Below are 144,179 nucleotides of genomic sequence, written 5' to 3'. Positions count from 1 at the left end.
AGTCCAGCCAACTGTTGATGCTGTAGGGCTTGAGGTTGTTGAGCCATGTGCGCGCCGTGCCTTGCAGCATGAGGGGTACGTACTTCACGGCGACGCGCCGATTGCCGTTGGCTATGCTGACAGCCGTGGACTAGTTGATGAGCCAATCTTCCGGCTTCACTGAGCTGTTGTACTTGGGCATGTCTCTGGGGAGCGAGAACCCTTTGGGGAAGGGCTCGTCGCGGATGCGGGGGCCAAAGCATGGCGGGCCGACATCGTCTTCTTCTTCTAACGCCAAGGATCGAGCAAGGCAGTCGATCCGGTGGCAGGCGTCGTTCTCGCCGACCCCTTCCCGGCGGCCGAGTCGGTCGCCAAGAGTCGGGTGCGTGATAGGCGGTGGGGTGAGACGTCTTTCTCTTCGAGGCGGGGGGGAGGCAGATTTCCTTGGTGCTCCACCGCTCGCGGGCGGCCTTCCGCGTCGCGCTCGATGGTGATGCGAGTCCGGCTGCGGCTAGCAGCCGGCTCCTTGTCTTTCTTCTGGCGGGCGCCGCTCGCCGTCGGCGAGCGGGACGTCGCGGCGTGCTCCCAGCGCGGGGGATGACTATCAGCACGGGCGCCGGCTTCGTGCCGTTTTGCAGCCGCGTTGATCAGCTGCTGGATCCGTCTTGTCATGTAGGGGAGCTCATCGGCTCCCAGCCCATTGAGCTCTTCTGCGGCCGCCTGAGCGGCTCACAGATTCTTGAGCGGGCTGGCGTAGACGGGGCGATCTGCCCCCAGCATGCTAGCGAGAGTCATGCCGCGTTTCTGGACGAAGCTGGCTCGACTCGGGCCGCTAGGCGGCGGCGTACCGAAGGCGGCGCGGTCGACTTCGTGCTGGTGGGCCTCGGTGAGGCGTCTCATGGAGGCTATCTTTTGACCTTCCGCGATGAGGGCAAGGCGGCGTGCCTCTAGGGTCTCGGCGTCGGCGTCGGCCGGGATGGGGACGGTGAGGTCGTGCATCGCCGCTTGCAGGGCGTCGTGGGCGTTCTCGCCCGAGTTGGCGACGTGGCTGATGACCAACACTTCGGTGCCAGCGCTACTGCCACTGTCAGCTCGAGGGAGAGGGTCGTCGAAGACCACCACGTCGGAGGGGTAGGCATCGAGCGATGCCGTGTCGGAGTCGACGAGCATCGGGTCGGTGGAGCCGACCGACTCCAGATCTACAGCAGGCTCGCTAGAGACGTGAAGCTGGTCGAGGAGGCTAACGAGGCGGCTCTCGGGGTAGTCCGTGCCTGCGTCGGACGCAGGCTCGTCGGAGATGCGAGTCTCGCCGAGAAAATCGGCGAGGCAGCTCGCTGCGCAGGCGTCGTCGATGCCTTGCAGCGCGTCGGGGCAAACGCCATCGGGCGCAGCAGGCTAGCTGCGCTCGCGGGGGAGGAAGAGGGTTCCCGTCCAGAACAGGTCTCCGGACGACGGTGCACCTGGCCCCACGGTGGGCGCTAAATGTCGGGTGGTAGGTGCGACATATGCCAACGGGTGGCTTATCATTGTGGGTGCCAGTAAGACGTCGCCGGTGCCTGGAAATGGGATGAGGCGAAGACATGCACGCCGGCGGATCTTACCCAGGTTCGGGGCTCTCCGAGGAGATAACACCCCTAGTCCTGCTCTGCGGGGTCTCCGCATGATCACTAGATCGGGAAGAGTAGCTACAATCGCTCCTAGAGCTGTTGGGTTCAAGGGAGAAGAAGAACAAGGCTAGCTCTCGCTTCCCTCTCTCTATGGTGTGTGTCTAATGCTAAGAAGCCAACCCTTTGCATGGGTGCCCCGGGGGGTTTATATAGGCCTACCCCCCGGGAGTACAATTGTAATCCGGCTGGGCACTGGTCCCAGCCGTTAGTGTCTACGCTCGCCGGCTTCTCCGCCGGCTGTTGGGGCCCGCCGACTGGTGGGTCCCGCCGGCTGCCGGCCTCTTGGTCGACAGGCCGGCCCCACCGCCTAGGGTCTTGTCGGCGGATGCTTACTGTAGCCTCGCCCCTGATGACGAGGGCTTCGTTGAGGTAAGCGTGGTTACAGTGGGCCGCCTCGAGGGCTCTCACTGTAGCCTTGCCTCGTCTTGTCTCCTTAATGCGGCACATGCTTCGAGGGAGGGGGTAGCCGGCTTCAGGGGGCCGGCTACGCCCTTGGCCGACTGGGGGAGGCCGGGCCGCCTTCGCGCCTCTCTCTGGCTGAAGGGGCCCGCCGCCCGTGGGCCGTACTGGCGTCTGTCGTGGGTGACGTCGAGGCTAGCATGGCTACAGTGCCGAGCCGGACGGGAGATGGCCGTCCCGTCCGGCGTCCTGTGGCCATGCTTGCCTCGGGCTTCGGGGGTAGTGGGCCGCACTGTGGCCACACCCCGTCTTGTCACCGTTATGTGGCGTAGCTTTGGTGGTTGCTGTCTTGGCCGGCTTCTTGGAGTTGGCGCTCTTCGAGGCCGGCTTCTGGGAAGTCGGCATGCTTTACGGCCGGCTTCTTGGAGTTAGCCACCCCGTGGTTATCCTGGGGGGAGGTTGCTGAGGCTGGGTCGCCTTCCGTGAGTCGGCTTCAGAGGTAGCCGGCCAGGGAAGGTGATCCAATGTTTGGAGTGCTTGAAGGCCCAAAGGCCTGATAATTTTTGGAAGAGCCAGGGGCAGTCGGTCAGGCTACCCGTGGCCATTTACTCCGACAATACCAAGATGATGTAGACCCGTCCCTAAGTAGCCGAAACACCTTAGGAAATGGTAAAAACCGCAAACTCAAAATCTCCAAAGGCAAATGTCAAATGGTGGTCGCGGAATGCGTTGGTGGCTCCGGAGTTGGCAATGTGGAAGTGGTGGTGGTGGGTGATGATGAAGTGACTGTCCCTAAGTAGCCGAAACACCTTAGGAGACTCAAGTCACCACTCAAGTAACCACAAATGCTATAAGGAGCAAAAATTGGGTTAGGTTGCTGAAAGCTATGGTGGTTTGGCGGATGATATGGTGGATGGCCTATGCAAAGATGCCAAAATTCCAAAAATTTGATGGGGTCAAATGGTTATGGAACCTATCTAGGTGGATGGGGGATGTCCATAGCTACTCAACGAGCTAAAGAACGCGAAAATCGCACTCCGGATGTGGAAGTTATGGCCGAAATGGTGAAACTCGGAACGCTGAAACTGGGAGGGGCGGTAGTACCGCTGGAGAAGGCGGTAGTACCGCTTGTGGTGCTCAAGCGGTAGTACTGCTAGGGGGCGGTAGTACCGCTGGTGTCGGAATTTTTCGCAGATCGAATCGGGGCGCGATTTTGGGGCGGAAATGGATGATTTCGGGGTCAAAATTGGAGAGATTTCGTGGATAAAAGATGGGGAAACTTGGGGAAATGCTAGATCCACTCGAAACCAAGCAAATCCATGGATCAAAATCAACAAAACATCATCAAAACCAACAAATCACAAAAAAATTTGGGGCTATTTTTGGTGGGGATTTTCGACTTTAGGACGAAATCAAGCAAAAGAAGGCTAGAAAACGAGGGGGGAGGCTCCGAAATCGTGATCAACGTGGCTCATGATACCAAGATGATCTAGGGTGGAACCCTATACGGCCGATCTTTCAAGAAAGGAGCGGATCCCGCGAAGAACACAAAGAACACGGGGAAGAGAACGGAGAGAAATCATAAGGGGAAACACTCAAGAACAAGTCCAATCACACATCCACTAGACAATCAAACACACAAGATCCACAAGGTACATGAACAACAAAGGGAAAAATACAAGGTAAGGTTCATCTCCATGAGGAGGTCTTGAATCCACGAGGGGATCTTCCCGTGAGGGGTCTTGAATCCAAGGTGGATCTTCTCCGTAGAGGGGCCGCGGTCTCTCTCGTGGAGTAGATCCGATATGGATGAGCAAAGCTCTATCTCTAATGAGCTACTACTTTGCTAACCCTAGAAAGGAGGTGGAGGTGGTCTATTTATAGTCTTAGCCACGAAGGGGTAAGTGGGAGAGGGATACAAGGCCAAAGGCCCGTGGCTGCGCACAGGCAGAGCGGTAGTACCGCTTGGGAGGGCGGTAGTACCGCTTGTAAGCGGTAGTGCCGCTTGGCCTGGGCGGTAGTACCGGACCCGGGTCGCTCGAGCACAGGAGTTTGTCGGGTTGAGCGGCAGTAGAGCGGAAGTTCGGCGGTAGTGCCGCTTGGGGGCCTCTCGCGGTAGTACCGCTTGGTTTGGGTGGTAGTACCGCTCGTCCTGGGTCTTCTTCCTCCTTCTCTTCCATGCTTCCCTCGCGGACGGTGTAGTCGTTCCTTGGCGCTTGCACTCCTCCTCGACATGCGTGAAGCTCCGACAATACCTATGCATGCACATGGGAGAAGTGTCAAGTAGTATACCATCCTCGAAGGGGTCAAGTGAACACGTGTAATGGAGAAGATTCACCTTTATGTATGAGAAGTAGATGTCGCACGTGTCACTTGCCGAACGGACTCTTGACATGGTGATGTCCATAGGATGCTCCGCATCACGACCCCAAACGGACCTCCGTTTTGCCCGGATTCTGTCCGTTTGGGTAGGGCAATGGGGTCATGTCCGGGCCATTTCTCGGATGCGGTGGCCGTGTGCCGAACGCGCGGACGCATCCCAGCCGCGTACATTTTTCTTTGCAAACATATATCTTTTTTTCATCATTGATTTTTTGGTACATGGAAATACATCACCAAAAGTTTGACTAGAAAAACAAGAACCACAAGAATACATTTTAGAAGATATCCAACTTCCATAACTGCTGGTGTAAGTTGGATTAGTGCCTTCTCGATGCATTCATTGTTGATCTGCGCAGGCTCGATCCTGCGTGCTTCTTTCTTCTTCGAGTGTAAAGAAGTAGACGTTTCTAGCCTCTATTCTATCAACAAGTGCACTAGTCTCATCTCTAGCCTCTATGCTAGCTAAAAGTGCTAGAACATCTACTAAATTGAGCTCTATCAATATATCGTTGTACTCTTCTTCCCAATACCAAAACTTGCATCCATTCTACTGAATAAAATTTTAAGTTAGCACAACTAGTCTAATCCGAGAGCACAACCGAAGATTTGGCGAGTTCTTCCTCCTTTTACCGACACGTGGGACATCCAGCATCCAGGTCGTGTCATGCAAGAAAATAGAGTGGTAGTTGAAGCCACGTGATGTGCATCTTGGGTTAAACTGTAAATAGAATCTTACTACTCTTGAGTAACTCCAAAAGCGGCCACGGAAGATCTTTATTGGATTTGTTTTTCATCACCAGCACGTTGAGGTGAAAGATGTGCAGGTTCGGTCCTCTTGCGTTTTCACTGACATGTGGGACCGCATATGAGCAAACAGACGATGGGCTCCGCGCGTCTGCTGGCTGGCTGAGAAGAAAGATAGAGGAGGGCTGAGCACGGACTCCAGGAAATTTGTTCTACATAACCAGCACCTCGATATAGTGGGGTGGCATGGGCCATAACTAGCATTCATGTCTAGCAGTACGGCACACGCCACCCACACGAGTCCCATCCGACACCAATTTTCTTGGAGTCCGTGCTACAACCATCTCTTCTCCCTCCTGTTTTCTCAGCCATCGCGCGGTGGGCAGGGTGGGGGTTTGCCAATAGTCGGTTTGCTCAACTGTGGTCCCACTTGTAAGTGAAAATGCAACACAGCACGCATTCCCCCTTGAGGAGCGTGCCGGACCAACCGTGTGGGGGTGCGGCGCGAACATGGCAGGCTTTTCCTTTTGAACTTGTAACTTTTAAAATTTGGTTCTGCTCCATGGCGCGACCGATAGATAGAAATAACGATTTTCCCTAGAGTAATGAGAAGTTTGGTTCTGGTGCGGTTCATGCATGGAGTACGTAGGAAAATTATGAAGTTGATGCGAAAGGTAAGATAATTACTAGTAGTACCATATACTACTACACGGATTTGATGGAAAGATAAAGATACATATGGATCCATCAACGACATCCTCACTCCCTAGTGCACCGGGTCACCAACCGACGTGTGAGGAGCAACGGCATTGGTGGCAAGCTCAACGTGCTTCTGAACAATGCCGTCCAAGGTTGCCCTGCGGTCCAAGAAGGCCAGTGTCCTATCATCCTCCTCTTGCATGTAGTAGTCCTTGTGGACGATCTGCGCGTAGACGTGGGTGATTATGTCGATGGTGTCTTGCTGCGCCAGGCGCTACGCGGCAAGCGCGACCTCGAGGTGGACATTCTCCGGCGCGATGGCGGGGCAGTCGCAGGGCCACCAGTGCGTCGAAGAGGTTGTCACCATAGAGGCCGTTGAGGGTGACAGGCATCGCAGAGCCTGGGCGCGTGGGCTGGAGGCGTACATCAAGGTCATTCGAGAGCTTATTGACGACGGTGAACTTGTCGAGGAAGCCGACGAGGACCTCGTCGAACAAGGAGACGAAGCTGTCGTCCAAGCGGCCCCTCGCCCTGGCAGCCTCAAGCACTACCTGGAGACATTCCTCGCGCTCATCGCCTCCATGGGTCTAGCTTCTAGTCAACTGATCTTGCGATTGGAGTGATCACTCTTGCCCTTGGGTGCGTAGGTGCATAGGATTTCGTAGATTGGACTGGCGGGAGCCTTTATATGAGAAGTGCAGACTGCGTTGAATTCACGTGAGTGTTGGCCATCTACTCCTCGCCCCTCTACTGCACCTACCTTTGGTTGTATGACAGGTTGGCCAGCCACCCGTTAGGCCCACGTGTCATACACCCAAAGGCAGGTGCAGTAAGTCAATGAAGCTGCGTCCCCTCCGTGCCCGTGCATGCTTTCAATGACTTGAGACTACCAAACATCACATGAAGTGGTTAGTTCATTGCATGTAATCCTATTAAGTAGCAAAAAGACATTAAGTTATCTCGCCGATAGGAATAAAACAATACACCATGTATTTATTTACAGAGGGAGTAGTACATTTTTTGTGACATGCATTACTAGATATTGCTAGTCAAATACTAAATCCAGATGGACATAGTAGTACTACTAAATCCAGACGGTGGTGCTAGTACTAGTAGTAGTAGTAGTACTACCAATGTAGTAGCACTGTACTACCCGTTGGTCAAATTATTACGTGCTGCTCCTCACAGTGAAGTGACAAGACCCTACGCCGGAGATGACACCTGAGTATAGGCGCCGTGTTCGGCATACCATAGTCAGCCTCACCGTCTGCAGTCACTATTATCATGGCTGTAGACCTAGCCTGCATACAACTAGCCGTTTTCGACATTATTTTCCGTGCATAGATGCCCATGCATTGCACGGATCACCAAGATTGGGGGGTGGACGGCGCCGGCAGCGGCCATTGCGCCAGATTTTTCCATGGCCTTCTAGATGTGGTGGGGAGGAGATAAGGCTGATTGTGATAGACAAGGAGTTGTTTGTAAATAGGGAACCAGTGCGGGCATCTTTTTGCAAAACTAGAGAAGTTTGGTTTGTATGCGTCGGATCTAGATCCGACGGCTATTGGTGAAAGATGGCAGACACAACATCATCACCAACTCAGGACCTGTTTGATTTGCAGGATTTTGAAAACGCAGGAATAGGACACAGCAATATTACAAGTTTCAAACTGATATTACAAATGTTAGGAGTAATGCTACACCTACGAAGAGGGAATTACTAGGACGTTTACGTAAGAACTTTCGTTACTTTAGGTGGATGCAACATTATCGTAGAAACTAAAATCCACTGCCCTGACAAGTCACTAATGGGCAAATAAGTTTTCGAATCTCTGGCCACTTGATGTTTCAAAAACAAATTCAGCTTCTGCGGAGACTTTTTCATTTAGGCTTAGATGCTTGTGGTGATGAGCACGCCATTCATTGTTGCGCTAGAGAACGCCAAACCTCATTACCTTGAGCACACTTGCCTCCAGAACAAAGAACCTGGCCAATTTAATCTCAGATGTGCTCCCTCGGTAGTCGATCAAATCAATTTCTGTAAGATGGAGATCAAGGCATTTGATGAGATTGTTATAGTGCAGCACATTTTTCACTTTCGGGTCTTTTTTTATCTGCAAAAGAAGAGAACATATTAGAGCAGCTGGCTATATAAGATTGCCGTGTCATCAAGAGGTACCAATATCATTCGCTCATACGATAGGGTTGGCTGGCTAGTGATATTTTTTCACACTCTCTCTCTCTTTCTCTTTCCTCTCATTTACCTAGGAGTACGTGAAGAGCTTGGGCATTTGTTGCCTTCCACTATGTGGCCGATGCCATATTTCGCAAAAGTATGCCACATAATATGCATCGACGTCAAATCAAAAGATTTTGGCACCGCTCTCGCGACGTGAGAGAGTTGGCACCGCTGTGCACACATACCCACATGTATAAACAAATCAATCGAACCAACTACACCAGCCTCTCACTCTCCCAAAGAAGTGTTTTTTTATTGCCTCAGTCCTCTCTCTCTCCCACGCAAGTGTTTTTTCATTGCGTGAGCAAATTTGGCACCGGAGCAAAGTAGGTGATCTAGATTGGGGCACCAGGTGAGCAATGGAGGGGCATCGATGCCAAATGCATCACAAGTGAATTTGGTACATGTTTTGGCCTACATAGTGGAGGGCCATTATAGCCCACTTTTGTACTACCTCTTATTTAGTATAAAATTTTGACCATATATTTATGTAAGAAAATGCCAATGCATGTCACTAAAAATTACACCATTTGAAATTATGTTCAAATACGAATCCAGCGATATAGTTCTTAGTGACATGCATTAACATTTTGTCAGTTAAATCTATGGTCAAATTTTGATACTACAAAATAGGAAGAGTAAACCAGGACGGAGGTAGTACTTTCTCTTAGGGTAACCATAGAGTTACTGGAGTAGTCTAAGTTACTTTCCACTATGACTAGCCTAGGCTACTAGAGTAGCACAACAACAAAAAACATGCAGGTGATCACGTGAGAAAAAATACTAAAAACATTTCTTTCGGTGCAGTGCGTAGATGCAGTTTTGAACACTACACTTGTCATCGTAATTTAGTAAAATTACAAAAAAAATTGAGCTACGTTGTGATTACCGTTTACTAATAGGAAAGAAGTTTCACCTCGATGAGTAGCTTCTCCGTGCACGGAAAGCATGTAAGGAATCCAACAACTTGATCTAGATTGGGGCCGATAGATTTTATTGCCAAGATCTTCACTGTGCGCATAGACTGGGTCAAGCTTGTGGGAATCATTTTCTGGAAGACGGTCATAAATACATCAAGAAGAAATTTAAAAATGTGAATTTCAAGAAGACGGAGAAGAAGATGAGTGTTGTACCTGAACGATTACGGATCCAGTAAAGAGTTCGGAGAATTTGGCAGACGAGTGCACCAACGCTGTCAATTTTGGCGCGTCAATGACCCTGATTTTTGTTGGACCTTCTAGATCTGATACAAGCAATCTCTCAAGGAAAGGCGCATTCTCAATGACCATAACGTGGAACAGCTGGAGTGATCTCTTCCCAATTGATGTCTTGTTGCGGGGGCAGCAAGACACATAAATCCATTGGAGATTCGTTGAGGCGATGTGGAGGCTAATGAACCCGTGGATCTCCTCAAGATGAAGGTACTCGAGCGTAGTACAGCTACGGAGCAGGTGCTCCATAGCCTTCTTCGAGATGACAACGTCGAAGAGGTCGAGCTGCTTGAGTTGAGGGAGAAGAAGGGCGGGTGCGGCATTAATCTGGGGAAGATAGCAGGAGCTGAAGCTGGCGCGGCACAGCATTGGCGCGAGGCGGAGCGCAGACGGCGGCAGAGAGCGACATCGTCCAGCTTCAAAGCTGAGCTCCTCGCGCTGATCTAGGGCGAGGAATAAGAACCACTTGTCGAACTTGGGTTGGACCTTGCAGTTGGTACTGAACATGCGGATGTCAAGGCGTCTGGTGGCCTAGGGTGCGATGAAAGGATCTTGGAGACTGCGGCCATGCGTTTGCAATCCCCGTCGCAGAGGTAGCTGTCGACGGTGAGGTTGAGGGCGACGCGGCGCCAGAGGGGGCGCCACCGCCGGGAGAGCAGGGCGGCCCGCACGGCAGATGATGTTGGGAGGAGGCCGATGATGACGAGCAGCATGTCGTCGGGGAGGCTGCTGATGAAGTCGAGGCTCGCTGGATGCGGTTTTGGCTCGAGCCGCCTCCGCTTGTTGGCTGCCTCGCCATCCATCTCAACCGACGGTGACGCCGGTGTACACGTGTGCTAGTGTGTGTTGTGTGCTGGGTGTGCGCGAGTGCGTCCTTCTGTGCATGCCGCCGCACAGTGGTGAATTGTGTGCGAGTGCGTCCTCCACGCGGAAGAAGTGTGTCCTCAATGCGCCCTCAATTTACTAGCGTGCGGGGTGCTACCCCGAGTGGTTTCAACTTTGTTTACTTCACCGCGTGTCAGATGGGCCTCTAGTTTACTTATTTTCACCCACTACCACATGGGCAAGCACACGAAGATACAGAACACGAGCTGATAAGGCAGCATGTGGACTGGTTGACCGGTCAACTAAATAATATACGGTGCTATATGCTGACATAGTGAGCGTATAATCCATCGGTATAGAGTGTTCGTGTGAGAGGGGAGGCCCGTGAGAGATAGCAGAGAGAGAGAGAGATAGAGAGAGAAAGAGCTACTCCCTCCGTTCGATAATGTAGTTCCAACTTTTTTTTAAAGTCAAACTTTTGAAACTTTGACCAAGTTTATAAAGAAATTACTTATATCTACAATACCAAAGATAAATGATAGTATGAAGTAAGTACATGTTGTGATGAATCTAATGATCTTTCCAGATGTAAATGTTTTTCTCCACATATACCTGGTCAAACTTTTTTGAGGTTTGACTTTTCAAAACATCCATATGCTTATGGACGTGAGAGAGTCCCTAACTAGATAGAGAGAGATAGAGAGAGAGAGAGTGAAATAGAAAGAGTGAGTGAAAAAAGTGTGTGTGCGTGTGTGAAAGAGACATGGACAACACTCGATAAAAGTCGAGAAAAAATGTGTGTGTCTTATGCAAACATATCACACATGCATCTTCGACAACGGAAGCAAGGTGAGGAGATAGTGTGTGGTTGTTTGCAACCGAGAGAGCAAGACCCCTAGCACGTGGCCAAGAGGGGTCTGACAAACAAGGGAGAGAGGTCGAGAGAGACGTACGGAGAAAATGCAGACATGGGGAGGAGAGAGTGTATGTTTGTCATAGAGAGATCCCCTGGAGATCATGATGGGACTACATGGGTGGGAGATCGTGTGACAAGGTGTGTGCGCGATAGAAGATACCCCGAGAGATATCGAGATAGATGTATGGATGGAAGGATACAATACGTGTGTTCCTGATGGCTAGTGAGAGATAATCATACTTAGGGGGGGGAGTGCTTGCGCCTATGATGGAGTGAGGGATTATGGTACTTATTAGGGGGGTGCGTGTCACATAGAGAGAGAACAAGGGCGGAGAGTGTTGGATGGGTCTATATGTATTGCGCGAGCGAGACATGTGTATGTGTGAACCAGGGAGATATAAAGTTTGAGAGAGATTGAGGAGCCCCGATAAGGCTGAGTGGTGCGTCAGATAGCTGAGAGGGGGAAAGAGATATTCCATCCGCTCGATAATGCAGTGCATGTAATGTTTTTAGAAGTCAAACTTTGGAAACTTTGATCAGGTTTACACAAATGTTATTTATATCTTCAATACCAAAGATACATCATACGAAACTACATCTCATGGTGAATCTAATGGTATATGTTAACGTTCCAGATGTAATTGTTTTTCTCCACGTACATGGTCAAACTTTGTGATGTTTGACTTTTCAATAAATCAATATGCTATGGACCGAGGAGAGTGCCTAAGTCGAGAGGGATCAAGTGCATGTGAAGGAGAATGAGTAAGTGTGCAAAATGAGTATGTGTGTGAAAGAGAAAGTGACAACAAACGATAAATTAGAGAGAGAGAGTGTGTTTTTTCATTTCTTAGGCGAACATATCACGCATGCATCTCCGAGATAGAAAAGCGAGGTGAGGACATACACGAAGATAGCTAGTGTGTGATTGTTTGCAACGGAGAGAGACACCCCTATAGCACATGTCCAATAGAGGTCTGGCCAACGAGGAGCCAAGGTCGAGAGGGACACATGGAGAACATCGACGCATGGGGGAGGGCGAGAGGGTGTGTTTGTGATAGAGAGACCCCCTCGAGATCGTGAGGGTACTATATGGGTGGGAGATCGAGGGAGGTGCGTGTGCGATAGAAAGATGCCCCGAGAGAAATCGAGATAGACCATGCACATGTTTGTGATGGAGACTAAGATTAGCTAGTCATATACATATAGGGAGGACTGCGTGTGCCTACAATTGAGTGAGAGACCATCATACTTGGCTAGCTAGGCATGAGATTGTGTGTGTGTGCGTGTGAGATGGAGAGAGAACGAGGGAGAGAGATAGAGTTTTAGATGGGCCTATCGAGTGCGAGTGAGATATGCATGTGTATGTGTGACCCAGGTAGATGGAGAGTTTGAGAGAGAGGGGGAAGAGCTCCGAGACGACAGAGTGGTGCGTGAGAGAGTTACGGGCAATGAGCCAAGGAATTTGTGTGCGTACGATGAGTGCACCCAAGATATCTAGATTGGACTAGAGAATCATACATAGTGTGCGAGAGAGACCTATAGATGGAGTATGTATGCATGCGAACTAGAAAGACCCCCCCCACGCACACACACAAAGAGAGAGAGAGAGGGATGGAGAGAAAGAGAGAGGACCAACAAGGTTTGTGTGTTGGATGCGTGCGACAGAATTGAAGATGGTCGGAGAGAGAGAGAGAGAGAGAGAGAGAGCAGGAGTCCGGGAGAGGGGGAGGTCGCGTTTTATGCATCAAAGACCGATATAAACCATGTTTCGATATAAACTTGCATTCAAATATTTAAATTGGAGAACATGTTGTCTGCAATCCACACATGAACGGATATATGCGTATATCAAACAAGTTCATTAATTTGACTTTCAACATGTTCATGGAGTACTATAATACTGTACAACATGCTATTCGATTGAGGTGTTCAATTTTGGATTTTGTTCACTATTTTGACCTGGTGAACGAGCTATTTCATTGAATCGAGATATTTCATTTTTGGTTTGATTCCCATTTTTGAGTGGGTCAACTATTTGTCATATAGTAAATCGCTAGCAACGAGCATGTAAAAACACATTACTCCCGAGCATCATCTCTCCATCTAAAAAACAAGTGGCAAGCTAATATTTCTAAATTTGATTCGAATCGACTTGGTAAGGTAGACGTGGATGCTCTTTCTCCCAAATTTTGAACGAACCGTTAAACATCCTCTGCTCGGTGGAATTCGCCCGAGCAAATAAATGGGAGACGCGAAATTACCGTCCTATGTGGGAGACGCATTAATTGGCCCATTGTGCATCGAGGGTAGGTTCGTAACTTCATCCAAGCGCGCCTTCTCCTCGGCCGAAATGACATGTGCCGAATAATTCATAAACCATGGTCGGCAAAACACGCTCTCCTCGCCCGAAATAGCTCGCGCCCACTATTTCAAAACACGCTCTCCTCGCCCGAAATCGCTCGTGCCCACTATATTTCAAAACACGCCCTCCTCGCCCGAAATCGCTCCCGCCCACTATTTGGGGAGAAGCAAAGTTACTCTACTATCCCCGACCCTCAGTACACAGACCCAAGCCGAGAAGCCTAAAGGCAGGGGTAGCACTTTAACTCCCCCTCACATTTCAGACAAATGCGTGCGTAAAACATGGTTCCCCTCCACTCCCAATCCCCCCCATTCATACCTCGTGGGTGCCAAATCACCTTCTCCCCGAAAGCTCCCTTCTCCCGAGCCGCGAAACCTCAGCCCCTCCTCCATGGCGCCCCCACCGCACCAATTTCACAGCCGCCCTCCTCCCTAATGCCGGAGACAATGTCCATTTGCCGTCGTGCACTGGGCCGTGTGCCTCTTACTCCGTGCTGCTGGAGATGCCTCGACAACGGCTGCGTGAACCGTACCGGAGCCGATTCACCCCCGCCGTTGTTCACGGCGCTGGAGCGGCTCCAACTTCGGATCCGTCCAGAGTCCTGGCGCTGCTTCCCCATAGCCGTCGACCGTCGCGACATCGCTGTTTCCCTGCCACCGGTGGCGACCGCAACCGCGCCGGCCTCACTGACTCGGCAGCCGGACCTGCCTACTTCACCATGCCGCCAGATAGGTCGCACCCTCATCTCAAATCACTTTATTTAGGCGTCAGTTGTCTGAAGTTTTATTCTGGGCCAATCGATTCCCAATGGGAAGCAGCACCCCTCGAGGCGGCGGAGCTCCTAGGCTGCCGGTTGGCTGGTGTCTAATGTAAGGGTGCGGGGCCGCAAGTTTGCCGTGGAAGCAGCGCTTAGATGGCTATCTTAGAGTTGCGTGGGTTCAAGGTACTGCCGCTGCCGGATCTGGATGACGGGGAGTGTAACACCCACAATGGGCCTATATCTCCGACGTGTCGGGGCACGACTTAGAGGCATAGCCGCATGGTAGGCTTGTCGCAAGAGGGGTAATCTTCACACATCCCATGTACTGAATAAGAAAGGGATAAAGAGTTGGCTTACAATCGCCACTTCACGCAATACATAAATAATCCATACATCATCCAAGGTACAAACAAAGGTCCGACTACGGAACCAAAATAAAGGAAGACAACCCCAAATGCTAGATCCCCGATCGTCCCAACTGGGCTCCACTACTGATCATTAGGAAAATAAACATAGTAACGACCAAGGTCCTCGTCGAACTCCCACTTGAGCTCGGTTGCGTCACCTGCACTGGTATCCTCGGCACCTGCAACTGTTTGGAAGTATCCGTGAGTCATGAGGACTCAGAAATCTCACACCCGCGCGATCAAGACTATTTAAGCTTATGGGTAGGAAAGGGTAGTGAGGTGGAGTTGCAGCAAGCACTAAGCGTATATGGTGGCTAACATACGCAAATGAGAGCGACAACAGAAGCAACGCAACGGACGTGAAGCTAGAAGTGATCAAGAAGTGATCCTGAAACTACTTACGTTTAAGCATAACACAAGACCGTGTTCACTTCCTGGACTCCGCCGAAAAGAGACCATCACGGCTACACACGCGGTTGATGCATTTTAATTAAGTCAAGTGTCAATTCCTCTACAACCGGATATTAACAAATTCCCATCTGCCACATAACCGTGGGCATGGCTCTCGAAAGTATAAACCCTGCAGGGGTGTCCCAACTTAGCCCATCACAAGTTCTCACGGTCAACGAAGGATATTCCTTCTCCCAGGAAGACCCGATCAGACTGGGAATCCCGATTACAAGACATTTCGACAATGGTAAACATGACCAGCAAGACCACCCGATTGTGCTGACAAATCCCGATAGGAGCTGCACATATCTCGTTCTCAGGGCACACCGGATAAGCTAAGCGTACAGGTACCAACATAACCCAAGTTTCCAAGGGATGGTCCCGCACGGTGCTCTAGTTTGGACCAACACTCAGAGGAGCACTGGCCCGGAGGTTTAAAATAAAGATGACCCTTGAGTCCACAGAACCCAAGGGAAAAAGGCTTAGGTGGCAAATGGTAAAACCAAGGTTGGGCCTTGCTGGAGGAGTTTTATTCAAGGCGAACTGTCAAGGGGTTCCCATTATCACCCAACCGCGTAAGGAACGCAAAATCAAGGAACATAACACCGGTATGACGAAAATTAGGGCGGTAAGAGTGGAACAAAACACCAGGCATAAGGCCGAGCCTTCCACCCTTTACCAAGTATATAGATGCATTAAAGTAAATAAGATGTAATAATGATATCCCAACAATATCCATGTTCCAACATGGAACAAACTTCATCTTCACCTGCAACTAGCAAAGCTATAAGAGGGGCTGAGCAAAAGCGGTAACATAGCCAAACAACGGTTTGCGAGGAAAGGTGGGTTAGAGGCTTGACATTGAAATATGGGAGGCATGATATAGCAAGTGGTAGGTAGCGCAACATAAGGTAGAGCAAAACAACTAGCAAGGAAAGATAGAAGTGATTTCGAGGGTATGGTCATCTTGCCTGCAAAGTTCTCAGAGTTGACGAAAGCTTGATCCTCGAAAGCGTACTCAACAGGTACCTCGGTCACGAACTCGTCTCCCGGCTCTACCCAAAGCAAGAACACAAGCAAAGGACCAACAATCAATCACGGTGCAATGCACAAGCAACATGATGCAATATATGGCATGATATGCGAGATGTGATATGCAATGCATATGCGTGCTCCGGAAGGAAAAAGGATGAACAAGGCATCAACTTGGCAAACGAAGTATACCACTGGAAATATGAGATGATTTTGGTTGAAATCGATATAAATATCACCGGAAACGCAGACACGGTTTGCAAATGGCAAGCAAAACAAGGATGGCACAAATCTGCGATTAACAGCACGATGCCATCTAGAATGCAATAAGAATCTAAGCTACTGCACTACAACATAACAACAAGGCATATGGCAGTGATTTACACAAGATGCTTAACAAAACATGAACACTGAGCTACGGATAAATCACACAAGAGCAGGTTCGAACAAGCATGGCAAAAGTGCAAAAGATATCAGCTTCACAGACTTGGTGAAAATACTATCATGGCATAAACAGCATCAGGAAGCAATGTTTAGAGCAAGTAAACAACATGCTACAGTAACATATCATAGCAAATAAAGGCATAGCATGAATCTACCAAATGAATAGAAAAAAAGTCCCTTACTGATCATGAGCCAACAAGGCACAGAAGATATGATGGCACCCATATAAACATAGCAAGTTTTATTAACAGTTTCAGACTTCGCAGAAAACAGAGCATGGCATAAAAAGAATTATGAAGGCAACTTTGCGAGCTCATGCCACTCACCACAAGGCATTGAATGAAAAAATAAGCATACCATCAGCAAGACGACATGTTCATCAAGCTAACCATGGCAAGAGCAAGTTCATAGGATGCATGGATCACTAGCAACAACCATGGCGATATTGATTAACATGTTAACATTCTGCCAGGAACATTTTAGAGCAAAAGTAGAGCTAGAAAAGGACATGCTAGGGCACTCCATAATTGCAAAAAAGGGCATGGATGGATATAGCATAACCATATGTTCAAAACATCCTTACTGAAGTATCTCAAAACAAGCATGGATATCACTGTAGCATCAAGTTTACATGGCATCAAAATAACAGAAGGAAAAGACTTGGCAAAATCCTATGTCCCTGAAAACAGCAACATCACGAAGCCTAGTTTGCATGCTTGTTCTAGTCAACACATAGATCACAAAAATACAAGACAAGCATCTCTATAAAGATGGCATATTTTAGTTTAAAACACATGTAGAGCTCATACTCATATGATGCACACATCAAATGCAACAAAAATGACAAATCACCATGATCTGATAAGTAACAGCAGTAAACAATTTATAACCAACACTAACATGCATGGAGATGCTTTTAACATGAAGAGCTCAACGAGACGAACAATTTGACATATCATATGCATGAATCGGAGCAACGAGCACCGAGATACGGCATTATGAAGTAGGCTTGAAATGTCACAGAGCAAAAGACTTCGACGAAATTTACCTCCCGAAAACGGATCTAGGGTTCCGGGGCACGCAGATCGAGGTTCACCGGAGTTGGCCGGAGAGGAGGAAGGAGACCGGAGAGGCGTCGGGAAGGTCGGGTCCGACCGGATCCGACCAGATCCGGCGCCGGCGGCGGCGGAGCAGGGCCGGACGGCGAGGGTGGCGGCGAGCTCGGCGCGGGGGAGATGCAGCGCCTGGGCGGCGGAGACGCGGCAAGGGCGAGGCGGCAAGGCGCCGGGGCCGGCGAAGGGCGGCGGGGCCGTGCCAGCGAGGCGCGCGGCGGAGCGGCGGACTCGGGCGGCGGGGCGCGCGCTCGTGCACCCGGGCAGTGCGGGCGGCGACGAACGGGCCCGGCGGGCCGCGGATGGGCTCACGGGCCCAAGCGGTGGAGGAGGACGGCGGCGACACATGGCGGCGCGCGAGTGGAGGAGGGAGGCGGTGGTGCTTAAGTGGCGGCTCCGGATTGGCCGGACGACGTGGAGGCGGGACATGTCCGGCCGGAGTTGGACGTTTCCGGCGGCGCGAGGGGAGCGGGGCTAGGGTTCATCTACGCGAAATTCGGAGGGGATCACATATATATAGGTAGAAGGAGGTGGGAGTGCCCAAATGAGGTGTGGTTTTCGCCCATACGATCGTGATCCGATGACGGGGGACATGGAAGTGGTTTAGATGGGTTATTGGGCTGTTTTGGAGGGGTGTTGGGATGCAACACAATGAGGCTTTTGCGGTTACCCGGTTAACCGTTGGGGCATCAAACGGCCTCCAAATGGAATGAAATTTGACAGGAGGTCTTCCGGTGATGTATCAAGGCCACTTGACAAATCTCGGCCCATTCCGAGAACGTTTAACACCCGCTCACGAAAAGAGACAAGAGGGGTGCGCCGGTGCACGTGGGAGTGTCAGATTGCAAAACGGACAACGGGGAAAATGCTCAGATGCATGAGACGAACACGAATGCAAATGCGATGCACATGATGACATGATATGAAATGCATGACATGAACAAAAGCAATACAAAGACAAAACCCAACCACGAAGGGAATATCATATTGCATCTCCGAAAAAGGCAAGAGTCGGAGATACAGATATGGAAAGTTACATCCGGGGTGTTACAACACTCCACCACTACAAGAGGATCTCGTCCCGAGATCTAGGATGGCACCGGAGGGAAAACGGAAGATGAAGAGGTAAAACAAAGTTGCTTCTTCAACAAACGAGTGAAACCACGAACCTTGAGAGTTTGAAAAATTGAAAGAAAGCACACAACGGAGTTGAACACAATTGAGAGCACTGCGGTAGAAAAGGGAAGGAAAACTTGATAAGATGAAAAGAGTCTGAGCAGAGGACACAACACTCTGGTTAAATTGATAAGCACAGGAAAGAACACGAACCTCACAACTCTTGATGATGAGATGAGAGAGCAACATCACAATGCCTCCGGAAGAAATGAAAGAATGGAATGGAATGAACGGAGGGAAACAAGATCTAGAGAGAGCACGCTTACAACAAATGCTAGAATGGAGTTGTTGGATTATCAACAACGAAAGGATAAGCTTGATGTGGGCTTATGGAAGACATCTCAAAAAATTATGAGGTGACAACCTGCCACTCATGGGAAAAAAGATTTGATTGAGAGCTAGAAAAGATAGAAAGCTTCTTCCATCGAGGTGATAAGAAAACTTGGATCAAAGGTAATCATCACGACGAGCAACATTCCCAATGGAAGGCTTTAGGTGAACTCTATACCAAGATAACTCCAAGGAAGAAAGTGATGGGTTTTAAATATCTCATTCCTGAACTTGTGAATCATGAAACACACAAAAATTGTCAAAAATGACATAACACCACCTGAAAAGATAAGGTAGGAAGAATTGCACTTCGGAATGCAAGATGAAGAATGCTTGAACTCCTCAAAACAAAACATGTGTTGAGCACCATGCTTATTTGAGAGTATAGCTTGGCGGTTCATGACTTCGAGAGAGATCTTGAAGAACAATTGAAGAATGAACAGAATCCTTGATGAGCCACCATGAAGAAACTCTCGAAGAACTCCGGATAAATAAAACAAGGTCGCAAGGAGAGAAGCTTGAAAAGAAGAAGATGAATCCTTGCATTGATTAGATGGAGCTTCGCGATGATATAACCGAGAAAACTTGGAACTCCGGAAAGAAAGATGAACAAATGAGAGCAAATTTTTTGATGAACCTCCAGAATAAGGAATTAATCACTTTGATGAAACAGGAATAAGAATTATGTTATGCGTATCCTTCACCAATTTAAATTGATGACAACTAACGGATTTGTCATACTACTTATTCTCGTAGAAAGGATTAAGATAGATATTGCGCAAAATTGGGAAGGTCTTCAACAAACCACCGGTAGGATTGGGAAGAAGGAATGAATTGATATGATAACGAAGGAAGAGAAATCTTGAACGAACCACCGTAAGAATTGAAAATGAAAGTAGCAAAGGCACAATTCACTAGGAAGAATTGGAAAACGAAAGATGATACTTGAGGGAATTTAGATACAAGATAATGAAGAGATCTTGAATTGATTGACGAATACTTGAGCGAAGCACCGGTAAGATTTTGAGAATGAGAGCTGCAAGCTGGAATGAATAATTCTAAGATGATGGGCTCCAGAGAATCAAACTGAAAAGACTCCTGAATTGCTCCGGATGGGTGAAAAGAATTCTCACAATCGAAAACAGTTATGAGAGGATGGCATAACGCTAGAACCATGAATCTTGAGAACGGATATGATTGCAGAGAAGCTCTTTTTCGGTCTTCAAATGTTGAGAAAGATGACAAGAACCACCACTAAGAATTGTTTAGACACTCTGGGAGAATCAAAAGCTAAGAGGTTGAGCCAACGATGAAAGAATTTGAAAGATGTTTGGAGAAAGACATATGACTGATGATAAATCATTCTTACGTCAAACTTCGAAAAGAAGTTGAGGGTAGCTCCGGGAAAAATAGAAGAATCAGGTAAGATCCTGGGAAAAGACCTATGGGTTAGGGCCCACTCAAAAGAAACACCTTCGAACCATTACTTGAAAGGGAGATTGCACCGGTCGATTTGAATGGATTGAATGAGATAACATCCTCGAAATAACTTGAACGGATTAAGAATGGAAACATGAATGGAAACAATTGAATAGCAGAAGTGGATAATTGACAGGTGCACCGGCATAAGAAATCATTTGAAACAAGGGACGGAATGTGATGAACATTGAAGGCTTGAATTTACTCCATCGAAGAAGAAAAAGAATGAATAATGATAAACTTAAGGCTCCGTTAGTATATTCTTGAGAATCACTGGATAAGAACATTGACGAAAAAGAATGGAGAGACTTCCCATCAATAAGATGGATACTTGATTAATATATATGATTCCTTGAAGAAAAGGGGTGGGAGGGCGGGAAAACAAAGGCAACTTGGGACGGATGAAACAAATAACGTTGAGAAGACTTTGAGTTGATCCTGCGGATGGGAAAAATGATAGGATCATCTTGAAGAGAATCGCACCGGTTGGAAAGAATTGACATGACAACCTCGATGATCAAGAAGAATTGACACCACTTAGGGAAGGTATGGAATCAACACTTGACATTGAAGCAACTCGAATACCACAAACCAAAACAAAACAAAGGATTGGCTTGCAAAATAAGCCGGAAACAAACATATGATAGATCCCATATCGTATCATGTGTGTGTTGGAAAGATATCCTACGATATATACCCGCGTGATCCTAAATTTTTTTCTTGAAATTTGAGGCGAGGAGAGTCAAAACTTCTACGTCAGGAAGCCTCACCAGAGCGACGACGGGACTGAGGAGTAAAAAGAATCCTACCCTTCGATATATATATAATCCTAAGACTCAAAACATTTTCTTGTAGACTCAACAATGTCAACGATTCGATCAAGCAGGGGGCTCCTAAGTCGGGGAAGGCTCTGATTACCAACTTGTAATACCCACAATGCGGCTATATCTCCGACGTGTCGGGGCACGAATTAGAGGCATAGCCGCATGGTAGGCTTGTCGCAAGAGGGGTAATCTTCACACATCCTGTTGGGGATATTACTACTGGGCGTAAACCGGTCAGGAAAGGCCGGGTTATCCCTATAGTGAGTTATTATGTTTGAAGCCCATGAAGACAAAGATGATGACGCTTTATGAAGGCCCATGGCCCAAAGGCGGATTAAGGCCTGTAGTCATAAACCGACCTTGATATGTAAGCTTGTATTATAAGGCAGAAATAAGTAGAGACCGGGCCGGACACGTTTATGAGTCGACCTCGGAACCCTGTAAACCGACGGGCGTCAACCCATGTATATAAGGGGATGACCCGGCGGCGGTTTAAGGACAACAGACAACAACTTGAGACCCAAGCAAATCGTATTCGCTCCCTGGTCATCGAAACCCTAGAAATTCCACAACAACTGGATTAGGCCTTTACCTTCACCGCAAGGGGCCGAACCAGTATAAACTCTCTGCGTCCCTTGTCTGCTTTAACCCCTTTAAGCTAACCCGTCGCAATGGCTCCACGACTAAGTCCTTTCTCTAGGACATCTGCCGTGACAAAACCACGAGAGTTGGCGCCCACCGTGGGGCTATCGCACGATGGTTTTGAGTTCTTAAAGGGCAGCTTCGAAGGTCTCAAGGGTTACACTGTGGTTCGGATGACCAAGAGTCATCGCGGCAAGCTCTACATCGACGACGCAGGCTGGGGCTCCGTGGCCGGCTCAATCGAGTACGGGTACCGGGTCCCCTTCGGCGGCATACACGTTTCCATTGCAAGATCGGCGAACCGGGCCCTGAGCCGAACATCTGCACCGACATCGTCGAAACGGCTCAGCGCGCGAGATCTACCCGGGTTAAGCCTATCATGAAGCGTGCCTTCATGGAAGTCATCCACAGAGTGGAAACTGAGGATAGATCGGAATCTGGTGGTGAAACCATCGTTTATTCCGGCGATGAGTCATCGACCGGAGAGACCGAGTCATTGTACCAGTTGCAAGATGGCCGGATCGGGGGCTGTTCCGATGGCGACAGTATTCCGGACCCTTTGATCCGCCAAACCGGGTCACGATCTTCATGGCCGGTACACAGCCAGCGCTCCACTCCTCGACAGCAACAGCGGCCAGGGCAGGAGGCCCCGTGCGACCGCCGGCTCAGGTTTTATCTGATTTGTTCGATGCTTTGGAAACATTGATGGCAGAGGTTAACCCGGCCAATCGGGATGAGCATGATGTGGAAATTGCAAAGGTGAAAGATCAGATAACTCAGGCCAAGGCCGAACTGGCAGCTGAGGATGCCAGGATGACTGCGGAACGAGCCGCATTGGATGCACAAGCTTACCGGCTTATGTTGGATCAGAGTGCGTCAAATGATGTCATGAGGACAAGATACCGGTCTCACCTGCCGCCGGTTTATGAGGCCAAGAACCTCTTTAATACCCCAGGAGCAGGGACCAGTAATCCGCCGGCGGTAAACTGGGCAGAGGCACCTGAAATGGGTGCGCCTGTTCAGCCGCTTCCAACAGATCCGTCCCGTCAGAACAACGTTCCGTCGCAGCACGTCCCAACACCGCCGGGTCACTATTCCAACCCGATGGATGGCATTGTCGCTGCCGCTTCGCGACTGGCGGCTCTCCCGATCGAAGACGAGTCCCCAGTAGCGGTTGAGACGCGACGGGCTAGGGAGCTCCTTCAGACAGCTTTAACTCAGCAGCAGGCTTATTCATATAGTCGCGAAAGGATCCATTCTACTCCCCGCCCAAGCCGGAGCTACAGCAGTGCGCGAAACCGTGACCCGCCCCGTGGCCATAACCCGACGGGTGGTGGTGGTGATGCTCAGGATGTGGTGGATCGCGCTAGAGCATGTCGAGAGGCCGAGTTAGCGGCACATCAGGAGACCCGCCAACTTACTCCGGTTCGTCCAACCACGTCGGTGGAACCAGGGGTTACTTCCAGCTCTTTGGGAGTGTCGTGTCTCGTCCCAGCACTGGGCAACATGCGCCTACCCAAGGATTTCAAAGGCCCACGTATAGTGCCGAATTATACCGCCGATTTATCCCCCGAGTCATGGGTCGAAAGCTATGAGGTGGCAATGGAGATGCTGGATGTGGACGATGCGGCGTGTCCTAAATACTTTACCATGATGTTGGAGGGAACGGCTCGCACTTGGTTGAAATATTTGCCAGCTAACTCCATTGGGTCATGGGCCAAATTGAGGGCCCGGTTTATTCAGAATTTCAAAGACACGTGCAAGCAGCCCATGTCAATTGTGGACTTGGCTGCCTGTGTTCAAGAGGAAGGAGAATCAACAACCCATTGGGTGCGTCGGGTTTCGCAAATCTTGCATTCATCAGACCACATCAACGCTGACACAGCAGTTTTGACGTTGGAAGGCAATTGCTGGTTTACACCTCTGAAGTTGAAATTGGGACAACTCAAACGTCACTGCAATGACATTGGGACTCTTATGGCTGCTCTGGTGAAGTATGCCGACTCTGATAGTACCAAGGATCCCGAGTTTGACGATGACAAGACAGGGAAGGGAAAGAAGAGCGGCAATACCAAGGGGCAGCAGCATAACCCGGCGGGTCATGGAAACAGTGGTAAGCATAAAGAGGATAAGAGTCTAGATTTTGTGGCTAATACCAACACGCAGGACAAGGGCCAGCGGCGTAACGGTAAACCGCCCCGGCGTGGCGGAGGGCCAAGTCCTAATCCGGACCGCCTGTCTTATCTGTTAAACCAGCCTTGCCCAAAGCACGGGTCGCAGGACAAACCGGCTACGCACCTATGGAAAGATTGTTATATCATGCAGGAGTTTAAAAATTCTGACCCTTTTCGGTATGATCATGGACCGGGCGGCGGTTCAGGCCCCGGATCTCATGGACCGAGCTATGGTGGAGGCAGCTCCGATTCAGGTTTTCACGGTAATCAGAGCGGACCTAACAATCTGAAGGAAATATGCCCTAGAGGCAATGATAAAGTTATTATTTATTTCCTTATATCATGATAAATGTTTATTATTCATGCTGGAATTGTATTATCCGGAAACATAATACATGTGTGAATACATAGACAAACAGAGTGTCACCAGTATGCCTCTACTTGACTAGCTCGTTGATCAAAGATGGTTATGTTTCCTAGCCATAGACATGAGTTGTCATTTGATTAACGGGATCACATCATTAGGAGAATGATGTGATTGACTTGACCCATTCCGTTAGCTTAGCACTCGATCGTTTAGTATGTTGCTATTGCTTTCTTCATGACTTATACATGTTCCTATGACTATGAGATTATGCAACTCCCGCTTACCAGAGGAACACTTTGTGTGCTACCAAACATCACAACGTAACTGGGTGATTATAAAGGTGCTCTACAGGTGTCTGCAAAGGTACTTGTTGGGTTAGCGTATTTCGAGATTAGGATTTGTCACTCCGATTGTCGGAGAGGTATCTCTGGGCCCACTCAGTAATACACATCACTATAAGCCTTGCAAGCATTGTGACTAATGAGTTAGTTGCGGGATGATGTATTACGGAACGAGTAAAGAGACTTGCCGGTAACGAGATTGAACTAGGTATCGAGATACCGACGATCGAATCTCGGGCAAGTAACATACCGATGACAAAGGGAACAACATTTGTTGTTATGCGGTCTGACCGATAAAGATCTTCGTAGAATATGTGGGAACCAATATGAGCATCCAGGTTCCGCTATTGGTTATTGACCGGAGAGGTGTCTCGGTCATGTCTACATAGTTCTCGAACCCGTAGGGTCCGCACGCTTAACGTTACAATGACAGTTATATTATGAGTTTATATGTTTTGATGTACCGAAGGTTGTTCGGAGTCCCGGATGTGATCAGGGACATGATGAGGAGTCTCAAAATGGTCGAGACATAAAGATTGATATATTGGAAGCCTATGTTTGGACATCGGAAGTGTTCCGGGTGAAATCAGGGTTTTTCCGGAGTACCGGGAGGTTACCGGAACCCCCCGGTAACTTAATGGGCCTTATTGGGCCTAGGTGGAAGAGAGGAGAGGAGGGCAGGGCAGGGCCGCGCACCCCTCCCCCCCAATCCGAATAGGACAAGGAGAGGGGGGCGGCGCCCCCCTTCCTTCCTCCCCTCCACCTTTTCCCCCTTCCTCTCCTAGTCCAACATGGAAAGGGGGGAGTCCTACTCCCGGTAGGAGTAGGACTCCTCCTGGCGCGCCTCTCCTCCCTTGGCCGGCGGCCTCCCCCTTGCTCCTTTATATACGGGGGCAGGGGGACACCTCTCGACACACAATTTATCAACGATCTTTTAGCCGTGTGCGGTGCCCCCTCCACCATATTACACCTCGATAATATTGTAGCGGTGCTTAGGCGAAGCCCTGCGTCGGTAGAACATCATCATCGTCACCACGCCGTCGTGCTGACGAAACTCTCCCTCAACACTCGGCTGGATCGGAGTTCGAGGGACGTCATCGAGCTGAACGTGTGCTGAACTCGGAGGTGTCGTGCGTTCGGTGCTTGATCGGTCGGATCGTGAAGACGTACGACTACATCAACCGCGTTGTGTTAAACGCTTCCGCTATCGGTCTACGAGGGTACGTGGACAACACTCTCCCCTCTCGTTGCTATGCATCACCATGATCTTGCGTGTGCGTAGGAATTTTTTTGAAATTACTACGTTCCCCAACAGTGGCATCCGAGCCTGGTTTTATGCGTTGATGTTATATGCACGAGTAGAACACAAGTGAGTTGTGGGCGATATAAGTCATACTGCTTACCAGCATGTCATACTTTGGTTCGGCGGTATTGTGAGATGAAGCGGCCCGGACCGACATTACGCGTACGCTTACGCGAGACTGCTTTCACCGTTGCGAGCACTCGTTGCTTAAAGGTGACTAGCGGGTGTCTGTCTCTCTCACTTTAGTTGAACCGAGTGTGGCTACGCCCGGTCCTTGCAAACGTTAAAATAGCACCAACTTGACAAACTATCGTTGTGGTTTTGATGCGTAGGTAAGAACGGTTCTTGCTAAGCCCGTAGTAGTCACGTAAAACTTGCAACAACAAAGTAGAGGACGTCTAACTTGTTTTTGCAGGGCATGTTGTGATGTGATATGGTCAAGACATGATGCTATATTTTATTGTATGAGATGATCATGTTTTGTAACCGAGTTATCGGCAACTGGCAGGAGCCATATGGTTGTCGCTTTATTGTATGAAATGCAATCGCCATGTAATTGTTTTACTTTATCACTAAGCGGTAGCGATAGTCGTAAAAGCAATAGTTGGCGAGACGACAACGATGCTACGATGGAGATCAAGGTGTCGTGCCGGTGGCGATGGTGATCATGGCGGTGCTTCGGAGATGGAGATCACAAGCACAAGATGATGATGGCCATATCATATCACTTATATTGATTGCATGTGATGTTTATCTTTTATGCATCTTATCTTGCTTTGAATGACGGTAGCATTATAAGATGATCTCTCACTAAAATTTCAAGATAAAAGTGTTCTCCCTGAGTATGCGCCGTTGCGAAAGTTCTTCGTGCCGAGACACCACGTGATGATCGGGTGTGATAGGCTCTACGTTCAATACAACGGGTGCAAAACAGTTGCACACACGCAATACTCACGTTAAACTTGACGAGCCTAGCATATGCAGATATGGCCTCGGAACACGGAGACCGAAAGGTCGAGCGTGAATCATACAGTAGATATGATCAACATAGTGATGTTCACTATTGAAACTACTCCATCTCACGTGATGATCGGACATGGTTTAGTTGATATGGATCACGTGATAACTTAGAGGATTAGAGGGATGTCTATCTAAGTGGGAGTTCTTAAGTAGTATGATTAATTGAACTTGAATTTATCATGAACTTAGTACCTGATAGTATCTTGCTTGTCTATGTTAATTGTAGATAAATGGCCCGTGCTGTTGTTCCGTTGAATTTTAATGCGTTCCTTGAGAAAGCAAAGTTGAAAGATGATGGTAGCAATTACACGGACTGGGTCCGTAACTTGAGGATTATCCTCATTGCTGCACAGAAGAATTACGTCCTGGAAGCACCGCTAGGTGCCAGGCCTCCTGCAAGAGCAACACCAGAAGTTATGAACGTCTGGCAGAGCAAAGCTGATGACTACTCGATAGTTCAGTGTGCCATGCTTTACGGCTTAGAACCGGGTCTTCAACAATGTTTTGAACGTCATGGAGCATATGAGATGTTCCAGGAGTTGAAGTTAATATTTCAAGCAAATGCCCGGATTGAGAGATATGAAGTCTCCAATAAGTTCTATAGCTGCAAGATGGAAGAGAATAGTTCTGTCAGTGAGCATATACTCAAAATGTCTGGGTATAATAATCACTTGATTCAATTGGGAGTTAATCTTTCGGATGATAGCGTCATTGACAGAATTCTTCAATCACTGCCACCAAGCTACAAGAGCTTCGTGATGAACTATAACATGCAAGGGATGAATAAGACAATTCCCGAGCTCTTCGCAATGCTAAAGGCAGCGGAGGTAGAAATCAAAAAGGAGCATCAAGTGTTGATGGTCAATAAGACCACTAGTTTCAAGAAAAAGGGCAAAGGGAAGAAGAAGGGGAACTTCAAGAAGAACAGCAAGCAAGTTGTTGTTCAGGAGAAGAAACCCAAGTCTGGACCTAAGCCTGAAACTGAGTGCTTCTACTGCAAGCAGACTGGTCACTGGAAGCGGAACTGCCCCAAGTATTTGGCGGATAAGAAGGATGGCAAGGTTAACAAAGGTATATAACATATACATGTTATTGATGTGTACCTTACTAATGCTCGCAGTAGCACCTGGGTATTTGATACTGGTTCTGTTGCTAATATTTGCAACTCGAAACAGGGGCTACGGATTAAGCGAGGATTGGCTAAGGACGAGGTGACGATGCGCGTGGGAAATGGTTCCAAAGTCGATGTGATCGCGATCGGCACGCTACCTCTACATCTACCTTCGGGATTAGTTTTAGACCTAAATAATTGTTATTTGGTGCCAACGTTAAGCATGAACATAATATCTGGATCTTGTTTGATGTGAGACGGTTATTCATTTAAATCAGAGAATAATGGTTGTTCTATTTATATGAATAATATCTTTTATGGTCATGCACCCTTGAAGAGTGGTCTATTTTTGTTGAATCTCGATAGTAGTGATACACATATTCATAATATTGAAGCCAAAAGATGCAGAGTTGATAATGATAGTGCAACTTATTTGTGGCACTGCCGTTTAGGTCATATCGGTGTAAAGCGCATGAAGAAACTCCATAATGATGGACTTTTGGAATCACTTGATTATGAATCACTTGGTACTTGCGAACCGTGTATCATGGGCAAGATGACTAAAACACCGTTCTCCGGTACTATGGAGAGAGCAACTGATTTGTTGGAAATCATACATACAGATGTATGTGGTCCGATGAATATTGAGGCTCGTGGCGGATATCGTTATTTTCTCACCTTCACACATGATTTGAGCAGATATGGGTATATCTACTTAATGAAACATAAGTCTGAAACATTTGAAAAGTTCAAAGAATTTCAGAGCGAAGTTGAAAATCATCGTAACAAGAAAATAAAGTTTCTACGATCAGATCGTGGAGGAGAATATTTGAGTTACGAGTTTGGCCTACATTTGAAACAATGCGGAATAGTTTCGCAACTCACGCCACCCGGAACACCACAACGCAATGGTGTGTCCGAACGTCGTAATCGTACTTTACTAGATATGGTGCGATCTATGATGTCTCTTACTGATTTACCGCTATCGTTTTGGGGTTATTCTTTATAGACGGCTGCATTCACTCTAAATAGGACACCATCGAAATCCGTTGAGACGACGCCTTATGAACTATGGTTTGGCAAGAAACCAAAGTTGTCGTATCTTAAAGTTTGGGGTTGCGATGCTTATGGGAAGAAACTTCAACCTGATAAGCTCGAACCTAAATCGGAGAAATGTGTCTTCATAGGATACCCAAACGAGACTGTTGGGTACACCTTCTATCACAGATCTGAAGGCAAGACATTCGTTGCTAAGAATGGATCCTTTCTAGAGAAGGAGTTTCTCTCGAAAGAAGTGAGTGGGAGGAAAGTAGAACTTGATGAGGTAACTGTACCTGCTCCCTTATTGGAAAGTAGATCATCGCAGAAACCAGTTTCTGCGACACCTACACCAATTTGTTGAGGAAGTTAATGATAATGATCATGAAACTTCAGATCAAGTTATTACTGAACCTCGTAGGTCAACCAGATTAAGATCTGCACCAGAGTGGTACGGTAATCCTGTTCTGGAGGTTATGTTGCTAGACCATGACGAACCTACGAACTATGAAGAAGCGATGGTGAGCCCAGATTCCGCAAAATGGCTTGAGGCCATGAAATCCGAGATGGGATCCATGTATGAGAACAAAGTATGGACTTTGGTTGACTTGCCCGATGATCGGCAAGCCATTGAAAATAAATGGATCTTCAAGAAGAAGATTGACGCTGACGGTAATGTTACTGTCTATAAAGCTCGACTTGTTGCGAAAGGTTTTCGACAAGTTCAAGGGATTGACTACAATGAGACCTTCTCACCCGTAGCGATGCTTAAGTCTGTCCGAATCATGTTAGCAATTGCCGCATTTTATGATTATGAAATTTGGCAAATGGATGTCAAAACTGCATTCCTGAATGGATTTCTGGAAGAAGAGTTGTATATGATGCAACCGGAAGGTTTTGTCGATCCAAAGGGAGCTAAAAAAGTGTGCAAGCTCCAGCGATCCATTTATGGACTGGTGCAAGCCTCTCGGAGTTGGAATAAACGCTTTGATAGTTTGATCAAAGCATTTGGTTTTATACAGACTTTTGGAGAAGCCTGTATTTACAAGAAAGTGAGTGGGAGCTCAGTAGCATTTCTGATATTATATGTGGATGACATATTGCTAATTGGAAATGATATAGAATTTCTGGATAGCATAAAGGGATACTTGAATAAGAGTTTTTCAATGAAAGACCTCGGTGAAGCTGCATATATATTGGGCATCAAGATCTATAGAGATAGATCAAGACGCTTAATTGGACTTTCACAAAGCACATACTTTGACAAAGTTTTGAAGAAGTTCAAAATGAATCAAGCAAAGAAAGGGTTCTTGCCTGTACTACAAGGTGTGAGATTGAGTAAGACTCAATGCCCGACCACTGCAGAAGATAGAGAGAAGATGAAAGATGTTCCCTATGCTTCAGCCATAGGCTCTATCATGTATGCAATGCTGTGTACTAGACCTGATGTGTGCCTTGCTATAAGTTTAGCAGGGAGGTACCAAAGTAATCCAGGAGTGGATCACTAGACAGCGGTCAAGAACATCCTGAAATACCTGAAAAAGACTAAGGATATGTTTCTCGTTTATGGAGGTGACAAAGAGCTCATCGTAAATGGTTACATTGATGCAAGCTTTGACACTGATCCGGACGATTCTAAATCGCAAACCGGATATGTATTTACATTGAACGGTGGATCTGTCAGTTGGTGCAGTTCTAAGCAAAGTGTCGTGGCGGGATCTACGTGTGAAGCGGAGTACATAGCTGCTTCGGAAGCAGCAAATGAAGGAGTCTCGATGAAGGAGTTCATATCCGATCTAGGTGTCATACCTAGTGCATCGGGACCAATGAAAATCTTTTGTGACAATACTGGTGCAATTGCCTTAGCAAAGGAATCCAGATTTCACAAGAGAACCAAGCACATGAAAAGACGCTTCAATTCCATCCAGGATTTAGTCCAGGTGGGACACATAGAAATTTGCAAGATACATACGGATCTGAATGTTGCAGACCCGTTGACTAAGCCTCTTCCACGAGCAAAACATGATCAACACCAAGACTCCATGGGTGTAAGAATCATTACTGTGTAATCTAGATTATTGACTCTAGTGCAAGTGGGAGACTGAAGGAAATATTCCCTAGAGGAAATAATAAAGTTATTATTTATTTCCTTATATCATGATAAATGTTTATTATTCATGCTGGAATTGTATTAACCGGAAACATAATACATGTGTGAATACATAGACAAACAGAGTGTCACTAGTATGCCTCTACGTGACTAGCTCGTTGATCAAAGATGGTTATGTTTCCTAGCCATAGACATGAGTTGTCATTTGATTAAGGGATCACATCATTAGGAGAATGATGTGATTGACTGGACCCATTCCGTTAGCTTAGCACTCGATCATTTAGTATGTTGCTATTGCTTTCTTCATGACTTATACATGTTCCTATGACTATGAGATTATGCAACTCCCGTTTACTGGAGGAACACTTTGTGTGCTACCAAACGTCACAACGTAACTGGGTGATTATAAAGGTGCTCTACAGGTGTCTCCAAAGGTACTTGTTGGGTTGGCGTATTTCGAGATTAGGATTTGTCACTCCGATTGTCGGAGAGGTATCTCTGGGCCCACTCAGTAATACACATCACTATAAGCCTTGCAAGCATTGTGACTAATGAGTTAGTTGCGGGATGATGTATTACGGAACGAGTAAAGAGACTTGCCGGTAACGAGATTGAACTAGGTATCGAGATACCGACGATCGAATCTCGGGCAAGTAACATACCGATGACAAAGGGAACAACGTATGTTGTTATGCGGTCTGACCGATAAAGATCTTCGTAGAATATGTGGGAAAAAATATGAGCATCCAGGTTCCGCTATTGGTTATTGACCGGAGAGGTGTCTCGGTCATGTCTACATAGTTCTCGAACCCGTAGGGTCCGCACGCTTAACGTTACGATGACAGTTATATTATGAGTTTATATGTTTTGATGTACCGAAGGTTGTTCGGAGTCCCGGATGTGATCACGGACATGACGAGGAGTCTCGAAATGGTCGAGACATAAAGATTGATATATTGGAAGCCTATGTTTGGACATCGGAAGTGTTCCGGGTGAAATCGGGATTTTTCCGGAGTACCGGGAGGTTACCGGAACCCCCCGGTAACTTAATGGGCCTTATTGGGCCTAGGTGGAAGAGAGGAGAGGAGGCCAGGGCAGGGCCACGCGCCCCTCCCCCCCAGTCCGAATAGGACAAGGAGAGGGGGGCGGCGCCCCCCTTCCTTCCTCTCCTAGTCCAACATGGAAAGGGGGGGAGTCCTACTCCCGGTAGGAGTAGGACTCCTCCTGTTGCGCCTCTCCTCCCTTGGCCGGCGGCCTCCCCCTTTCTCCTTTATATACGGGGGCAGGGGGGCACCTCTCGACACACAATTTATCAATGATCTTTTAGCCATGTGCAGTGCCCCCCTCCACCATATTACACCTCGATAATATCGTAGCGGTGCTTAGGCGAAGCCCTGTGTCGGTAGAACATCATCATCGTCACCACGTCATTGTGCCGACGAAACTCTCCCTCAACACCTGGCTGGATCGGAGTTCGAGGGACGTCATCGAGCTGAACGTGGGTTGAACTCGGAGGTGCCGTGCGTTCGGTGCTTGATCGTTCGGATCGTGAAGACGTACGACTACATCAACCGCGTTGTGTTAAACACTTCCGCTATCGGTCTACGAGGGTACGTGGACAACACTCTCCCCTGCCGTTGCTATGCATCACCATGATCTTGCATGTGCGTAGGAATTTTTTTGAAATTACTACGTTCCCCAACACAATCAAGGTAACCAGGGCAACCAAGGTGGTTATAATCATCAGGGCAATCAGCAGCAACACCAGTAGTCGGGTTATTAGAGCAACCCGAAGCAGTTGAATAGTGGGCAGTATCATGTCTTCACCACTAGCCTGTGCAAACGCGATCAGAAGCTTCATAAAAGGGCAGTGAACTCCGTCGGCGGTGCCCCGTTACTTACGCTGGTCTGAGCAGCCTATTGTCTGGAGTCGAGAGGATCATCCACCTCAGGTTGATAATCCTGGACATTTGGCATTGGTGGTGGCACCTCAGGTTGGAGGTTATAAGTTCACCAAAGTACTGATGGATGGGGGAGTAGCATCAATATCCTTTATTATGAAACCTTCCGTCGCATGGGGTTAACAGATAAAAATCTTAAACCGTCCAACACGGTCTTCCCTGGTGTAGTGCCTGGTAAATCGGCATATCCTGTCGGTAAGATAGCCCTGGAGGTGGCTTTTGGAGATGAGCATGATTCAAGGTCAGATACATTGACTTTTGAAGTGGTGAAAATCAAGAGCCCATATCATGCCCTGTTTCGACGGCCGGCTTATGCTAAGTTTATGGCAAGGCCCTGTTATGTCTATCTGCAACTCAAGATGCCGGGTCATAAGGGGACTATCACAGTGCACGGGAGCCGCAAGATCGCTTTGGAATGTGAAGAAGGTGATGCGGCTTATGCTGAGTCGGTTTGTGCAACAGAAGAGCTAAAGTTTTACAAGGACAATGTTGATCCGGCAGATATGACTTCATTGAAGAAACCAACTACAGAGCATGATCCGGCCTTGAAGTTTAAATCGGCTGATGAGACTAAGCTTGTTGATTTCGTTCCTGGCGATTCATCCAAGCAGTTTAGCATCAGCGCTAATTTGGATCCGAAATAGACAATGGTACCAATCTATCAAAAGGAGCCATGAAGGAGTTCTGTCAACGTGAGCACATCCGGCTTGACGTATCATCAGTGGCTCACCCCCATTCCAATGGTCAAGCGGAGAGGGCCAATCAAGAGATCTTGAGAGGCATCAACCCCCGGCTTATGGTTCCTTTGCAACGGATGCCGGGTTGTTGGGTAGAGGAGTTACCTTATGTGTTATGGAGCATCAATACCACGCCCAACAGATTCATGGGTTACATGCCTTTCTTCATGGTTTATGGAGCAGAGGCGGTTCTCCATAATGACATCTGTCATGACTCGCCCCGTGTGGCAGCGTATGTCGAGCTGACAATGAGAAGGCACGACAAGAAGCACTTGATCCGTCAGATGAGGAGCGTGACATTGTAGCAGCCCGTTCGGCGATTTATCAGCAAGATCTGCGGCGTTATCACAGCCGCCGGGTTAGAACCAGAACTTTTCAAGAAGGCGATCTCGTGCTCCGACTCATCCAGGATCAGACGGATATGCACAAGTTATCCCCACCTTGGGAAGGACCTTTTGTGGTCAGCAAGAATCTGCACAATGGGTCATACTACCATATAGATGTTCGAGAGCGCAAAGACTCACGTAAATCGGAGGAGGAGACCCACCGGTCGTGGAATATTGCTCATCTTCGGCCTTACCATACTTGAGCCACAGGCTCTGCTCATGTACATAGTTATGACAATGTATATATTATGATTAATATAATAAACCGGAGCCTCAGCTAAAGTGGGGTATATGTTGTTTTTCTTATATCATGTGTGGTTACATGGGGGCTTCTGTTCATAAAGCGGCGTCCGGTTTACCCCTTGATTCAGCTTATTAAAGCTTTATATAAAAATCACTTGCGGGCATGGTTGCATTTGAACCATAGCTACACCTCTTGATCGGCGCAATGCCACAATATCACTTGGGGGCTTGGTCGTATTCGAACCATAGTCACACCTCTTGATCGGCTCAAAGGCAAATTACTCCAAAGCCAAAGAGATTGTTGCAAAAACAACAACTCAAACATAGGCACCCACTGAGCACAGCTCAAAATGTTACTTGGGGATTCTTTGTTGTCGCAATGAACAAAGAATCTACACTTGTAATAGGCTATCAAGCCACGGCTTGGAAGCCTGGTGTATACACCTAAAACCCCGGGTTAGCCTGCCTTCTTAAGTAAGTCACTCCGCCCAGGTAAACCTGGTATGACCCGTCGAACTTTGACAAGTTACTCTAATAAGACCCTGAACTTGTCAAGTTAACACGACGATTGGTTAAGGATTGAGGACCATCTTAAAAGGCTTTGTAAAATGGTTTAACTCAGTGGCCTGGCAGCCCATGAAAAGCCTCGAATTTGGGGCCTGGCAGCCCGTGAAAAGGCTCGACTACAAGTTTGCATTTGCTTTTTGCGAAGTTTTTCTCTCTTTTGACAAGGCTTATGATGTTTTTGATAAGCCGGTGTCCATCAACCCGGCTAGGCTGTCAACTACAAGTTGTCAGTACATAATCACTTATAACCCGGAGTCTCTTAACCCGGTCTGGTTTCGACTCTAAGTCGCCAGCATTGAATAAACTAGGGTTTACCACAACCTGGCATGGTTTTCTCATAAACCGGCATGGTATGAAAGGAGTTATTATTACTCAAGGTTAGGGTTATCACCCTCATTACAAAGTTGGTCAGCCAACATTATGACTCAAAGTCACAGGTATCAATTATTTTCATATTTGATCATCTTTTTTACGGCCTTGGTTATACACCTTGGCTATATATCTGGGCATCATGACCCGTCCGGTGGTAAACCGCCAGGGCACTTTCACCTTCTTGTCTACAGGGATAGCTTGAATAACTTGCTATGGATTATGAACATCACATGTATTAAGCATGGCGGATTAGCAAAGTGTCAGGCACAGATAAATATGCATGATGGCATAGCAGACCAAGTGTTTTAACTGGCCTACTACAAAGGCGTTTCAGTGCCCAAAAGAATAATTGTTTTTTTATAATGGTTGTAGCACGCTGAAGGCTAAACCGGCTTCCGGATCATGCTTCATCACCAGCTTGACCTGACGGCTGCGGATCATCTTGCACCGGTTCATCGTCTTCATCTCTACCCAGCGGCTGGAAGTCAATAGTTGTCCAGTCGATCCCGGTTAGGGCTTGGAACACAGCTTCGTCGCTTATAAGGGTGGACGGTTCAATGTCAGGGGCATAAGTGTGCTTACGAATTGGCGGGATGAGATTTTGAACCTCAGGAGTTGGGGCGGCCACCCGTTTGTTGTTAACGTCATAACTTGCTTGATAATGTGAAAGATCAGCTTCTTCTGCTAATTGGCAAGCCAGCGGACGTACTTCCCGGTTTATTGCTCGGAGTTCATCATTCCTGAATTCTGATCCGTCTTCTTTTAAGCTCGGACAGCCTTTGCTGACATCCTCCGGATCAAGATCAGGCACCCACGCCTTTGCCCGGGTTAGTGCGGTCAGAGCACTAGCCCTTGCAGCAGATCTCTTTAGTTCTTCTACCCGGGCAGGCAGCATAGACAACCTTTCTAAGGTATCCTTGATTAATGTTGGGGGCGGTTTATTGTGGGAAGCAGTGCAGATGATTCGTTGCGCGCCGGTATACAACTGCTCTATCAGCGTGTAGGCAGCCTTCAGCTTCTTCTGTACATCAGAGCCTAGATGACTAATGTGAGTTCCTGCATCATTACAAATGTCAGTAAACCGACAACGCATGGGAAGATATGTTGAAAGTGTAAAGCAAGGATGTTTACCGAACACAGCAGCAGTCATGGCATGTATCTGCCGCTTTACGCCAGTCAGCTCATCTACCACTGGTTTAAGAGCTGCTTCTGCGTCCTCGGCTCTTTTTCGCAAAGCGGATTTTTCTGTCTCCCAATCCGCCCGCTCCTTGTTGAAGCTCTCTTTTAGTTTCTCCATAGCGTCTAAAGCGCTGGTCAACTCTTCCTTGGTCTTGGATGTTTCGGCTTGCTGGGATTTGATGTTCTCTTGCAGATCAGTGGTTTGAGCTTGCTTTTTGCTCAGTTTAGCCTATAACAGACATAAGTATAATGAGTTGGTGATACATGTTTGAAGTACCAAGCACATAACAAGTTATGCACTTGATACTTGGGGGCTAATGCATATTTGCTTGTTCTCCAAAATTTCTACAAGTCCCAGGCACAATACAAGTATTACTCTTGGCACTTGGGGGCTAATGTATGTTTGCTCAAAGTACTAATCTGGGAAGTCTTTTAAAAGTCTCGGTTCATCTTTACAAAGTTAAACCGGCCCTTGGGGGCTACACCAGTGAAAGATACAGTATTGCAATTCTATAATACCGGTTCATCTTAAAGAGATAGCCTGGTCCCTAGAGGCTAAGCATAAAAAGTTAAGTTATTACTAAGTCCCGGTTTAGATTGATACCATAAAATGTCACTTGGGGGCTACTGGAGTTGACATTGGAAATTGGACATAATAGAAAACAGTTGTGTGCTTACCTCATATCGCTCCTTCATTAGATTTACTGAACCGGCTTCATAGTCGCGGCTAGTATACAGACGATTCAAGAAGCCAGAGTGAATGTCTTGGGCGTTGAGATGGGCATAGCTGGATAAATCAGTATTCCATTTACCCTTGCCCATAGCAGAAACCTCATCCTTGGCGCTATGCTTGGATAAAGTGACCGGATTGCCAGGAGTAGTGTGGCTGACGCCTGTAATCATAATATCATCCTCTTTATCATCAGTGGCCTTCACTAGAGTGGACGGCTTATCAACAGCCTTAGCCGGACTGGCCGCTTTATCATCTGTGCGAGCCGGACTAGTCGGTTTGTCCGTATGACCTGTGGTGTCAACTTCTACTCGTTCAACAACGAAGTCATAATCTTGTTGCAGCGGATCATCAAGCAGGAATTCAGCATTGGTTTCTACTGGGTCTGGGGTTTTCTCCGATTCAACCCACATTTTCGTTAGCCGTTTTGTTTAGCCGAGCCTTCTTGCTGGGTCTTGGCTTGGCACTGAAGAACAAATATAAAAGTCAATAAATTGTGTACAACATAAAGCATTGAAAATAAGTTTAAAGGTATGGCTCACCCAGGAACTGTCTTGAGGGCTGGAAGCTGTGTGGCTGTTGACTCTCCAGAGGATGAGTGAGGAGTTCCCTGATAATTTGAGTCAGACGGATTAAGAGGCTGCCGGAAACAACCCGAATTGGGGCAAGAAGTATCAAGAGTATAAGAGACCTCTGATCGGCGTTTCCGAACCGGAGTGTTCGGTAAACCGGCGGAGGTAACTACCTGGCCGCTGTGCCGGGTTGTGCGGCGAGCTTCGTGTTGCTGCGTTTTCAAAAGAAAGTTTGGGTCCAAGTGAGCAAGGGGGTGAGAAAATTTTACTTTCCGGTTTGCTCGACAGATTTTTTATGTTGGCAGAGGATCTGAATCGGAGGAAAGAATAATTACCTCAACGTCATCAGCTTGACTGCCTTCAGCGTCGTCCTGATAATAGTCATCGTCAATGAGGTGTATGAAAAATGAACCAAGAGAGTCAAGTTCTACCTTTGAGTCCGGATTAGCCTCATCGGCATCTGCATTTGGCTCGGAAGACGCAGTGGTCCTTTTCTTGGCAGGTTTTTTAACAACCTTGGTCTTCAGGCGAAGTTTCTTTGCCAGTTTATCTTGCAGTTTTGCCGGTTTATCTTGTGGTTTTTTCTTCTAGAACGGATCATCTCCCTGACAAAGATGGACAGGATTTTCAGAGAATATTTGAAAGAAGCAAGTTAAAACAAAAAAAGTTATGTGACCCTTACCTTTGGAGGTTTGTTGGAAACACAGAAAGGACTTAATCCGGTCTGGCTACAGACAACCTCCAGTTCATTCAGCATCTTCTTCACAGCCTCCGTAACTTCAGCATCTGTAAGCTGGATATCAATGTGTCGTTGGGGGTCCTTCAAGCTCCCGGTATATTCACACATTAAACCGGGGCGTCGGTTTAAGGGAAATATGCTCCAAGTTATCCAACAGCGAGCAAAATCAACACCTGTTAAACCGTTCGCCATAAAGGCTCTAAGCTTTGACAGTTGTGGAGCATAAGTGGCCCTTTCCTTTGGAGTGAACCTCTAAGGAAAGGGATGTGTATTGCTAAGACGGTGAGGTCGGTAACCCGGCAAAGGATTTTCATCAATTGGAGATGTATCTTTGCAGTAAAACCAAGTCTGGTTCCACTCCTTGGGGTGACTGTGAAGCTTGGCGTGAGGGAAGCTGACTTCCTTCCTCTTTTGAACCGCCATTCCGCCAAGCTCAGTATTGGGTCCATCTGTGAACTCTGTGTGACGGTTTAAGTGGAAGAAGTCCCTAAACAATTCAACTTTGGGCTACTCTTGAAGATAAGCCTCACAAAAGACTTGGAAATGGCAGATGTTGGACACAGAGTTTGGACCAATGTCCTGAGGATGGAGTTGAAAACTAGCAAGCACATCTCGGAAGAATTTTGAACCGGGAGGGCTAAAGCCTCGACCCAGATGGTCAACAAAAACAACTACTTCTCCGTCCTTGGGTTTAGGAGGATTTTTCAGACCGGGGGCCCTCTAGTGGATGACATCTTTCTTGGCTAAAGCGCCAGTTCCGACGCATCTGTCCAATTGATATTCAGTGACCCGGGAAGGAGCCCAATTGCACTCATAGACTTGTTTGGCCATTTCAATGGGAAGCTGAAACATGATTAATGCCGGTTTAAGATTCACAATGGACAACTATAAAGCAGTGCAAGGATATATGCGTGTTGTTAAACCGGAGTCTGTTATTGGTAAACCGGAGCCTGACAATGGATAAATCGCAAAGATAAATGCATCGGCGGTTCAACAGGGGACTAATGGTACTTACTGGGTCATCATTTTTCTATGAGATTAAACCACCTAATCTGGTATTGAAGACACAGATCTAAGATATGTAAGTGAAGGAAAAACAAGTTTCACAGCCTGGCATAGTAATTTCAAATCTGACGTGCGTTGGAAAATCAAAATATATTCTGACCTAATTCCAAAGTGCTCGAACAGTTCAGCAAGTTCAGATGAATTTTATATAAAGGATGCCTTAATGAGGAAACATGAGTTTAAACTACTAGGGCACTGAAAAACATCAGATCTAACTCGCCATTGGTACTACTGACGAGGAACAAGGAAGAACAGCTTCAAGAACTTCGAAGAACTACCGATGAGTACAAACCCTAATGGTAAGATCTAGGGTGGACGGAGAGAAGGCTTACCAATGACAGATGAACAGTGGAGAGACGCCGCGGCTTTCTGCTACAAATAGGTTGATGCGGCGGCCGTTGTTGAGGCAGATGCGAAGATCGACGGCGGTGACAGAGCTCGAAGGTTCGGTCGGCGCGAGGAAGAAGACGATGCGAAGAGGCACGGGGGGGAATGGAAAGGACCCCCTGGCCCTATTTATAATGGCAAAGGGATAAGTGACAGGCGCGAAAATCAAGGAGCCCAAAATTTAGATATGAGGCGGAGCTGTCGCCTCGATTGTTGGAGGCTCATTAATAAAGGTGGGTTATGTGTAGTTTTTAATAACAGATGATGTCATGGCGAGTTATCATGGTCCTGGAAAGTGACGTCACGGCGGTTTACAAGACTTATGTGAAGATGCCGAAGAAGAAATTTTCTCGAAGTGTTGGAGATTGACATGAACCAGTTCAAATCAATCTCGGGCCTAATGTTGGGGATATTACTACTGGGCGTAAACCGGCCAGGAAAGGCCGGGTTATCCCTGTAGTGAGTTATTATGTTTGAAGCCCATGAAGACAAAGATGATGATGCTTTATGAAGGCCCAGGGCCCAAAGGCGGATTAAGGCCTGTAGTCATAAACCGACCTTGATATGTAAGCTTGTATTATAAGGCAGAAATAAGTAGAGACCGGGCCGGACACGTTTATGAGCCAGCCTCGGAACCCTGTAAACCGACGGGCGTCAACCCATGTATATAAGGGGACAACCCGGCGGCGGTTTAAGGACAATAGACAAGAACTCGAGACCCAAGCAAAGCGTATTCGCTCCCTGGTCATTGAAACCCTAGCAATTCCACAACAACTGGATTAGGCCTTTACCTTCACCGCAAGGGGCCGAACTAGTATAAACTCTCGGCGTCCCTTGTCCGCTTTAGCCCCTTTAAGCTAACCCATCGCGATGGCTCCACGACTAAGTCCTTTCTCTAGGACATCTGCCGTGACAAAACCACGACACATCCCATGTACTGAATAAGAAAGGGATAAAGAGTTGGCTTACAATCGCCACTTCACGCAATACATAAATAATCCATACATCATCCAAGGTACAAACAAAGGTCCGACTACGGAACCAAAATAAAGGAAGACAACCCCAAATGCTAGATCCCCGATCGTCCCAACTGGGCTCCACTACTGATCATCAGGAAAATAAACATAGTAACGACCAAGGTCCTCGTCGAACTCCCACTTGAGCTCATTTGCGTCACCTGCACTGGTATCCTCGGCACCTGCAACTGTTTGAAAGTATCCGTGAGTCATGAGGACTCAGCAATCTCACACCCGCACGATCAAGACTATTTAAGCTTATGGGTAGGAAAGGGTAGTGAGGTGGAGCTATAGCAAGCACTAAGCATATATGGTGGCTAACATACGCAAATGAGAGCGAGAAGAGAAGCAACGCAACAGACGTGAAGCTAGAAGTGATCAAGAAGTGATCCTGAAACTACTTACGTTCAAGCATAACACAAGACCGTGTTCACTTCCCGGACTCTGCCGAAAAGAGACCATCACGGCTACACACGCGGTTGATGCATTTTAATTAAGTCAAGTGTCAAGTCCTCTACAATCGGATATTAACAAATTCCCATCTGCCACATAACCGCGGGCACGGCTCTCGGAAGTTTAAACTCTGCAGGGGTGTCCCAACGTAGCCCATCACAAGCTCTCACAGTCAACGAAGGATATTCCTTCTCCCAAGAAGACCCGATCAGACTCGGAATCCCGGTTACAAGAAATTTCGACAATGGTAAAACAAGACCAGCAAGACCACCCGACTGTGCCGACAAATCCCGATAGGAGCTGCACATATCTCGTTCTCAGGGCACACCTGATAAGCTAAGTGTACAGGTACCAGCATAACCCAAGTTGCCAAGGGACGGTCCCGCACGGTGCTCTAGTTTGGACCAACACTCAGAGGAGCACTGGCCCGGGGTTTAAAATAAAGATGACCCTTGAGTCCGCGAAACCCAAGGGAAAGAGGCTTAGGTGGCAAATGGTAAAACCAAGGTTGGGCCTTGCTGGAGGAGTTTTATTCAAGGCGAACTGTCAAGGGGTTCCCATTATCACCCAACCGCGTAAGGAACGCAAAATCAAGGAACATAACACCGGTATGACGAAAATTAGGGCGGTAAGAGTGGAACAAAACACCAGGCATAAGGCCGAGCCTTCCACCCTTTACCAAGTATATAGATGCATTAAAGTAAATAAGATGTAATAATGATATCCCAACAATATCCATGTTCCAACATGGAACAAACTTCATCTTCACCTGCAACTAGCAAAGCTATAAGAGGGGCTGAGCAAAAGCGGTAACATAGCCAAACAACGGTTTGCGAGGAAAGGTGGGTTAGAGGCTTGACATTGAAATATGGGAGGCATGATATAGCAAGTGGTAGGTAGCGCAACATAAGGTAGAGCAAAACAACTAGCAAGGAAAGATAGAAGTGATTTCGAGGGTATGGTCATCTTGCCTGCAAAGTTCTCAGAGTTGACGAAAGCTTGATCCTCGAAAGCGTACTCAACAGGTACCTCGGTCACGAACTCGTCTCCCGGCTCTACCCAAAGCAAGAACACAAGCAAAGGACCAACAATCAATCACGGTGCAATGCACAAGCAACATGATGCAATATATGGCATGATATGCGAGATGTGATATGCAATGCATATGCGTGCTCCGGAAGGAAAAAGGATGAACAAGGCATCAACTTGGCAAACGAAGTATACCACTGGAAATATGAGATGATTTTGGTTGAAATCGATATAAATATCACCGGAAACGCAGACACGGTTTGCAAATGGCAAGCAAAACAAGGATGGCACAAATCTGCGATTAACAGCACGATGCCATCTAGAATGCAATAAGAATCTAAGCTACTGCACTACAACATAACAACAAGGCATATGGCAGTGATTTACACAAGATGCTTAACAAAACATGAACACTGAGCTACGGATAAATCACACAAGAGCAGGTTCGAACAAGCATGGCAAAAGTGCAAAAGATATCAGCTTCACAGACTTGGTGAAAATACTATCATGGCATAAACAGCATCAGGAAGCAATGTTTAGAGCAAGTAAACAACATGCTACAGTAACATATCATAGCAAATAAAGGCATAGCATGAATCTACCAAATGAATAGAAAAAAAGTCCCTTACTGATCATGAGCCAACAAGGCACAGAAGATATGATGGCACCCATATAAACATAGCAAGTTTTATTAACAGTTTCAGACTTCGCAGAAAACAGAGCATGGCATAAAAAGAATTATGAAGGCAACTTTGCGAGCTCATGCCACTCACCACAAGGCATTGAATGAAAAAATAAGCATACCATCAGCAAGACGACATGTTCATCAAGCTAACCATGGCAAGAGCAAGTTCATAGGATGCATGGATCACTAGCAACAACCATGGCGATATTGATTAACATGTTAACATTCTGCCAGGAACATTTTAGAGCAAAAGTAGAGCTAGAAAAGGACATGCTAGGGCACTCCATAATTGCAAAAAAGGGCATGGATGGATATAGCATAACCATATGTTCAAAACATCCTTACTGAAGTATCTCAAAACAAGCATGGATATCACTGTAGCATCAAGTTTACATGGCATCAAAATAACAGAAGGAAAAGACTTGGCAAAATCCTATGTCCCTGAAAACAGCAACATCACGAAGCCTAGTTTGCATGCTTGTTCTAGTCAACACATAGATCACAAAAATACAAGACAAGCATCTCTATAAAGATGGCATATTTTAGTTTAAAACACATGTAGAGCTCATACTCATATGATGCACACATCAAATGCAACAAAAATGACAAATCACCATGATCTGATAAGTAACAGCAGTAAACAATTTATAACCAACACTAACATGCATGGAGATGCTTTTAACATGAAGAGCTCAACGAGACGAACAATTTGACATATCATATGCATGAATCGGAGCAACGAGCACCGAGATACGGCATTATGAAGTAGGCTTGAAATGTCACAGAGCAAAAGACTTCGACGAAATTTACCTCCCGAAAACGGATCTAGGGTTCCGGGGCACGCAGATCGAGGTTCACCGGAGTTGGCCGGAGAGGAGGAAGGAGACCGGAGAGGCGTCGGGAAGGTCGGGTCCGACCGGATCCGACCAGATCCGGCGCCGGCGGCGGCGGAGCAGGGCCGGACGGCGAGGGTGGCGGCGAGCTCGGCGCGGGGGAGATGCAGCGCCTGGGCGGCGGAGACGCGGCAAGGGCGAGGCGGCAAGGCGCCGGGGCCGGCGAAGGGCGGCGGGGCCGTGCCAGCGAGGCGCGCGGCGGAGCGGCGGACTCGGGCGGCGGGGCGCGCGCTCGTGCACCCGGGCAGTGCGGGCGGCGACGAACGGGCCCGGCGGGCCGCGGATGGGCTCACGGGCCCAAGCGGTGGAGGAGGACGGCGGCGACACATGGCGGCGCGCGAGTGGAGGAGGGAGGCGGTGGTGCTTAAGTGGCGGCTCCGGATTGGCCGGACGACGTGGAGGCGGGACATGTCCGGCCGGAGTTGGACGTTTCCGGTGGCGCGAGGGGAGCGGGGCTAGGGTTCATCTACGCGAAATTCGGAGGGGATCACATATATATAGGTAGAAGGAGGTGGGAGTGCCCAAATGAGGTGTGGTTTTCGCCCATACGATCGTGATCCGATGACGGGGGACATGGAAGTGGTTTAGATGGGTTATTGGGCTGTTTTGGAGGGGTGTTGGGATGCAACACAATGAGGCTTTTGCGGTTACCCGGTTAACCGTTGGGGCATCAAACGGCCTCCAAATGGAATGAAATTTGACAGGAGGTCTTCCGGTGATGTATCAAGGCCACTTGACAAATCTCGGCCCATTCCGAGAACGTTTAACACCCGCTCACGAAAAGAGACAAGAGGGGTGCGCCGGTGCACGTGGGAGTGTCAGATTGCAAAACGGACAACGGGGAAAATGCTCAGATGCATGAGACGAACACGAATGCAAATGCGATGCACATGATGACATGATATGAAATGCATGACATGAACAAAAGCAATACAAAGACAAAACCCAACCACGAAGGGAATATCATATTGCATCTCCGAAAAAGGCAAGAGTCGGAGATACAGATATGGAAAGTTACATCCGATAAGTAACAGCAGTAAACAATTTATAGCACTCTTGCATCAATAAAAATGGCGTCATAACCAACAGTAACATGCATGGAGATGCTTCTAACATGAAGAGCTCAACGTGCGAACAATTTGACCTATCATATGCATGAATCGGAGCAACGAGCACCGAGATACGGCATAATGAAGTAGGCTTGAAAATGTCACAAAGCAAAAGACTTGGACGAAATTTACCTCCCAAAAATGGATCTAGGGTTTCGGGGCACGCGGATCGAGGTTCGCCGGAGTTGGCCGGAGAGGAGGAAGGAGACCGAAGAGGCGTCGGGGAGGTCGGGTCCGACCGGATCCGGCGCCGACGGAGGCAGAGCAGGGCCGGAGACGAGGGCGGCGGCGAGCTCGGCGCGGGCAGCGGCGGGCGCCGGTGAGGTCAGCGGCGGCCGGCGTCGAGCAGGGCAGCGGGGGACGCGGCTCAGACGGGGGAGACGCGGCGCCGGCGAGGCGCTCGGCGGAGTGGCGGACTCGGGCGGCGGGGCGCGTGCTGGGGCACCCGGGCGGTGCGGGCGGCGACGAACGGGCCCGGCGGGCCGCGGATGGGCTCACAGTCCCGCGCGGTGGAGGAGGACGGCGGCGACACATGGCGGCGCGCGAGTGGAGGAGGGAGGCGGCTCCGGATTGGCCGGACGACGTGGAGGCTGGACATGTCCGCCCGGAGTTGGACCTGTCCGGCGGCGCGAGGGGAGCGGGGCTAGGGTTCATCTACGCGAAATTCGGAGGGGAGCACGTATATATAGGTAGAAGGAGGTGGGAGTGCCCAAATGAGGTGCGGTTTTCGCCCATACGATCGTGATCCGACGATGGAGGACATGGAAGTGGTTTAGATGGGTTATTGGGCTATTTTGGAGGGGTGTTGGGCTGCAACACAATGAGGCTTTTGCAGTTACCCGGTTAACCGTTGGGGCATCAAACGGCCTCCAAATGGAACAAAATTTGACAGGCGGTCTTCCGGTGATGTATCAAGGCCACTTGACAAATCTCGGCCCATTCCGAGAATGTTTAACACCCGCTCATGAAAAGAGACAAGAGGGGTGCGCCGGTGCACGTGGGAGTGTCGGATTGCAAAACGGACAACGGGGAAAATGCTCGGATGCATGAGACGAACATAAATGCAAATGCGATGCACATGATGACATGATATGAAATGCATGACATGAACAAAAGAAAAACAAAGACAAAGCCCAACCACGAAGGGAATATCATATCGCATCTCCGGAAAAGGCAAGAGTCGGAGATACAAATATGGAAAGTTACATCCGGGGTGTTACAGGGAGTCTTTGTGGATTGGCCCGGGGGCGGCGCAACCACGGCAGTGAGGTGGGGCGGGGAGAGGGGTTTTGGCCGGGGCCATGGACGGCGGAGGCAAGCTGCTCTGCCGTTGGTCGCTGGCTCTTCGGGGAAGATTCCTAACACTGTCAGCCGGGAGGCACAAGACGGCCATCAAGCCATCTGACGTAGATCGGACAGTACCAAAATAAAATAAAATCGTGTGACCCGAATTTAGTCTCAGTCAGCAGACGTGTGACCACTCTCGTACCTTGCTGTTGATCTCTTAGTGTATTTCTTCAGATCAAAGAGATGTGTCGTTCTTAACATTATGCATTATCTGCATCTTCAGCCACACCGTCTTCCGACTCACCGCAGCTGCTCCAACAAGGGAAGCATACACCAGAAGGGAGCTATAGTCCCCACTCAACAGTTCCCTGCATCGAATGCGCGTGCCTGACATGGACAGCCACAACAACTGCAGGGCCATCGGCAAGTCAGCACATGATGCTCACTCCTATGGATGGCGGCCAGATAGGTTGTACCCTCATCTTACTTGTGTGCAACATTTATGGCTTTGTTATTCATCTTAGCATGGAAAATAGATTATCACATTTCGCTGTATATTCATGCTGATCTCTTACGGGTCTTGTTCAGGAGTTAACGATGTTCCATAGTTCAGCTAAGATACTTGTTCTTTAGGTAACGCTGTTCCATAGTTATCATCCATCAGCCAATGCTATCCCACAGGTTGGTGATTATAGTATTATACCACTTCTAGTATTACCTATGTTGTTCTTTAGTACTTTTGTGTGCCATCTAGTTAATCTCAAGTGCAAATGATGCATATTCTGTAGCTTTCATCTGTGTTCTCCCTTTAGTTTTTGAGACCTGTTGCTGCTAGTTAACCCCAGTCCTACTATTTATGTCGTATCCTACATGCACTCATTACATAAATCTAACTACTAGTTGTCTTCCATGCATGTCAGATATAATTGCACACACTGATATATCCACAAGAACCTCACGGAGCAATGTAAAGGCCAATAAACTTGATGTCAATGATACCCAATATAATGGAACATGTAAAGGCAGTTCTTCAGAAGACTTGCAGAAAGATGTTGAATCCTCTTCACCCCACAAGGTCCTTGCTCTAACTTGGCCCGTGATATGGGTACAACATGCATATAATGTCCTGGAGTGTATCTACTCTGTTGCAATGCCATGTGCTTAGCATGCTGATCATGCATGTAAATATGTCATGCCTTCCTGTTTTTCAGTACCTATTCCATTCATGATAACATGTTTTCAAATTCAAGTACTGTCAATCTACTCTATCGCAATGCCATCTGCTTAATTTGGACATCATGCTTATGAATATCTTATGCATTGTTATTCATCAGTATGTACTTCATCTATCTACCATACCATGTTTTTTTACATTGAAGTGCTGTTCTAGTGCTCTGTGGCAATGCCATCTTAGTTTCCCAATCATACACGTGTATGTTGCCTTAGTTTTTTCTGTACGTATTCCGCTAGCATACAGTTTTAAATCCAACTAGTGTTTTTTTACTGTGTTGTCCTGTCGTTTCCCTAGCTCTTACACCATACTCCCTCCGTCCGGATTACATGTTGCCGAAATGGATAAAAAAGGATGTACCTAGAACTGAAATACGCCTGGAACCATCCATTTTTTTCTGGATGGAGGGAATACATGTCAATATGTCATGCCTTTCTATTCTTCAGTACCTATTCCATCTCTCTGCTGTAGCATGTTTTATAATTGAAGCACCATTCTTCTATACAAGGCATGCAAGGGGAAGACGACTATGTTAGAATCTGAAGGGTTACAAACCAGGTCTTTGCAAAAGATCCAAACGCCAGGAGATAATAAACCAACTCCAGTTTTTATAGATACTGCTCCAGCACAGAGAAACCCAACTCCTACTGATAATAAGCAGATTCTAGTGGCCAAAGAACTAGTCCGCTCCAGTCCAGCAAAAATATGTCAACTCCATTCTAAGAAGCGTGTGCGTATCCTTGCATCATGAAATTTTATAGCATGCTGATCATATTTTCTACATGTTTCTTACCCATCTCTCTTTTAGAAAATAAGCTTAACAGATAGAAGAATTTCTGCACTGGTATCGTTTGTGACGAAAGATTCTTGCAGGAATTCCCTATACTCCAATGCAGATGTAAGTACATGTTGTATATCACTATATTTTTACATCAGCATGTATTTTGTTAATCGGCGTGAATCCAACCTTTATCTGATCTAAATTTAGTTGTAGCAAAATGTATGATTAAAGGCCACAATGTTGATTTTTGTAAGGAAAACTGCCTGGTAGTTTTGCATCCTGAGCTGCATGAGTGTACTATCTCATATCAGTGGGTTTGATTACTTTGGTTCTGCAATGGGTTTTCAGTGTTTTTTTACTGTGTTGTCCTGTCGTATCCCTAGCTCTTACATCATACTCCCTCTATCCGGATTACATGTCGCAATAATGGATAAAACTAGATGTATCTAGAACTGAAATACGCCTAGACCCATCCATTTATTTCCGGATGGAGGGAATACATGTCAATATGTCATGCCTTTCTATTCTTCAGTACCTATTCCATCTCTCCTGTAGCATGTTTTATAATTGAAGCACCATTCTTCTATATAAGGCATGCAAGGGGAAGACGGCTATGTTAGAATCTGAAGGGTTACAAACCAGGTCTTGGCAAAAGATCCAAATGCCAGGAGATAATAAACCAACTCCATTTTTATAGATACTGCTCCAACACATAGAAACCCAACTCCCACTGATAATAAGCAGATTCCAGTGGCCAAAGAACTAGTCCGCTCCAGTCCAGCAAAAGAATGTCAACTCCATTCTAAGAAGCATGTGCGTATCCTCGCATCATGAAATTTATAGCATTCTGGTCATATTTTCTACATGTTTCTTACCCATCTCTCTTTTAGAAAATAAGGTTAAATGATAGAAGATTTCCTTCATTGGGATTGTATTCGAGGAAAATATCTTGCGGGAATTCTCTGTGCTCCAATGCTGATGTAAGTACCTGTTGTATATCACTATATTTTTACATCAGCATGTATTTTGTTAATCGGCGTGAATCCAACCTTTGTCTGATCTAAAATTAGTTGTAGAAAAATGTTAAAGGTGCCAATGTTGATTTTTGTAAAGAAAACTGCCTGGTAGTTTTGCATACTGAGCTGCATGAGTGTACTATCTCATATCATGCACATTACTGAATTGTAGTGTTGCTCTGGTTGCCCATTCATTCATTGTGTCAATGTTGCTTTCGTATTACCTTACCTGGCTGATGATAGCTGTGCCATATTGTGTTAATTTGGTGTTGGCTAGTTGCCCAAATGTTCGTTGTGCCAATGTTGCTTTCCTATTATCTAACTTGGCCAATGATAGCAATGCTAGTGTCTTAATTTGGTGCAGGCTGCTGAAGATAAGAAGACAAACTCTGAAAACAGCAAGGCAACCCCATTGTTTCTTTCCAATAAATCTGGGCCAGGTAATATACCAATAACTCATGATTAATCTATTTGGTTCCCCTCCTAATTTATGTTATGATGCAGTGGTCGAGACACTCTCCACTATCAATAATACAAGCCTGCCAAAATCGCCATCTGAATCTGTTCAGTATCATCTGTCTCGAATGCAACGGAAAAATGTATGTTTGTGAACCAATTAATGGCTAAAGGAATGATGGAAATGGTGGAGGAATCAGAGATGCAGAGTTGTGCGACACAACAACTGATAGATGTTTTCAGAGACAGTGTAGCAAAGCAGCAAGAACTTGCCGACATGCTTATGGGCGTCATCTGTGCTGAGGTTGTAGATTGTGACATTGTAGATCATTAGGTTCTGTTCATTTATTTGCACTGGCATCAATCTTTGATTGCCCAGTGGATGTAATTTCCTGTAATATATGCTGGATGTGCAACGTTTTCCCTGTATGCCATACCTTTGCTTGATCGGTTTTGGTCCTGTGCATAATTGCTCGTCGTAATGGGTTCAAATTATCTAATTTGGCCTAAAGACATGTACGAACTTTAGTGGGCCCATTAAGTTAATGGGCCGTTACCAGGCCGGAAGTTAATGGTCGGCCCTCTTAACTCCCGGGTCGTTAACAGGCTGACATCAAAGCAGGCAACAGGTGGGCCCAATTGATTTCACGGGTCGTTAACAGGCCGTTACTATGTTCGGGCTACATATGGCCCAACTATACTGTGGGCCTATAGCAGGCCGAAAGAGACAGCGGGCTTGTACTGGACCATGAAGAGCATGGGCCGCTAAGAGGCCGAAAGTCAGGTCGTATTGTAAATGGCCCAACTGCGTTGTGGGCCTTTAGCAGGCCGAAAGAGAAACCGGGCTGGTATTGGACCATGAAGGGCATGGGCCGTTAAAAGGCCAAAACTCAGGTCCGACTACAAATGGCCCAACTCATTTATGGTCCGTTAACAGGCTGAAAGGCACACAGGGCCGGGAATTGGCCCAACACTTAAATGGGTCGCTAAAAGGCCAAAACTCAGGTCCGACTACAAATGTCCCAACAGATATATGGGCCGTCACCAGGCTGAAAGACACACCGGGCCGGAAATTGGCCCAACACTTAAATGGGTCGCTAAAAGACCGAAACTCAGGTCCGACTACAAATGGCCCAACTTATTTATGGGCCGTCAACAGGCTGAAAGACACACCGGGCCGGAAATTAGCCCAATATTTAAATGGGCCGTTAACAGGCCGAAATCTCATCAGGCCGATATTGAGCCCAAATATATAGCGGGCTGTTAACGGGCTCGAACTGACGATGGGCTGCAATGGTGTCAAATCTTAACGGGCCATTGACGGGCCGAATTGGCACATCTCGTATGGGCCGTGGGCTTAAAAGGACCTGACACAAGTAGGCCTTATATGGGCCGGCCAGCTATTTTTTACTGGGTGGCCTTTTTCACCGGAATGGGCCACTGTTGGGCCGTGCCACGTGTCGACCTATCATAGTCGCCTCCTGTCCAATGAGTGGATGACATCTGTCCCAACGGTGAGGCAACACGTGTTTCCTCCGTCCAATGATGATCTTACACGTGGAAAATCCCCGTTGGTCCGGGCTGTTAACGGGTTATCGGATCCAAAACCGGACCCGATAGCTTAACGACGTTCCGTTACGGTGGATGCCATGTGTCGGTCACCCTTGACGAAAGCACTTCTGTGACGCGCGATTTATCGTCATGGAAGTGGACACTTCCATGATGATAATTTTGGTAATGTCATGCAACACTTCTACGACAGCACAGGTATGACTATCTTGATTCTGTCATAAATTTGTCATGGATGTACATGCATGACAGAAAACGTGACCTACGGTGACAAACACGTATCATCACGGAAGTGTATTTTTTGTAGTGGGTAGAGGGACATCATCCTCCTCCGAACTTGAATCATTGATCCTCATCAAATAAGCACCCTCCTCCTCATCCGTAGTTCGACCACAAGGAGATAGATCCCCATAGGTCTTTGGGTCAGCAATGAGATGTGAGACATAGCTCTCTCCGTCGGAATCCTGAGATGACATCTTGCTCCAAATCTGCTACAGAAACAACTCAAAACAAACACAGAGGATATTTGCGTGGTACGGTGGTCAAAACCTTCGGGAGATTATATAATGAATTTTTACAGACCAAAAGAAGTAACGTGCAAGAAATCGGAGTCCGGAGAGCACACGAGGTGCCCACGAGGCAGGGGGCGCGCCCAGGGGGGTAGGGCGCGCCCTCCACCCTCGTGGACGCCTTGTGTCCTTCCCGGACTACTTCTTATTTTCCTATTTTCTTAAATTTTCCAAAACGGAGAAAAACTGCCATTAGAACTGTTTTGGAGTCGGTTTACTTACCGTATCATATACCTATTCCTTTTCGAAGTATGAAACGTTCTGGAAAGTGTCCCTTATGTATTCCCCCGGGGTTACGGTTTCAATAACATTAGTTTCAACATTTATAGGGTTACCTGGGATATAATGTTTGATTCTTTGACCGTTCACCACCTTCGGATTTGTGCCTTTGAAGTTGTTGACTTTTCTGGCACCGGAACGATAGACCTCCTCGATAACGTAAGGACCTTTCCATTTAGAGAGAAGTTTTCCTGCAAAAAATCTTAAACGCGAGTTGAATAGCAACACATAGTCACCTATGTTAAACTCACGCTTTTGTATCCTTTTGTCATGCCATCTTCTAACTTTTTCTTTAAACAGTTTGGCATTCTCATAGGCTTGGGTTCTCCATTCATCAAGTGAGCTAATGTCAAATAGCCTCTTCTCAACGGCAAGTTTGAAATCATAGTTGAGCTCTTTAATGGCCCAATATGCCTTATGTTCTAGTTCGAGAGGTACGTGACATGCTTTTCTGTAAACCATTTTCTACGGAGACATACCCATAGGGTTTTATATGCAGTTCTATAGGCCCATAATGCATCATCAAGTTTCTTGGACCAATTCTTTCTAGATCTATTAACAGTCTTTTGCAAAACTAATTTGATATCTCTATTACTCAATTCTACTTGGCCACTAGATTGTGGGTGGTAAGGAGATGCAATTCTATGATTAACGTCATACTTAGCAAGCATTTTACAAAAGGCACCATGAATAAAGTGTGAACCACCATCAGTCATTTAATATCTAGGGACTCCAAACCTCGGAAAAATAACTTCTTTAAGCATCTTAATAGAGGTCTTAAGATCAACCCTACTAGTTGGAATAGCTTCTACCCACTTAGTAATGTAATCAACAGCAACTAAAATATGTGTATAGCCATTAGAGGAAGGAAATGCTCCCATATAATCAAAGCCACAAACATCAAATGGTTCAATAACGAGTGGGTAGTTCATAGGCATTTCTTGATGTCTACTAATATTACCAATTCTTTGACATTCATCACAAGACAAAACAAACTTACGGGCATCCTCGAAGAGAGTAGGCCAATAGAAACCGGATTGCAATACCTTATGCGCAGTTCTATCTCCAGCATGGTGTCCTCCATAAGCCTTGGAGTGACACTTGCATAGGATCTATTCCTGTTCATGCTCAGGTACACAACGTCTAATAACACCATCTACTCCTTTATAAAGGTGTGGGTCATCCCAGAAGTAATGTCTTAAATCATAGAAAAACTTTTTCTTTTCCTGGTATGTGAAACTAGGTGGTATAAATTTAGCAAGAATGTAATTAGCATAATCAGCTTACCATGGAGTAGTACGAGAAGCATTTATGATAGCTAATTGTTCATCAGGAAAGCTATCATCAATAGGGAGTGGGTCATCAAGAACATTTTCTAACCTAGACAAGTTGTCTGCAACGGGGTTCTCAGCTCCCTTTCTATCAATAATATGCAGATGAAATTCTTGTAGCAAGAGAACCCATCTAATAAGTCTAGGTTTAGCATCTTTCTTTTCCATAAGATATTTAATAGCAGCATGATCGGTGTGAACAGTTACTTTAGAATCAACAATATAAGGTCTGAACTTATCACAAGCAAATACAACCGCTAAAAATTCTTTTTCAGTAGTAGCATAATTTCTCTGGGCATTGTCTAGAGTTTTACTAGCATACTGAATAACATTTAATTTCTTATCAACTCTTTGTCCTATAACAGCACCTACAGCATAATCACTAGCATCACACATAATTTCAAAGGGTAAATTCCAATCAGGTGGCTGAAAAAATGGGTGCAGAAATCAAGGCTTTCTTAAGTATTTCAAATGCTTCTACACAATCATCATCAAAGATAAAAGGAACATCTTTTTGTAAGAGATTAGTCAGAGGCCTAGAGATTTTTGAGAAGTCTTTAATGAACCTCCTATAAAAACTAGCATGACCAAGGAAACTTCTTATACCTTTGATGTCCTTGGGACACGACATCTTTTCAATAGCATCAACTTTAGCTTTATCAACCTCAATACCTCTTTCAGAAATTTTATGCCCCAAGACAATACCTTCATTAACCATAAAGTGGCACTTCTCCCAACTCAAGACAAGATTAGTTCTTCACATCTCTGCAAAACTCGAACAAGGTTGCTCAAGCAATCATCAAAAGAAGTTCCATATATGGAAAAATCATCCATGAAAACCTCAACAATCTTTTCACAAAAAATAGAGAATATAGCCAGCATGCATCTTTGAAAGGTAGCAGGTGCATTACATAAACCAAAAGGCATACGTCTATAAGCAAAGGTACGGAAAGGGCAAGTAAAAGTGGTCTTATCCTGATCCTCTTTTGACACAGGTATTTGAGACAAACTAGAGTAACCATCTAGAAAGCAAAAATGTGTATGTTTAGATAATCTTTCTATCATTTGATCAATAAAAGGTAAAGGGTAATGATCTTTTCTAGTAGCTTTATTTAATTTGCGGAAGTCAATTACCATTCTATAACCTGTAACGATTCATTGTGGGATCAATTCATCTTTATCATTAGGAACAACAATAATACCTCCCTTCTTAGGGACACAATGGACATGACTTACCAACTGACTATCAGCAACAGGATAAATTATACCTGCCTCCAGGAGCTTTAGTATTTCATTTCTTACCACTTCTTTCATCTTAGGATTTAACCGTCTTTGGTGATCAACAACAGGTTTAGCATCTTTCTCCAATTTTATTTTGTGTTGGCATAGAGTGGGGCTAATGCCCTTAAGATCATCAAGAGTATATCCAATAGCAGCACGGTGCTTCTTCAGAGTTTTCAATAATTTCTCTTCTTCCTTCTCTGAAAGGTTAGCACTAATAATAACAGGATATATCTTCTTTTCATCAAGATATGCATATTTAAGAGTATCAGGTAATGGTTTAAGCTCAAACACGGGATCACCCTTGGGTGGAGGAGGATCCCCTAGGATTTCAACAGGCACGTTGTGTTTCAAAATAGGTCCCTGTTTAAAGAATACTTCATCTATTTCCCTCCTTTCATTCATAAACATATCATTTTCATGGTCGAGCAAATATTGTTGTAAAGGATCATTAGGAGGCACGGAAATAGAAGCAAGACCAATAATTTCTTCTTTACTAGGAAATTCCTCATCACGGGGTTGTCTAAGAAATTTAGCAAAATTAAACTCATGAGACAAATCCCCCAAACCAATAGTAACAACATCCTTTTTGTAGTCTATCCTAGCATTAACAGTATTCAAGAAGGGTCTACCAAATATAATGGGACAAAAGTTATCTTGTGGGGAACCAAGAACAAGAAAATCGGTAGGATATTTAACTTTCCCACACAAGACTTCAACATCTCTAACAATCCCAGCTGGTGAAATAGTATCTCTATTGGCAAGCTTAATTGTAACATCAATTTCTTCTATCTCAGCAGGTGCAATATCATGCATAATTTCTTTGTATAGGGAATGGGGTATTGCACTTGCACTAGCACCCATATCACATCAGCCATGATAGCAATGATCTCCTATTTTAACAGAAATAACAGACATGCCTACAACAGGTCTATGTTTATTTTTAGTATCAGGTCTAGCAATTCTAGCAGCTTCATCACAGAAGTAAATAACATGCCCATCAATATTATCGGCCAAGAGATCTTTAACCATAGTAATACTAGGTTCAAATTTAATTTGCTCAGGGGGTGTATGTGTTCTAGTATTACTCTTATGAACCACAGTTGAAGCTTTAGCATGATCCTTTATTCTAACAGGAAAAGGTGGTTTCTCAATATAAGCAGTAGGAACAACAGGATCAACATTATAAGTGATAGTCTTTTCTTCAACTTTAAGAGGTGCAACTACTTTTACTTTAATGGGAGGATTATATTTAAACCACTTCTCCTTAGGGAGATCAACATGAGTAGCAAAGGATTCATAGAAAGAAGCTACTATCTCAGAGTCAAGTCCATATTTAGTGCTAAATTCACGGAAAACATCGGTATCCATAAAAGATTTAACACAATCAAACTTAGGTGTTATACCTGAATCCTTACCTTCGTCGAGATCCCAATCTTCAGAGTTGCATTTAATTCTTTCCAATAAATCCCATTTAAATTCAATAGTCTTCATCATAAAAGAACCAGTACAAGAAGTATCGAGCATGGAGCGATTATTGAGAGAAAACCGAGCATAAATTTTTTGAATAATAATTTCTCTTGAGAGCTCATGATTGGGGCATGAATATAACATTGACTTAAGCCTCCCCCAAGATTGAGCGATGCTTTCTCCTTCGCGAGGCCAAAAATTATATATATATATATATATAATTATGATCACGATGAACAAGATGCATAGGATAAAACTTCTGGTGAAATTCCAATTTCAATCGGTTGTAGTTCCATGATCCCATATCATCACATAGCCTAAACCATGTCAATGCCTTTCCCTTCAAATATAAAGGGAAGACCTTCTTCTTGGTAACATCCTCGGGCATACCTGCAAGCTTAAATAATCCACAAACTTCATCCACATAGATTAGGTGCAAATCGGGATGCAATGTTCCATCTCCTGTAAAAGGATTAGCTAGCAGTTTCTCTATCATACCCGAAGGAATTTCAAAGTGAACATTTTCAGTAGGTTCGGTAGGTTGAGGAGCAACTCTTTGCTCTACTGGTCGGGGTGAAGATACCCCGAACATGCCCCTCAAGGGATTACTTTCCATAGTAACAAGTGACAGTGAATTTCAGCACACTATATAAATTTTCCTTACCAAATTCCACCTACCAAAAGGCGCTTCACTCCCCGGCAACGGCGCCAGAAAAGAGTCTTGATGACCCACAAGTATTGGGGATCTATCGTAGTCCTTTCGATAAGTAAGAGTGTCGAACCCAACGAGGAGCAGAAGGAAATGACAAGCGGTTTTCAGTAAGGTATTCTCTGCAAGCACTGAAATTATCGGTAACAGATAGTTTTGTGATAAGGTAATTTGTAATGGGTAACAAGTAATGAATGTAAATAAGGTGCAGCAAGATGGCCCAATCCTTTTTGTAGCAAAGGACAAGCCTGGACAAACTCTTATATGAAGGAAAACGCTCCCGAGGACACATGGGAATTATCGTCAAACTAGTTTTCATCACGCTCATATGATTCGCGTTCATTACTTTAATAATTTGATATGTGGGTGGACCGGTGCTTTGGTACTGCCCTTTCTTGGACAAGCATCCCACTTATGATTAACCCCTATTGCAAGCATCCGCAACTACAATAGAAGTATTAAGGTAAACCTAACCATAGCATGAAACATATGGATCCAAATCAGCCCCTTACGAAGCAACGCATAAACTAGGGTTTAAGCTTCTGTCACTCTAGCAACCCATCATCTACTTATTACTTCCCAATGCCTTCCTCTAGGCCCAAACAATGGTGAAGTGTCATGTAGTCGATGTTCACATAACACCACTAGAGGAAAGACAACATACATCTCATCAAAATATCAAACGAATACCAAATTCACATGACTACTTATAGCAAGACTTCTCCCATGTCCTCAGGAACAAATGTAACTACTCACAAATCATATTCATGTTCATAATCAGAGGGGTATTAATATGCATAAAGGATCTGAACATATGATCTTCCACCAAATAAACCAACTAGCATCAACTACAAGGAGTAATCAACACTACTAGCAACCCACACATACCAATATGAGGTTTTGAGACAAAGATTGGACACAAGAGATGAACTAGGGTTTGAGATGAGATGGTGCTAGTGAAGATGTTGATGGAGATTGACCCTCTCCCGCTGAGAGGATCGATGGTGATGACGATGGTGATGATTTCCCCCTCCCGGAGGGATGTTTCCCCGGCAGAACAGCTCCGCCGGAGCACTAGATTGGTTCCGCCAAGGTTCCGCCTCGTGGCGGCGGTGTTTCGTCCCGGAAGCTTCCCTCTATTTTTTTCCAGGGTGAAAGACTTCATATAGCAGTAGATGGGCACCTGAGGCCTGCCAGGGGGCCCACGAGGCAGGGAGCGCGCCCGGGGGGGTAGGGCGCGCCCCCCACCCTCATGGATGGTGGGTGGCCCCCCTCTGGTTGATTCTTTCGCCAATATTTTTATTAATTCCAAAAACTGCCTCCGTGAAGTTTCAGGACTTTTGGAGCTGTGCAGAATAGGTCTCTAATATTTGCTCCTTTTCCAGCCAAGAATTCCAGCTGCCGGCATTCTCCCTCTTCGTGCAAACCTTGTAAAATAAGAGAGAATAGGCATAAGTATTGTGACATAATGTGTAATAACAGCCCATAATGCAATAAATATCGATATAAAAGCATGATGCAAAATGGACATATCAATGGTCTCTCTCAAACAACCTTGCAACCAAATAACAAAGAGTCTCTTGTGTCCCCAACACACCTAATACAATGGAAAATTGTATAGGTTAACTAGTTCGATGAAGAGATGGTGATAAAAGTGTAGTATGGATGGTAGATATAGGTTTTTGTAATCTGAAAATATAAAAACAGCAAGGTAACTCGAAACAAGAGTGAGCAAAATCGGTATTGCAATGCTTGAAAACAAGGTCTACGGTTCATACTTTCAATAGTGCAAAATCTCTGAATAATGACAACATAATTGGATCATATAACAATCCCTCAACGTGCAACAAAGAATCCTATCATGGAGAACATATGATGAAATTTTTTTGTAGGGTTCGAAACCACCTCAAAGTTATTCTTTCTGATCAATCCATTGAGCTATTCCTATAAGTGTCACAAACAGCCGTAGAGTTCATACTAAAATAACACCGTATGATACGCATCAACCAACTCTAATGTCACCTAGAGACTCCAGTGTTACCACAAGTATCCGTGAGTTGATTATACGATATGCATCAAACTACTTCAGGTTCATGATATTCAAGCCAACACAAACAACTTCAAAGAGTACCCCCAAGATTTCAATCAGACAAAGGAATATGAAAACGCGTATCAAACCCTATGCATAGATTACCTCGATGGCACCACGGGAATCCGCAAGTTGGTAACCAAAACATACATCAAGTGAATCAATAGAACATCCCATTGTCACCATGGATATCCCATCGCAAGACATACATCAAGTGCTCTCACATCCAAAAGATTCAATCCGACATAACAAAACCTCAAAGGGAAAGATTCAATTCATCACAAGAAGGTAGAGAGGGAAGAACACCATAAGATCCAAATATATTAAGAAAGCTCGCGGTACATCAAGATCGTGCCAAATCAAGAAACGAGAAAGAGAGAGAGAGAGAGAGAGATCAAACACATAGCTACCGGTACATACCCTCAGCCCGGAGGGTGAACTACTCTCTCCTCGTCATGGTTGCCACTTGGATGATGAAGATGGCCTCCGGTGATGATTTCCCTCTCCGGCAGGGTGCCGGAACAGGGTCCTAATTGAGTTTTCATGGATACAGAGGCTTGCGGCAGCAGAACTTCTCATCTAGGGTTCTTTTTGGGGGTTTGGGTATTTATAGTAATTTTTGGCGCCGGTCTCATGTCAAGGGGGTCCACAAGGCAGCGACAAGCTCGCTCCAAGCACACTGGGGGGTAGGGCGCGCCTAGCGAGCTTGTCATGCTCTGGTGGGTCTTCTGGTCCTCCCATGAAGCTTCGGGGGTCTCTTTTTGGCCACAAAAAATCACCGTAAATTTTCAGCCCATTCTGAGAACTTCTATTTCTGGACAAAAAATGACACCACGGTAGGTGTGCTGAAAACAACGTCAGTCCGCGTTAGTTCTAATCAAATCATACCAAAACCATATAAAATTGTTGTAAACATGGTATGAATACTTCATAAATTATAGATACGTTGGAGACGTAGCAGGTCGCTACATGTTGTCACAGATAGAGGGCCCTACTCTCTCTAGAAGAATTTATCTATCAGAATATATTCCAGGTTATCCAACGCAGCGACGAGCACCATTATTACAAAATCAAACTAATGAGATTAATACTTTGTTTTGCAGACATGAGGATCACTCCAAAGAAGGAAAAATCTTTGAAGGGGTATTGTGCTCCATATATGGGCTCAAGATCTCCCATAGTTTATCATACTAATTTTGCTTTTGAGTATTCAATTAATTGTGAACTTAGCAAAGAAATGCAAAGGCATGCCTATTCAGGAGAGGAAGAAGAAGACCCTGAAGCACATCTAATGTTCTTTGATGTTCTATGTGGTACTTTTAAAATTAAAAATGTAGGTAGAGATTTTATCTTGCTTAAACTCTTCAAATTATCTGTGAAGGATTAGGCTGAAGAATGGTATAACAAGCTTCCCTATCGCAGCATAGCCAGTTGGAAGGCATCTGTAGAGAAATCCATGAACAATTTTTCCCCTTTGTCCAAGATAGCGAGACTTTGAGGATACTTGATGAATATAAATCTGTTCTTGATATTAGTGCATGTGTAGCATTCATGTCCTTAACCCTGGAGGCTTCTACCTCTTGAGCACTGCGTTGGCTTTCCCTTGAAGAGGAAAGGGTGATGCAGTAAAGTAGCGTAAGTATTTCCCTCAGTTTTTGAGAACCAAGGTATCAATCCAGTAGGAGATCACGCACGAGTCCCTCACACCTACACAAACAAATAAGAACCTCGCAACCAATGCGATAAAGGGGTTGTCGATCCCTCAACGGTCACTTACGAGAGTGAGATCTGATAGATATGATAAGATAATATTTTTTGGTATTTTTATGATAAAGATGCAAAGTAAAATAAAAGGCAATAGAAATAACTAAGTGTTGGAAGATTAATATGATGGAAAGTAGACCCGGGGGCCATAGGTTTCACTAGTGGCTTCTCTCAAGATAGCATAAGTAGTATTACGGTGGGTAAACAAATTACTGTCAAGCAATTGATAGAATTGAGCATAATTATGAGAATATCTAGGTATGATCATGTATATAGGCATCACGTCCGCGACAAGTAGACCGAAACGATTCTGCATCTACCACTAGTACTCCACACATCGACCGCTATCCAGCATGCATCTAGAGTATTAAGTTCATAAGAACAGAGTAATGCTTTAAGTAAGATGACATGATGTAGAGGGATAAACTCATGCAATATGATATAAACCCCATCTTTTTATCCTCGATGGCAACAATACAATACGTGTCGTTTCCCTTACTGTCACTGGGATCGATCACCGTAAGATTGAACCCAAAGCTAAGAACTTCTCCCATTGCAACAAACATCAATCTAGTAGGCCAAACCAAACTGATAATTCAATGAGACTTGCAAAGAAAATGAATCATACATAAAAGAATTCAGAGGAGATTCAAAATATTGTTCATGGATAATCTTGATCATAAACCCACAATTCATCGGATCTCGACAAACACACCGCAAAAGAAGATTACATCGAATAGATCTCCAAGAAGATCGAGGAGAACTTTGTATTGAGATCCAAAGAGAGATAAGAAGCCATCTAGCTAATAACTATGGACCCGAAGGTCTGAGGTGAACTACTCACACATCATCGGAGAGGCTATGGTGTTGATGTAGAAGCCCTCTGTGATCAATGCCCCTCCGGTGGAGCGCCGGAAAAGGCCCCAAGATGGGATCTCAGGGGTACAGAAGGTTGCGGTGGTGGAAATAGGTTTTTGGCTCTGTATCTGATAGTTTGGGGGTACGTAGGTATATATAGGACGAAGAAGTACGTCGGTGGAGCAACATTGGCCCCACGAGGGTGGAGGGCGCGCCTGGGGGGTAGGCGCCCCCTGCCTCATGCTCTCCTAGTTGATTGTTTTGCGTAGACTCCAAGTCATCTGGATCACGTTTGTTCCGAAAATCACGTTCCCAAAGGTTTCATTCCGTTTGGACTCCGTTTGATATTCTTTTTCTTGGAAACACTGAAATAGGCCAAAAAAAACAGCAATTTGGGCTGGCCTCCGGTTAATAGGTTAGTCCCAAAAATAATATAAAAGTGTATAATAAAGCCCGTTAAACATCCAAAACAGGATATAATATAGCATGGAACAATAAAAAAATTATAGATACGTTGGAGACGTATCAAGCATCCCCAAGCTTAATTCCTGCTCGTCCTCGAGTAGGTAAATGATAAAAAACAGAATTTTTGATGTGGAATGCTACTTAGCATAATTTTCAATGTAATTCTCTTAATTTGTGGTATGAATACTCAGATCCTAAAGATTCAAGATAAAAGTTTAATATTGACATAAAAATAATAATACTTCAAGCATACTAACTAAGCATTTATGTCTTCTCAAAATAACATGGCCAAAGCAGGTTATCCCTACAAAAGTCATATAGTCTGGCTATGCTCTATCTTCACCACACAAAGTATTTAAATCATGCACAACCCCGATGACAAGCCAAGCAATTGTTTCATACTTTTGGTGTTCTCGAACTTTTTCAATCTTCACGCAATACATGAGCGTGAGCCATGGATATATCACTATATGTGGAATAGAACGGTGGTTGTGGAGATGACAAAAAGGAGAAGATAGTCTCACATCAACTAGGTGTATCAACGGGCTATGGAGATACCCATCAATAGATATCAATGTGAGTGAGTAGGGATTGCCATGCAACGGATGCACTAGAGCTATAAGTATATGAAAGCTCAACAAAAGAAACTAAGTGGGTGTGCATCCAACTCGCTTGCTCACGAAGACCTAGAGCATTTTGAGGAAGCCCATCATTGGAATATACAAGCCAAGTTCTATAATATAGGAGACTCTCACTAGTATATGAAAGTAATATCATAGGAGACTCTCTATCATGAAGATCACGGTGCTACTTTGAAGCACAAGTGTGTTAAAAGGATAGTAACATTGTCCCTTCTCTCTTTTTCTCTCATTTTTTTATTTGGGCCTTTTCTCTTTTTTTATGGCCTCTTTTTTTCTTCTTTTTTTTCGTCTGGAGTCTCATCCCGACTTGTGGGGGAATCATAGTCTCCATCATCCTTTCCTCACTTGGGATAATGCTCTAATAATGATGATCATCACACTTTTGTTTACTTACAACTCAACACTTAGAACAAAATATGACTCTATGTGAATGCCTCCAGCGGTGGACCGGGATATGCAATGAATCAAGAGTGACATGTATGAAAGAATTATGAACGGTGGCTTTGCCACAAATACGATGTCAACTACATGATCATGCGAAGCAATATGACAATGATGGAGTGTGTCATAGTAAACGGAATGGTGGTAAGTTGCATGGCAATATATCTCGGAATGGCTATGGAAATGCCATGATAGGTAGGTATGGTGGCTGTTTTGAGGGAGGTATATGGTGGGTGTATGATACCGGCGAAAAGTGCGCGGTATTAGAGAGGCTAGCAATGGTGGAAAGATGAAAAGTGCGTATAATCCATGGACTCAACATTAGTCATAAAGAACTCACATGCTTATTGCAAAAATCTACAAGTTATCAAAGCAAAGTATTACGCGCATGCTCCTAGGGGGATAGATTGGTAGGAAAAGACCATCGCTCGTCCCCGACCGCCACTCATAAGGAAGACAATCAATAAATAAATCATGCTCCGACTTCATCACATAACGGTTCACCATCCGTGCATGCCACGGGAATCACAAACTTTAACACAAGTATTCCTCAAATCCACAACTAATCAACTAGCATAACTCTAATATCACCATCTTCATATCTCAAAACAATTATTAAGCATCAAACTTCTCATAGTATTCAACACACTCATAAGAAATTTTTTACTAAACTTGGATGCCTATCACTTTAGGACTAATTTCTCAATTTAAGCAAATTACCATGCTGTTTTGTAGGACTATCAAAATAATATAAGTGAAGCATGAGAGAACAATAGTTTCTATAAAACAAATCCACCACCGTGCTCTAAAAGATATAAGTGAAGCACTAGAGCAAAAACTATATGGCTCAAAAGATATAAGTGAAGCACATAGAGTATTCTAATAAATTCCGTATCATGTGTGTCTCTCTCAAAAGGTGTGTACAGAAAGGGTGATTGTGGTAAACTAAAAGGCAAAGACTCAAATCATACAAGACTCTCCAAGCAAAACACATATCATGTGGTGAATAAAAATATAGCTCCAAGTAAAATTACCGATGGACGAAGACGAAAGAGGGGATGCCTTCCGGGGCATCCCCAAGCTTTGGCTTTTTGGTGTCCTTAGATTATCTTTGGGTGCCTTGGGCATCCCCAAGCTTAGGCTCTTGCCACTCTTTGTTCCATAATCCATCAAATCTTTTACCCAAAACTTGAAAACTTCACAACACAAAACTTAGAAGAAAATCTCGTGAGCTCCGTTAGCGAAAGAAAACAAAACACCACTTCAAGGCACAGTAATGAACTCATTATTTATTTATATTGGTGTTAAAACTACTGTATTCCAACTTCTCTATGGTTTATAAACTATTTTACTAGCCATAGATTCATCAAAATAAGCAAACAACACACGAAAAAAGAATCGGTCAAAAACTGAACAGTCTGTAGTAATCTGTAACTAACGCAAACTTATGGAACTCAAAAAAATCTACCAAAATAGGAAGACCTAGACAATTTATTTATTGATCTTCTGAAATTTGAATCAATATTTTATCACGTTCTGGTGATTTTTAACAATTGTTTTCGTGAACAGAAAGTTTCTGGAATTTTCAGCAAGATCAAATAACTTGGCACAAACACTAATTAAAACATAAGAAAAAATCTAACCAGAGGCTAGATCAAATATTTATTCCTAAACAGAAGAAAAAAGAAAACTAAAATAAAATCGGGTTGCCTCCCAACAAGCGCTATCGTTTAACGCCCCTAGCTAGGCATAAAAACAAGGATAGATATAGGTATTGCCTTCTTTGGTAGGCAATCCATAAGTAGCTCTCATAATAGATTCATAAGGTAATTTTATTTTCTTTCAAGGGAAGTGTTCCATGCCTTTCCTTAATGGAAATTGGAATCTAATATTCCCTTCCTTCATATCAATAATTGCACCAATCGTTCTAAGGAAAGGTCTACCAAGAATAATAGGACTTCAAGGATTGCAATCTATATCAATAACAATGAAATCTACGGGCACATAGTTCCTATTTGCAGCAATAAGAACATCATTAATTCCTCCCATAGGTTTCTTAATAGTGGAATCCGCAAGGTGCAAGTTTAAAGAACAATCATCAAATTCACGGAAACCTAGCAAATCACACAAAGTTTTTGGAATCGTGGAAACACTAGCACCCAAATCACACAAAGCATAGCATTCATGATCTTTAATTTTAATTTTAATAGTAGGTTCCCACTCATCATAAAGTTTTCTAGGGATAGAAACTTCCAACTCAAGTTTTTCTTCATAAGATTGCATCAAAGCATCGACGATATGTTTAGTAAAAGCTTTATTTTGGCTATAAGCATGAGGAGAATTTAGCACGGATTGCAACAAGGAAATACAATCTATCAAAGAGCAATTATTATAATTAAATTCCTTGAAATCAAAAATAGTGGGTTCATTAATATCTAAAGTTTTGACTTCTTCAATCCCACTTTTACCAATTTTTACATCAAGATCTAAAGACTCAAAAAACCATTCGAACCACCGAGAAGGTAAGGTGGCGACTCCCACCTCTCCACCGCCACCCTAACCCTAGCTACCCACCATCGCCGGCGATCCCCACATCCGTCCGTGGGTTTTGCCATCTGATCGGCTCATCATTCCCGGCGTCTCTTCCTCTCTCTTCTGGTTGTCTTCTTGCTCATGGCGGTACATGCAGCGCTCTCCTTGGGATTGGACTTCTCCCCTGGGATGAAGTTGGCGTCTGAGATCCAACGCAACTTCAACAGATCGGTGCACCCCACGGTGGACACGGGCCATTTCATTATGGTGGTCTCTTTTGCACGGCATACCTTCCGGCTTGATGAGGAAAATGTGGGGTTCGCTCTCGAGGCGGCCATCGGAGGATATTGTTCACACCTCAAGGTATCTTTACTCCACGATGGCGTTTTCTCATTCGACGTTTCTTGCAAGGAGGTGGGTTTTTTCATTCTGCACTAGAGGAGTTTTGTTTGTGATCAGTTCAAGTGTTTCTTCCACCTTTGGGGTCATGGCGGCCCAGATTGGCAGAAAGAATTTCGTCTTTGGCAATCTGAATGCCAAGAGGAATGGGTTTTAGTTAGCCCCTCTAAGAGGAGAGCTCGCCTTGGTTTAGAGGCCATGAAAATTGCTCCGGCCAAATCTTCTCTCCGTGCTCGCGCGGCCAAATCTCTTCCTAAGAAACATGCTACGTTCGCCACGTTCATGCAATACCCTGCGCGTAAGGGCTATAGCTATGGCCCGTCCACCGATGAGGTGACCACGGTCAGAGCAGCTGGTTATCATGTTTCGTCCCATGAGGATGCGGATGCTCCTTCTCCGGTGACGACCCCGCCGCCGGCAAGGCTGGTGATTCAGTTTGGAACAATCCCGCCTTCCCTGGAGGGTTTATCTCCTGCCCGTTTAAACCCTGGAACCTCGGGTGGCCGATTAGTTTTCGCATTGGAAGGTTTGGATTCTCCTGCATCCACCCAACCACCCTCACCAGGCCACGTTCCTCCGTCGGGCTCCAGGGTCCAGCCCATCTGCCTGTCTGATGACGAGAGTGGCAGCCCATCACCTCTGGCCTCTAGAACTTCCTCCCCTGAGGATATTATCAGAGATCTGCAAAGTTTTGACGATATGATTGAAGATATGGCTGCGAGCTATTGGGACTATCAGAATTGCTTAGCTATGCGCCACACATCAGAGACATGCACGAATCAGGTCCGGTGCCGCAATTGTTTTCGTTCGGAACACGTTAAAAAAATTGCACCGGCAAGCCGCCTGACTTGTCCGTCAGGGTGCCTAAAGTCCCATCGCCAGGTTTTGGGAAGCGGGACCGAAAAGAGGACTTCCTTTCCGCCCCCGTCTCTCTAGTTTCCCGAGACCAAACGACTCCGGAGAAAACCCCATCCTCTGCTTCTCCGCCGCCACCATCGCCGCCTATCTGCCCTGCCGCGCACACCCAAGCTTCCTCCAGCACCGGTCCGGCTCCTGCTCCGCAGCCTCCAATGGCGGTGTTCGAGATTGACCCGCATCGCTTCATCCCAGCGGGTTTCGACATTGAAGATGGCGGAGCAGATCGTCTGCCCCGCACCTTCTACACGCCGGCCGTTCCACCACCCCGAGCGCATGAGCAGTTCATGGTGGCCATTGTGGAGCCGATCCCGCCTCCAGAGCTGGTTGGTGTCCGTCGTCAGCAGGTTCTTGATTTCCTAGTTCAAGTGATGCATGTTCCGGTTATTTCTGCTCAAACTTGGTTTCAAGGAGTTGGTTTGTTCGAGATGGAAGATCCAGTTGTCCGGGGCTCTTTTACTTTGCATCCGCCGTTTCCCTTAGGGGTCGATGATGAAGGCAATGAGTTTTTTGTCCGCTTTATCCCACATAATCAGGGTGAAGGTTTTCGTGCTATTCATGGCCAGCGGACAGGGTGGTTGATGTTCATCGGCATCCCTTTAGACTATAGAAACACTCAGTGCATTGCTGATATGGTTGGCTCCTTCGGACAGTTCCACTACTGGAATAGCACTGACAGGCGTAAGGTTAGATCTTTGGTCCGTGCCTTGTTCCCTAACAATGCGCTAGTCCCTCGCTCGGTCACCTTTCGGGAATTTGCCAATTGGGGTGATGTCATGGTGTCATGGTCAGCTGGTTGTTACATCTTATCAGGGGAATTTGCTGGTGCCATGATCCCAGCGGATGAAGATCCTATGCCTCTTAATGGGAATCCACACCCGTTGCCTGTAGTTCAGGTGTCGCAACCGTTTTGGGCAATGCCTCCATACCCTGCTCTGGGATGGAATGCAGTTCCTCCGGGCCCTAATCAAGGGCAGAATGATGTGGCCGGATGGGCTGATAATGTGCAACATGAAGCGGGATGGGGCCCGTGGGAGGAACAGGTTCAACCTAATCATCAGCAGCAGCATGAGGAGGTTCAACCAGCCCAGGACCAGAACTCTATGATTTTGAACCCATCCGTGGACTCTTCTGATGATGAGGATATGATTGAAGTCCAGCAGCCTCTGCAAGCCCCACCGATAGTGCAGTTGGAGCCGATTCATCTTGGTATGGTCAGGGTCTTTTATGGGCCAGTTCTTCTGCCGGCATTGATCTAGGAGAGATCGTTCAAATCTTTATTGCCTGAATTTTTCATCAAGGATATACCAGCTTGTCTGCCTGGATTTTCTGCGACGTTGCTGTAAGTTAAATTTGGGTCTGCTGATCTGCAACAGAAATTTCAGCTCTTATCTTCCAAGCAATGTGTCTCCAATCCTGGAATCAGCTCTTCGGTGGTCATTGAAGAGTTGACATCTGATGATCTTTCGTGCTCCAATTACCAGGTTCCACTTTCTCCTTCACCGGTCTCCCAGGAGGATTTTCAGTTTTCTTCGGTCACTCCAACTCTGCTGGGCAAGCGACCACGTCAGTCTGCATGCTCCAGGCGTTCTATCACGCCTATGGAACCAGTTCTGACACGCAGTTCTGCCAAAAGGACGGGCATGAAGCCAGTTTCTGCCATCCCTCCGAGGTCTGCCCCCCTGCGTCGCCCGAAGGCAAAGAAGCTTCGCCTTGATGATGAGCCTAGCCAGCTTCCTCTCCCACCCCCGACGCCTATTCCGACGATGCAGGCAATTGGAGTGGCTCTGGGCATTGATCCGTCTGAGTTATCGGTCGAGAAGCTTATGGCTTCTCCACGTCCTGCTGCAGAAGACGATGGTCCACATGATGATTGACAACCCAAGAAGCTTCATGGAGAGTTGGGCACTTTTGTTTTTGTGCCCTTTTTTGTTAGTACTTTCTGTTTGTGTGACTGTCTGAAATCCTTGGTTATTGCTACTGCCACTTATGTTTTGCTCATGACCATGCTGTTAAGCAGCTGGATCTGCAACTACTTCCCAGCGCCGTTTTTTATGGATAATTGTTATTTTCGAAATTGGAATGTGCTCTGTTGGAACGTGCGTGGGCTGAATTCTGAGGCTCGGCAGCGTGACCTACGTGCCAAGATTGAGGAGAGCAGATGTTCTGTTCTTTGTCTCCAGGAAACTAAATGCGAGAACTTTGATATTAGAACGATTAGATCCTTCTGCCCTAGGAGGTTTGATCAATTCGCGTTCTCGCCTTCTGTTGGAGCCTCTGGTGGGATTCTAGTCATTTGGAATTCTTCGATCTTTCACGGCCAGCTTGTTGATATTCAGAGGTTTGGTGTTGTCGTCTCCTTCCAATCGTTGCAGAACTCCGAAAAATGGACCCTAGCCTCTTTGTATGGGCCATGTGAGGGTCAGCCTAGGGACGATTTCGTTAGTTGGCTATATCATCTAGACATCCCTCCCGGTGAAAATTGGCTATTGTTGGGGGACTTTAATTTCATCAGGTCTTTGGATAACAGAAACCTCCCGGGTGGTGATATTAATGATCTCTTCCTCTTCAACGAAATAATTGGTCACCCTGGTCTCTTGGAGCTGCCCTTGAAAGGCCATAGCTTCACCTAGTCTAATATGCAGCAAAACCCCCTGCTCGAGCAACTTGATTGGTTCTTTACTACTGCTGATTGGATTTCACATTATCCGAACACTGTGGTTAATCCACTCGCCAGAACTGCCTCGGATCACGTGCCTTGTGTGGTGTCCATTGACACTACCATTCCTGCGGCCAAGACTTTTCGGTTTGAAAATTTCTGGTTGGATATGCCGGGGTTCATGGATTGTGTCACCAAGTCTTGGAATGCACCAGTATTCTCTGATCTTTCTGCTTCTGCGGTTATTACAAGGAAATTTAAGCGGCTGCGGTATGATTTGAAATTTTGGAGCAAAAAGTTATCTTACATCAAAAAGCTTACTGTTGACTGCTCAAAGGTGATTCTACACTTTGATCAGCTGGAGGAAGTGCGACCTTTAACACGGCCGGAATTCAATTTCCGGAAAATTGTGAAGTTTCACTATGAACATCTGTTGAAATTCACTACATATATTGGAAACAGCAGTGCACTATTCGGTATATAAAGGTTGGCGAGGAGAATTCCAATTTTTTTCATGCCATGGCCTCGGAGCGTATGAGAAGAAACTCAATCTCCAGTCTGAAGATCAGTTCCATGCTTGATCCTGTGACTGATCACGCTCAGATGGCGGGAATTCTTTGGGCTTCGTTCAAATCAAGGATGGGCCAGGCCCAAGGGATCAATATGGGCTTCGATTTGAATCATTTAATTCAGCCCATCCCGGGACTGGAGGAGCTATCCTTGCCGTTTTCTGATGAGGAAATTAACAAAGTTTTGAAGGAATTGCCGGTGGATCGGGCACCTGGTCTGGATGGCTTTAATGGGATGTTCGTCAAGCGTTGTTGGCCTATAATTGAGAAGGACTTCTTGAGGATGATTCAGGATTTTTATGAGGGGAAGCTTTTGTGGGAAAACATTAATTCCTCCCTCATTACGCTCATACCCAAGATCACTTCACCAGAAGGGCCCGATGATTTCTGGCCAATATCTCTCACCAACACTTGTCTTAAATTTCTAACAAAATTGTTGGCCAACCGGTTGCAGAGGGTGATCCTTAAGTGTATCAACAAAAATCAGTATGGGTTCCTTAAGGGTAGGTCAATTCAGGATTGTCTGGCCTGGAGTTTTGAGTATATTCATCAATGTAAACAGTCCAAGCGCCCAATCATAATTCTTAAGTTGGACTTTGCTAAGGCCTTTGACACTGTCGAGCATGAGGTTATTCTTCAGATGTTGCAGCATAAAGGATTTGATGCCAAATGGATTCTTTGGATTAAACAACTGTTGTCTACAGGTTCTTCGTCTGTACTGTTAAATGGCATTCCTGGAAAGCAATTTATGTGCAAGTGTAGGGTCAGACTGGGTGATCCACTATCACCTCTGTTGTTTGTCATCGTAGCAGATCTGTTGCAGTCTATGGTCAACCAAATGCTGGTGCATGGCACGCTATCTTTGCCTATTCAAACCCATGACAGAGAGTTTCCCATCATTCAATATGCGGATGACACGATCCTATTTCTTGCAGCTAAGGATGATGAGCTTGTTGCCCTCAAGAACATGCTGCTTACCTTCCAACAATCCACTGGTTTAAAGGTCAACTTTGCTAAATCCTCAATGATTCCATTGAACATGACTGATGAGGAGGCTGCTAGACTTGCTGCTATTCTTGGTTGTAAAATTGGCCAGCTACCATTTACTTATCTTGGATTGCTTTTGGGAACTACAAGGCCAAGGATCATTGACCTCATGCCCTTAGTTGACAGTCTTGAGAGGAGGTTAACTGCAAGCTCTTCTATGCTGAATCAAGGCTCTCGCTTGCAGCTTCTTACCTCTGTCCTGACCTCTCTGCCAATATACTTTTTGTGCAGCCTCAATATTCCAGCAGGGATCATTAAGCAGCTAGACAGAATCTTCAGGCAATGCCTTTGGAGAGGTAATAGTGATGCTCCAAAACAATCTCTGGCTGCTTGGGAGCTGGTTTGCAGGCCAAGAGATAAAGGGGGTTTAGGTATTATTAATCTGAACATCCAGAATAAAGGACTTCTTATCAAGCATCTTCACAAATTCTATAACAAGGTTGATGTCCCTTGGGTGACCCTGATATGGAACAGCTACTATGATCATGGGGTTCCACAGGCAACAGCTAATGCTTGATCTTTTTGGTGGAGGGATGTTCTGAAGCTGCATGAGGCTTACACTGCTATAGCCTCAGCTCATATCAACATGGGTGATTCTGCTCTGTTCTGGACAGACTCTTGGCACATTGGGGGCTCTGCTAGACCCCTATGTTGGAGATTGCCAAGGTTGTTTTCTTTTGTCAATAATGACAGGATCTCTGTGAGGGAATTTCTTCACTCCCCGGATCTTTACTCTATGTTTTATTTGCCTCTTTCTCATGAGGCTGCTGCTGAGTTACACATGCTGGAAGGTTGGATCATGTAGTTAGACAAAGACCCCACTATACCTGATGTTTGGATATGGCCTGGTCAATCAGGAGGATACACTGCCAAAAATTTTTACATGATCATGCACTCACACCTACCTACAATACAACCTTGCAAATGGCTATGGCAGAGTAAGTGCACCATGAAGATCAAGGTGTTCGGCTGGCTATTATTCTTTGACAGACTTAACACCAAGGATATGTTGGTTAGGAGACACTGGCGCTCAAATCAGGATGACAATCTATGCCTCATTTGAAGTGATCTGGCGTATGAGGATAGAATCCATGTGTTTTTTAACTGCACCTTCAGCTGTAGAGTCTGGAGGTACTTGGGCATTGATTGGTCTGGAGGCTCAGATATTCTGCAATGTATCCTGCATGCTAGGTCCAGCTTCACGCACCCTTTCTTCGTTGAAGTTATGCTCACAACAACATGGAATATTTGGATTCTGAGAAATAGCAGAACCTTCAGAGCTGAGAGAGCTACTTTCAGTGCTTGGAAGTGTAAATTCATCCATGATATCTCTTTGCTTGCTCATAGGGTGAAGGATTGTACAAAACCAAAACTCTTGGCTTGGGTTGCTTCTTTGTTGTAAAGCAGGTAGAGTTGTTTAGCCATAGGTAGACTCTTTTCATTTTTCCTTCCTTGTATAGTCTGTAATTTGTTTGTACAGTTCTGCTTTCTTTAATAAAGGGCTGTGGGGCTTTGCCTTACAGTAAATATTCAAAAAAAGAAGATCTAAAGACTCCGAATTCTCGGAACGCCTTCTAGGTAAAGGTGGCTCATATTCAGTCCCATCATTATCAAGATTCATATTGCAAAACAAAGATTTAATAGGGGACACATCAATAACTTTTAGATCTTCATCTTTATTCTCATAAAAATTAGAAGAACACGCTTTCACAAAGCAATCTTTCTTAGCATGCATCCTAGCAGTTCTTTCTTTGCACTCATCAATGGAAATTCTCATGGCTTTGAGAGACTCATTGATATCATGCTTAGGTGGAATAGATCTTAGTTTCAAAGAATCAACATCAAGAGAAATTCTATCAACGTTCCTGGCCAATTCATCAACCTTAAGCAATTTTTCTTCAAGCAAAGCATTGAAATTCTTTTGCGAATTCATAAACTCCTTAACACTAGTCTCAAATTCAGAGGGCATCTTATTAAAATTTCCAAAAGAATTGTTGTAGGAATTACCATAATTATTAGAGGAATTACTAGGGTACGGCCTAGGATTAAAGTTTCCTCTATACGCGTTGTTACCAAAATTATTCCTACCGACAAAATTCACATCCATAGATTCGTTATTATTCTCAATCAAAGTAGACAAAGGCATATCATTAGGATCAGAAGAAACACTTTTAGTAGCAAATAATTTCATAAGTTCATCCATCTTTCCATTCAAAACATTAATTTCTTCTATCGCATGCACTTTTTTATTAGTAGATCTTTCGGTGTGCCACTGAGAATAATTAACCATAAGATTATCTAGGAGTTTAGTAGCTTCTCCTAAAGTGATTTCCATAAAAGTGCCTCCCGCGGCCGAATCTAAAAGATTTCTAGAAGCAAAATTCAATCTGGCATAAAATTTTTGTATAATCATCCAAAGATTCAAACCATGTGTAGGGCAATTACGTTCATTAATTTCATCCTCTCCCAAGCTTGTGCAACATGTTCATGATCAAGTTGCTTAAAATTCATAATATCGTTTCTAAGAGAGATGATTTTAGCGGGAGGAAAATACTTAGAGATAAAAGCATCTTTGCACTTATTCCATGAATCAATACTATTTTTAGGCAAAGACGAAAACCAAACTTTAGCACGATCTCTAAGCGAAAAAGGAAATAGCTTCAATTTAACAATATCATTGTCCACATCTTTCTTCTTTTGGATATCACACAAATCAACGAAGCTATTCAGATGAGTAGCGGCATCTTCACTAGGAAGGCCGTCGAATTGGTCCTTCATGACAAGATTCAACACAGCAGCATTAATTTCGCAAGATTCAGCATCGGTAAGAGGAGCAATCGGAGTGCTAAGAAAATCATTGTTGTTGGTATTGGTAAAATCACACAATTTAGTATTGTCTTGAGCCATCGTGACAAGCAAGCAATCCAACACACGGGCAATCAAGAAGCAAGCAAAAAAGAGGCGGACAGAAAAGAGAGGGCGAATAAAATGGCAAGGGTGAAGTGGGGGAGAGGAAAATGATAGGCAAATGGCAAATAATGTAATGCGAGGGATAAGAGTTTGTGATGGGTACTTGGTATGTCTTGACTTGACTTGACTTGCCGCGAATCTCCCCGGCAACGGCGCCAGAAATCCTTCTTGCTACCTCTTGAGCACTGCGTTGGCTTTCCCTTGAAGAGGAAAGGGTGATGCAGTAAAGTAGCGTAAGTATTTCCCTCAGCTTTTGAGAACCAAGGTATCAATCCAGTAGGAGATCACGCACGAGTCCCTCACACCAACACAAACAAATAAGAACCTCGCAACCAACGCAATAAAGGGGTTGTCAATCCCTCAACGGTCACTTACGAGAGTGAGATCTGATAGATATGATAAGATAATATTTTTGGTATTTTTATGATAAAGATGCAAAGTAAAATAAAAGGCAATAGAAATAACTAAGTGTTGGAAGATTAAATGATGGAAAATAGACCCGGGGGCCATAGGTTTCACTAGTGGCTTCTCTCAAGATAGCATAAGTATTACGGTGGGTAAACGAATTACTGTCGAGCAATTGATAGAATTGAGCATAGTTATGAGAATATCTAGGTATGATCATGTATATAGGCATCACGTCCGCGACAAGTAGACCGAAACGATTCTGCATCTACTACTATTACTCCACACATCGACCGCTATCCAGGATGCATCTAGAGTATTAAGTTCATAAGAACAGAGTAATGCTTTAAGTAAGATGACATGATGTAGAGGGATAAACTCATGCAATATGATATAAACCCCATAATTTTATCCTCGATGGCAACAATATAATACGTGTCGTTTCCCTTACTGTCACTGGGATCGAGCACCGTAAGATTGAACCCAAAGCTAAGCACTTCTCCCATTGCAAGAAAGATCAATCTAGTAGGCCAAACAAAACTGATAATTCGAAGAGACTTGCAAAGATAACCAATCATACATAAAAGAATTCAGAGGAGATTCAAAATATTGTTCATAGATAATCTTGATCAGAAACCCAGAATTCATCGGATCTCGACAAACACACCGTAAAAGAAGATTACATCGAATAGATCTCCAAGAAGATCGAGGAGAACTTTGTATTGAGATCCAAAGAGAGAGAAGAAGCCATCTAGCTAATAACTATGGACCGGAAGGTCTGAGGTGAACTACTCACACATCATCGGAGAGGCTATGTTGTTGATGTAGAAGCCCTCCGTGATCAATGCCCCCTCCGTCGGAGCGCCAAAAAAGGCCCCAAGATGGGATCTCATAGGTACGGAAGTTTGTGGCGGTGGAAATAGGTTTTTGGCTCCGTATCTGATAGTTTGGGGGTACGTAGGTATATATAGGAGGAAGAAGTACGTCGGTGGAGCAACGTGGGCCCCACAAGGGTGGAGGGCGCGCCTAGGGGGGTAGGCGCGCCCCCTGCCTCATGCTCTCCATGTTGATTGCTTTGCGTAGACTCCAAGTCCTCTGGATCACGTTTGTTCCGAAAATCCCGTTCCCGAAGGTTTCATTCCGTTTGGACTCCGTTTGATATTATTTTTCTGCGAAACACTGAAATAGGCAAAAAAAACAACAATTTGGGATGGGCCTCCGGTTAATAGGTTAGTCCCAAAAATAATATAAAAGTGTATAATAAAGCCCGTTAAACATCCAAAACAGAATATAATATAGCATGGAACAATCAAAAATTATAGATACGTTGGAGACGTATCAGAGGCTAGAAAGGAGATGATACAAAAGATCATTATAGGTAGAGAATAATGGTATATTAAAGAACTGGCTAAGTTCTCATAATTTGTTTACCATGTTGAAATCATGGAATAATTCAGAGAGGTAGCAGAAGAGAATAGGTAAACCCGTTCAGCAAGCCAAACAAGAAAATATGGATTCTTTCGTATTTATCAGTAGGATGATGAACTCAATGAGATGATGAGAAAATTTAAACATCACCAAGAAGGTTTTAACAAAGACCTGAGGAGAGGTATTTATCGAAATGAAAATGTTATATCTCACCTTTATGAAGAACTAAATGGTTTAGGTCATGCAATGAAACTTTTAGATAAACACTCTCTCATGATTTTTCGTGGGAAACCACGGCCACCTATGGGACCCGAGGGCCCCTTGCTGGCTTGGCAGCGGGACGTCGCATTGCACAAAGAGCAGACGAGCATGGGGCAGCACGGCAGAAATCACGCAGGCAATTTTACCCAGGTTCGGGATGCCGTGAGGCGTAAAACCCTACTCCTGCTTTGGTGGATTGATGGTGGAAGAATGGTGGTGGAGCGTAGTACACTTGCCCGGCAGGGGCAGCAGTGGCTACGCGTGTATGGGCGTGTGTGTTGTCCAACCTTCTAACCCTTTCTACCGTTGCCATGGGCCTCCTTTTATCGATTAAGGGGTTACCACAATGGCAAAGTGTTCATTACGCACTGATAAGATAGCAAACCATGCTATCATACCTAACTCTGCAGGCTGAAGGGTTGCATTAAATGCACCACTTAACGTCACGTCATTGGTTGCCCGGCAAGCCTTGCCGGGCTATTTTGCCAGCTTCACACCTGCTCGCTTGACACATCGCAGGACGGGTGTCGTCTGAAGGCATTTCCTATAGAAAGAGGCCGCCATGTGGCAAACGGCTGCCACTTAGTCACTTCGCGGCTTGACACCGAACTGATTGACGACGTGGGTTGTGGCGGAGTGGTTCGGTGAGGTGGTTTTGCCACCGCGAGTCTCGGCAGGCCCTGCCGGGATGTCTTGGATGTTTTCTTCCAGGGGCGACCCTGCCCTTGCCGAGCTCGTCTGCCCGGCAAGGGAGGCTCTTCTCTTGGTGGCATCTCGCTTCTCTGGCTTGATATTGGTCCTCTTGATCTGCATGTTGGTCCTTCGAAGCTCTTGGTTTCTTGTACTCTGACTTGGGTTGGTGTCTCAATCCTGCTCCCGTGCCTGTGCACAGTATGGGCAACAGACCCAGGGTTTGTTGCACCGACAGAAGCCCCCGGGCCTGCCCCGACCGCGCTGCCGAGTGTCATCAGGGTAGGGCCTAATATGTGCGCAGGCAGGGGTGCTGAAGAGGTTGGCCTCTTGAGATCTTCTTTTGCTTCTTCATTAATCTTGAGCTTGGGTCAGTTTCCAATTTTCCCGCACGTCGTACATAAAGCTGCGGAAAAACTTCGATCGTGGCCGCGGATTGCCCACGTCCCATGATCACGAGGCAGAAATTGCCATTCCACTTCCCTCCTGTTTCGCACGCACCTGCCACGTGTTCTCCATGCATTGGGCAGGGTAGGTGGTGCATGCGGAGGGCGCGAGGAGGAGTGCCATAGCCGAAAATCAGGCGCCGATGGTTGGAGCAGAGGGTCGGCCTTGATTCTGAGAGCCACGGAAGGTGCAGAGAGGCTGTATTGGAGGAGCGGGGCGGCCATTTCCTGTGTGATAAGCCAGCCCCTGCCTCATCCTCCTATAAAAAGGGGCTGGGTAGTACTTTTCTGCACATCCTTACTCCTCTCCTCCTCTGCAACTCTTCCCTTCTAGTCATGGTGAGAGGGCAAGGGCGCGGTTGCATCCCAGCAGCGGCGACGAGAGTTTCTTCTCGACAGCGCATCCCTCCCCCTCCCGATCCTGCGGCGGCGGTGCCCGCCGAGAGAGGAGGAGGGAGGGGGCGAAGTCGAGGTCCCCGTGGCGCCCGGGGAAGAGGAGGGCGGGCTGGTGCCTTGGCTGCATCCTCACTGGCGGCTCCTCCCCCAATGGAAGGCCATGTTGGGAACCAACCTCGAGAGTTCATCATCAGGCTGTACAAACCCCTGTGTGGTCATCTTCTCCTTCCAACTCCCTTTGCATGGGAGATGGAGCTCGAACAACCACGCGCTCTGAGGTTGCACATGAGGGGTTGTGGGAATGGTGGCATGTGGGTTGATGTCGACTTCCCTGCCCCTCACGTGAGTATCTCTGCCGTGGTGGAAGACTTTCGCTCGCGCCCCACGGCTTCTCAGAGGGGCACGTTCTCTAGTTCAAATTAATGGAGAGCGGCCTGCTCTCCGTCAAGATCTTCGGGCGCTCAGGAGGTCGCTTAGGGTGATGCATGAAGAGCTCAACCAACGACCGAAGCTCCTCCTCGAGCGAAAGCGACGAGGAGGACAGTGACGGCGAGACGACGATAGCGGGCAGGAGGGCGAAGACTCTGACTCCGGCTGAGCGCCGCCCGCAACATCTTCATCAGGCGGCAGCACCATCATCTGCATCCGCATCTCCTTCCCGACAATGTGATTTGCTGGGGAGTTAGATGCAGAGGTGGGGATGGTGCTCCCTGGCTCCTCAAGCAGTCCCCTAGCTGGACCCCAGCAGGCTTCCTCTCGGGCTGCGTCTCTGTTAGCCCTGCCGTGTCCTGCTGGCCCTAGTGGCGGTGGTGGACGGGTCGCCTCCGCCGTGCTCTCCATCGATGTGTTCCCCGGTGTTCTCCCGCTCCCGCCGGACTACCTCTCCTGGAGCTCGAGGGGGGCGGGCTGGGCTTCTGCCCAGGCACTCCTTTTGCCCTCCTCACCTTAGACAGTCGTGCCTAGGAGGAGAGGGACAAGAAAGGGCATTACGGGCACTTATCTTTTTTCAATCTTAAACATGTAGACATTTTCCAAATTTCAATTCAAATAATATAATCTCTCTAGCCCATGTTTGTGTTCTGTAATGCTTGTACTTGTATTATCAACATATTAATGAAAAAGATAAACCTTGCCGGGAACCCATGCATGTGTATGTCCATGCAGAGGTGGGATGACTCCTTAATATAAATAAACGAGTTTTCCCCGGCAGGCTACCCTGCCGGCACCCTTTTGTTTGCCAGACAACTGTGTCTACCGGGCAAAAAGTAAAGGGACCAGCCCCCCGCCAACTTCCTTTTACCAAAGGCCACTTCGACCATCCTGACTGAAGCAACATTCGAGGCAAGGATGGGAGCACCTAAGTCTCAAAAGAGTGGCGAGGTTTTCTCATGCATAAGTTATAGCTTACAGAACACTAATGGACAAGAGGTAGAACTTATCTGTTTTGCCGAAGATCGCAATGTTGGTCCATCTTCCCAACTCCTTGTAGAGGCCAAGTTCACGGCAGGAACCTACAACTTCATGCAGATGGGAATGATGCAAGATGCGATCCTATCTATATGCATATGCAAATGCTCATGAAATTCTTATGCAGTGCTATTGGAATGCTTAGGCATGCATGCAAATTGGTCGGGGCCCCCCAACACTTCGTTTATTTCTCTCTTGCTCAGGGTCATCGCCCTGGCTTTGTACAAGGGGTTACATGCAACTGAGGCAAGGCCTGTACAAAAGGGTGGCTGCCGGGCAGGGCCCGACAGCCGTGCCTTACGGGTAGAACTTGTGGAGATGCTCAATATTCCATGAGTTTTGCAATTGAATGCCATCTCCGGTCTCCAGACGGACTGCGCTAGGTCTGGTGACTCGTACTACCCGGTAAGGGCCTTCCCACTTTGGTGTCAACTTGTTTGTACCCTTGGCAGACTGAACGCGCCTAAGGACAAGGTCGCCTTCCTCAAAACACTGGGCTTGAACCCTGTGGCTAAGATAGCGATGCAGGGCTTGCTGATAGCATGTAGCACACATAGCAGCCCGGAGATGGTTCTCCTCGAGTAGCACAGCGTTGTCATGCCGGCGCTGATCTTGCGCTGCTTCATCGTAGGCAAGCACTCGAGGCGACCCGTAAATGAGTTCCGTGGGGATAACTGCTTCTGCCCCGTAGACCAGGGAGAAGGGAGTCTGCCCGGTAGCTCGATTTGGTGTCGTTCTGAGGGACCAGAGAACTACCGGCAGATCATCGATCCACTGCCCTGCCGTGCTTCTGCAGCGTATCAAAGGTTCTTGTCTTTAGTCCTCACAGCACTTCAGCGTTCACCCTCTCAGCTTGTCCATTGCTTCTGGGATGTCCAACAGAGACAAATGAGATCTTGCATCCGAGGGCATGAACATATTGCATGAAGGCGCGGCTCGTGAACTGGGTGTCGTTGTCGGTAATGATCCTTGCTGGGACTCCAAAATGACACACCAATTCTTTCAAGAACTTGATAGTTGACTGAGCAGTCAGCTTTCTCACGGCAGTCACTTCCGGCCACTTTGTAAACTTGTCGATGGCAATGAACAAGAATTCAAAGCCCCCGATTGCTCGGGGGAAGGGGCCGAGGATATCGAGCCCCCACACCGAAAATGGCCATGATAAAGGGATCGTCTGAAGAGCTTGGGAAGGCAGGTGGATGTTCTTGGAATGGAACTGGCAGGCTTCACATTTGGTGACTAGCTCGACCGCATCTTGGATGGCTGTGGGCCAATAGAATCCCTGCTGAAATGCTTTCCCAACTAATGCCCTTGACCCAATGTGGGAGCCGCACATGCCTTTGTGTATCTCAGCTAGCAGTTCCTTTCCTTCTTCCCGGCAGATGACTTCAATCTCACACCGTTGGGCCTCCTTCTGTATAGAGTGTCATCGACAAACTGATACATACTGGCCCTCCGGGCTACTTTTTCAGCTCTTGGTCACCAGGATGCTCTCCGGTTTGGAGGAAGTGGACTATGTGCCTTGCCCAAGTTGGAGCCTGAGGCTCGGCAACGAGGACTAGCGGCACCTCCTCTACCGCGGGGGCACATTCCTCGTTCGCGGGGACCATTGGCCCGGCTGGAGGGTGCGGTGGGGTAGGTGGCAAGGAGTTGTTTCCGGCAGGGTCTCTGCCAGGAACGGACGGCTCTAGCGGGAGAGGCTTACCGGAGTCCAACTTTCTCCTTTTCTGGGCCATTGTTGTTGGGGATACGGAGGGCTTAGTAAGATGGAGAACAAAAGTCACTGGTTCCACAGGAAGCTTCTGCGCAGCATACTTTGACAGATGATCACCTATGCTGTTTTCTCCACGGGGTACGTGCTGTATTTGCAATCTGTCAAAGCGTTCCTCCAATCTTCTCACTTCCTCAACATATGCCTCCATCAATGGCTTTGGTAATCCTTGTTGACTTGTGTCACCACGAGCTGTGAATCTCCTCGAATGATCAGCTTCTTAATTCCCAATTCTGCGGCAATCCTGAGCCCGGTAAGGAGCCCTTCATACTCTAATGTATTGTTGGTTGCCTCTTCCCGGGCAAAATGCATCTCGACGACGTACTTCAAGTGCTCCCCGGAGGGGGCGACAAGAAGCACGCCAGCTCCTGCACCTTGCAGGGAAAAGGCACCATCGAAATACATAATCCATTCTTGGGGTGATTCCTTGCCGGGGATAGCTGTCTCTGGCACTTCCTCATCAGGGGTTGGCGTCCATTCTACAATAAACTCTGCCAATGCCCTGCTCTGGATTGTTGATGTGCTCTCAAACTTCAAACCAATACTGGATAACTCCAAATCCTACTCCACTATTCTGCTGGTAGCCTCAGGGTTTCGGAGTATCCTTTGTAACAGGAAATGAATGACAACCGTAATCTCGTGGGCTTGGAAGTAGTGGCGCAGTTTCCTTGAGGCCATGATAAGACCAAAGATCAACTTTTGCACGCCAGAGAACCTCGATCTAGCCCCCAGTAACCAGGAGCCGATGAAGTACACTGGGCGTTGCACCACTTTCTTCCTTGCCGTGTCCTTGGGGTTGCTCTCGCTGCCATGCTCATTACTGTCTTGATCCTTCTCTGGCTCTGCCGTCCTTGCTCACTTTCTGCTTCATCCACTTCCTGCTACGCACCACGGCTGCACTATCCACTTGGTTGGTTGCCGCTAAGTATAGCAGCAATGGCTCTTATGGTTTGGTAGAAACCAAGGTAGGCACAGAGGACAAGTAGGTCTTCAACTCTTTGCAAAGCTGCATCTTCTTCCGGGGTCGAGTTCATGGGCCCTGCCTTCCTCAAAATTTTCAAGAATGGCAGGGCGCGCTCGGTAGACTTGGAGATGAATCTGCTTAGGGCGGCAATGCACCCTGTCAGATGCCTCACATCCTTGACTGTCCTTGGTGCTTGGATATGTTCGATAGCTTTAATCTTGTTGGGGTTGGCTTCAATCCCCCGATGGAACACAGAGAACCCAAGCAGCTTGCCGGAGGGAACACCAAACACACACTTCTCCGGGTTGAGCTTCAAGTTGATCTTGCGTAGATTAGCAAATGTATCCTCCAAATCTTGAATAAGGGTGGCTCTATCTTTGGTCTTAACCACAATATCATCCATATAAGCTTCAATGTTTCTGTGCAGCTGTGGCTCAAAACCAATCTGGACTGCCTTTGCAAAAGTGGACCCAGCACTCTTTAATCCAAATGTGAACATGCAACTATCCCTGGGTGGTTTTGGTAATTCCTAACAACATATAGCTCATTGAACTAATGCCCTTTCAAGAGGATCATTTCAGAAAGTTCAATGATTGGCATGGCATGGACTAGGAACGTGGACCCCTCAAAATGCTAAGGACATATATTGGCTCAAGCTCAAGACTCTACATTTTCATTTGAGTGATCCAAGATCACATTAAGCCCATAGGAAAAGCCAATACTATTAAAAGGGGATGAGGTGTTGCTTAATGGCTTGCTTGCTCCAAAAGCCCTCAACCACTTTCTCATATCCACATATGTCCCAAACGAAAAGTCAAACTCGGCCCCACCTATTTGATCTATCCGGCGCCACCGAGCTCATTTGACATAACCATAGACAGAAACCCTAATCAGTTCCGTCTCACCGATAGGGATCTTGGTCTCACCGAGATGGGATTGCAAACTCTCTGTTTCCCTTCATAATGTTTCGGTCTAACCGAGACGAGCGATCGGTCCCACTGAATTCGCAATGCAAACTCTCTGTTTCCCTTTCGTAACATTTCGATCTCACTGAAATGAGCGATTCGGTCCCATCGAGTTTGCTTGACCAACTCTCTGTTTCCTATTACAGAAATCGGTCTTACCGAGTTTATGTGATCGGTCTCGCCGAGATTACGTTATGCCTTAACCCTAATGAAATCAGTCCCACCGAGTTGACATGTCGGTCCGACCGAAAAGCCTAACATTCACATTTTGAAATAAATCATTCTGACCGAGTTGCATGGTTCGGTCTCACCGAGTTTGGTGAATTGTGTGTAACGGTTAGATTTTGTGTGGAGGCTATATATACCCCTCCACCCACTCTTCATTCATGGAGAGAGCCATCAGAATGTGCCTACACTTTCAGCATACATTTTCTGAGAGAGAACCACCTTCTCATGTGTTGAGACCAAGATATTCCATTCCAACCACAAGAATCTTGATCTCTAGCCTTCCCCAAGTTGCTTTCCACCAAAATCATCTTTCCACCAAATCTAAATCCGCGAGAGAGAGTTGAGTGTTGGGGAGACTATCATTTGAAGCACAAGAGCAAGGAGTTCATCATCAACACACCATCTATTACCTTTTGGAGAGTGGTGTCTCCTAGATTGGTTAGGTGTCACTTGGGAGCCTCTGACAAGATTGTGGAGTTGAACCAAGGAGTTTGTACGGGCAAGGAGATCGCCTACTTCGTGAAGATCTACCCTAGTGAGGCAAGTCCTTTGTGGGCGATGGCCATGGTGGGATAGACAATGTTGATTCTTCGTGGACCCTTCGTGGGTGGAGCCCTCTATGGACACGCGCAGCCATTACCCTTCGTGAGTTGAAGTCTCCATCAACGTGGATGTACGATAGCACCACCTATCGGAACCACGGAAAAAATCTCCGGGTCTACATTGCGTGTGCTCCCTCCAAACTCCTCCCTTTACCTTCATGTGCAACGTTTTTACATTCCGCTGCTATACTCTTAGACTTGCATGTGTAGGTTGATTACTTGACTTGTGCTAAGTTGCTAAAATCTGCCAAGACTTAAAATTGGGAAAAGGATAGATTTTTATTTGGTCAAGTAGTATAATCACCCCCCCCTCTAGACATACTTTCGATCCTACAAGTGGTATCAGAGCTTTGGTCTCGCCTTGATTTCCATAGCTTTTGGTGATCATAGCCTTGGTTTCACAACCTAGGAGATTATGGTGTCTAGCGAGGGAAATTACCACCGTAGAGGTCCTTACTTTGATGGTACTAATTTTTCAAGTTGGAAGCATAAGATGAAAATGCATATTCTTGGACATAACCCCGCCGTTTGGGCTATTGTGTGTATTGGCTTGCAAGGTGAGTTCTTTGATGGGAGAGAACCAAACCGTGAAGCTACCGCAGAAGAGTTGAAGATGCTACAATACAACGCTCAAGCTTGCGATATCCGCTTCAACGGATTGTGCCCCGAAGAATTCAAAAAAAATCAGCCGTCTTGAGAATGCAAAGGAAATTTGGGATACTTTGATTGATATGCACGAGGGTACCGACTCTGTCAAGGAATCCAAATTGGATGTGCTTCAAAGTCAACTTGACAAGTTCAAAATGAAGGATGGTGAAGGTGTCACTGAAATGTACTCTTGGCTTGCTCTCATTACAAATGAGATTGTTGGCTTAGGAAGTGAATAGATGACTGATAGATTCATCACCAAGAAGATCCTAAGAGCCTTGGATGGAAAATATGATACCGTGTGCACATTGATCCAAATGATGCCCAACTACAAAGATCTCAAGCCAACAGAAGTCCTTGGAAGAATTGTTGCTCATGAGATGTCACTCAAGGATAAGGAAGAGCTTCACAACAAGACAAGTGGTGCTTACAAAGCCTCATGTGATGCTCCTACATCATCAAGTGAGAAACAAACCTTCAATGAGGAATTGAGCCTAATGGTGAAGAACTTCAAGAAGTTCCACAAGAGTAGAAGCAAGGAAAGAAGTTCCAAGTCAAGGTCCTACAATGACAAAATATCTTCAAGTTGTGAGCGTAATTGCTACAATTGTGGAAGACACAGACACTACTCCAATGAGTGTACGGCTCCCTACAAAAGAAGAGAAGATTCACCCAAAAGGAGAAGTAGAAGAGAAGAATCGCCTCCAAGAGAGATAAGGAGTAGAGATGATCGTTATGAACAAAGAATCTCTCGGAGAAGCAAGGATTCAGAAAGGAAGGACAAGTCATCAAGGAGCTACACAAAACAAAGACGTCAAGCTCACGTTGGTGAATGGGTATCCGACTCCGACTCCGACCATCACTCCGAAAGAAGTTATCACTCCGACTCCGAATATACTCAAAATGAAGGTGTTGCTGGTCTAGCACTTGTGTCAACCAACTCCTACGACATATTTGAATCACCAAATGAAGGAATTGGAAGATGCTTCATGGCTAAAGGCCCAAAGGTATCACACCCCGAGTATGTTGATTTCAATAGTGATGAAGATGACTTGCTAGGTGATGATGATTTACTTGTTGACAACTCTAGTGATGAAAACTATGATGAACTTGCTATTAATAATGCTAATCAAGATAAAATGAATGACGATGATAAGAAGGAGATTGAGTGTCTAACTAAAGAACTAAAAACTCTTAAGTTAGCTCATGAAACTACCTTGGAAGATCATTGAGAACTTTTAAAGACTCATGAGAAGCTACGCTTTGAAAATCTCAACCTTGAGCAAGAGCATGGGTTCTTAAAAGCAATCAATGATGATCTTCGTAAGAAAAGTTCTTCTTATGCCAAGCGTTTACTCTTGCCTACTTACATGCCACAAGTAAAATCTAGCAACAAGAGTAAGAAAGATTCTACTTCTAGTAGTAACAATGATCATGTTAAATCCAATATTGTTGCTTCTAGTAGTTCTCTTAATTCCACTAATGATTCTCTTAGCCAAGTTACACTTGAGCAAGAAAATAGCTTATTGAAGGGAATTATAGAGAAAGGTGTTTACAAGAGCCTTGCCGGAAGTAAGAAATTTGAGGAAATTGTACGCAAGCAAGGAAGACACCGGAAGAATCAAGGTGTTGGTTTTGAACGAAAGTTCAATGCCAATGGATTTGAGTGCAAAGAAGATCAATACCCCAAGACAAAGTTTGTTCCTCAACAAGAGAAGTATGGTCCTACTTCTTTCAAGGGGACACAAGCTCAAGATGATCTTCCACCACAAGACCACAAGCAAAAGGGCAAGGACAAGCTTCAAGAAGAGATTGATGCATTTGAAGAAGCTCCCAAGGCCTTCGTCAAGTGGGTTCCCAAGACTACATCAAGTTCTACTTCATCAAGTACGACTACAACTCCAAGGATTCCCATCAAGTTGATGTGGATCCCGAAGAAGAAGAACTAGAGAGTTTTTGAGGGTGACTCCGCCAACATACTTCATTCATATCATTTTGTCGAGGACAAGTGCAAACAACTTCCACATCTTGCACTAGTTCAAGGAGTCACAAAACCTCTTGTTGGTAAGACAAGGGACAAGGTAACCTAATGCTTTCATGGACATCATCATGTATGAACTTCATTTTGTGTCCATGGATATCCTTGTTTGTTCCTTGTGGGACTATGTGACACCCAAAATCTTATTTGGATCTTTCAAAAAGTTTCATTTGACTTGAGGGAGGTGATTTAAATTTTTCTTCAAAAGGACTCTCCCTTTCAAAAATATTTTATGGCAAGAGTTTTTATTTAGATTCACCCAAGACTTGGTTTTGGTCTTGGAGGTTCTTGCTTTTTACTTGGACTCAAACCAAAATGCTTTTTCCTTGGAAAAATGCCCTTTGAAAATCTCTTTCAAAATGCACTATGGCTTTTGGAATAATCCCTTGCCCCTTTCAACAATTCTCTCTTGCCTTGACCTTGGTGCAAATCCACTCTCCTAAACCTTCCCTCATATTTGGATCATGATTTGCATCAAATCCAGCAAGTTGAACCTCCCCATATATTTATTTTCCATTTAAATCTTATTCAAACAATTTCTGCCCTCTATTCTAGCCCTTGGAGGTTTACAAAGGAACTACTCCTTCTGCTTTGATTTTGGCCCCCAAACCTTTTTCCCTTCCTAGTCCTTTGAACCCTCAACCAAGATCCATGAAGATCCACTGGTCTTCAGTTCAAATTTTTCAAACTACACCTGCTGCAAGTTTGGACCAGATTTGTCAAATTTGATGAAATTCATTCAAACCCTTCTCCAAAAATTCTGAGAAAAATCAGGCAGCCTCTGGGTACATTGAGTGGTCACCTCACCAAGTCCCAGCTCCAGAAATTTTTTTCTGCTTCCCTAATCATTCGGTCGAACACCTGCAGGGCATTGTCAAAATCAAATACAGTCAAGTTCAGTTAACAGTGGCTGAACCACTGTCGTTTTCTTCAAAACCAGACGTCGATCTCGCCAGTGCCGCTGTGTCGCCGTGTTCCCTGTCCCCTCACCCTTATTCCTGCGCCGCACGACCCCCTGGCACCTTGCGGACGTCAGCGACGAGCAGCAGGAGGTGCGCTGCCCCGTGACCGACGCCAGCGGCGGCTTTGCGGCCGCCAGAGAGAGGCGCGGCGCAGACGGCGCCACCCAGCGCCGCCCAAGCCACCGGAGATCGCCGCGTGGCCTTCCACTCCCCAGAACGCGCTGCCACTCTCGTCGTGAACCGCTAGGCGCGGAGCGCGCTCTCTGCCGCCGTCGTGCCCGTGCGGCCACCCCACCGTGGACCAGCGCCATTACGCCGAGACCCGACCAGGATTAGCGGGGGAACGACACCAGTAACTTCCACTGATGCTGCCCGGCCACTCAAACCTCCTGCCAATTCACTACATCGCCGTAATTGCTCGCCGGAGATTCCCCGTTCACGGCCACCCCCTCGATCTGCCTATAAATAGAGGCCCCGAGCTTCAACTCGAACCCACACCACCTCTGCACTCCACCTAGAGCACACCTAGCCACTGGAAGAGCCCCGAGGAGGTCTCCTTCCTCGACTCCGGCCGCTGCGATCCGCCACGGGATCCAGCTCGATTCGCTCCCGCGCGTGCGCCTCTGCCTCCCATTTCTTGCCAGTAGCCCTCTAGTGCATCCCTCCTTCTGACCCGCGCTTCAATTCGAAGTTTGCAGCTCACCACCGGAGTTCTCCACCATCACCCGAGCCGCCGTCCGCCGGAGAAAGTGTCGCTGTCGACGTGGTGCTCTCCGACGGTCGAGTCCACCACCCACCGACGCGGAAGGACACGCTGAAGCTCTTGGTACACTCTGATCTCCCTGTCTCACCGTGGTTCGACGCCGGCGACCACCGCAGCCTTCGGGCGCCGGCGAGGTTTAAACCTGACATGTGGGACCCCACCTGTCAGCCTCTCTTCTGTCTCCCCTCGCGAAACGTTTTCTGTTGGTGCCTTCGGGCAAATACGTCTTCCCTTTGAGTTTGCGCATTTCTAATCGAACCGTTTTCTGTTTTCTCAGTTAAAACCCTGGAACTTTTCTGTTTCATTACAGATGGGTCCCTGGACAGAAACCTTTATAACTTTTTTAATAAAAAGTGAGTTTTGAGTGATTCTTTTTCTGACAGTCTTAAAATTTTGTCTAGTTTTTTATGGGATTTATTTGGAAAAATTTTGGAGAAGTTTTTATGCACGCGTTGGTTTTCACGTTAGTACCCGTTTTCGTTATGACGTAGGTTCCGGAGGAGGTGACGGAGCCGCGAACTTCGCCGAGCTAGACTCCGACTTCTCCGAACCAGGCAAGCATGTTTGAACCTTTGATATGATAGGTGTTTTGCATGTTTGCGTGTAAGTTTGTGCGTGTCATATAGTGTCAGTGAGTACCTCGTTGCTTGGGAGGCAACTACCCGCATGTTCCAAAGTTGTGATGATCTCTGGTGCGATAAGGCCTAATCATGTGGTGACATGAAGGGCAGCAAGATGGTACTGTTGTAGCATACCAGCCTTGCGTCATCCGACAAGTTCCGACGTTAACGTGGACGTGGTCACGTTATCGTTCTTTTCCCTTCCGTGCTACCACATGTTTCTTTGCCAGGATGCGGTTCAGTAAGTTGGTAACCTCTTTCCATGTACACACCAAACAGAGGGGCCGGGATGATGGTTCCTTGGCCCAGGATTAAAGCCAGTCATCCGGTCAGGGGGCATGGGTGTTTCCGGTTGGGACCGAGAGGGGGGGCACCACCTTAGAGCGCGCGTATAGAAATTTGATCCCATGCTACGCGAGTTTGTAGCCTCCCCATCTCAAGTTTTTCTTGAACGTTGCCGAGGGTGATCCCTGGCTTCGGATTGTTGAATGGGTGTGTACTGGTTAGACGTGTTTCTTCCTAAACACCGTAAACGGAACTAGTCCCCGTGACTACTGAAATCCGTTGGCTGTGGTTAAGTACAAACTCTGCAGAGTCAAATCCTTCCTAGTCCTCGTATCCATGATCAAGTAGGGTGATTAGTATACCCATATCTATCCTCGTGGAAATTTGTCCCCGGTGAACAAGCTCTTGTGGTAAACCCAGTTTAATTGTTATTCCTGATGGACTAACCTTATGTTGTCTCGTACTTGTAATAATTTATGTTCTCAAGCTACTGAATTATTGAGCTACAATATAAGCCCTTTCTGTGATGTCGCTCAGACGTCCGACTGTGGCATGTTTATCTTTTATTTCTGTTATAAGCCCTTTATGTGGTGTCGCCCTGACGCCCGACTGCGGCATTAATATTCTTGCAGTTTCCTCTCGAGGAGTCATTCAGACCCTCGTTTGGCACCAGTATTACTATTCTTGCAGTTTCCTCTCGAGGAGTCATTCAGACCCTCGTTTGGCACCAGTATTACTATTCTTGCAGTTTCCTCTCGAGGAGTCATTCAGACCCTCGTTTGGCACCCAGTATTTATTACCTCTATGTCTGAGCGCACTGGTTAATTTGCACACATGCTTCATGTTTACATTTGTTATATCTTATGTCCGAACTGTCTTGCGAGTACTTTCATAGTACTCACCTGGCTTGTTGATTTGGCCAGATGTTGACGAAGGCGATCTCTTGGATGAAGAGTTTGATAGTGCGTCCGACGCCTAGAGGAGTCCCAGTCAGTCCTGTGCGATCTTGGATTTTGGTCACTTGTATCTTATACGCTTCCGCCACCCGCAATAAGTCTCCTCGAGCCTCACTCCGACGCTCGAAGAGCTGTAGTTTTCAGGAGTCATGTCACCCACTTCGCGGTGATATTTCCACCACCGTTGTTATCGTGAGTTAGTAGTTATGCCACCCTATCCGCCGTTATGTTTTATCGGCGTGCATGTAATAAATTGTTGAGCAGTCCCCGCTCAACCTTGTATTATTTTCAATACTCCTGGTATTTTTCTTCTGTGACCAAGATATTGTCTACCAGTGGGAAGGGATTCTTCTTTACTGGTCCGTAAAGGGGATTGGTCTTTCAATAATTATTTTATTGAAAAACCCTTCGTGACAAGCTTGGTATCAGAGCCAGGCTGACTGTAGGAAGCCACTAGGTGCGATCGCTAATCGGTTATTAGCGTCTTTTATGCTTTTTCAGCATTTTGCAATTGTAGCTATTTTTTGTTGGTCATCATAAATTTATGACATGACTACTCAGAATTTTTGCCTACTTTTGTAGATGGCTGGCAGCAACTGCGAGACTCGAGTGTTCACGAACGTGCCCGAGGGGTTTGTCAAACTCCTCGTCTCCATCACCAAGCTCGCGATCGGGCCAGCGATTCGTCCGGAGTTCACGCTTTATCAGCACAAGCTTAGCGACGACGTGTCTATGCACCAGGCCGTGGTGCAGTTCAAGGGAGGACGTTCTGCATCTCGCCACTTCCGTTTTGTGGGAAGGGCCATGCCTACGGAGAGGCATGCCATGCAGATGGCTGCCCGTGAGGCGATAGCTCGCCTTCGGGATATTCTTCCTATGATGAAGACTCATCGCTACCGCTATCTCCCATGCCATGTGCCCTACACTTGTCACTATGCATTCGCCTGCCATCGGGGAGAACGAGATGAAGCCATCGAGATGGTCGTGGAGTACCTCAAGGCTCTGGAGGAATCCTTCGACAACCTCGTAGACGATCTTGTGGCTGCCCGCATGGACTTAGTCCGGGGCGGTCCTGCCTGCAGGAAGGAACTTCTCCACACGGCACCGCCTCTGACATTCGTCTCATCCTCAGCCTCTTATGCACCGGCCATTTTGGCTACTGCTCGCCGTCTGCCTACCACTGAGGAGTTCGACTGAGTCATCGCTCCTACTCCAGTCAGAGCCGCACCGCCTGCTGCACACGCGCTGCCACCTGTCGCTCCCGCACCGTCACCGTAGCGCAGTGCTACGCGCCAGCAGCCAGCTAGAGAGGAGGTGGAGGTTGATTCTCCTGGACCGCTGAGTCTTGCCCTCGGCAAGGGAAAGGACATCGTCACCATCTCCGACTGAGAGCGCCGAGTAGCCGCGCGTTATGTCTGCTTGTATGATGTGTTTTATCTGTACGCTAGATTGTATTAGTGTGTTCGCTGCTTTCCGGAGAGCTGCGCTAGTCTAAATAACATGTCAGGATTGTGTACGCACATCCTGAGTGCTGTATCGTGTGTTTGTTTTTCGCGTGTAAGATTTGTGTTAAGCAGTCTTTTCTCCGTGCAAATTGTTTATGTTCTCTTGAAAACCTTGAGGTCTTTTAAATTGTTGCCTTTGCAAAATTTTCCTTGTAACACACAGTGCTTCTCATGAGTTTTGCAAAATAATACCCCAGACTAGAAATATGTCTCGTCCATGGACTCGCTCCATGCCCAATCAGCCAGAAGAAGTTTATGGGACACAGACTAGCAACAATTTCACTCAGGGTCAGTCCAGCCAACAGGACAGCGAAGCAGCACTGTCTCAAGTATGCCGTCTCTTCGAACAAAGCCAGCAACAGCACCAAGAGATGATGAGACACGTCATCAATATGGGAAACCACCATGAACCCTATCAGCCTCATTCCAAGTTATCTGAGTTACAGAAAACTCGCCCTTCAACGTTTGCTCACACCGATAGACCGTTAGAAGCCGATGATTGGCTCCGTGACATTGAAAGGAAACTGATTATTGCTCAGTGTTCAGATCATGAGAAGGTGCTTTATGCACCACACTACCTTACTGGAGCCGCTGCAGCATGGTGGGAAAACTTCCTACACATGCACCCCAGTGAACACAACATCACCTGGGAGGAGTTCAAGGAAGGCTTCCGTGGGGCACACATCCCCAGGAGCATCATAAAAATCAAGAAGAGAGAATTTGATGACCTGAAGCAGAGAGGCATGTCAGTGACTGAATACAATGGTCAGTTTACTCAGCTATCTCGTTATGCCTACGACGAGCACATGACAGAGAACAAGAAGATGGAAAAATTCCTGGACGGCCTGGCACCGGCACTGAAATGCAAACTAGTGGTACACACTTTCCCGGATTTTACAACTCTGGTTGACAAGGCCATTACCTTGGAGAATGAGCGCCGTAGTTTGGAAGATATCCGCAAGCGAAAGAGGGACAAGACGACTCTCGCTCGCAACAACCGAAGCAAGACTGAGGTTCCAAGGGCAGAAGCAAGGAGATCCACGACTACTGATCCAAGGCCCGTCAGACAGTTTCATGCCAGGGACAAAGAGTTCACGTACCATCCAGGGGTCACCTGCTATGCTTGCGGTGAGGAAGGGCACTATGCTAAACAATGCCCAAAGCCGAGGAACGCGGCCCCCAAGCCAATCAATGGTGGGAACAATCCAGCCCCCAAGCGCAGCAATTTCAACCCCAGTAACAACCACAGGAAGGGTCACCTGAACCATGTGACCAGGGAAGAAGCGCAGAATGCCCCAGACATCGTGCTCGGTACGTTCCCTGTCAACACAGTACCTGCCACGGTTTTGTTTGATTCTAGAGCTTCCCATTCGTTCGTTTCGAAGAGTTTTGTTTTGCAACATGGTTTTCCGATACTCCCCTTGGAAAAATCTATGATCATCAAGTCCCCCGGAATTAAGCAAATCACGCAGAGTTACTGCCAAGGAGTGGTCATTGAGTTCGAAGGACTACAGTTCCAAGCAAATCTCATCGTGTTGGAAAATAAAGGACTGGATGTCATTTTAGGGATGGACTGGTTGACCACCAACAAAGGACTCATCGACTGTTTCAATCGGACTGTGATTCTCACTCACCATCATGGCAAAACAATAAAGGTTACAGCCCAAGAAAGGCCGCGGTCACGACAACCAAAACTAAACAAAGTAGACATTTCGGAACTGAGAAAAGTTCCAGTGGTATGCGAGTTTCCTGATGTATTCCCTGAAGAACTACCAGGCATGCCACTAGACCGAGAGATAGAGTTCAGCATCGAACTAGCACCTGGCACCGCTCCCATCTATAAGAAACCTTATAGAATGGCACCCTCAGAATTAGTGGAGTTGAAGAAGCAGATAAAGGAATTATTGGACAAAGGATTTATTCGGGCCAGCTCCTCACCATGGGGTTCGCCAGTATTGTTCGCCAAGAAAAAAGATGGGACACTGAGACTGTGTATAGACTATCGAGCCCTCAATATGGTCACCATCAAAAACAAATATCTGATGCCACGGATAAATGATCTGTTCGACCAGCTCGCACAAGCCAAGGTATTCTCAAAAATTGATTTGAGATCGGGATATCACCAATTGAAAGTACGGACAGAAGATATCCCCAAGACAGCATTCACTTCTAGATATGGGTTATATGAGTTCACAGTGATGCCTTTTGGTCTAACGAACGCCCCCGCGTATTTCGTCCACCTCATGAACAAAGTGTTCATGAAATTCATGGACAAATTTGTTGTGGTGTTTATCGACGATATTCTGGTATACTCGAGGACACCAGAAGAGCATGCTGAACATCTCAGAATTGTTTTGGGAGAATTAAGGAAACATCAGTTGTACGCCAAATTTAGCAAATGTGAACTTTGGCTAAGGCAAGTTGGTTTCCTAGGCCATGTATTGAACCAAGAAGGCGTGGCCGTAGACCCAGAAAAAGTCAAAGCCATACTTGACTGGAAGCCACCCGCCAACGTTACAGATGTGCGGAGTTTCCTGGGAATGGCCGGATATTACAGAAGATTTATTGAAGGATTCTCCACTATGGCAAAGCCAATAACACAGTTGCTCAAGAAAGACAAGAAATTTGTATGGACGGAAGCCTGCGAGAAAAGCTTCCAAGAACTCAAGAGGAAGCTAACAACCGCACCGGTATTAACCGTGCCAGACATACACAAGAGTTTTGAAGTATATTGTGACGCGTCCCGAAAAGGTCTCGGATGTGTACTAATGCAGGATGGCAAAGTTGTCGCGTATGCCTCCAGGCAGCTGCGAAAACATGAGGAAAATTACCCAACACATGACTTGGAACTAGCAGTAGTCATACATGCACTCAAGGAGTGGAGGCACTTTCTGTTGGGAAATCGCTGCGAAATATATATGGATCATAAGAGCCTCAAATATATTTTCACACAGCCAGAGCTAAATTTACGCCAAAGACGCTGGTTGGAATTGGTCAAGGACTATGATGTCGGCATTCACTACCATCCAGGGAAAGCAAATGTAGTGGCTGATGCCCTTAGTTGAAACCCCAGCCTGGACAAAGACGGTCCCCAAAACTTGAGGCCTGAGTTTCAGCAAGAGTTCGCTAGGCTCAACATGGTGTTAGTCTCTGAGGGCACCGTATCAAATCTGGAGATACAACCCACCCTAGCGGAACAAATTAAGAAGGCTCAACAGGGACATCCCAGCATTGAAGGTATAAGAAAGAAAATGAACCTTGGTAAGACTTCAGAGTTCGTCACAGACAGTGAAGGAATATTATGGTACGGAGACAGACTTTGCGTACCTAACATTGAGGAGCTCAAGCAACAAATCTTAACCGAAAGCCACACCGCCCCATATTCGATCCACCCTGGAGGAACCAAAATGTACAAGGACATTCAGGAAAGATTTTGGTGGCACGGTATGAAAAGAGATATAGCCACATTTATTGCTTGTTGCGATTCATGTCAGCGCATCAAGGCCGAGCATTAAAAGCCAGCAGGGCTACTCCAGCCAAACAGGATACCGGAGTGGAAATGGGATGAAATAGGAATGGACTTCATTGTCGGATTACCTCGATCACAACGCGGAAATGACGCCATATGGGTCATCACAGACCGACTAACCAAGGTTGCTCATTTCATTCCCATGAAGACTACCTACTCCACACAAAAGCTGGCCAAACTTTATCTCTCCCGTATAGTTTGTTTACATGGAGTCCCAAAGACTATAATATCCGACCGAGGCACACAGTTTGTCTCCAAATTTTGGGATCACCTGCAACAAGCTCTGGGCACGCAGCTAGCTTTCAGTACAGCGTACCACCCTCAGACTGATGGGCAAACAGAACGTGTGAACCAGATCCTAGAGGATATGCTGAGAGCCTATGTGCTCACCTATGGGTCCAGTTGGGAAGAAAGTTTGCCGTATGCCGAGTTTGCTTACAACAACAGTTACCAAGCCAGCTTGCAAATGGCACCCTTTGAAGCATTGTACGGGCGTATCTTCGGCCCAGACATGCTTAAAGAGGCCGAGGAGAAAGTTAAACAGATCAGGGACAGACTCAAGACAGCGTAGAGCCGACAAAAGAGCTACTACGACCAAAAACATCGTGAGGTCAGCTTTAAACCCGGTGATTCCGTATACCTACGGGTATCTCCTATGAGGGGCCTACAACGGTTCAAAATTAAGGGGAAGCTAGCCCCGAGATTCATCGGACCATTTCGTGTAGAGGCACGAAGAGGCATAGTGGCCTACTAACTAGCCTTACCCAAGGAGCTGTCAGACGTCCATGACGTATTCCACGTCTCCCAAATGAGAAAATGTGTGAGTAACCCGGAGAAGCAGGTATCTCACGAGAGCATTGAGGTGCAACCAGATCTCACCTACAGAGAGCGACCAGTAAAGATACTGGAAGTGTCTGAACGGAGGACCCGTCAGAAAACGACAAAGTTTTACAGAGTTCAGTGGAGCAACCACACTGAGGATGAAGCTACATGGGAAAGGGAAGATTTGCTTAAGGAAGAGTACCCATATCTATTTGAGGATCAGCAGAAATCTCGAGGACGAGATTTTTCCTAAGGGGGTAGGTGCTGTGACACCCAAAATCTTATTTGGATCTTTCAAAAAGTTTCATTTGACTTGAGGGAGGTGATTTAATTTTTTCTTCAAAAGGACTCTCCCTTTCAAAAATATTTTATGGCAAGAGTTTTTATTTAGATTCACCCAAGACTTGGTTTTGGTCTTGGAGGTTCTTGCTTTTTACTTGGACTCAAACCAAAATGCTTTTTCCTTGGAAAAATGCCCTTTGAAAATCTCTTTCAAAATGCACTATGGCTTTTGGAATAATCCTTTGCCCCTTTCAACAATTCTCTCTTGCCTTGACCTTGGTGCAAATCCACTCTCCTAAACCTTCCCTCATCTTTGGATCATGATTTGCATCAAATCCAGCAAGTTGAACCTCCCCATATATTTATTTTCCATTTAAATCTTATTCAAACAATTTCTGCCCTCTATTCTAGCCCTTGGAGGTTTACAAAGGAACTACTCCTTCTGCTTTGATTTTTGCCCCCAAACCTTTTTCCCTTCCTAGTCCTTTGAACCCTCAACCAAGATCCATGAAGATCCACTGGTCTTCAGTTCAAAATTTTCAAACTACACCTACTGCAAGTTTGGACCAGATTTGTCAAATTTGATGAAATTCATTCAAACCCTTCTCCAAAAATTCTGAGAAAAATCAGGCAGCCTCTGGGTACATTGAGTGGTCACCTCACCAGGTCCCAGCTCCAGAAATTTTTTTCTGCTTGCCTAATCATTCTGTCGAATACCTGCAGGGCATTGTCAAAATCAAATACAGTCAAGTTCAGTTAACAGTGGCTGAACCACTGTCGTTTTCTTCAGAACCCGACGTCGATCTCGCCAGTGCCGCTGTGTCGCCGTGTTCCCTGTCCCCTCCCCCTTGTTCCTGCGCCGCACGACCCCCTGGCACCTTGCGGACGTCGGCGACGAGCAGCAGGAGGTGCGCCGCCCCGTGACCAACGCCAGCAGCGGCTTTGCAGCCGCCAGAGAGAGGCGCGACGCAGACGGCGCCACCCAGCGCCGCCCAAGCCACCGGAGATCGCCGCGTGGCCTTCCACTCCCCAGAACGCGCTGCCACTCTCGTCGTGAACTGCTGGGCGCGGAGCGCGCTCTCTGCCGCCGTCGTGCCCGTGCGGCCACCCCACCGTGGACCAGCGCCATTACGCCGAGACCGACCAGGATTAGCGGGGGAACGACACCAGTAACTTCCACTGATGCTGCCCGGCCACTCAAACCTCCTGCCAATTCACTACATCGCCGTAATTGCTCGCCGGAGATTCCCCGTTCACGGCCACCCCCTCGATCTGCCTATAAATAGAGGCCCCGAGCTTCAACTCGAACCCACACCACCTCTGCACTCCACCTAGAGCACGCCTAGCCACTGGAAGAGCCCCGAGGAGGTCTCCTTCCTCGACTCCGGCCGCCACGATCCGCCACGGGATCCAGCTCAATTCGCTCCCGCGCGTGCGCCTCTGCCTCCCATTTCTTGCCAGTAGCCCTCTAGTGCATCCCTCCTTCTGACCCGTGCTTCAATTCGAAGTTTGCAGCTCACCACCGGAGTTCTCCACCATCACCCGAGCCACCGTCCGCCGGAGAAAGTGTCGCCGTCGACGTGGTGCTCTCCGACGGTCGAGTCCACCACCCACCGATGTGGAAGGACACACTGAAGCTCTTGGTACACTCCGATCTCCCTGTCTCGCCGTGGTTCGACGCTGGCGACCACCGCAGCCTTCGGGCGCCGGCGAGGTTTAAACCTAACATGTGGGACCCCACCTGTCAGCCTCTCTTCTGTCTCCCCTCGCGAAACATTTTCTGTTCGCGCCTTCGGGCAAATATGTCTTCCCTTTGAGTTTGCGCATTTCTAATCGAACTGTTTTCTGTTTTCTCAGTTAAAACCCTGGAACTTTTATGTTTCATTACAAATGGGTCCCTGGACAGAAACCTTTATAACTTTTTAATAAAAAGTGAGTTTTGAGTGATTCTTTTTCCAACAGTCTTAAAATTTTGTCTAGTTTTTTATGGGATTTATTTGGAAAAAATTTGGAGAAGTTTTTATGCACGCGTTGGCTTTCACGTTAGTACCCGTTTTCGTTATGCCGTAGGTTCCGGAGGATGTGACGGAGCCGCGAACTTCGCCGAGCTAGACTCCGACTTCTCCGAACCAGGCAAGCATGTTTGAACCTTTGATATGATAGGTGTTTTGCATGTTTGCGTGTAAGTTTGTGCGTGTCATATAGTGTCAGTGAGTACCTCGTTGCTTGTGAGGCAACTACCCGCATGTTCCAAAGTTGTGATGATCTCTGGTGAGAGAAGGCCTAATCATGTGGTGACATGAAGGGCAGCAAGATGGTACTATTGTAGCATACCAGCCTTGCGTCATCCGACAAGTTCCGACGTTAACGTGGCCGTGGTCACGTTATCGTTCTTTTCCCTTCCGTGCTACCACATGTTTCTTTGCCAGGATGCGGTTCAGTAAGTTGGTAACCTCTTTCCATGTACACACCAAACAGAGGGGCCGGGATGATGGTTCCTTGGCCCAGGATTAAAGCCAGTCATCCGGTCAGGGGGCATGGGTGTTTCCGGTTGGGACCGAGAGGGGGGGCACCCCCTTAGAGCGCGCGTATAGAAATTAAATCCCATGCTACGCGAGGTTGTAGCCTCCCCGTCTCAAGGTTTTTCTTGAACGTTGCCGAGGGTGATCCCTGGCTTCGGCTTGTTGAATGGGTGTGTACTGGTAAACGGAACTAGTCCCCGTGACTACTGAAATCCGTTGGTTGTGGTTAAGTACAAACTCTGCAGAGTCAAATCCTTCCTAGTCCTCGTTTCCATGATCAAGTAGGGTGATCAGTATACCCATATCTATCCTCGTGGAAATTTGTCCCCGGTGAACAAGCTCTTGTGGTAAACCCAGTTTAATTGTTATTCCTGATGGACTAACCTTATGTTGTCTCGTACTTGTAATAATTTATGTTCTCAAGCTACTGAATTATTGAGCTACAATATAAGCCCTTTCTGTGATGTCGCTCAGACGTCCGACTGTGGCATGTTTATCTTTTATTTCTGTTATAAGCCCTTTATGTGGTGTCGCCCTGACGCCCGACTGCGGCATTACTATTCTTGTAGTTTCCTCTCGAGGAGTCATTCAGACCCTCGTTTGGCACCAGTATTACTATTCTTGCAGTTTCCTCTCGAGGAGTCATTCAGACCCTCATTTGGCACCAGTATTACTATTCTTGCAGTTTCCTCTCGAGGAGTCATTCAGACCCTCGTTTGGCACCCAGTATTTATTACCTCTATGTCTGAGCGCACTGGTTAATTTGCACACATGCTTCATGTTTACATTTGTTATATCTTATGTCCGAACTGTCTTGCGAGTACTTTCATAGTACTCACCTGGCTTGTTGATTTGGCCAGATGTTGACGAAGGCGATCTCTTGGATGAAGAGTTTGATAGTGCGTCCGACGCCTAGAGGAGTCCCAGTCAGTCCTGTGCGATCTTGGATTTTGGTCACTTGTATCTTATACGCTTCTTCCACCCGCAATAAGTCTCCTCGAGCCTCACTCCGACGCTCGAAGAGCTGTAGTTTTCAGGAGTCATGTCACCCACTTCGCGGTGATATTTCCACCACCGTTGTTATCGTGAGTTAGTAGTTATGCCACCCAATCTGCCGTTATGTTTTATCGGCGTGCATGTAATAAATTGTTGAGCAGTCCCCGCTCAACCTTGCATTATTTTCAGTACTCCTGGTATTTTTCTTCTGTGCCCAAGATATTGTCCACCAGTGGGAAGGGATTCTTCTTTACTGGTCCGTAAAGGGGATTGGTCTTTCAATAATTATTTTATTGAAAAACCGGTCGTGACAGACTAACCCGTGTAGGTATTGAAAGTGCAACTCGCTCCAATGGATTGCTCCAAACTATCTACATCAACCTTGAGCATCCAAATCTTCAACATCTACATGAAGTCATCATCGACAAAACCCAAGGTTTGTTCATCCCTCTTAGGGGGGATATCACATCTAGGGGGAGCTTTACTCAAAATATTGAGCTAAAGCAACTCTAATGGTGTGAACACAACAATGCTTTATGTAAAAGTGGTAACCCCACTTGTGCTTAAAACGATGAGTATGACCTATGATCAAATGTTCTCATTTGACTCCTAAGTCAATATACTCATATATAGATGACCTAGTTATCGCAAATTGCTTGATAGATGCTAGAGTGTTTGTGCATGCTTTGTCACATATTTCATTTGCCATTTTATTGTGTGAGCATGTTGGTTGCATATTTTACTCATTCGAGGACATCCATTTGTTGCTTTGATTGTTTGGCTCTTTTTCTTTTGCCAAATGGATGGACAAGAATGCCTAAGAACCTCCTTTAGCTATCTATGCTTTTCCCGTCTCAAACTCTATTCATGCTACATCACAAAGTTTGATCAAGTTAGATTCGAACACTCTGTGTGAGGAGCACTCGGAGTCCCCGATTCGTCATAGACTTAAACTTCCAAAACCTCTCTGTGCATTTTGGTCTGAACGATTCATCCTTTTCGGTCTGACCGAGTTCACTGAGTTGATCTAGGTTTTCAATCTCGGTGCAACCGATTAGATCTTTTCTGTCACACCGAGTTGCAGTAACCGCTTGCGATTCTGCATCTCGGTGCCACCGAGTTGTTCCACTCGGTCACACCGACAGGGTCAGGATATATATACCAAAAGGTCGAATTTTGGAAATTTCTCCAAAACCCCTCAGCCCGCGCGTGTACTGCCCTGCCGCCTTGAGTCTCCGGATCGTCCTCTCATCGCCAGCGACCTCCCGCCGCTGGTCTCTGTCGCCGTCAACGGAATTCAACCCCGCCGTTGCCGCCGTAGCGAGCTCATCACCGAACTATTGTATGAGTTCGAATCTTTGTGTTATTCCTTACTCTGATTCTTAGCACAAAGAAAATGCCATGTTCTTTACCACGTATGAGATCATCCTGTCTAGCAAGAACATTCATTAGATTAGGTTTGATTTGAAAATTTAGGATTAGGTTTCCACCGAACTCATCTCGGACCGACCGAGTTGTGGAAATCGGTCTCACCGATTTGGCCACCATTGCACTTGCACTTTCCGGTCTGACCGAAAGTTGCAAATCGGTGTGACCGAGTTCAACTCTCAGTGAAACCCTAGCAATCTCGGAGTCACTGAACTGTGTCTCAGTCTGACCGATTTCACTAGTTTAAACAAATCGGTAGCTCTGAAATGCTTTCTATGGAAAACTAAAACTAAGTTTTTGACTCATTTGTTTTGCAAAAACTCTGCACTTTGTGATGCTCATCCACTCTATCTCATCTATAACTATTCACAGGGTCAGCAGTCAGCTTGCAGTGCCAGTATGTCTGATCAGAGTGATAGCCAAAACAAGTCAGAAGAGCAGGTGAACCTGAGTGAGGGCACTAGTCCCTCTAGCAGCTATGATGAGGGCAGCAGGAGTACTCCAAAGCAGCTAGAAGGACAAGGAGGAAGAGAAACTCTGACTCAGAAGATGAGGATTATGTTGCTGCTGAGGAAGAAGTCAGCTCCAAGAAGAAAGTGCTGAAGAAGGAATATGCTGCTGCTACTGCAACTAAGCTAGGTCTGCACAAGAAGACTCTCGCAAAGAGAGTGCGTATGTCTAAAGCCAGATCCTCAACTCAGGAAACTATGGAGTTCACACTTGAACCAAAGGAGGCTGCTCATGAGGGCAAGAAGAAGAAGGAAAGAAAGAGAGGGAGATGGTGCAAGAAGGTAGAACCATGGCAGAATTTGAGAGACACTCGTCAGCTGAAGATGAAGAAGAGGAAGAAGATATTGCACCAACATCAAAATCTCAAAAGCTGACGGGGGATGCCATCAAGTCTGGGGCTACCCCTTCAAAGCCCAAGACTGCCCCAAAGCTACTACTCCAGCTCCAAAGACTGCACCCAAGAGGAGCACAAGGAATATTCCAGCTGCTGAAAAGAACAAGGCCCAGTGTCTGAGATTGATGAAGAAGATGCTGAAGCCCAAGTGCTTAGGAAGCTCAAGCCCAAGATCCCTGACCATGATGATAGTCATCCAGTGGTAGAAATACATGAACATCAGGAAGGATGTAGGTCTGAGACTTTGGAGACAAACTGATCCACATGCTGTGAGAAGAAGGACCGCTGTGGATTACAGGTTCCACACCAAGGAGCAACAGGACTTCTATGAAACCATCTTGCTTTATAAGAAGCCCATTGTTTGTGATATGAAGTGGGCAGATTGGAAATACATTGATGAGAATGAAGATCATTTTCCAGGTGTGCATGAGAGCTTTAGGCTATGTGGAGTGGACAAGTTTGTGGGTCAGAAGTTGACCAAGTGGAATGATGAGCTCATTATGCAATTCTATTCTACAACTCATTTCTATCCTTATGGTAGAATTATTTGGGTGTTTGAGGGTACAAGGTACCAATCAACAATTGCTGAGTGGGCCAAATTGATCAATGCCCCTGAAGAGCATGAGGATGACTTGGATGTCTATGCCAAGAAGAAGAAAGACCACAACTCAATAGCCAACATGTACAAGAAATTCCTGACAAAGCCTTGGAAACTCATAAGATAGGCTTTGTTCTTTATTTGTTATCTGGTTTGGCCACAATTAACACCATCTTGAGGCATACCTTGTTGCCCAAATCTGGAGATCACAAGATGATCAGAGGATATTCCATCAACTTGCTACAATTGTTTGATGTGCCCCAAAAATTCAAAGTCATGAGCCTGATTGTGGAAACAATCAAGAGGACAGCTGCAGATTAGAAGAGGTCATGTGGGTATGCTCGTCGAGCTCAAATGCTCATCAACTCCAAGATGGGCACAGGCACCTACTTGTTAGATAAGGAGCATCTACCCTTGAGACCAGATTTTGAGGAAAACACTGTTGTCATGAATGAAGATGATCCCACATCTATAGAGGCACAAGAAAAGAGAGAGAAAGCAAAGACTGAGAAAGCTGCAAAGATGCCAAGTGCTGAAGAGGCATCTCAAGTGTTTCTCAAGACCAAACAAGATCAACTTGCATATCTAATTCAAGCAACCTTGAGGATTGAGAAAGGATTGCCCACCCTGACTCAAAACCAAGAGAGCCTGGAAAGGATTATTGAGACTAAGTTCTATGATCTTGATCTAAAAATGACAGAGATGCAGACAGCAGTTGAGCAGCTCCAAGAAGAAGCTGAGGAGAGGAAAGGGCGGGCTATCACAGGTGCCTTTCAAAGAGTGCCAAGAGGTCAGAGATCTGCTGCAGTGCCCATGGGTGACACAAATGCAACTTCATCAGCACCTGCAGCCACAGCATCAGTGCCACCTCCAATTGCCACTCCACCAGCTCCATCAACTTCAACAGATGAATTCATCCTTGGAGTCCTCTCAGCACCATCTCCCGAATATCAAGCCTAGAGAGACGCATAGCACTATGCATTTTCAAACTTTTTGGTAACTTGTTGCCAAAGGGGGAGAAATGTATAGATCATAGGCTTTGAGAGTGTTTTTGCTTCTTTTGTCTCTTTTGCTATTTGGTTGATACTTTTGTGTGCTTGCTTGATAGTCTATGTTTATGTGTGTGAGATACTTATTTGATCATGTGGTTGATCATATCATACGTTAATGCTTATGCTGGAATGATGTTATCTTTTATATCTCTAGTATGATCATTCCCTTTGCCTTGGTGATGAGTGCATGTTTTTACTCTCTATCATTTTGAGCGCTCCACCAAGATGTATGTGACATGGAAGAGTAACCCATGAACCTAATCGATCGTGTATTTGCATTCAAAAGCAAAATTTTAAATAATGCACAAATTTAGGGGGAGCTCTTACTTATCACATACTTCTCAAAGCGACGATGCATTTAAATCTTATTATCATTTGTCGAAGCTTTGATCTATATGTAGTCATCAATTACCAAAAAGGGGGAGATTTAAAGTGCAACTATCCCTGGGTGGTTTTGGTAATTCCTAACAACATATAGCTCATTGAATTAATGCTCTTTCAAGATGATCATTTCAGAAAGTTCAATGATTGGCATGGCATGGACTAGGTGGACCCCTCAAAATGCTAAGGACACATATTGGCTCAAGCTCAAGACTCTACATTTTCATTTTAGTGATCCAAGATCACATTGAGTCCATAGGAAAAGCCAATACTATTAAAAGGGGATGAGGTGTTGCTTAATGGCTTGCTTGCTCAAAATGCTTAGTGATATGCTCCAAAAGCCATCAACCACTTTCTCATATTCACATATGTCCCAAACCAAAAGTCAAACTCGGCCCCACCGATTTGATCTATCCGGCGCCACCGAGTTCATTTGACATAGCCATACCCAGAAACCCTAATCAGTTCGGTCTCACCGATAGGGATATCAGTCTCACCGAGATGGGATTGCAAACTCTATGTTTCCCTTCGTAATGTTTCGGTCGAACCGAGATGAGTGATCGGTCCCACCCAGTTCGCAATGCAAACTCTCTGTTTCCCTTTCGTAACGTTTCGGTCTCACTGAAATGAACGATTCGGTCCCACCGAGTTTGCCTGACCAACTCTCTGTTAGCCTATTACAGAAATTGATCTTACCGAGTTTATGTGATCGGTCTCGCCGAGATTACGTTATGCCCTAACCCTAATGAAATCGGTCCCACCGAGTTGACATGTCCGTCCCACCGAAAAGCCTAACGTTCATGTTTTGAACTAAATCGGTCTGACCGAGTTTCATGATTCGGTCTCACCGACTTTGGTGAATTGTGTGTAATGGTTAGATTTTGTGTGGAGGCTATATATACCCCTCCACCCACTCTTCATTCGTGGACAGAGCCATCACGACGTGCCTACACTTCCAGCATACATTTTCTGAGAGAGAACCACCTACTCATGTGTTGAGATCAAGATATTCCGTTCCAACCACAAGAATCTTGATCTCTAGCCTTCCCCAAGTTGCTTTCCACTCAAATCATCTTTCCACCAAATCCAAATCCATGAGAGAGAGTTGAGTGTTGGGGATACTATCATTTGAAGCACAAGAGCAAGGAGTTCATCATTAACACACCATCTATTACCTTTTGGAGAGTGGTGTCTCCTAGATTGGTTAGGTGTCACTTGGGAGCCTCCGACAAGATTGTGGAGTTGAACCAAGGAGTTTGTACAGGCAAGGAGATCGCCTACTTCATGAAGATCTACCCTAGTTAGGCATGTCCTTTGTGGGCGATGGCCATGGTGGGATAGACAAGGTTGCGTCTTCGTGGACCCTTCATGGGTGGAGCCCACCGTGGACTCGCGCAGCCGTTACCCTTCGTGGGTTGAAGTCTCCATCAATGTGGATGTACGATAGCACCACCTATTGGAACCACGGAAAAAATCTCTGAGTCTACGTTGCGTTTGCTCCCTCCAAACTCCTCCCTTTACCTTCATGTGCAACGTTTTTACATTCCGCTGCTATACTCTTAGACTTGCATGTGTAGGTTGATTGCTTGACTTGTGCTAAGTTGCTAAAATCTGCCAATACTTAAAATTGGGAAAAGGATAGATTTTTATTTGGTCAAGTAGTCTAATCACCTCCCCTCTGGACATACTTTCGATCCTATAAAATGGCATGCGGATAAAACAGTACGTACCACATGGAGTGATGAACAATGTCTTCTCTTCATCTTCCTTGGACATGAAGATTTGATGATACCCAGAATATGCATCTAGAAAGGAGAGCAAATCACAACCTGAAGTGGAATCCACAAGCTGATCAATGCGTGGCAAGGAAAACGGATCCTTCGGCCAACCTTTGTTTAGATCTGTGAAATCTATGCAAAGCCTCCACTTCCCGTTAGCCTTCCGGACTACCACTGGATTTGCCAACCATGTGGGATGTAGCACTCCTCTGACCAAACCAGCTGCTTCAAGTTTCTTGATCTCTTCCGCAATGAACTGCTGCCTCTCCAAGACCTGTTTCCGGACTTTCTGCTTGACCGGTCGGGCGTGTGGGCAGACAGCAAGGTGTTGCTCGATTACCTCCCTGGGAACACTGGGTTTATCAGATGGTTGCCAGGAAAACACATCGATATTCGACCGCAGGAAGGCAACGAGGGCGCTTTCCTATTTGTCATTGAGGGTGTCGCTGATAGTGAAAGTACCATCAACGTCAGCCAGCCCTGCCTGGACCTTTTTCACTTGGGGGTGCAGTGACCTTGGATCTCTTGCTGTTGGAGCTCTCCAGCAAGTCATCAACAGGCACATCACACTCCGAAGAGGTACGCTTCCCGGATTCCTTGCCAGTGTCCTTGCTACCCTTCTTCTTTCCTCTTTCCTCCTTGGCGGGAACTACTGCTGCCACGGCCTCTGCCGTGACTGCGTCCCGGTACATCCTGTCCACGCAAATGATAGCATCCTTCTCGTCTGATGGGATGGTAATGACCCCCACAGGCCCAGGCATCTTCAAGGTGTTTTAGGCATAGTGGGATGCCGCCATGAATTTAACCAAGGCTGGGCGGCCAAGGATCCCATTGTACGGCAGGGGGAGGTCAACCACATCAAACACAATCTTCTCAGTCCGGTAGTTCAGCTCTCCCCTAAACGTTACTGGCAGCGTGATCTTTCCCTTAGGATGGCTCCTGCCGGGATTAACTTCTTGAAATTTGCCGGTAACTTTAACTCTTCTTCTGCTATCTAAAGTTCGCTGATGACTGCCGGGGAAATCAGATTCAACCCGGCCCCGCCGTCCACCAACATCTTTGTGACCTTGAGGTTGCAAATTGTTGGAGAGACCAACAATGGCAAACATCCTACCGCAGTAGTACGGTTAGGATGATCCTCTTCGTCGAAGATGATGGGCGTGCGTGACCATTTGAGCGGCTTCCGGGCCACTGGTGCTGGTTCCATGGCATTGACTTCTCATGCCCACCGTTTGAGCTGGCGGTGAGAGGTGTGCAAAGATGCACCCCCGTCAATGCACAGGGCGTCAGTGGCCTTCTGAAACTCTTGCTCACTGGTTTCCTCTTCATCCCCTCCATCGCTCTCATCATCACAGGTTTCCTTCTCTCGACCTTTGGTGGGGTTTCCTTGGTTCCGGAAGGGTTTGCCGGAGCGATTTACTTCTCTGCCTCGGCCCTTACCGCCAGCGACAGTCTGACCCTTTTCCTTGTCGCGCTTGTCATATTCTGCTCTTTGTCTCTTAACAAGCTGCTCAACCTGATAACACTCCTGAAGGTCATGGCCCTTGGTCCGATGAATATTGCAATACGGTCCATCACCTTTCCCAGCCTTCTCGGTAGCCGCGGCCTCCCGGCAGTCAGCGCACACGGTAGCTTCCTTGCCGGGGACCTCAGCCTTGGCCTTCTTGCCGGTACTAGGTGCACCCGATCCTTCAACAGTCGTCACTTCCTTATCCTTCCGCTTCTTACTATGCTTCTTGCTCTTCTTCTGACTGGTTGATTCATCATCATCCTCTGAATCGACATTGGTGCAATCTTCCTCTCCGGGCAACTTCCTTCCCTCCTCCATTCGAGCACACTTATCCACCAAGGTGTAGATCTCCTTCACAGTCTTGGGCAACCGCAGTTCAACTTGGAACGAATCCGGCGGTTGCGCACATTGGACTAGAACGCAGCTATCACAGCTGTCGGATGGATATTTGGGATGTTCCTATGGACCTTGCTGAATCTCTATAAATACTTACGGAGGGTCTCTCCTTCCTTCTGTTGGAGAAGTTGCAAGTCGCTGGGTCGACCTGGCTCTTGATGGCCGCCAGTGAAGGCGCCAATGAATTCATGGCACAGGTCAGCCCACAACGAGATGGAGTTCTCCGGCAGGTGCATCGGCCAAGACCTCACATTGGACTTCAGAGCCAAAGGGAAGTAGTTGGCAAACACCTTCTCATCTCTTCCCCCGGCAGCCTAAACAGCGATGGTGTAAATGCTTATAAACTCTGCCGGGTTCAGCCTCCCATCGTACTTCTCGGGTATCTTTGGCTTGAACATGCGAACGGACGACCAACGGACTTGCCGCAGCTCACGAGTAAAGGCAGGGCACTCAACCTCGAAAGGTAGGCACCCGCCAACACCGAGCGCAGGCTCGTCGATGTCGGGGCCGTCGTGCCCATCGGTCCGGTAGTGGTTGTTGCGGCGTCGCTCGATGACGACGCGCACGTCTCCCCCCCCCCCCCCCCGCTCGCCTATCCTCCGGGGCTCACCGTCGGCCTGGACGCGCTCGAGGGTCAGAAGAGGCCATCAAGAGAGTCATCAGGGTCTTGGTTCTTCTGTGCTTGTGCTGGCTGCAGTGGCGGGGACTGCACCGTGGGGGTTGCCCCTTCTGTACGGCCAGCAGCATGATTCGTCGTCGCTTGGGGAGGCCGTGGCGGGCCAGCTAGCTGTGAGCCCCCGGCCTCGGCAAAATTGAGCAGACTTTGGATGGTGGCACGCCATTCGTCCATCTGCTCGGCTGCTGGTGGAAACCTCAGCAGCAGCTGAGCCTGCGCCATGGCCTCCATGGTTGTACTTGGCATGGGTGATGATGAGGTAGATCATACCGTCGCTTGGCTCCTGACGGTGCCAGCGGCGGCAACACCGCGCCCCCGCAGTTGCAAAGTGGTCACCTAGGTGGCAGGGTGGGGCGACGAAGGCGCTCGAGGGACAGCGGCTCCGTCTGGCGCAGTGACTTGGTCGACCTGTCCCGGGGAAGGCGCACGTGTCGTGGCTGCTCCTGTGGTGGGGGCGGCCGGAGGGCGGCGATTCACTCCGTTCCAAGCGCCGTTGCTGCGGTTGTTCCCGTCGGTGGGAGGAAGGGGCTCGGACAGAGTAACTCCTCACCCGTACCTTGTGGAGCATGGCCGTCGGGGCCCTGCTAATCTTGTTCTCCTTTGATGCCTCCTACTCCTGTGTCAGCCGCGGGGGAAGTGGTGACGGTATAGCCTGCTCCGACCACATCCACGGCGTCGTCCATGTCCTCGCGTGGCTCCGCATCCCCCGCAGCATTAGAGGCCGTGGGCGGCGGAGCCTTCGAGGTGGACGGATGAGCCGAAGCACCGGATTTCTTCTTGGGCGCCATGGTCGATGGCGCTGTCGAAGGTGAAGACGGTGATGAAGATGACAAACTACACACGCCTTTAGGTTCGCGCTAGCGACCCCCCTACCTGGCGCGCCAAATATGTCGTGGGAAACCACAGCCACCTATGGGACCGGAGGGCCCCTTCCTGGTTCGGCAGGGGGACGTCGCGTTGCACAAAGAGTAGATGAGCCTGGGGCAGCACGGCAGAAATCACACATGCAAATTTTACCTAGGTTCGGGCTTCCCTGAGGAATAAAACCCTACTTCTACTTTGGTGGATTGATGGTGGAAGAATGGTGGTGGAGCATAGTACACTTGCCCCGCAGGGGCGGCAGGGGCTATGTGCGTATGGGCGTGTGTGTAATACAACCTTCTAACCCTTTCTACCGTTGTGGGCCTCCTTTTATTGATTAAGGGGTTACCAGAATGGCAAAGTGGTCATTACGCACTGATAAGATAGCAAACAGTGGTATCATACCTAACTCTGCAGGCTGACAGGGTGCATTAAATGCACCGCTTAACGTCACGTCATTGGTTGCCCGGCAAGCCTTGCCGGGCTATTTTGCCAGCTTCACTCCTGCTCGCTTGACACGTTGCAGGACGGGTGTCTGATACGTCTCCAACGTATCTATAATTTTTGATTGTTCCATGCTATTATATTATCTGTTTTGGATGTTTAATGGCCTTTATTATGCACTTTGATATTATTTTTGGGACTAACCTATTAACCGAAGGCCCAGTGCAAATTGCTGTTTTTTTTGCCTATTTCACTGTTTCATAGAAAAGGAATATCAAATGGAATCCAAACGGAATGAAACCTTCGCGAGGATCGTTTTTGGAACAAATGCAATCCAGGAGACTTGGAGTGGACGTCAAGGAAGCCACGAGGTGGCCACGAGGTAGGAGGGCACGCACAGGGGGGTAGGCGCACCCCCCACCGTCGTGGGCCCCTCGTAGCTCCACCGACCTACTTCTTTCGCCTATATATATACTATTATACCCTGAAAACATCCAGGAACACCACAAAACCCTATTTGCACCGCCGCAACCTTCTGTACCCGTGAGATCCCATCCTGGGGCCTTTTTTGGCGCTCCACCGGAGGGGGAACCCATCACGGAGGGCTTCTACATCAACACCATAGCCTCTCCGATGATGTGTGAGTAGTTTACCACAGACCTTCGGGTCCATAGTTATTCGCTAGATGGCTTCTTCTCTCTTTTTGGATCTCAATACAATGTTCTCCTCGATCTTCTTGAAGATCTATTCGATGTAATTCTTTTTGAGGTGTGTTTGTCGAGATCCAATGAATTGTGGGTTTATGATCAAGATTATCAATGAACAATATTCTAGCGCGCCAAATGTCGGATTTCGGGTTCCGGAAAAACCCTCGAGGTTCGAATACTGGGGTGCGCACGAAGATTTCCCCCTACCAGATCACGCCCTCAGCCTCACCGGGATCTCTAAGCTTAGCTCGACGAACTCGCAACACAAGAGACGCAAGATTTATACTAGTTCGCGCCACCATTGTGGTGTAATACCCTACTCCAGTGTGGTGGTGGTGGATTGCCTCTTGGGCTGAGGATGAACAATACAAGGGAAGAACAGCCTCCTGAGGAGAGGTGTTCTTGTGCTTGGTGAGCTGGTGTGCCGGTGAAGATTGCTCAAGATGAGCCGCCTCCTACGGTGATGACTAGTCCTATTTATAGAGGCACTGGTCCTCTTCCCAAATATTGAGGGGGAAGGGATGCCACAACGGCCGAGTTTGAAGGGGGGCAGCTGGTACAGCTTATCCTGACAAAAGTAGTCTTCACCTGCCAAAGGCTCTAGTGGTGACCTCCGTCTTGACGTCCGTCTTGGGCTCCACGGTGACCTCCGTCTTGACGTCCTGCTGGTATTGGTCTTGTTGCACCGATATGGAAACCTTTGCTTGACGCCTCAGTACTCCTCGCCTGCGCTTGCCTCAATAGCACCAAAGAGGAAGCAAGGACACTGTGCGCGCTGGCGCCCGCCTGGCCTTGGTCGTCATGGCTCACGTCATGAGAACCTCGCAAGGTTTGCCTTGCCTTGATCTCTCTACCCCTCGCGAGCCAGTCTGGTGAGGCCGCTCCCGAGGAGGTCTTGTGTCGTCCGCCTCGCGAGGCTTGGCCCCTCGCGAGGTTCTTGACTGCTTGCTGGCGAAGATGGGCCGTACAGGCCCGCTCGCAGAGCCACACCGTGGGCCGCAGGCAGGCAAGTCTGGGGGCCCCCATTCCCAGAACACCGACAAAAGCCCCCGGCCCCAAGGCGCGCTCGGACTTCGCTTCGAGGCGAAGCCAAAGGCAAGTGCGGAGCGCTATGGGCCCCAACAGCCTGCGGCCTTGGTCGACACGTGGCGGTTGATTGGACGTGGGCGTCTCCGCTTCCCCACGCAGCCTTGATACCCGCCTGGCTAGGCGGCCACCGCGGTCTACACGGTTTCCCTCCCATCATTGCGGCGCACTCCCCCAATTCTTCCGCTTCCTCAAAGCTCAGCCCCTTCTCCCAATCCGATCTGAGCTCAGTCCTCCCATTGCCATGGCGCCGGATCAGGCGGAAAAAGGGAAGAAGCCCCTATCCTCCGCCGAACTACGTCTGGCCATTGAGCCTGCCGTTGGCAGGTCGCTGGTGCTCAACCAAGAAGCCATGGACAAGGTGCGCCCCATGCTCGCCTCGAGCTTCAAGGTTTGAACGCGCTTGGGTTTCGGGTTTCGGGTTCCGGCAAAACCCTTGAGGTTCGAACACTGGGGTGCGCATGAAGATCTCTCCTCTCCCAAGCTCTCACACTCCACGATCTCGCGGACTAGCTCGGCGAACCCAAAGAATACGAGGACACAAGATTTATACTGGTTCGGGCAACCGTTGTGGTGTAATACCCTGCTCAGTGTGGTGGTGGTGGATTGCCCCTTGGGCTGAGGATGAACAGTACAAGGGAAGAACAGCCTCCCGAGGAGAGGTGTTCTTGTGCTTGGTGAGCTGGTGTGCCGGTGAGGATTTCTCCAGATGAGTCGCCTCCTACGGTGATGACTAGTCCTATTTATAGAGGCCCTGGTCCTCTTCCCAAATATTGAGAGGGAAGGGATGCCACAACGGCCGAGTTTGAAGGGGGACAGCTGGTACAGCTTATTGTGACAAACGTAGTCTTCGCCTACCAAAGGCTCTGGTGGTGACGCCGTCTTGGGCTCCACGGTGACCTCCGTCTTGCCGTCCTGCTGGTCTTGGTCTCGTTGCACCGATATGGAAACCTTTGCTTGACGCCTTGGTACTCCTCTCCCGCGCTTGCCTCCTTAGCACCAAAGAGGAAGCAAGGACACTATGCGCGCTGGCGCCCGCCTGGCCTTGGTCGTCATGGCTCACGTCATGAGAACCTCGCAAGGTTTGCCTTGCCTTGATCTCTCCGCCCCTCGCGAGCTAGCCTGGTGAGGCCGCTCCCGAGGAGGTCTTGTGTCGTCCGCCTCGCGAGGCTTGGCCCCTCGCGAGGGTCTTGAGTGTTTGCTGGCGAAGATGGGTCGTACGGGCCCGCTCGTGGAGCCACGCCATGGGCCACAGGCAGGCAAGTCTGGGGACCCCCATTCCCAGAACGCCGACAATAGCCCCCGGGCCCAAGGCGCGCTCGGACTTGGCTTCAAGGCGAAGCCAAAGGGCAAGTGCGGAGCGCCGCGGGCCCCAACAGCCTGCGCCCTTGGTCGACGCGTGGCGGTTGATTGGACGTGGGCGTCTCCGCTTCCCCACGCAGCCTTGATACCCGCCTGGCTAGGCGGCCACTGCGGTCTACATGGTTTCCCTCCCATCGTTGCGGCGCACTCCCCCAATTCTTCCGCTTCCTCGAAGCTCAGCCCCTTCTCCCAATCTGATCTGAGCTCAGTCCTCCCATTGCCAGGGCGCCGGATCAGACAGAAAAAGGGAAGAAGCTCCTGTCCTCCGCCGAACTACGTCCGGCCATTGAGCCTGCCATTGGCAGGTCGCTCGTGCTCAACCAAAAAGCCATGGACAAGGTGCGCCCCATGCTCGCCTCAAGGTTCAATGAGTGGGGAGGGACGGTGGCTTGGCCTGCGTCTCGAGCTCGTGTTGTCAGGACAGCCACCGATGTCCCATTCTTCATCGACGCCCTTTGGGCTGGCCTGGTTCCTCCTTTCTCCGCCTTCTTCAATGCAGTGCTTGCCCATTATCAGATCCACATGCTGCACCTCGATCCCCAATCCGTGACCCTTCTCGCCGTCTTCGCCTTTGTTTGCAAGACCATGGTGGGCATTGCTCCTTCCGTGGCCCTTCTCCGCCACTTCTTCTCATTGCACCTGATTGATCCCCGACAGAGCTCGGGATGCCTGAGCTTCCAGGCCGTGGCGGTGACGGCCGGCGCGGGGATTGACTTCGAGATTCCACCATCCACGAGCGAGTTTAGGACATGGTGGGTATTTTTTGATGTCGGAGTGCTCAGCCCCCTGCTCTCTTCTCCGTCGGTGCCCGCCATTCCCAACTCCGGTTGGTGCCACCAAAGGCTCGCCGATTTGCGCCTTGTTTCCGTCTGGCTCAGGCTGAAGAGGCTGAAAGGCTTGGCGTGACTGCGCCTATGGTGTTGAAGGAGTTCGTCCGGCGCCGAGTCGCTCCGCTTCAGCGCCATTCTCGACCGATGTGGGCCTTGCTCAACAGCAAGGACCACATGAGACTTTAGGAGTCCGGGCTCCCCCTTGAGGCGCGGCGAACGGCGCTCGAGGTCCTGACGGGTGTCCCGTTGCCAGACGACATGCCAGGGAAGAGTTGTCTTCTGTACTGCTGCTTGAACAAGGTGGAATTTGTGGAGTAGATGCCCTCCTTCGATGAGTGGGGGCTGCGTCCAGTCGTCCTTGTGGGGCCCCGTGAGAACCCCATCATCGTGGTTCCTTTCCTTGCACCAGCCCCGATCTTGCCCCAAGAGTGGACGCTGGGAGGCAAGCACTGTCGGAGGCCGGGGGCGCGGGTGCCGAGGTGTCGATGCTGCCTGAGGCTCCCGCGGCGTCATCCTCGGGAACCCGTGATTCCCACGCTGGGGCGGCAGCTGCAGTGGTGATGCAGTCCGCTGCTCCTGAGGTCGAAGCTCTTGAGGCCTCGACAGGTCATCGCGAGGCATAGCCCGATAGCTTCCCCTAGCTTGGCGCTCCTGAGGTGGTCTATTTGGGTGCTTCTCTAGTTGTGCCTCGTGATGGTCGCCACGTCCAACGCTTCGACCGGCTCCGCGTGGACTTTGAGGAGCTCCGCAAGAGGAAGGGATCCCCAAGCTGCAGCAGTGGCGCCTTCGGGCCGTTGAAGCGGAGGAAGTATATCGCCATTGATGAGTAAGTACCTTATCTCTGTCATTCCTTGTGCGCCGCTTCCCTTCCTGACGGTGGATCCCCAGGGTCCCTTCCGCCAAGGCCGCGGGGCCTCCCGAGGGGCATCCTCCCCTCGCCTCATCTCCCCCGCCAGCTTTGAGCGCCCCAAGCCTGCACGCCGCCCCTGGCGCGGGGTCCGCCAGAGAGCAAGCCTGCTAGCGGGGCGCCTTGAGCTCATGCCTTCGCCGTCTCCCCTTGGCGGCCTTGCTTGGAGCACGGCCAGTGTGCCAAGGGCCCCTCCTCTGATCGTGGATGACGGCTGGTTGGCTTTGATCCTGGGATCCTCTTCAAGCGGTGAGTCTCCACTCATCCGGGCCCCTCGCGAGGCTTGGCCGGCAGCCGGGCGGGCGCCAGCCCCCAGCCCCCTACTGAAAGGGGGCGAGCCACTTCGGGCCCGGTCCGCGTCCCCCGCTGTGGAGGACGGAGTCAGCAACGTGCTTAGATCGGCGCACGAGCGGAGTGTCATCCGCCACGAGCTCTTTCGGGATGCGATGGGCACGATGAACCGGCTCGGTGAAGAACTCGCGGATGTTGACGCGCGCCGTGTGGCCGAGGGTCTTCGGTTGATGGAGGAACAACACAAGTTGAAGGTGTCCATCAACCTCGGCCGCCACCAGCGCGAGCTTGACAATGCGAAGGCTGAGGCATCCCTCGCAACCTCGCGCGAGGCCTGCTCCCAAGCCTTGGAAGAAGCCCGAGAAGCTGACCGCCGCCGCGAGATCGCAGAGAAATGCTTGTGGGAGCTCAAAGCCTGGAAGACCTCCTTGGAGCCGCAGGTGGAGGCGCGCCAAGCCGCCCATGCATCGATGCGGGGGACGCCTGCCGAGGAGGAAGAGATCCTGAAGTGTGAGGAAGCGCTGGAGCTAGAAGCTATGGAGCGCAGCCTTGAGCTTGAGCGGTTGGAGATGAGGGAGCGCCAAGTCGCCCAAGCAGAGGATGCTATTGGTGCGTGCGAGGACCGGGTCCAGGGGGAGGTCGATCGCCGCATGGCCGAGATTCGCGCAGATCTTGTGGGCAGGTACAAATTGAAGCTGAAGCTCGTTGAAGCCGAGGCCGCGGGCAGGACCGCTGCCCTCAAGTCTAAGATGGCCGAGTGTAATGCCCACGATGCGGCTATATCTCCCACGTGTCGAGGCACGACTTAGAGGCATAACCGCATAGTGGTTTTGTCGCAAGAAGGGTCATTTTCATGCAATCCCATGTAATGAACAAGAATGGGATAAAGAGTTGGCTTACAATCGCCACTTCACACAATACATAAATATAATTCATACATCATCCAAAATACACACATAGACCGACTACGGTCAAGATCCAAATGAAAATAAGACAACCCCAAATGCTAGATCCCCGATCGTCCCAACTGGGCTCCACTACTGATCATCAGGAAAAGACACATAGTAACGACCACGTTCCTCGTCGAACTCCCACTTGAGATCGACGCCATCATCTGCACTGGCATCGTCGGCACCTGCAACTGTTTTGGTAGAATCTGTGAGTCACGGGGACTCAGCAATCTCACACCCGCGAGATCAAGACTATTTAAGCTTATAGGAAAGGATGGTGTAATGAGGTGGAGCTGCAGCAGCAATAAGCATATATGGTGGCTAACATACGCAAAAGAGAGCGAGAAGAGAAGCAACGGAACGGTCGTCATCTAGCAATGACCAAGAAGTGATCCTGAACTCCTACTTACATCATACATAACTCAGACCGTGTTCACTTCCCGGACTCCGCCGAGAAGAGACCATCACGGCTACACACGCAGTTGATGTATTTTAACTGGGTCAAGTGACAAGTTCTCTACAACAGGACATTAACAAATTCCCATCTGCCTCATAACCGCGGGCACGGCTTTCGAAAGATAATACCCTCCAGGGGTGTCCCAACTTAGCCCATCATAAGCTCTCACGGTCAACGAAGGATAAACCTTCTCCCGGAAAGACCCGATCAGTCTCGGAATCCCGGTTTACAAGACATTTCGACAATGGTAAAACAAGACCAGCAAAGCCGCCCGAATGTGCCGACAAATCCCGATAGGAGCTGCACATATCTCGTTCTCAGGGCACACCGGATAAGTCAAGCTACAAGTAAAACCAGACCTCGAGTTTCCCCGAGGTGGCCCCGCAGGCTGCTCGGTTCGGACCAACACTCGAAGGAGCACTGGCCCGGGGGGGTTAAAATAAAGATGACCCTCAGGCTCGCGAAAACCCGGGGGAAAAGGCTTAGGCGGCAAATGGTAAAACCAAGGTTGGGCCTTGCTGGAGGAGTTTTATTCAAGGCGAACTGTCAAGGGGGTCCCATAAATCACCCAACCGTGTACGGAACGCAAACTCAAGGAACATAATCCCGGTATAACAGAAACTAGGGCGGCAAGAGTGGAACAAAACACCAGGCATAAGGCCGAGCCTTCCACCCTTTACCAAATATATATAGATGCATTAATTAAATAAGAGATATTGTGATATCCCAACATATCCATGTTCCAACATGGAACAACTTCAACTTCACCTGCAACTAGCAAAGCTATAAGCAGGGCTGAGCAAAAGCGGTAACTTAGCCAAACAACGGTTTGCTAGGAAAGGATGGCTAGAGGCTGACATGGCAATATGGGAGGCATGATATAGAAAGTGATAGGTAGCGAGCATGGCAATAGAGCGAACAACTAGCAAAGCAAAGATAGAAGTGATTTCGAGGGGTGGTCATCTTGCCTGCAAGGTTCTCAGAGTTGTCGAAAGCTTGATCCTCGTAAGCGTACTCAACAGGTTCCTCATTCACGAACTCGTCTCCGGCTCTACCCAAGACAAGAACACAAGCAAATGGAACCACAATCAACCACGAGAAATGCACAAGCAACATGATGCAAAACATGTATGATATGCGAGATATGATATGCGATGCACATGCGTGCTCCGGGAGGAAAAAGATGAACAAGGCAGTAACTTGGCAAACCAAGCATGGCACTGGAAAGATGAGATGATTTCGGTCGAAATCGATATAAAGATCACCGGAAACGGATGCACGGTTTGCATGTGGCAAGCAAAACAAGAATGACACGAATCTGCGATTAACAACATGATAGCACATAAAATGCAACAAGCAACAATGCTGCAGCACCCCAACATAGCAACAAAGCATATGGCAGTAATCTACAGGAGATGCTTGACAAAAGATGAACACTCAGCTACGGCTAGTTCACAACATAACAAGCTCAAACAAGCATGACAAAAGTGCAAAAGATAACAGGTTTCAGACTGCAGAAAACAGAGCATGGCAGAAACAATAATATGAAGGCAACTTTGTGAGCTTGGTGCACTATATAGCATGACAAAACAAGCATACCTACAGCAAGATGGCATGTTTATGAAGCTATCGATGGCAAGAACAACTATATAGCATGTATGGATCAACTACAACAAGCTTCGCAAAATAGCATATCATGTTAAGAATCTGCCAGAAATATTTTATAGCAAAAGTAGAGCAAGATTGGGTCATACTATGGCACTCCATAATTGCAAACAAGGGCAGGAGTGGATCAATTACAACAATATCTACAAAACATTGTTATTGAACATCTCCAAAATATACATGGATCTCTCTGTAGCATCAAGTTTACATGGCAACAAAATCACTAAGTCCCTGAAATCAGAAACATTACGGTGCCTAGTTTGCATGCTTGTGCTAGTCACCACAGAGATCACAAAAATACATGGCATACACCACTGGAAAGATGGCATGGCATACAACAAAACACATGTAGAGCTCACGCCCATAAGATGCACAGATTAAATGAAACAAAAATGACAAATCTCCAAGTTCTGATAAGAACCAGCAGATAACAGCAACTAGCCCTCTTGCAACAGAGATTTGGGCATCAAGATGACCTCTAATGAACATGGTGCAATTGAACAAAATGTAGAGCATCACGAGGCGAACGATTTGACATATTACGCGCGCGAAACGGAGTTACATGCAAAGAGTTATGACGTTATGAACATGGGCACTTACTGAGAAATCTTAAGGACTTGGAAGTTTTTTAAGGGTTCGAAAAAGTCAACCGTAGGCTGGCGGCCCCATCGGATCTGGCCGGGGCAAGCGGCCTCGAGCCCGCCGGTGGCCGGAGGAGAGGACCGGCGAGGCGGAGGGCGGCGGCCGGAGGGACGACGTGGGCGCGGCGGCGGCGGTGCCGAACGGCGGCGGCGCGGCGCGGTGAGGAGGCGGGCGCGGGGCGACGGGGGCAGGCGCGCGGCGGCGGCCGGGCTGGGAGGGCCCGCGGCGGGCCTGCGGGCCGGCGCGGTAGAGATGGCGGCGGCGACACGTGGCGGCCCCCGATTGGGCGGGGCGCGGCGGCGGACGCGTCCGGTCGATCCGGACGTGTCCGGCGGCGGAGAGGGAACAGAGCTAGGGTTGGACTGCGCGAAAATCTCGGGGTCTCAAATATTTATACGTAGAGGGAGCTAGGAGGCTCCAAATGAGGTGCCGTTTTCGCCCACACGATTGTGATCGAACGACCTAGAGCATGGAAGAGTGTTTGGTGGGTTTTGGGCTGGTTTTAGAGGGGGTTTTACTGCACACACACATGGCCTTTGCGGATGCCCGGTTAACCGTTGGAGTACCAAACGACCTCCAAATGGAACGAAACTTGACCGGTGGTCTCCGGGTGGTATACTAGGGCCACTTGACAAGACTCGGTCCATTCCGAGAAAGTTTGACACCCTCTCACGAAAGAAAACAAAAGGGGTGCACCGGAGGAGATAGGAGCGCCGGATTGCAAAACGGACAACAGGGAAAATGCTCGGATGCATGAGACGAACACGTATGCAAATGCAATGCACATGATGACATGATATGAAATGCGTGACAAAACAAAATACAAAACGAAAAACAAAACCCGACCACGGAGGGAATATCATAACACATAGCCGAAAATGGCAAGAGTCGGAGTTACAAATATGGAAAGTTACATGCGGGGTGTTACAACACTCCACCACTACGAGAGGATCTTGTCCCGAGATCTAGGACTGAAAGAACTCCGGATATTCGGAACGGAGATGGTCCTCGCGTTCCCAGGTGGCTTCCCGGTCGGAATGGTGCGACCACTTCACTTTCAGGAATTTGATTGACTTGTCGCGAGTCTTGCGCTCAGTTTCTTCAAGAATAGCAACGAGGTGCTCATGATAAGACAAATCTTCTTGGAGGTCAATCTCTTCGAAGTTGATAGTGCGCTCAGGCATCTTGAAGCACTTGCGGAGCTGTGACACGTGGAACACATCGTGCACGTTCGCAAAGTTGGAAGGAAGCTCAAGTTGATAGGCGAGGTCGCCTCTTTTACCAATGATCTTGAAAGGACCCACGTATCTAGGGGCAAGCTTCCCTTTGATACCGAAGCGACGAGTGCCTTTCATTGGAGAGACGCGGAGGTAGACATGGTCTCCGATCTTGAAAGCCAAATCACGGTGCTTACTATCATAGTAACTCTTCTGGCGCGATTGCGCGGCTTTGAGATTAGCACGGATGACTTTACACATTTCTTCACCTTCAGTGATTAAGTCATTGCCAAGAAGTTGGCGTTCACCAGTCTCTGACCAATTGAGAGGAGTACGGCACTTTCTGCCATAGAGAATCTCGAATGGGGCCTTGCCCGAACTCACTTGGAAGCTGTTGTTGTAGGAGAATTCAGCATATGGAAGACAATCTTCCCATTTCATGCCAAAGGAAATGACACAAGCCCTGAGCATATCTTCAAGAATTTGATTGACTCGCTCGACTTGGCCACTAGTTTGAGGATGGAAAGCTGTGCTGAAGCGAATGTTGGTGCCCATAGCCTTCTGGAAAGAGTCCCAGAACATAGAGGTGAAGATGCTTCCACGATCTGAAGAAATCAATTGTGGAATGCCGTGCAAGGAGACAATTCTGGAGGTGTAAAGCTCTGCCAACTGAGCTGCTGTGATGGATTCTTTGATTGGAAGGAAATGAGCCACTTTAGAAAGCTTGTCGATGACAACGAAGATAGCATCATTTCCGCGCTTGGACTTTGGAAAACCAGTCACGGAGTCCATTTCGATATGATCAAACTTCCATTCTGGGATAGCAAGAGGTTGGAGGAGACCAGCTGGTCGTTGGTGTTCTGCTTTCACTCTTCGACAGACATCACATTCATTCACGAACTGAGCAATCTCTCGCTTCATTCGAGTCCACCAATACGATTGCTTGAGGTCATGATACATCTTCGTACTTCCAGGATGAATGGAAAGAAGAGAATTGTGTGCCTCGTTCATAATGACTTTCCTTAGATCACCTTTAGGAACCACAATCCGGTCCTCGAAGAATAAAATGTCTCTGTCATCAATGCGATAGCACTTGTATTTGGAAAGACCCTTGTCGATACCATGTTTCACCTTCTTCACCATGGCATCAAGGAGTTGCGCCTCACGAATTTGATCTTCCAAAGTAGGAGAGACTATGAGGTTGGCAAGAAAGCCTTGAGGAACAACTTGGAGATTCAGCTTGCGGAAAGCTTCACAAAGATCCGGTTGGAATGGCTTGAGAATTAAGCTGTTGCAATAAGCCTTCCTGCTTAAAGCATCTGCAATGACATTGGCCTTGCCTGGAGTATATTCAATACTTGGATTGTAATTTTGAATCATTTCGACCCATCGAGTCTGCCTGAGGTTGAGGTTGGGCTGAGTGAAGATGTACTTGAGACTCTTGTGATCGGTGAATATGTCCACTTGTCTTCCCAACAAGAGATGTCTCCACGTTATTAATGCATGGACAACTGCCGCCAACTCAAGATCGTGAGTGGGGTAGTTCTTCTCGTTGGGCTTCAACTGACGAGAGGTATAGGCCAAAACTTTCTTCTCTTGCATTAACACAGCACCGAGACCTTGGAGAGAAGCATCACAGAACACTTCAAATGGCTTGGATTCATCGGGAGGAGTTAAGACAGGAGCTGTGACTAGTTTCTCTTTGAGAGTGTTGAAAGCAACGTCACACTCAGGAGACCAGACATACTTCACATGCTTCTGGAGGTGGTTGGAAAGAGGCTTTGCAATCTTAGAGAAATTCTCAACGAATCTTCGGCAATAGCTTGCAAGACCAAGAAAACTGCGGAGCTGCTTGACATTTTGAGGAGGTTCCCAATTCACAATTGCGGACACCTTCTCGGGGTTAACAGCGATGCCCTTGGCAGAGATGATGTGACTAAGGAAAAGAACTTCATCAAGCCAAAACTCACATTTAGAGAACTTCGCATAGAATTGATACTCTCTGAGCTTGTCGAGCACCAATCGCAAATGTTTGGCATGATCCTTCTTATTCTTGGAGAAGACCAAGAAATCATCGAGATACACCAGGCCGAATTCATTGGTATAGGGGTTGAAGATGAAATTCATCATCCGAGAGAAAACTGGAGGAGCATTGACAAGGCCGAAAGACACGACAGTATATTCATAAGAACCAAAACTTGTTCTGAATGCTGTCTTGGGAATATCTTCTTCACGAATGCGAATCTGATGATAACCCATACGAAGGTCAAGCTTGGAGAATACTTTAGCACCTTTGAGTTTCTCGAATAGCTCATTGATGTTGGGAAGTGGATACTTGTTCTTGATTGTCTTCTTGTTGAATGGACGGTAGTCGACACAAAGTCGGTCCGTGCCATCCTTCTTCTTGACAAAAAGAACACCACAACCCCATGGAGAAGAACTCGGTCTGATCAAACCCAGACGCTCTTGTTCATCGAGCTGTTTCTTCAATTCCTTCAGCTCGTTGGGTCCAAGCTTGTAAGGACGCTTGCAAACGGGTTCAGTGCCAGGCTCTAGTTCGATAACGAACTCAACTGGCCGGTGAGGAGGCATACCCGGAAGCTCTTCTGGAAAGACATCTTGATACTCACAAACGACTGGAATACGAGAGATGGCATTCAATTCGCCCTTCTCGTTGAGAGAAAATAACCGAATGGTTTCATCACGAGCAGCATAAATGATGACATCCTCAGAAGAATGTGTCAATTGAATTTCCCTGGCAGCACAATCAAGTTGAGCCTTGTGCTTAGAAAGCCAGTCCATCCCGAGAATTAGATCAATATCCGAGTCACCAAGAACAATTGGAGAAGACAGAAATTCATAGTCGCCCAACTTGATGGAAACATCCGGAACCATCATACTAGAACTCAAACGTTTACCCGGAGAAACGACATCCATGGGTTTACCCAGATGAGAACAAGTGAATTCATGCTTGGCAAAAAACGGTCTTGACATGAAACAAAGCGAAGCACCAGTATCAAATAAAACTTTTGCAGGAATATCATTAACTGGAAGATTACCCATTATCACATCAGTAGATTCCTCCGCTTGAGCTGCATTCATCATGTTCACCTTAGCAGACTTTGGATTATGCTTGACCACTGCATTGCTGGAAGATCTGACAGGAGGAGGAGGAGGCAGGCGCCTTTGGTTGAAGCACTTGTTAGCATAGTGACCTTTCTGCTGACACTTGTTGCAAGTCACCTCTGAGAGTGGACGGTGATAAGGAGCATTGGACTTTGATGCTTGATTCTGAGACATGATCTGATAGCAGAGTTGGAAGAGTTGGAAGAACCATGGCCACCTTTGTTCTTCTGCTGGTAAGGCTGACGAAACGGAGGAGGAGGAGGCAACCAGAACTTCTGTTGCTTAGCTGGCACAAGTGAGGAAGAAGAAGACTGAACTGCGTCTCTGACTCTCTTCTTAGAAGCCTCACACTTGAGCTGAGCAGCCTCTTGCTTCAGTGCCATATTGTAGAATTGATCAAACTGAGTAGGCTCAACAAGAACGAGAGCTAACTGCAGATCCTCTCTAAGGCCACCTCTGAAGTGATAGATCATGCTCTTTTCATCAGGAACGTCTTGTTTAGCGAAGCGAGCAAGTTTCTGAAACTGGATGTTGTATTGATACACAGACATGTTGCCTTGCTTGAGATTGCGGAACTCCTCACGCTTGCTCTCAACAACACTTTGTGGAATGTGGTGCGCTTTGAAGTCCCAACAAAAGTCAGTCCAAGTGATCACACGACCTCCTCTGGAATCTTTGTATTGCTGAAACCAATCAGCAGCTTGGTCCTTGAGCTGAAAAGAAGCGAACTTGACATAGTCCTCAGGCCTGACATTGCTACATTCAAAATGCTTGTTGATGTCCACGAGCCAATCATCGGCATCCGTGGCCTCTGCACAGTAGCTGAAAGACTTGGGCTGATTTGCGAGAAACTGGTTGAGGGTAGCGAAGTGAGACTGATTGTTGCCTTGACCTTGATTGCCTTGATTGCCTTGCTCTTGGGTGCGTTCTTGCAAGAGTTGCAGAATCATCAGAGCATTGGCGTTGGTGGCTGCCATGATAGCTTGCCATGCCTCCGGAGGCGAAGGTGGTGGCGGAGGGTTCGCTTGACTCCCTTCATTGCGATCCAGATTCTGACGCGTTGGCGGAGCCATCCTGAAGAGGGTGACATCCGTTAGCATCTTGATAGACAAATAGATAAGTAGAATCAATGGATAGAAATTGCAACATATAGTCTACACAATAAGCATTCGAACGAGGATGAACGAATGAATTCCATAGTAAATCATCACACTTCCATTAATTGAGAAGCCACTTGAAAAAGATATGGAATCTACATATGACTTCGAAGCAACTCGAATACCACAATTCAAAACAAAACAAAGTATTGGCTTGCAGAATAAGCCGGAACAAACATATGATAGAGATTTCGTCCGAAGTTTTCGTGGTGGGGACCACACAGGCTCAATCGTACAGCACCATCATGTACAAGGCTGTGCACATGACATACGAAGCGTCCCCGAGTCGGCATAGCCAAGGACTCTTTAAGACACTACGAGACCACAGTAAAATCAACCGTGTACGGGCGGACCACTAGACGTCGAACCCCAATCTCATATCATGCGTCTGTCGGAAAGATATCCTAAGGCTACTTGAATTCCCACTTATAAACTCCCGAAACATTCTGGTTATGCAATCTGGTGTTGGGGATACAGGGGACAGAAAATATATCACCCAAACTAGCAATCCCTAGATCCAGCTGTATCCATCCGTCAGCACATAACCAAGAAACCTTCGGAAATCGTTTACCTCAACCTTCGAAAAACATCCGTTATACAAAGAATCCTACTCTTTGATATATATAATCCTAAGACTCAAAACATTTTTGTTCTAGACTCAACAACGCCAGCGATTCGATCAAGCAGGGGGCTCCTAAGTCGGGGATGGCTCTGATTACCAACTTGTAACGCCCACAATGCGGCTATATCTCCCACGTGTCGAGGCACGACTTAGAGGCATAACTGCATAGTGGTTTTGTCGCAAGAAGGGTCATCTTCACGCAATCCCATGTAATGAACAAGAATGGGATAAAGAGTTGGCTTACAATCGCCACTTCACACAATACATAAATATAATTCATACATCATACAAAATACACACATAGACCGACTACGGTCAAGATCCAAATGAAAATAAGACAACCCCAAATGCTAGATCCCCGATCGTCCCAACTGGGCTCCACTACTGATCATCAGGATAAGACACATAGTAACGACCACGTTCCTCGTCGAACTCCCACTTGAGATCGATCCCATCATCTGCACTGGCATCGTCGGCACCTGCAACTGTTTTGGTAGAATCTGTGAGTCACGGGGACTCGGCAATCTCACACCCGCGAGATCAAGACTATTTAAGCTTATAGGAAAGGATGGTGTAATGAGGTGGAGCTGCAGCAGCAATAAGCATATATGGTGGCTAACATACGCAAAAGAGAGCGAGAAGAGAAGCAACGGAACGGTCATCATCTAGCAATGACCAAGAAGTGATCCTGAACTCCTACTTACGTCATACATAACTCAGACCGTGTTCACTTCCCGGACTCCGCCGAGAAGAGACCATCACGGCTACACACGCAGTTGATGTATTTTAACTGGGTCAAATGACAAGTTCTCTACAACAGGACATTAACAAATTCCCATCTGCCTCATAACCGCGGGCATGGCTTTCGAAAGATAATACCCTCCAGGGGTGTCCCAACTTAGCCCATCATAAGCTCTCACGGTCAACGAAGGATAAACCTTCTCCCGGAAAGACCCGATCAGTCTCGGAATCCCCGTTTACAAGACATTTCGACAATGGTAAAACAAGACCAGCAAAGCCGCCCGAATGTGCCGACAAATCCCGATAGGGGCTGCACATATCTCGTTCTCAGGGCACACCGGATAAGTCAAGCTACGAGTAAAACCAGACCTCGAGTTTCCCCGAGGTGGCCCCGCAGGCTGCTCGGTTCGGACCAACACTCGAAGGAGCATTGGCCCGGGGTTGTTAAAATAAAGATGACCCTCGGGCTCGCGAAAACCCGGGGGAAAAGGCTTAGGCGGAAAATGGTAAAACCAAGGTTGGGCCTTGCTGGAGGAGTTTTATTCAAGGCAAACTGTCAAGGGGGTCCATAAATCACCCAACCGTGTAAGGAACGCAAACTCAAGGAACATAATCCAGGTATAACAGAAACTAGGGCGGCAAGAGTGGAACAAAACACCAGGCATAAGGCCGAGCCTTCCACCCTTTACCAAATATATATAGATGCATTAATTAAATAAGAGATATTGTGATATCCCAACATATCCATGTTCCAACATGGAACAACTTCAACTTCACCTGCAACTAGCAACACTATAAGAAGGGCTGAGCAAAAGCGGTAACTTAGCCAAACAACGGTTTGCTAGGAAAGGATGGTTAGAGGCTGACATGGCAATATGGGAGGCATGATATAGCAAGTGATAGGTAGCGAGCATGGCAATAGAGCGAACAACTAGCAAAGCAAAGATAGAAGTGATTTCGAGGGGTGGTCATCTTGCCTGCAAGGTTCTCAGAGTTGTCGAAAGCTTGGTCCTCGTAAGCGTACTCAACAGGTTCCTCGTTCACGAACTCGTCTCCCGGCTCTACCCAAGACAAGAACACAAGCAAATGGAACCACAATCAACCACAAGAAATGCACAAGCAACATGATGCAAAACATGTATGATATGCGAGATATGATATGCGATGCATATGCGTGCTCCGGGAGGAAAAAGATAAACAAGGCAGTAACTTGGCAAACCAAGCATGCCACTGGAAAGATGAGATGATTTTGGTCGAAATCGATATAAAGATCACCGGAAACGGATGCACGGTTTGCAAATGGCAAGCAAAACAAGAATGACACGAATCTGCGATTAACAGCATGATAGCACTTAAAATGCAACAAGCAACAATGCTACAGCACTCCAACATAGCAACAAAGCATATGGAAGTAATCTACAGGAGATTCTTAACAAAAGATGAACACTGAGCTACGGCTAGTTCACAACATAAAAAGCTCAAACAAGCATGGCAAAAGTGCAAAAGATAACAGGATCACAGACTTGGTGAAATTACTGGACATGGCAGAAAACATCATCAGGTAGAAATGTTCAGAGCACGAAATCAACATTCTACAGGAACTTAACATAGCAAAACAAGGCATGGAAGTATTCTACTAAATGCATATGACAAAAGTCCCTTACTGACCATAAGCCAAAAAGGACCAGAAGATATGATGGCAAGCATGTAAACATAGCAAGTTTCGTTAACAGGTTTCAGACTTAGCAGAAAACAGAGCATGGCAGAAACAATAATATGAAGGCATGTTTGTGAGCTTGATGCACTCACCACAAAGCAATTCATGACAAAACAAGCATACCTACAGCAAGATGGCATGTTTATGAAGCTATCCATGGCAAGAACAACTACATAGCATGTATGGATCAACTACAACAAGCTTGGCAAAATAGCATATCATGTTAAGAATCTGCCAGAAATATTTTATAGCAAAAGTAGAGCAAGATTGAGTCATACTATGGCACTCCATAATTACAAACAAGGCAGGAATGGATACATTACAACAATATCTACAAAACATCCTTAATGAACATCTCCAAAATATGCATGGATCTCTCTGTAGCATCAAGTTTACATGGCAACAAAATAACAGCAGACAGACTTAGACCCTGAAATCAGAAACATTACGGAGCCTAGTTTGCATGCTTGTGCTAGTCACCACAGAGATCACAAAAATACATGGCATACACCACTGGAAATATGGCATGGCATACAACAAAACACATGTAGAGCTCATGCCCATAAGATGCACAGATTAAATGAAACAAAAATGACAAATCTCCAAGTTCTGATAAGAACCAGCAGATAACAGCAACTAGCCCTCTTGCAACAGAGATTTGGGCATCAAGATGACCTCTAATGAACATGGTGCAATTGAACAAAATGTAGAGCATCACGAGACGAACAACTTGTTGAGAAATCTTAAGGACATAGAAGTTCTTTAAGGGTTCGAAAAAGTCAACCGTAGGCTGGCGGCCCGATCGGATCTGGCCGGGGCAGGCGGCCTCGAGCCCGCCGGTGGCCGGAGGAGAGGACCGGCGAGGCGGAGGGCGGCGGCCGGAGGGACGACGTGGGCGCGGCGGCGGCGGTGCGAACGGCGGCGGAGCACCGTGGGCTCGCGCGGCGCACGGCGGCGGCCGTCGGCGGCGGAGCGGCGCGGTGAGGAGGCGGGCGTGGGGCGACGGGGGCAGGTGCGCGGCCGGGCCGGGAGGGCCCGCGGCGGGCCTGCGGGCCAGCGCGGTGGAGATGGCGGCGGCGACACGTGGCGGCCCCTGATTGGGCGGGGCGCGGCGGCGGACGCGTCCAGTCCGATCCGGACGTGTCCGGTGGGGGAGAGGGAACGGAGCTAGGGTTGGACTGCGCGAAAATCTCGGGGTCTCACATATTTATAGGTAGAGGGAGCTAGGAGGCTCCAAATGAGGTGCCGTTTTCGCCCACACGATCGTGATCGAACGACCTAGAGCATGGTAGAGAGTTTGGTGGGTTTTGGGCTGGTTTTAGGGGGATTTTTGCTGCACACACAAATGGCCTTTGCGGATGCCCGGTTAACCGTTGGAGTACCAAACGACCTCCAAATGGAACGAAACTTGACCGGTGGTCTCCGGGTGGTATACTAGGGCCACTTGACAAGCCTCGGTCCATTCCGAGAAAGTTTGACACCCTCTCACGAAAGAAAAACAAAAGGGGTGCACCGGAGGAGATAGGAGCGCCGGATTGCAAAACGGACAACGGGGAAAATGCTCGGATGCATGAGACGAACACGTATGCAAATGCAATGCACATGATGACATGATATGAAATGCGTGACATAACAAAATACAAAACTAAAAACAAAACCCGACCACGGAGGGAATATCATAACACATAGCCGAAAATGGCAAGAGTCGGAGTTACAAATATGCAAAGTTACATGCGGGGTGTTACACCGAGGCGGAGCGGCGCGAGGAGGCCGCCGCAGCCGCCCTGGTATCGGCGTAGGCTGAACTAGCCTCCGCCCGTGCCGAGCTGCTCCCTCTTCAGCAGCGGGTCGGTGACGCCGAGTCTGTCGCGCGGCAGAACAGGGAGGAAGTGCTTCAACGTCGGACGCTGGAGCGCGTGCACGCCCCCATGCTCCAGGGCCTCAAGAACAGGGCCAATATTGCCCTGGGCCACATCTGTGATGAGAATGCCCCTCAACCCCGCGTGGACGACTACGCCAGTCACCTCTGCTTCTTCACCGATGTGGTGACGCGTCTGGAAAATCGTTTTGAGAGAGCTCGCCAGCTTGTTGAAGAGAGGAGTCGCGGCCTGCTGGAGGCGCATTCTCTCGTGTTTACATCCATCTCCAGAACACCTACCCGGACTTTGACTTTGACGCCGCCATTGCTCCAGTTCAGGAGGCCATCCGGGGTGACCTGGCGTGGTGGGTGGAGGACAATGTGGGCGCACTGGTCAGGTCCTTCGCTTCCGAGGACGACGTGGTGGTGGTCGCGGCGGATGAAGGCGACGTGGTCGACGACGGTGATGGCGGCGCCGGTGAAGGTGATGGTGATGCGAGCGACGGTGACAGCGATGCCAGCGACGCACGTGAGGACGACCCGAGGGACGCGGCGAGCGACATGTCCGACTGATCCCGTGTTTCCCTGATGTTCGTCCTGCACGCAGAAGCTCGGGCACGTCCCTAGAGGTTGTAAGAGCATTTTTGGAGGGGAAGCCCCTCATGTAAATATACTAGTGCCTCTATCCTTTTAGGCCGAGTTGAATATGTGTCTTTATGAACTCACGAATCCTGGGGCGAGTTTGCTGTTGCGGTTTACCTTAGCCTAGGCAAGTCCCGAACTGGCTTGTGAGGTCGCGAGTTTCTGAGAAGCTCCTGAGGAGCCTGCCGATCCGCCCGAGAGGGCTTCGTGAGAAGCAAGCACCAGCCGTGGCACGACACGCGCGTGGCGCGCGTGTGCGCCATGCCCAGCCCCGCTCGCAAGGGGCTCACGAGGGGGAAGCAACAGGCGCGAACTCCGAATTAAGGCAAGAACCAGATAGCAAGAAATCGCTCGAACGAGGAAAAGCACCCCCCGCGCACATCAATGAAAATTGAACTTCAACTTAAATCCAAATCCAGAAGGCAGGGCTACAGAAAAGAGATCCAAAGCAAATGGCCGCGTCTGGCGCCTAGTCTAGTCTTCTTGTCTTCTCACCAGCGCGGAGCTAAGTGCTGCCACTAGGACGTGGGAGGGAGCCCCCGAGGCCCGAGGGCGGCACTCCTAGGACTCCGGGGCATGTACAGCCCCACTCATTATTACGTGAGAGTGTCACGAGCGGAGACCTTCACAAGCGTGGGCCTTACTTCATATCGCCAGACGAGGACCCCGCCTTACGCCACCCTCTACCACCGTTGGGATGACCGGAAACCAGGATGGCACCAAAGGGGGCAAAGGGGACGCCAGCGGCGCCTTCGGCGACCACGGGTCCTCTGTCGGGCGAAGGCTTGCCGGCACCTCCCCAGCAGAGGGCCTACCTCCGGGCAACGCCTTGCTCCGTGCGACGTGGTGAGGGGCCTTGCTCCTGGCCCCTCCCACGCAGCCCCCAGTGAACCTCTCCTGGCGGGACGGGTACCGCCGTGCCGGAACCGTCGCCCGGTGTCGTGACCTGATTCACTTGCGATTCATGGTTAGCGTAAGCCTGCTCCTGGGATATTAGTGGTACCCTGTAGCTGTTGTCGACGGCGTGGTTGGCGGGGCTCTCGGGCGGCTCCTAGAAGGCCTCACCTCCTAGCGCCTCCTCTTCCCATCCTGGCCTGAGGAACGAGCCGGGGTCATCTTCCGGCGTGTACTCCTGGTTCATCATGCGGGGCACGTAGGCCTCCGAGGCCGTTGCCCCGAAGACCTCGTCGAAGTGCCCCACGCTCCATGTCGCCCGGCCCATCACGCCGTCCCGACGATGGTAGGGTAGTGCCCCGCTGGGGCCGTGTGCGGCAATGCTCGTGCCCGCACCCATCGGGGGTGGTGCGGGTGCGATGGGGCGCCCGGCGCCGTGGGTCGCGCTGATGTCGATGGGACCCCCGGGCGCACTCGGGAGCATGCGGGCACGGCGAGGCCCGCCGTGGGATCTGGCCACTACCTGGGGCATGAGTTGCTAGCAGAAGGGCAGCGCTCCTGTGGCCGCTGCGTCTAGTAGCACAGCGACGCTTTCCAGCAGTGCATCCCGGCCGCTCTCCATCAGTCGGCACCGCAGCAGCTCCCGTGCCACCGTGAGTGCAGCCCACATGTTCGCCTGCTCCCGCCGGGTGTGCGGCGCCATCGCCGCGGCGTGGCTTGCGGCCCTTGTGGCAGCTCGCGCTTGTCGCGGAGTAAGGGTGGACGGCGCCTGGCCGCGCCGCCCGCGCCCCGCAGCGTTAGGTGGTGCTCGTGCCGCCTGGAGCACGGGGTTGAGGTCTTCCTAGGTAGACGACGCCGCCTGGGCTGGCCAAGCTGCCCATCGATCGACGTTGGTTCTTAGGTCCCCGGACATCGGAACCGCGGAGCGTCGGTGGATCAACTGGCGAAAGAGAGGCTCCGGCGCACCCCCTACTTGGCGCGCCAAATGTTGGATTTTGGGTTTCGGCAAAACCCTTGAGGTTCGAACACTGGGGTGCGCACAAAGATCTCTCCTCTCCCAAGCTCTCACACTCCACGATCTCACGGACTAGCTCACCGAACCCAAAGAACACGAGGACACAAGATTTATACTGGTTCAGGCCACCGTTGTGGTGTAATACCCTACTCCAGTGTGGTGGTGGTGGATTGCCCCTTGGGCCGAGGATAAACAGTACAAGGGAAGAACAGCCTCCTGAGGAGAGGTGTTCTTGTGCTTGGTGAGCTGGTGTGCCGGTGAGGCTTTCTCCAGATGAGTCGCCTCCTACGGTGATGACTAGTCCTATTTATGGAGGCCCTGGTCCTCTTCCCAAATATTGAGCGGGAAGGGATGCCACAATGGCCGAGTTTGAAGGGGGGCAGTTGGTAAAGCTTATCCTGAGAAAAGTAGTCTTCGCCTGCCAAAGGCTCTGGTGGTGACGCTGGCTTGGACTCCACGGTGACCTCCGTCTTGCCTCCTGCTGGTCTTGGTCTCGTTGCACCGATATGGAAACCTTTGCTTGATGCCTCGGTACTCCTCGCCTGCACTTGCCTCCTTAGCACCAAAGAGGAAGCAAGGACACTGTGCGCGCTGGCGCCCGCCTGGCCTTGGTCGTCATGGCTCACGTCATGAGAACCTCGCGAGGTTAGCCTTGCCTTGATCTCTCTGCCCCTCGCGAGCCAGCCTGGTGAGGCCGCTCCCGAGGAGGTCTTGTGTCGTCCGCCTCGCGAGGCTTGGCCCCTCGCGAGGTTCTTGACTGCTTGCTGGCGAAGATGGGATGTATGGGCCCGCTCGTGGAGCCACGCCGTGGGCCGCAGGCAGGCAAGTCTAGGGACCCCCGTTCCCAGAACGCCGACAGATTCTTCTCTGAATTCTTATATGCATGATTTGATATCTTTGCAAGTCTCTTTGAATTATCGGTTTAGTTTGGCCTACTAGATTGATCTTTCTTGCAATGGGAGAAGTGCTTAGCTTTGGGTTCAATCTTGCGGTGTCCTTTCCCAGTGACAGTAGGGGCAGCAAGGCACGTATTGTATTGTTGCCATCGAGGATAAAAAGATGGGGTTTATATCATATTGCTTGAGTTTATCCCTCTACATCATGTCATCTTGCCTAATGCGTTACTCTGTTCTTATGAACTTAATACTCTAGATGCATGCTGGATAGCGGTCGATGTGTGGAGTAATAGTAGCAGATGCAGAATCGTTTCGGTCTACTTGACACGGACGTGATGCCTATATACATGATCATGCCTAGATATTATCATAACTATGCACTTTTCTATCAATTGCTCGACAGTAATTTTTCACCCACCATAGAATTTGCTATCTTGAGAGAAGCCACTAGTGAAACCTATGGCCCCCGGATCTATTTTCCATCATATTAATCTCCCGCCTATGTGCTATTTCTGTTGCCGTTTATTTTGCAATCTTTACTTTTCAATCTATACAACAAAAATACCAAAAATATTTATCTTATTATTTCTATCAGATCTCACTTTTGCAAGTGGCCGTGAAGGGATTGACAACCCCTTTATCGCGTTGGTTGCAAGGTTCTTAATTGTTTGTGCAGGTACTATGGATTCGCGTGTAGTCTCCTACTTTATTGATACCTTGGTTCTCAAAAACTGAGGAAAATACTTATGCTACTTTGCTGCATCACCCTTTTCTCTTCAAGGGAAAACCAAGGCATGCTCAAGAGGTAGCAAGAAGGATTTCTGGCGCCGTTACCGGGGAGGTCTACGCACAAGTCAAGACATACCAAGTACCCATCACAAACTCTTATCCCTCGCATTACATTATTTGCCATTTGCCTATCGTTTTCCTCTCCCCCACTTCAGCCTTGCCATTTTATTCGCCCTTTTCCCGTTCGCTTCTTTTCGTTTGCTTCTTGTGTGTCCGTGTGTTAGATCGTTTGTTTTGCCATTATGGCTAGTCCTTCTATCATTGTTAGTATCCCTGAGAATGAAGTTCTTAATTTTAAACAAAGGGAGGGGGAAATCTGAAAGATGCTTGGTATAGAATTTGCAATGCTCAGAATAGATCTACTAGGAACGAATCCACTTCCGTTCTTCTTCACAATTTTTATGTAGGCATCACTCCTTGGAATAGATATATTCTTGATACCATTAACGGAGGGAATTTCTTCGGTAGCCGTACTTTTGATTCTTATAATGCTATGATAGATTTGTTTGGCCCACCACCTCTTTTGGTTAATGTAACTATGTTAACTTTGGAACATGTGATGCAAAGGCTTGAAATTATTGAAAATAAAGTTGCCACTGTAGAGTTGATTGAAAATTTGGATAAAAAGATCCACAACCAAATTACCCAATATGGATCTAAGGTAGGAGTTACTCTGAATTTTTTTAAAGAAAAAGAACCCATAGTTAATGAAAAGATAGATCAAGATTCCACAAGAATTGATAAACTTGAGGATATTATTACCAACTTAGGGTCTGCCTTTTCTTGTGTGAGAAATACTCAAAATCCTCCTACTCCAGAAGTTGCCAAATTGATGTATGTTCCTAAAAATAAGAGTGAATCTTCTAGTAAGGAAAGTGCGGACCTCAAATCAATAAGTGTTCACCCCAACTTTTTTGGTATCATTAAGGAACCTTTTGCTCCAAATGAATTTCTTGATTTCTTGCCTAGGATTTTGATCATTAATAAAAAGAAGGAAACTCCTAAGGGTTATAAGTGTTCGATTGAAGAATTGCATACCAAAGATGGTATTACCTAGATCTATTCTTGTTTTTATGCCTAGCTAGGGGTGTTAAACGATAGCGCTTGTTGGGAGGCAACCCAATTTTATTTTCGTTCCTTGCTTTTTGTTCCTGTTTAGTAATAAATAATTCATCTAGCCTCTGGTTAGATGTGGTTTTATGCTTTAATTACGGTTTGTGCCAAGTAAAACCTATAGGATCTTCTTGGGTGATAATTATTTGATCTTGCTGAAAAAGTCAGAAACTTTCTGCTCACGAAAACAATTGTTAAAAATCACCAGAACGTGATAAAATACTGATTGCAATTGCAGTAGATGAATAAAAAAATTATTTAGGTCGTCCTATTTTGGCAGAATTTTTGAGTTATAGAAGTTTGCGTTTGATACAAATTACTACAGACTGTTCTGTATTCAACAGATTCTGTTTTTCGTGTGTTGTTTGCTTATTTTGATGAATCTATGGCTAGTATCGGGGGGTATGAACCATAGAGAAGTTGGGTTTTTTTTGCACGAACGGAGCTCATGAGATTTTTTGCTGAGTTTTGCGTTGTGATGTTTTCAAGTTTTTGGGTAAAGATTTGATGGATTTCGGAATAAGCAGTGGCAAGAGCCTAAGCTTGGGGATTCCCAAGGTACCCCAAGGTAAAATTCAAGGACAACCAAAAGCCTAAGCTTGGGGATGCCCCGGAAGGCATCCCCTCTTTCGTCTTCGTCTATCGGTAACTTTACTTGAGGCTATATTTTTATTCACCACATGATATGTGTTTTGCTTGGAGCGTCTTGTATGATTTTAGTCTTTGCTTTTTAGTTTACCACAATCATCCTTGCTGTACACACCTTTTGGAGAGACACACATGAATCGGAAATTATTAGAATACTCTATGTGCTTCACTTATATCTTTTTAGTTAGATACTTTTGCTCTAGTGCTTCGCATTTATCTTTTAGAGCACGGTGGTGGTTTTATTTTATAGAAATTATTCATCTCTCATGATTCACTTATATTATTTTGAGAGTCCTTTAGAACAGCATGGTAATTTGCTTTGGCTATAAAATTAGTCCTAATATGATAGGCATCCAAGATGGGTATAAAAAAAACTTTCATGATAGAGTGCATTGAATACTATGAGAAGTTTGATACTTGATGATTGTTTTGAGATATGAAGATGGTAATATTAAAGTTGTGCTAGTTGAGTAATTGTGAATTTGAGAAATACTTGTGTTGGAGTTTGCAAGTCCCGTAGCATGCACGTATGGTAACCGTTGTGTGACAAATTTGAAACATGAGGTGTTCTTTGATTGTCATCCTTATGAGTGGCGGTCGGGGACGAGCGATGGTCTTTTCCTACCAATCTATCCCCCTAGGAGCATGCGCGTAATGCTTGGTTTTTGATGACTTGTAGATTTTTGCAATAAGTATGTGAGTTCTTTATGACTAATGTTGAGTCCATGGATATTATGCACTCTCACGTTTCCATCATTGCTAGCCTCTTCGGTACCGTGCATTGCCCTTTCTCACCTTGAGAGTTGGTGCAAACTTCGCCGGTGCATCCAAACCCCGTGATATGATATGCTTTATCACACATAAACCTCCTTATATCTTCCTTAAGACAGCCACAATACCTACCTATTATGGCATTTCCATAGCCATTCGGAGATATATTGCCATGCAACTTTCCTCCGCTTCATTTATTATGACACGTTTCATCATTGTCATATTGCCTTGCATGATCATGTAGTTGACATCGTATTTGTGGCAAGGCCACCTTGCATAATTTTTCATACATGTCACTCTTGATTCATTGCCCATCCCGATACACCGCCGGAGGCACTCATATAGAGTCATATTTTGTTCTAGTATCGAGTTGTAATCATTAAGTTGTAAATAAATAGAAGTGTGATGATCATCATTAATAGAGCATTGTCCCATGAAAAAAAGGCCCAAAAAAATAAAGGCCAAATAAAAAAAGTAAAGAAGGGACAATGCTACTATCCTTTTTCCACACTTGTGCTTCAAAGTAGCACCATGATCTTTATGATAGAGAGTCTCTTATTTTGTCACGTTCATATACTAGTGGGAATATTTCATTATAGAACTTGGCTTGTATATTCCAACAATGGGCTTCCTCAAATGCCCTAGGTCTTCGTGAGCAAGCAAGTTGGATGCACACCCACTTAGTTTCTTTTGTTGAGCTTTCATACATTTATAGCTCTAGTCCATCCGTTGCATGGCAATCCCTACTCCTTGCATTGACATCAATTGATGGGCATCTCCCTAGCCCGTTGATTAGCCGCGTCAATGTGAGACTTTCTTTTTTTGTCTTCTCCACACAACCCCCATCATTATATTCTATTCCACCCATAGTGCTATGTCCATGGCTCACGCTCATGTATTGCGTGAAAGTTGAAAAAGTTTGAGAAATACTAAAGTTTGAAACAATTGCTTGGCTTGTCATCGGGCTTGTGCATGATGAGAGCATTTTTGTGTGATTAAAATGAAGCATGGCCAAACTATATGATTTTGTAGGGATGAACTTTCTTTGGCCATGTTATTTTGAGAAGACATAATTGCTTAGTTAGTATGCTTGAAGTATTATTATTTTTATGTCAATATTAAACTTTTATCTTGAATCTTTCGGAACTGAACATTCATGCCACAATAAAGTGAATTACATTGAAAATTATGTTAGGTAGCATTCCGCATCAAAAATTCTATTTTTATCATTTACCTACTCGAGGACGAGCAGGAATTAAGCTTGGGGATGCTTGATACGTCTCCAACGTATCCATAATTTTTTATTGTTCCATGCTATTATATTATCAGTTTTGGATGTTTAATGGGATTTATTATGCACATTTATATTATTTTCGGGACTAACCTATTAACCGAAGGCCCAGTGCAAATTGCTGTTTTTTGCCTATTTTAGTGTGTCGTAGAAAAGGAATATCAAACGGAATCCAAACGGAATGAAACCTTCGCGAGGATCGTTTTTGGAACAAACGCAATCTAGGAGACTTGGAGTGGACGTCAAGGAAGCCACGATGTGGCCACGAGGTAGGAGAGCGCACCCAGGGGGTAGGCGCGCCCCCACCCTCGTGGGCCCCTCGTAGCTCCACTGACCTACTTCTTTCGCCTATATATACTCTTATACCCCAAAAACACATCCAGGAGCACCACGAAACCCTATTTCCACCGCCGCAACCTTCTGTACCCGTGAGATCCCATCTTGGGGCCTTTTCAGGCGCTCCGTCGGAGGGGGAACCGATAATGTAGGGCTTCTACATCAACACCATAGCCTCCCTGATGATGTGTGAGTAGTTTACCATAGACATTCGGGTCCATAGTGTAACACCCACGATGCGGCTATATCTCCCACGTGTCGAGGCACGACTTAGAGGCATAACCGCATTGTGGTTTTGTCGCAAGAAGGGTCATCTTCACACAATCCCATGTAATGAACAAGAATGGGATAAAGAGTTGGCTTACAATCGCCACTTCACACAATACATAAATATAATCCATACATCATCCAAAATACACGCATAGACCGACTACGGTCAAGATCCAAATGAAAATAAGATAACCCCAAATGCTAGATCCCCGATCGTCCCAACAGGGCTCCACTACTCCTCATCGAACTCCCACTTGAGGTCGACCCCATCATCGGCACTGGCATCGTCGACACCTGCAACTGTTTTGGTAGAATCTGTGAGTCACGAGGACTCAGCAATCTCACACCCATGAGATCAAGGCTATTTAAGCTTATAGGAAAGGATTGTGTAATGAGGTGGAGCGGCAGCAGACACTAAGAATATATGGTGGCTAACAAACGCAAATGAGAGCGAGGAGAGAAGCAACGGAACGGTCGTCATCTAGTAATGACCAAGAAGTGATCCTGAACTCCTACTTACGTCATTCATAACTCAAACCGTATTCACTTCCCGGAATCCGCCGAGAAGAGACCATCACGGCTACGCACACGGTTGATGTATTTTAACTGGGTCAAGTGACAAGTTCTCTACAACCGGACATTAACAAATTCCCATCTGCCTCATAACCGCGGGCACGGCTTTCGAAAGATAATACCCTACAGGGGTGTCCCAACTTAGCCCATCATAAGCTCTCACGGTCAACGAAGGATAAATCTTCTCCCGGAAAGACCCAATCAGTCTCGGAATCCCGGTTTACAAGACATTTCGACAATGGTAAAACAAGACCAGCAAAGCCGCCCGAATGTGCCGACAAATCCCGATAGGAGCTGCACATATCTCGTTCTCAGGGCACACCGGATGAGCAGTCCGTACAACTAAAACCAAACCTCAAGTTTCCCCAAGGTGGCGCTGCAAAGGGCTCTAGTTTGGACCAGCACTCAGAGGAACACTGGCCCGGGGGTTTAAAATAAAGATGACCCTCGGGCTCTAGAAAACCCGGGGAAAAAAGGCTTAGGTGGCAAATGGTAAAACCAAGGTTGGGCCTTGCTGGAGGAGTTTTATTCAAGGCGAACTATCAAGGGGGTCCCATAAATTACCCGACCGCGTAAGGAACGCAAACTCAAGGAACATAATACCGGTATGACAGAAACTAGGGCGGCAAGAGTGGAACAAAACACCAGGCATAAGGCCGAGCCTTCCACCCTTTACCAAATATATAGATGCATTAATTAAATAAGAGATATTGTGATATCCCAACATATCCATGTTCCAACATGGAACAAACTTCAACTTCACCTGCAACTAGCAACGCTATAAGAGGGGCTGAGCAAAAGCGGTAACATAGCCAAACAACGGTTTGCTAGGAAAGGATGGTTAGAGGCTTGACATGGCAATAGGGAGGCATGATATGGCAAATGGTAGGTAGCGCAGCATAGCGATAGAGCGAACAACAAGCAAAGCAAAGATAGAAGTGATTTCGAGGGTATGGTCATCTTGCCTGAGATCCCGCAAGGAAGAAGAACGAGTCCATGAAGAAGACATACGGATGTAGTCCAACGAATCCTCACAACTCCGGAACGAAACCGAAGCTAACGAGAGAAGCAACCCGGAAAGAAACAAACAACATAGTGAACAACCACCACATACGCATGGCATGATGCACAATCAAGTATGATGCATGTCCGGTTTAAAAGAGATATGGCATGGGAAAAAGCAACAAACCCCACTACAAATTAAGTGGAGCTCAATATGCAACGAGTTGCATATTGACGAAACACCACATCAATTATTTAGTTCTCTCTCGTTTATGTACCCAACAATGTTAAATGTTGATTAACATGGCAAGAGGTGAGACATAAGTAAACTACACATTTTAGGCAAATTTAAATGAGGCCGGATTGACAAACAACAATTCCGGAAAATCCCCATAAGCATATTTTGGAATTGGTACTGTTCTGCCCTAAACACAATTTTAATGTTGTTATACAGCAAAATAAAATGCACCAAGTTAATCTATGCATTTTTCTACCCCATTTACATATAAAGTTTATTAAATTCCGAGTTACGGTTATTTAGTTATAAAATAAATCATTTTAACATCTTATTCGAGCAAAATTAATCAAACAAAATTTTAAACAATTTTTAACATGGGTGAAAGTGGCATATAATTAAACTAGATGAAATTCTAGACATTTTCCATATATAAATTATTTTAATCCGATGCACGGTTGATTAATTATTAATGCATGAACATGAGGGGTTTTTCTGTAAAACTGCAATACTCTGGATAATGGACAAAATCGCAGATCTAGGGGAAAAAACTACACGGGCCGAAACTAAAAGTGGAGTAGACCCAACAGTGCACAGGAGAGGGGGCTCCTCACATTGGGCCAAAACTGGCTGGCTTGGGCTGGCGGATCTGGGCCGCGAGGAGGTGGAGGGCGAGCTGGGCCTTGGCGTTGTCAACGGCGAGGAGGGGAGACCGGTTCGGGGCGAGATGCTCTGCTCGCTGCTGAAGAACAAGCAACAGAAGCAGCGGCAGTTTCACGGCGATGCAGAAGGCGGCGCCGGGGAGGCGAGCGGCGCTGGCGAGGCGGCGGTGGCTCCGGGATCCAGCGGGGAAGCAGCCGAAGACACGGGGCCAAGTCGGATCTGTCGGAGACGGCCATGAACAGAGCAGAGCGGCGGCGGGAGCTGCAAGGCCATGGCGGAACTATTTCCTGAAGAAAAGACAGAGGAGAAATCAGAGAGAGAAAGAGAAGGAACTAGAGGGAGGGAGAGCACGGGGAAAGAGAGGGGCGGCGCTCATCTGCTCTTGGGCCAGGTGGCCGGCAGCACAGCAGCAGGTCTAGAGCGAGACGAGGCGGCAATGGCCTGGACGAGGAGGAGGCCGCGGACGAAGGGCGACGACGGCTTCAGGCGCGTGGGACGCCCGGGCAGAGGAGCTCGAGCATCGGGCTCGCGAGAGGCCCGGCGAGGACGTGGTGGCGGGGCCGAGGTTGGAGGCGCGCGACGACGGGCGAGCTCGGGCGCATGGGTAGAGGAGGAGCATGGCACAGGGGCTCGGGTTCTGCTGGGCACGGAGGACGACGGGTGCGGGCGCAGGTGGACGGCCCTGGGAGTTGGTGGAGCGGCGGGGACCCGAGCCGATCCGGCCGGAGTTGAGGCGAAGGTGCGGCGGGGTTGAGCCGGAGCATCCATGGCGTTCTGCAGGACACAGAGAAAACGAGAGAGTGTTTGAGAGGCAGAGAGAGACCGAGGGAAAGAGAAACAAGCAGGGCACGGCCTGGTTCTTGTCGCCGGCAGCAGGTCGAGCTCCTGCTGGAGGAAGGAGGCGCGCGAGGTGCTGGGCTGCTGGATCGAGCGAAGGGATTGGCTCGAGGATGAAAACAAGGAGGGAGATGCTACGCGATCTGGTTGGGCGGCGTTGAAAGCAAGGTGGTTGGTCGGGGAAGGATCCCGAGGAACATGGTGAGTGGGTGGCGGCGCAAGGAGGGGAATAGGTTTAGGCTAGGGTTGGACTGATTTGGTAGTTGGTGGTCTTATATATAACAAGTGAATTTTGATAGGGCATTTGGTCCCTCCGATTAAAATCGGACGATCGAGAAAATAATAGGTAGGGAGTCCAAATAAGAAAACGGAGATGTTTTGTAGATGTTAGGGGATGATCCGGACCCAACGGTAACAACAAACCGGGTCGGGTACGGGACAACTTTCGGACGCGCGGGAGGGGATCACGGGCTGACGTGAGAGGTTAGTTGGTTTGACAAGAGGGAACCGAAAACACGGTTGGTCTCGGAACGGTCAACGAAGACAAGGGGGGAACGCGGCAACTACGAACGAATGCAAGTTTGAAAACAATGATGGCAACAGAGTGCCGATGCAATGCGAATGATGCGATGATGAATGCAACAAACAAATAAAACACATGAAAACAACGAAATAACTAGAAGGCTTCTGGAGCGTCGGTCTCGGGGCGTTACAACACTCCACCACTACAAGAGGATCTCGTCCCGAGATCTAGGATGGCACCGGAGATGAAAACGGGAGAGGAAGAGAAGAGGTAAAACTAATTGCTTCTTAGACAAATGAGTGAAACCAAAGAACCTTGCGGGGTTGAACAAATCGAAAGAAATGACACAACAGAGATAAGCGAATTGAGAGCACTCCGTAGTAAACGGAAAACAAGGAACACCATGAGAACCTTGAGGTTAAGTGACACGATAGATATTTAAACCACTCTGGTTAAAACAAGATAGGGAAGGAATAAAAATGATATAATTTGGGCAGCACTCCGACTGTAAATGGAAGGAATTGAACATGATCTTCATAAGATGAGAGGATACTCGATGAAATTAACAACACATTTTCTCCAGAACTAATGAAAGAATGGCACAAGGGGTAAGAAAGATTTCAGACAGCACTCCGGTTGAGGAAGGAGACAAAACTTGATAAGATGAGAGAACTCGAATGAAAACACGACACTCCGGCTAAACGGATGAGAAAGGAAAAATTGCATGATCTTCACAAAACAAGATGATTGGTCGAAGAGAGCAACATCACAAAGCCTCCGGAAACAATGCATGATAGTTAGATAGTTGGAGTGAATAGAACGAAGAATGAAACCAACATCTCCTACCATAAATGAATTTTAAAGAGCATCCTTACGAAGAAGGATTGGACGGAGTTGATGGAAAACCAACAACGAAAATAATAAGCTTGTAGTGGGCTTATGGAAACATCTCAAAATTATGAGGTGAGCCTCTGCCACCAACGGAAACAAATGATTGGATTGGTATGAACAAGGAGACAAGAAACTTATTTCACCGGGAGGATAAATGAAGAACTTGGGTCATCTATAAGCACCATTAATAGCAACAATCCTTAGGGAAAGCTTTAGGTGAAAAATAACCCAAGATAACTTCAATGAAAAGATTGATGGGTTGAAAAGATCTCGTGAATGAATTGAAAATAATTGTTTTAAAATATGTCATTCCGGACAACTTGTGAATCATGAACCAAAGGGAAATTTTCCAGAATGACATAGCACCACCTCAAAAGATAAACTAGAAAGAATTGCACTTCGGAATGCGAGATGAAGAATGCTTGAACTCCTCAAGACAAACATGTGTTGAGCACCATGTTTATTTTAAAGTATAGCTTGATGGATCTTAACTCCGAGAGAATTCTTGAAGAACAATTGAAGAATGAAAAGAATCCTTGCAATGATTTAGATGGAGCTTTGCGTGAGTTAACTGAGAGAGATTGGAACTCCGGAAACAAAAGGTGAACAACTTAGCACCGACAAATTGATATCACGAATGAACTCCAAAAGAAGGGATTAAACACTTGGATGAAACAAGAATAAGAATTATGTTATGCATATCCTTCCCCAGTTTAAATTGATGACAAGCAACTGATCTTGCATACTACTTATTCTCGTAGAAAGGATTAAGATAGATATTGCGCAAACTTGAGAAGGTCTTCAACGAACCACCGGTAGGATTGAAACAACAAATAAATTAAATATGAGAACATAGGAAGAGGAATCTTGAACAAACCGCCG

The sequence above is a fragment of the Aegilops tauschii genome, chromosome 6, assembly GCF_002575655.3.
Source record: "Aegilops tauschii subsp. strangulata cultivar AL8/78 chromosome 6, Aet v6.0, whole genome shotgun sequence".
In the NCBI taxonomy this organism is placed as follows: Eukaryota; Viridiplantae; Streptophyta; class Magnoliopsida; order Poales; family Poaceae; genus Aegilops; species Aegilops tauschii.
The sequence above is the reverse complement of the archived record's forward strand: the minus strand, read 5'-3'. Positions refer to the sequence as shown.